The sequence below is a fragment of the Oryza sativa genome, chromosome 3 (genome assembly GCF_034140825.1).
Source record: "Oryza sativa Japonica Group chromosome 3, ASM3414082v1".
NCBI lineage: Eukaryota > Viridiplantae > Streptophyta > Magnoliopsida > Poales > Poaceae > Oryza > Oryza sativa.
The window spans coordinates 2,018,288-2,127,360 of record NC_089037.1 but is presented as its reverse complement, the minus strand read 5'-3'; the positions used below and the strand labels follow the sequence as shown (position 1 = coordinate 2,127,360).

Here is a 109,073-nt window from a genome sequence, read left to right as displayed (position 1 = left end):
TTCAACGGGAAAACAAAAATCGAATCTAATCTACCGATGGGGCCAGTGAAAATCCGCCGGAAAAAAGAAACAAAGCTGTGGGAGTGAGGAAACCAACCGAATTCGCCGCAAAGCCGAGAGGGGCCCCCGGGGGGGAATTTTCCGGATCGAATGAGCAGGGGGTGGTGCGCGTGGGGGCCAGGCCAACGCGACGAGATTTTTTCGAGATCGGGAGGAGGGGGGAGGATTCGCGGCAGAATTGGTGGGGGAGGGAAGAGGAGGAGAGGTGAGGAGGAGGATTGGAAAATTGGAATCGGGAGGAAGGCGAATCCGGCGCAGGCAGGCAGAAGGTGGTAACGGCAAATCCGCGCGCGTCCTCTGTGATTTACTTCCTCGCTAACCAATAACCACCTCGTCCTCCTCCCTGCCTGCAGAGACGAGTTTCGCGCTATTATGTGTTTAGATGGGTTGTGATGTCATAATTAACTGGCTAAATTTGAAGGCTGAAGGCTGATGAAGTCATAATGGATGTTTTAACACCCACTAATTGTTCAGAATAGGAATGAATCCTTAATTGTAAAACTGGATATTCCGGGGCCCTCGATCGTCAAAACTCAAAACGCGGGTTAACAACTATCTAGTTTATTAATAATGTAACCTAGTTTTGACGATAGTTCTGAACTACGTATATTTTTTTTTACCATAGGTAATAGGTCATCAAATTTTGTTTGAGCATGCATAACCATGGGGCGGACTGAATTGTGGCATGATCAGGCTGACCCAAGTTTGGTAAAATTTCTTTTTTTTTTTTTGCGGGGTTGGTAAAATTTCATTGAATTGACTTGAATTTGATCCCAATTAAAAATATATATGCAGGCAGTGCGTACGCAGTTTAGTAGAAGTGAGTGTAATAGTGTAGATCATGAACTTGCTCAATTTGCTAAACGAACAACTCATTGAGCGGTTTGACGTGATCAAGCACCACCTTGTGTTAAGCAGATTTTGCACCAAGAGTGTAATCATGTTACTTAATCAAAACAGAGTTCTCTTTTCCCTAAAAAGAAAAAAATGATTTGCCCTATCATTCTTTCTGTTTATTTATGTGAAGGAGTCCTCCGTCAGATATCTTGCTCTTTGGTTAACGCAGGACAAAGGTATAATAGATCATTAGTGGGCTTTAAGTCAATCTAGGTTAGGAAAAAGTGCACTTTATATTCATCATCTAAGGCTCAAGTTTGAATATCATGTGGTAGGACCCACATGTTACCCACTTCCTCCACCTCATCCTCTCTATCTCCTTCGGGCAATGATGCTCTCTTCCCTTTCTCCCTCCCCTGATGTGGACGACGACTCCTCATCCCTCCGACGACAAGCTTCGAGCTCGAGCATCGTAACCATTTCCCTATGGCCCAACCATCCCTCCCCCCCCAACCCTCTCCCTTGGGGGGCACACGCTGTGGTGGTGACCAGCAACGGTCGAGGGGTTTAGAAGCCTACAGCATGAAAGCTGAAACTCAATGGTGATGGCACACCTTTGTCTTTTCTTCTCCCTCCTCGAAATCCTCGTCGTTGCCCATGGCCACCCCACGTCCCCGCCTTTCTCTTCCTCCACTACAACAATTGTTGTGGATGAAGAGGTGAGGGAAGGATGTACCGCGTGGCCTCCATGGTCATCGGTGGCGACAACTATGTGAAGGCGGCATCAGCAATGGCCGCTAGGCAAGGAAGCTTGAGAGAGGATGAAAGGCTAGGAGAGAGAAAGGGAAGTAGGCGCCGTCGAGCAGATAAGATAGAGCGAGGTGGAGGAAGTGAGACCCACTACAGTGTGGGGCCTACTATTTTTTTAATCTTTTGGTTTGACTGATATGTGGGCCCTACGTGTAATGATTTGATTTTTCAATGCCATATGGACGTGAGGATCAGGTCAAATCAGTCACGTAAGTGCCAACCATGATGGCCTGAAATCATTGTTCAAACTGTTGTGGTATATCGTTTGCATTGATTTTAGGAGATAAGGGATGTTGTGCCCGGTTTAACGGTTGAGGGATGCGATCAAACTCAGGCTTTAGAGAAGGGAGCTATAGTGAACTTTTTCCTCCAGATTATAAGCTGTTGGAAGTAGAGCCTGATCTGCTATTAGGCCCGCAGTGTAATGGAATATTGAGCGACATCACACTGTTTATTGGGCCTGACATTCCTAGCTTAATGGGCTATTAATAGGCTTTGACAACTTGGCTGACGTCACACAACAGGATGGACCTTCAACTCTAACGTTTTTATGGAACACACGTGAGAACTAGCGTACAGAGAGGGTCTCGCCTGGTGAAATCGAACAGACCGTTTACATTTTACAACACGGTGATAGAGATACGTAGGCCATGCATAGTGAAAACCGTACATGCCCGTGTACAAACACGTACGATATGTTTTCACCGATGGGTTAATTGGCACACGGTCGATCTACCGCTTCTTCACCTTCACCATGAGGCCGTTCTTGATCTGCATCACGATCGACACCTTGGGCTCCACGGCGTGGCCGGCCACCACCTCGAGGTCGAAGTTCCAGGCCACGGCGGCGGCGACGCTCTTCATCTGCAGCACCGAGATGTCCTTCCCGAGGCACAGCCTCGGCCCGGCGTTGAACGGCATGAACCTGTGCGCCGGCACGTGCCGCAGTTTGCCGTCCTCCGTCACCCACCGCTCCGGCCTGTACTCGCCGCTGTCCTTCCCCCACACGCTCGCCATCCTGCCCATGGAGTACACCGGTATCAGGATGTTGTCCCCCGCGCGCACCGTGTGCCCACTCGGGAGCACGTCTTCCGCCAGCGTCGCCTTCCGCTCGATCGGCCCCGGCGGGTACAGCCGCATCGACTCGAACAGCGCCGCCTGCAGGTACACCAGGGGCTTCGTCTCCTCGGGGTCGAACACCACCATGCCGCCGCCGCCGGCTTTGCTCGACGCGATCGGCTCCAGCTCCTCCCTGATTCTCGCCACGACGCGCGGGTGCTCGGTGAGGTTGAAGAAGAGCCACGACAGCGCAGTGCCGACCGTGTCGCGCCCGGCGACCATGTAGTTGATGAAGGTCGCGTACATGAACTCCCTGGGGTTCCCGTCCTCGTCGACGTACTCCGGGTCGTTGATGTAGGAGGACACGATGTCCGCCGGCGGCGGTACACCTCCTTGCTCGTCGTCGGTGGCCTTGCAGGCGCCGCCGGCTACTCGTCTTTTCTCGATCATCTCCGCGACGAACCGGCGTAGCAACCGCTGTGCAGCTGTGAGCTTCCTCTCCGGGCCGATTCTTAGACTCCTCATCAGCTTCCAGCAAGAGACCGGCACGGTGTGCCGGAAGAAGCCGACCTCCATGACGGCGTCCATGGCGTTCGCGACGTCGAGCGGCGGCATGTCGATGGACAGGCGGCACGTGTCCACCCCAAAGACCGCCATGGCCGTCACGTCGAACGCGAACCTGGTGAGCAGGCGCTGCAGGTCGAACGGCGCGCCGGCGCTCGCCATGCGGTCCAGGATGGGCAGCAGGCCCTTCTCCACCTTGCCGCGGCAGCACGCGGCCATGGACGCGAGCAGCCGCGGGTTGCTCATGACGTGCTGCACCCTGGCGCGCTGGCGGCGCCACGACTCGCCGTCGGCGTTGAAGAAGCTGTCGCCCATGACGTCGAAGAAGGAGGCGAACTCCTCGCCCTTGGGGTAGTTGGCGAAGTTGTTGATGAAGATGTGGCGCACGTTGTCCGGGTCGCACGTCACGAAGAACCGGAGGCTGGACATCGGCGGGCCGCGGGCCTCGAAGCTGTTGCCGGAGGCGGCGAGGAGCGCGGTGGCGTAGTCGAACAGGTTGTGGATGTTGGCAACGAGGGAAGGGAGCATGCCGACCAACGGCCACTCGGTGGGAAGCGACGGGTTAGCCTTTGCACTCCTCGAGTACCTCAGGTAGATGTACAAGGGGAGGAGAAGCGCGAGGAAGGGGAGGACGACGACGAGGTCTCGCGGCGGGATGAACGCCATAGCTTTGTCCATGCAAAGATTGATAATTTGCTACTCCGAGTACTGACAGGTAGTGCTGCTGCAGCTGCGTTTGGATGTGACCAACAAGGCTATTTATAGCCAGGTGACGAGGTTTGTGTCCCGGTTGTTCGTCGTGCTTTGAGATCTGTGTGCGCGTGTGTGCGTTTGTGCTCAGTAATTTCCATATTTAGTGCATTTAACTGGGATGGACCAAGGTTAAAAAAAGAGTGGGAGGGACATTATATGACCTTTTTATGTTTGTACCAATTCCTTTAATCCGATTTGTCAGGGATGAGGACCATTACTTTTGGATGTTGTATTGTTGTGATTCAATATTTTAAATCTGGTTTGCCAAAAATGGGGCCTATCCTTTTTATGGTGTACTGCAGTCTGCAGCGACTGCTTCTCCAAGTTGCATGTCTATATCCGCTCCAATACACAGATTGACAGATACACAAGCTACATATGATTTCTCGAAAACATTAAAAGACAAATAATACTACGGTACAACTATGACTAAGGCTCTTCACAGTGCAAACAACTCAAATGAGTTACCCTAGCTGCCATATGGACACAAGGATCCCTTGAGGCATGGGTCTCACGGTGCAGGCTTGAAAATCACGGACGCAATCAAATGGGCCCACCTCGAGGCGACGCAACTCACAGTGATGGTAACCTTCCATATCCTAGGCTGATTGGTTGGCTGTCCTTTCGTTTCCTGGGCCTTGCGTCCTCTAGCGCGAGCAAGGAACCCGTAACCCAGTTAGGGAGCGAGCAGCTGAGTGAAGGCGCGGGTCCTATCGCCACGTACACGCAAATATAAGGTGGCGCACTTGGCAACTCGCCCACGTAGGAGCACTGTAAAGGGCCTAATTATTCTTCTAAATGAGAGGATGTGCTTGTATATAAATGAGTGTGTGCAATTGTATATGAACACATATGTTTACTGTTTTTTTAAAAAAAAAACAAATAGCGTTGTATTGTGTTTGTAAAAATATTTTTTGAACGGACTTTGTAAAAATAATTGATTAATGTTTGGATGACTGGATCTGCATGCGCCGAGGAAACAACATTGCAGATGCGAATAACTGCCTTGATGAGACGGTCGGCCGATAGATCGGCGGTGGCCCGTGGCTCATGCATATGCACGGAACAGTCATAGGCCCGCAGTTCGTCCCTACTTTTTTCAGGGGACCGTACGTCGCCGGCTCGACGCTATGCTGCTCTCAAGTAAAGCATCGATCTCCTGCAATGCTGATATATAGAGAGACACAGCGAGAAGCTATATCAGTATACAGCGTTAATCATTTGACTACAAATGGACATGCAGAGCAAAATGAATTAAACCCTGATGCATGACATGTATTTTTCTTGCTACGACAGTACGACTCAAAATTTCTCTACTACTTTTTTTATAAACACTGTCGTTCTCTTTTGTCTCCTCCCACGTCACGAGCAGAAAAGTCTCGCTCATTCGTGTCACAGTGTGCGACCAACCACAGCAGGTTACGCTTTAGGCCTTGTTTAGTTTTTTTTTTTCCCAAAAACGTCTGATAAAATCTTTAAACACATGTATAAAATATTAAATATAGATAAAAAGAAAAATTAATTGTACGGTTTGCATGTAAATCGTGACACGGATCTTTTGAGCCTAATTAGTCTATGATTAGCCATAAGTGCTACAGTAACCCCGCATATGCTAATGCCGGATTAATTAGGCTTAATAAATTCATCTTGCGGTTTCCAAGTGAGTTATGAAATTAGTTTTTTTTCATTTGTGTCCGAAAACCCCTTCTGACATTCGATCAAACGTTCAATGTGACACCCAAAAAATTTCTTTTTGCGAACTAAACACACCCTTAGGCTTCCATCGGATGGCCTAATCAGCCAAATAAAATACCAAATTTTAAATTTGCAAACTTAATTTTGAGATATTTTCAACGTAGTTTCTTTTTCAGTATTGACTTTTAAGTCACCAAAAACACATATATAAAAGTTTTAACTACAATTTTATTTTTATTCTCTAATGAGCAGTTTTGGTTTATTAGGAAAAAGCAAAAGGATAGGGCCTTTATTCTCAAACCATAGCAGAAAATGGACATTATGCTATTTTCAAGGTGGCGCGGGGGATGGATGACCACCAATCGGGTGTGTCAGGCCTGCATCGAGGTTGCGCGGGGTTGCAGCCTCGAGGTGCCGGACCGGAGCTGCAGGCCACGGTGGAGCGCGTTGCGGTGGCACTTTGTGGCGCGAAGGCAGTGAGCAGCGAACAGAAATGGCTCAACTAATCGAGACCGACCTCTCTATCAATAACCGGCTGCAGGGACATTTTCGTCAGAATCAGATCACCATGAGGAGGAGAAAAGAACAATTCAAAAATCAGTGAAAAAGATAAAATGGTGATTCGGTGAGTAACGCTTGCCCGAGCTTCGCATTTCATCTAATCGAATTTTATGGATAGCATTCCAGCGAAACCGATTTTAAAGATAGCTTGATATCCATTTTCTCCCCCCAGCAATCCCCAGTCATATAAGCTTTGCGCGTTACAAAGCAAAAACATGTTACTAGTGTTGCTAAACACATCAATTAGCGAGCGTCACAGCAAGTCTCAGCTGGCCCAGCTACTACCCAAACCATGATTTTTTTTCATTTTTAATTTTTTATTTTTTAATATTTACAGAAATATTATACTGATGAAAATATTTACAGAAGTAGACGGCAGGGTGACGTGAGGGACGGACAAGTTGAAAAAAAATAGAAAAATGCATTCTAAAAAATTACATTAACCCCGGCAGCAAGGGACCTAAGTGCAAAATGCGCACACCTTGCCGCCCTCCACTTAAGCGGCAGGGGCTATTTGTGTAAATATTTTGGATGGTATAATATTTCTGTAAATATTTAAAAATTAAAATTAAAAATGAAAAAAATTCCCCAAACCATGAGGCCCAAGCTAAGCCCTGTAGCCCAGCACAAAGCTTCTCAGTCCAAGCCAGACGCGGCCGTAGATTCCGGCCCATCTATAGTTCGCAACCCAACTCGCCGCAGCCCGCAGGCCTCCTCCTCACTCTCGGTGGCTGTCTCGTTCTCATCTCACCACGAGGCGGAGGAGCCCGGAGCGGAGAGAGGAGAAGGGATCGCGCGGCGGAGCCAATCCCCCGCGGCCACCACCCGCGCCGCCGCCACCGCGCCGGGATTTCAGCGTCCTGCTGCCACCCGCTTCCGCCTCCGCTCTCCCCAGGTGCTTGCTACTGCCCATCGATGGTTTTCTCCCGCTCTAGTGTTCCATTCCGGAGGTTTTGATGCGATGGTTTGGGGGGTCACGGGCGTGAGCTTTTTGGGCTGCTTGCGTAGAACTAGTCCTAGGTGCTGCACGGCGATGGGGGAAGGTGGCGGTCGTCGGGAGTGGCGGAGGGGCAGAAGGCGAGGAGGTTGGGCAGGCTGGACGGGTGGGACAGCTGAGGAGGCGGGGAGACCTGAGAGCTGGGGTCGCCGGCGAGGAGTTGTTAGGCGACGGCGTGGGCGCCCCCAAAAGTTGCGCGTGAGAGAATGGGTTAAGGAAGAGGAGAAATGCGTGAGAGAATGAGTTAAGGATGAGGATAAATGACCTAGGTTAGATCGAATTTGCGACTTCTGTACGTGCTAGTGGGAAATTTCATCCCAAATTGAACGGCAACACCCTAACACCAGCCCGCTTTTAGGTTGTTGGGTAGCTTGGGTTTCTCCTGGAATCAGTTCCAAGGTTGTCTGTTTCTTTGATGGCAATCAAACTGGGCCTTAGCACTAGAATGACTTGCTGTTTATATTGAGATGATTAGGGATGCGCTGCATTTGCTTAACTTCACAAAAAAGTTGGTAGTGTTGTTGTTGAGTGCTACTGCTACAGCACCGTCATCCAGCGCTATCTGCAAAAAGAGGAACTTGTACCTGATCATTGTCTGTTCTCAGTCTGATCTAACAAGGTTTAGGTGGTCAAACTGGAGGTTTGCTGTTCTTGATGACATCTTGTGTTCTTTGTTGGGTTAGTTCTGGTGCAAAACAATTTGACATCTCGAAGTCTTCATGTTTGTTAAAAATGTATGATGCGCCGTTCAATATAGTTGTGGATGAGTATGACTCTTCTTTAAGACTTATGCATACCTAAATGCACATGCCCTTTCTTGCCGTTATTAATTATGAGGTTGCATTACACTTGCACCAGTGTGTCTTTTGTGTATTACTGACAATTACCGCTGGTTCTCTGATGTATCCTTATGGCTTAAAATATGTTGAATCGTTTTGACACTTATATTGGTATAGTTCTGCAGGAAGAAGAGGCACTGCTCTTGTCATGATCCTCTGGTTATGCTAACTCAAATAATTTAGGACCTCATTATCTTGTCCAAATTCCTGGTTTCGGGGCAAGATGAGTAGAAGAGTACAGAACGAAAAGGATTCTAGGAGAATCACTAGTGATGGGACGGCTGCTCGCACAAGGCCTTTGAGCATTCAGGATATCATGTCGCGTCGTGAAAAGAAAACCGCTTCAGAAGCTAAGAAAACCAAGGAAGGGCTCGAAGAGAACAGTAATGGTAAATCCAATCATCTGGAATCAGGAAGAGGGTCCAAAAGCAGAAAGGATGTCAGAGAAATGCCCTTGGAGGGCTCCAAAAAGGATAATAGTGATAAACCAGGGGAGGGTTCCAAGAAGGATGAAATGAGACATACGCCAAGGGAAGAGCGTAGAAAGGACAACATGAGAGATATGCAAAGAGAGGTCTCCAAGAAAGACAACCTGAAAGATAGGCCAAAAGACATCTCCAAGATAGATAACTTGAAAGTTAAAGTGAAGGTCCCATCGAAAGATGATCAAAGAGATGCACCAAAGAAGAGCTCCAAGAAAGAGCGGTCCTCCACAAGAGATGATAGTCATTTAGTTGACAAAGACAAAGGCAATCATAATTCTCATAAGCTTAGCACATACACGAGTGGTCGAGTTGGCAAAAGCAGAGGTGGAAACCATGGTGAGATTACAGCAAGAGACGGTGATGCAACAATACAGGAATCCCAAAAAAGACCTGGGAAAAGATGGATTGATGAACCAGTTGGTAATGATAGAATCAAGGAGAGGAGTGAGAGGCGAACTGATGGAAAGAGAAATAGCCGTGGCTTTGATGATGAGAAGAGTTCTCAGGTTGATCGACCCACACTGAAGAAACAAGATGCTGTGCGATTACAAGATCCCAGACATTTTGATAGAAAAGACGGGAGGAAAGAGAATGCAAAACTGCACCATGAAGAGCCCAGGTCAAAAAGGAGAAGGTCGACAAGCAGGGATCATTATCAAGAAAGACATGACAGGTCTGTCTCACCATCCTCAAGAGAACAAAGGCATAGCTATCGTGGACATGGCCATGATTATTATCCTCCATATCACTCCATGGACAAATCAAGAAGGAAGCATTTTGAAACTGACAGACATAGAACATCTTGGAATGATGGATACAGTAGTGGATCTTACCGGAGATATGAAAGTCGGCTTGGTGGATATTCACCAAGGAAAAGGAAAACAGCACCAAAAGATGAACAGACAACTATCAAGACTGCTTCTCTGGTTATTCGGTCTCCAGAAAAGAAATCAGCCACATGGGATCAGCTTCCTGTGGCAACAGATCTATCTAATTTTGTTACCACTTTGCAGTCAACGGTTGGTCTAAAGGATTCCACTGTTCCAGTCAATTTTACCACATCGAAGCAGGACCCAAACACTACAATTGGAACTATATTGACAGGGAGTAATTTGGCTGTTGATTCTGTCCAGCTGACACAAGCAACCCGACCACTCAGGAGATTGCACATTGAAAATCTACCAAGTTTAGCCACAGAAGACATGCTGATTGGCTGCTTGAATGAGTTCTTGCTGTCATCTAGTGCGAGCCATATCCAGAGGTCCAAACAACCATGCCTCAGTTGTGTGGTGAGCAAACTACCATCTCACCTTTCGGTACTGCTTTGCAAATGTTTCTTAATAGCATCTAGTGATATGCCATGCTCCTTCAATGCAGATAAACAAGGACAAACGTCAGGCCTTTGTTGAATTTCTTACACCAGAGGATGCTACAGCAGCTCTTTCTTTTGACGGACGGTCTTTTGGTGGATCTTCTTTGAAAATTAGACGCCCCAAAGAATATGTTGAAATGGCAGTAAGATTCCATCCTTTCTCACCTTCTCTTGCCAACAGATGATTTTCAGATTTGCCTGCGTATTGCTTTGATCTAGATGATTCCAAGTAAAAAAAATCTAGAAATTCTTGTTGCGACAATCTCTCAGCTGTTCTATTTTTCCATTATATTTATTGAAGTCATCAGTAATTTCAGATAATTGCAACTGTACAATACTTGTATTACATTTATGGAGAGGTTCTTACTGATTGGCTTTACTTCTAAAATAACGTCTGGTGGGCTGATCAAACATCTTAGCGTTACTATGATTTATCAGTATATAGCTATTTTGCATAGTACTATTACATAAAATTTGGCGACGTGCCATATAACATGCTCACACGTTCCCAGAATACAAGATTACCCTTGTCATTCCACCTATTTGGTTTGTGTAATCTTTCTGTATGTCATTGGTATATTGCATGACCTAGTCAGATTGGAATTGCATCTTTTGATCTGAGTCTGCCTGTAACTGATTAGGTTTTACTCAACTTTGCTTATATCAACTCTCCCTCCAAGCCACCTTCCCTTCTGACTGCTAGTCTTAGGTTATGACCAACCTTCCAAATATCTTGAAGTAGTGTTAATTACTTTCTGGACATCTGGTTATCCTCTAGCGTCAGCCATTTTACTTCTTATATATAGCCGAGTGATGCTGAATGTACCAATAAATGGTCTTTTAATGTTAACTATGTGCCCCTAGTTTATAATTAATACATGAAGGCTTGTAGCTTGTTATTCTCTTCTTTGTTTGTAGGATTCCTGAACATTTCACATGCTTACGGCATAAATGAAATTCTATGCAGCTATGAAAGGTTTCCCTTTCGATGTGGCTTTACTTAGAAGAAATGATTGACAATAATATAGCCATATGTGCATGTTGGTTGTTTGGCCTTTCTTGAATTTGTGCATGTTTGTTTTTAATTTTTTTCCCATTTTATTCTTGGACACTTCTTTTTAATGGCCAGATGCTAAAGTTTTCAGTACTACCCTTGTAATAAATGGCAATGCTAGGATTTCATGGAGCAGACTCTCTTGATTAAGCTGCTTATAGCTTACAAATGTCTACTTTCAATTGTGAAATGGTGGCAGAGAAACTACTGGGCCTGCAAATATTGATTTGTTCCTTGCTGTACATCTGCGCATTCAATTTTGGAGTGTTGTGTCCATAGACTGCATTATTTTATATCTAAATAATTAATGGACCACCATGTTTAAGGCGTTTACATTTTACTCACAATCTAATACTCTGTCCAAGTTTTAGAGTGAGAAGTGCTGACTAGGTTGGTATCAAATGCTATGTTTGTTTCTGCTTGAATAGGGTGGTAGTAAATGCTTTGATATATTTCTTTAAGAAAAAAATATTTTAGAGTAGTTTCTTAATATTTATCATGGTGCAAACAGTATTCCAGAGTAGTTGTTCTTTTTTTGGATTTGTTCATGGCATATATTTATATCACCCGAGAAGTTCTCATCTGATGGTCATGTTGGAATCTTTTAAATAGGGTATTTTAATTGGGTATGTCATAATTCACGTTCAGGATGGTGAAGCAAAGGATTTTTTAAGCAGGATTCAAGGTGTAATGTCAATATTATGTGACTGCTGCTTCTTCCAGAATTATTGGTTGCTGATTACACTGCTGGCAGAGTCCTTATGGTGCTCAGTTCATGGAAAAATTAGGAAGACAGCTTGCACAACATGGTTCAAGTAAATGTATTATTAGTAAAGATTTGAGCATGCTGATTGCTAAGATAACCTTCCTGTCTTGGTTCGGAATATCCATAAATCTTGTTTCATGGCAACAAGCACAATGTGATAGTTGATAACTGTCAAGTTAGCCATATTCCCATTCTAATATGAGTGGACAATAGACCAATGTGAATGTGGAACGAAAAATCTTTCTACTAGAATTATGATCACACAATTTTATTAGTATAGGAACCATTCGGTCATTTTAGAAGCCAACCATTCACCCTTACATTGGTTTCCTTTGCTTGTTTCTCCACCCTTTTTGGAACCCACTAAAGATGCCAAACATTGTTTGATGTAAGTTAACATGACATCTAGTGTGGTTTGTGTCAATATGCTTGATTTGTGTGACACGTATATAAGTGGTTTCAGGAATCACAAATGATTTATTGTCTCTCCTCTTGTTTTTAGATGGCTTGTTCTCAATTCTTATTACTCAAAATGCACATGCACTTAGTCTGCTTCTGATGTTCAGTATTGTAATGAGTATATTGCTTGAAGCACATTCGCATTCTGAAGCTTTTTTTTTTAGTGCATGTCATTCTGCGACTTAAGTGGTTTGGATTTCTTACTACCATAAAGCACCTTAATCACCCTTTACTGTCTGTAGCACTAAGGTGCATTGATATTTACTAAATGCTAATGCTAATGCTAATGACAATAGAAGGGACCAAACTTGTTTAATTAACTATTGTGTTATAGTGAGATTTCAGTACCCTTTTCTTAAAGCTATAGTTTTCATACATTTTCAACAATTCTGTGTTAAAGATAATAAGTTCAGCTTAATTTGGTCTTGTTGAAAAAATCATATGCTATCTTGAGCCACAAAGGCATAGCTCATTTTACTGGACATTTTAACTATATTACTAACAGAAAAAGAGCACTTTCACAGAAGAGATCCTGTCTGTAGTTTCATTCTGTAAACTGACAAAGTATCGCATGATCCATCTTTTTTATTCAACCATCTTTCTCAATCAGCTGTATACGGTGACATGCCATTTTTGTGTGAATTTTCAGACTGCTTACTCAATTTATATGTTTGATTTTTAAGTATTTTTTCTGCTCTCAATTTGATTTGCTACTTACAAAACTGCCTACAAAATCAAGAATGCACGCTGTTTGGTGGTCGTTATTTGATGTAACCAAGAATATTTTGCTATGGCAGTATAAGTCTATAATACCGTGTAGCATCAACAAATGACACCAATACAGAACTCACTACCCCTGAGTTTAAGATTGTGATAATGCCTTCTGTAGTGTTACATTCAGTAGAACAGAGGGCTAAGAGCCAAGTCTAACTAGCGATGAATGGTTAATTGATTATATTTGCTATCAACATAGTTTGCACTCAGATCATTACTCTGATGTCCTCTACATACATACTTTTTTGCTGCATTTTTTTTCTATAGCATGATTTTGCAACTTTGGAACAGATTATAGTTTGTAAAATCTTTCTTCCTAATGTTGTGTTATATTTTTCTGTTCCATGCAGCATGTTGCTCCTAAGAAGCCTTCTGAAGAGATTAAATTGATATCCGATGTTGTTGCAGATTCACCACACAAGGTAACTTGCCAGAGCCAGTCCATTCTCATATCTATGATATGGATGACTATATTTCCAGAGGCGGTGAAAAAATATTTGCATTTTCTGATTGATAGAAATTCTTACTTTTCTGGCCAAATATTTGATACATGGATATCGTACATCCGCTGTTAATTGAAGTTAATATAAAACATATAGGTTTGATTATCTAGGAACTTTAGTAGCTTTCATCGGATGTCTCAACTTTTTTAACTTTTGCAGATTTTCATCGCTGGGATTTCTGGAGTGATTTCATCTGAGATGGTAATACAAAAGCATCCACCAGTATATTTGCATAACTTGTTTTAATCCAGTGATCATGCTCTGCATGTGGTATTGTGGTTATTAGCTGTTATCCGGTTATCCCTCAGAAGCTTCTACATTGTCCTCTTTCAGCTCATGGAAATTGTTAGTTCATTTGGTCCGTTGGCTGCTTACCGCTTTCTTTTTAATGAATACCTTGGTGGGGCATGTGCATTTCTTGAGGTATGGAAAGCTCTGGTACTAAACTAAATCGTTTTTTTTCAAACATGTCATTGATGGAGAAGATAAAAAAAAAACTAGACCAGATGAATATATTACTTAAGCTGATTTCTTATCAATTTGATGTGTGCAGTACATTGATCACTCCATTACATCGAAGGCATGTGCTGGCCTCAATGGGATGAAGCTTGGTGGAGGCATCCTAACTGCTGTTAATGTGTTCCCTAACTCTACCGAGCAGGTTCAAACATTTTAGATTCATTCATTTTCTGTCATTTCCATTTCATTGAATTAAGTCCCACTCTGTTTCCTTTGAAATTTCAGGCTTTTAATGAAGCTTCCCCATTTTATGGAATTCCTGACAGTGCCAAATCACTACTTGAAGAACCAACAAAAGTCCTGCAGCTAAAAAATGTGGTATGTCGTAGTGTCAACTCTGTTCATAAGTTTTTCCTCAAGCATCTCTCTATGTATCAAAACCATTAGCAGCGTAACATGTTTCCTCCATGCATTATGGACTGTTGTTATTGTACGTGTGCTCCAAATGATATAGGAACCCACCATTGTATCTTTGATGCATGCCACTTTTATTAGTCAGTCAACAGAACTAACAACTGTCTTTCACATTTATTACGTACAAACTCGTGAGTTGTTTACAAACATTAAATAATGTAGTTTGACCAAGAAGAGTATTTGCTACTCTCAAAATCTGAGCTGGAGGAAATATTGGAAGATGTACGTGTGGAGTGTGCAAGGTATAGGTGATTCTGTTGCATTCCTGTTGTATTGACTTATTATGGTGCTTTCAGCTTACATTATGGGCAAGATGACAGGTTTGGAGCTGTGAAATCCATAAATGTCGTAAAGTACCCTGCTAGCAGTGACAACACTACAGGGGATACCATAACCGAGTGTGAAGATGGATCCACCAAGATTGAGCCCAAAGAATATGGTGGCAATGTCAGCTGCACTGAGACTGGAGTGGAATGTTCTGTGTTGAATCAGAGTACAGATGTTCCTGATCCTTCTATTTGTGAGGTCCAGGATCCCGTAGAGCTTGACACAGATTCTATTCCCAAGGGTCGGGACCACAAAAATCTTGACACACGTGGCGAGTGTGATGCACCTACAGCAGGAGACGAGAATACTGATCAAGGAGTGGAAGCTGATCAGACAGATTCTACGGATGCTCAAGATGATGCTCGTGGAACTATAGAGAGAGGGCATGCAGATGCAGATCCGGCGTCCTTGGAAACTTCTTGTTCCACAGCACCTGGAGATGGAGCGGACAAATCTGGTAGGGAGAACGAGCAACAAGGTGGTGCTGGTGTGAGTGAAAGCAACACAGAGAAGGCACCTGCAGTTGATGCTAGAGACAACGCTTTGGCTTCAAACACCAGTGCGCTCGAAGCTGGCTGTATACTTGTAGAGTTCTTGCGCAAAGAGGCTGCATGCATTGCAGCTCATTCACTACATGGACGGCGTTTTGGCAGCAGGATTGTCTCTGCAGGATATGCTCCACATGATCTTTACTTACAGAAGTATCCGAGGTGATTTCCAGTGCTGAGATTCAGATGTACTCTTTTTGGGGGGAAAGATTGGAGTGTACTGATGGAAGCTAAAGCTTTCGTTGTCCCAGTGAGTTTTCATCATGGGGAAAAGATTCTGATGAACTAGCCTCGTAGTTTTGGTCTTTTGGATGCATAGGCTGACAATCTCGATGAGTTTTCATCAGAATTGATGTATTTCTTTATAGAAGGGTAATACAGGGGTCAGTAGTCATAGACTCGATAGTTGTTTTTTGGGGCGAAAACAATATGGTACACGTGATCATTATCTGAAGTTGCAGCTTGTATTTCTTTTGCAACCAGGGAAATATGAACATTCCCTTGTTCGAATAGATCAATATTGTTCAAGGTACTCTCTCTCAGGTAGACAAAAACAGCAGATGTAGCCCAGGTGTTGGGGTGTTGGATTGTGTATTGGCAGTAACGTATGGTGTCTTTTTGGATTTGAGCAATTTTACGGTTCTTGAAGAGATACCATGAGGTACTAAATTTATGTAAAATTTGGTACCTCATAGTACTTAGGTTACCAAATTTACAATAGAATAGGTGGATACCACATGCTACCTTCTCAATAGATTTTGTGTATCGATAGATTTTACCTCTATTTGTATTAACATGCTTTTCAAACTACTAAATGTATGTTTTATACGAAAATTTTTATGTATGTTTTATGCGAAAATTTTTATATAGAAGTTATTTTAAAATATCAAATAATCTATTTTTAAGATTATAATAATTAAAACTAATTAATCGTGTGCTAATGATTTTTTATTTTGTGTTTTCTAGTTACATCATTATCTTTATTAGAAAATTAGAAAAGAACTCCGCCTTAAACTGTCCACTTTCGAAGCAACTCCGCTTGAGACTTGGGAGGAGCTCGAAGAAGACGACGGGCTTGGTTGGGCTTCTTGTGTCGGATTTGTCGGTGAATTCGGCCTACTAAAGACAGCGTTTCAGACTAGGCTTGGACTTTGAAGATAAAGTAGCCCACGGCCCATTTCTGAAGAACTGAAAGCCGAAAAGTTTGGAAAAGGTCCCTCTGCTTCTCGCCTTCCTTTTTCTCTTGCCCGCCGCCTCCGCCGCCGCGTGAGCGTGTCCATGGCGTCGATGGGCAGCCATCACCGTCTCCTCCCCACCGGAGCCACCGCCGCCCCTTGCCACCTTTCCTCAGTTGGAAACTCAAGATCTCCCTTCAGCTTCTCCATCCATGCTCGTTGGCCCCATGAGGCCATGAGTAGGGAGGGGATCAGGGCATGCGACAGACGCCCGCCATGGCCGCCGGCGCGTGAGCAGAGAAGCTATTCATTCTTCTGCTGATCAGCTTTGCTTTTCGATGTCAGCACTTTGATTCTTGTACTGATTCACACGTGCATTACAGGAAAAGGGACATCCTCTCCAACCTCTTCGATGGGTGATGGGCGCTGGCATGTGCTTCGACTCCACACACGCTGCAACTGGTAATTACCAAACATTTTTCTAGAGCAGACCTTAGATTAGCATATGCTAATATGTAGTTGAGTACATACATAAGAGAAAAAAAACTAGACTACTAGAGCTTGGGACAAATGGCTTCTGAATTTCTGAAGTCTGAACTACTTATGCATCTATAAATGCATATATGAAGAATAGTTGCGAACCATTGATTGAACAGGAATTGTGTCATGCTATAATCTCAATATTATGTCAAAAATATGGGGTAACAATTGTACACGTGTACGTGTTTGTAATTAATGCACTTTACACACTCTCCTCTCCTAAATGTTGGGATGGTGAAGCACAAAAAGAATGCACCAGAAGGGGAAAAAATGTTTAGAAACTGTGTTGTGAAAGTACTTTGTACTATAGCAATCTCCCTAAAACATTCAATTTGAGTACAATCTGTGTCATCTAAAAGGTTCTACTGGGTTAGTTTCTTCAAGAAGAGCAGCAGTCTGAAAACATTCAGCAGCTTCAAGTGCTGAACTGCCCCCTTCATCTTCGTATAGTAAGCCAAGGTTCAACCACGCAATATGATTTGTTCTGTCTAATTGCAATGCATCAGTTAGGAAACACCTTACAGCAGGCAAGGGTCTCTCGCCAAGCCGTCGAAGAACAATAGCTGTTGATATCAAACTTGGTACATGTCTAGGTTCAAGGTCCAATGCTGTTGAGTATGCTCGAAGAGCTTCCTTTAGAAAACCTTTTGCTTCATGTAGCTTTCCTGCACGGCAAACAACTTCGTAAATACTTAAGACAATGAGTTCATGGTAAAGTAAACAACATTATCTTCTGACGATCTGCTGAAAAAGATTTGCTACTAATACAGTGATATGATTCTAAGAAAAGGGAACATCATGATGAACTATGAATAGAACACGAAGCACCTGTAGCATGAAAAGCCAAGGCAGAGTATGGGCTGATAGCTTTTATTTTTGATATGGAAAGTTCTGCATCCCTCCACTGTGACATTCTTATATACAGAAGGACCAGATCATACCACGTCTCTATTTCCAGACTTCTATCATCCTTAGAGCCCTGCAAAGAGTGGCACACGAGTACCAAAGGTGTTACATTTTTCAAAAGGAAATCACATACTACATGTAATTAACAAATATAAAAGCTTTATCCCTCTATTTCGATAATTTTATTCCCAACAACAATATTGAAGTTTACTATGTAAAATGGATGTTGTAAATTTTTTACGGGATTCATGTCATCCTAGGTGCCATGAGTCATTAAGTTGGGTTCAGGAGATTAAAAAATATATAGAATATGCTGCTAAAAACCATCCATGATAGATTTAGAGGAGGGGTATCCACCTTTAACACAGAAATCCCAGCATTGAAACTTTTTGTCCTTAGCTGGATGACAGCAAGAAGCTGGGTATATGTTTCAACTGCTTTCTTAAATTTACCCTGTGCAGCCTGCATTTTGGCTTTAATTTGCAATAAATCTCCTTGAAACCATTTTCCAGTCTGATCTAGCGCGGCATTTACAATGGACTCAGCGTCTTCAAACCGTCTTTGGGCACTCATTATTCGAGCCATAAGGAGCCAAGTCTTGAGTTCTGATCCAGCCTCTAATTTCAAAAGTTTCTTTGCATAACGAGCTGCTGTATCCAATTTCCTCTGCTTGGCATTTTCAAGGCTGAGATTGTATAGTACCCTAAAATCTATGCCATGCATCTTCTTTTCAGAAATACTGAGCACTTCCAACGCTTCACGCTGCTGAGAGGCTCTCTTTGTGTTGGTCGTAGCAAATCTAGCTTGATTGGAAAGGGAAATGCCAAGCAAAAGGTCAGCAGTAACCTCTATTTGATCGCAACCTCCATGTAGATTAGTTAGGGCTCTGCGTGCATACAAAGTACCTTCTTCACCTTGTACACTGTTCTCGCAACAAATTTTGGAAACTAGGAGAAGTTCTTTGAGATTATTGGAATCTTCTCCAGACACCAATATCCTTTTGAGCAGATTCAGGGCGATTAGATCATCTTCTTCTGCTAGGTAGCACAAAGCAACATTGTACGACCACTCTCTGTTGTGTAATACTCCAGGTAATAATTCTTCAAACTGAATAGCTAGTGGTTTTAACTGCCCTGACATGGACAATGCAAATGTCAGATGATGCATCACGGTTGGGTCCCTCTCGAGCCTCTTAAGATTGAACTTCCTCAATAGAAGCATTAAAAGAAGAATGGCTTCTTCCAAATTGTTCCGAGGTACAAATGAGCCATCCAACTGAGATAGAAGATTCGGAGAGCAAGTTTCACAGCCACTATATAGGAGAAGAACCGCAAATTCCTTTTGTATCCTACCAATTGTCTTTTCATCAAGATTCCAGTTACTCCAAAGAGCCCTCCTGTATGAAGAGATAGCTTCAAAATGAAAACCCCCTAATTTATATAGCTCTGGAAGCAATTCAACAGCTCTGCATAGTGTTGGTTTCAGGTTGCAGTCATCACCAAAGATGTCTGGCAAACCCTCAGGTAGTGCAGATTCCACAACATCCAATATGCTACTGCACTCTTTTGTAGCTTCTAAAAAATACCAAATTGAGTTGAAGTTATGGTTGCAATACTATCACAGACATGAGCAAAATATTTCATGATAAGAGAAAAAAAAAAGGCATATACCTTCGATTTTTCCAAGATTGCGAAGTGCTGTAGCTTTGAAATATATAATCTCCAGTAGCAGAATAGCAGCATGAAAAGGCAATGAAGGAGAGCTGGAATGTAACTGGGCCTTTTGCAGGTCCACTTTTCTAATGATAGACATTTTCACCTTAGGAATTAATGCAGGCATATTTATTCCACTGAACACTCGTAGTGCTTCTTCAGCGTGTCCATGTTGGTTTTCTACCTTTCCTAGCAATGCTCTTGCCTCCTGAAAATTGCGGTGTTTACAAATACCATGAGAGAATTAATTTGGAGCATCATATTCTAAGAGCTATCAAGATTACAATGTAATTGAGACATGCAGACACGCATAAGAAAATGAATGGTAAAAGCTAATGTGGTACTCATGCAATGATTTATGTACTTTTTCATGAAAACACACACACAATGCACATGTTCCAACTATGTTCTGCAAAAATGTCTTCTTGTAAATAATCTGATCAGGATGGTAAACTAGCATAAGGTCTCTCCTATATAACTTGTAGTGAAACAATGAGAAAGGGAAGACGCATGCAGATTGTTTGTGCCAAGACAATTTCATTAAGAGTAATTCTTCTATGGGCATAAATATGGGACACAAATATATTCATCGCACATACACTGTTACAGTAAAGAGTATAAACAACAGGTCATGCATGGACTTGTCTGGTGATTTCAGTTATTGACACAATCATATATGGCATATAGGAAATGTTCAGTTGTACACCAAAGCAGGAAATTACAAGTGATGATCATGTACTGCGAAAAAAGTGTCATGAGAATTTATGCCATGAAATGAAACCAACCTTACTTTTAAGCGAACCTCCCTCCTGGAGGGGAAAGTCAGCTTCTTCAGTATCAATATTGTTGATGTGCTGCTTGATCTCGCCATTCGTAGATGAGTGCTTGCTGATCTCCGATGACCGGGCTGCCTTTTCGATCCTGTTCATCTTCGCCCCAGGGCAGAAGCACTGCATTGCCAGCCAACGAAATAATTTACTGAATCACCCCAACCTCAGTACCTTCCATCCTGCTCCATCATTTTCACTCGCTTTTACTGTTGCAAATAACAGGCAATGAGCCAATGAGCATGTATTCAGAGCTGAGCCTTTTATGACTGCTAGGCGTACCACAATATTACATAGAAGGGGTTCAATTTGAAGAATTGTCCTGCACAAAGTACAGTTTCTACCTAATGCAATCAACTTATCACAATTTAATGGCTATAACGGTTAATTGTATATCATCAAGAAAAAGAACGATGGAGAAAACTGAATAATAATCTTCAAAATATGATAATTGACACAAGTTTGCCACTGGAAAACCAATTCCATACACCTAGCAAAATCGCCTCCAAACATGCAGAATCCAGGAAACCACGGATCCTAAATTATAAACAAGGAATAATTGCAAGATTCATAGACAAATGTTAATTCTACCAATTCAACTTCGTTTTAATGCACTCGACAGAATAAAAAACGAAATTTATGAAAGAAAAAATCGGCTGGCGATTGCTCCGAGAGAGAAAACTAAAATACAACAGTATAAAGAACTCGTTCACCTTCGGTACAGGAAGGGAAACCCGATTTCGAATCAGCAAACTCACCTCAAACAGCTCAGCTCGCAAATCAAAATCCAATTTTGCTCTCCAATCGATCGCTCGGAACACCAGCTCGGCTGAAATTCGAGCAACCAAAACTGGGAAGAGGCGCGGGCCAGAAGCGTGGACGAGATCCTTGGGGATTCAGATGAAGCGGCGGAAGGGGAGGGGAGGGAGGCGATGGGATTGAGAGGTGGAAGACCGCTTCAAATTCTGCAGCCAAATCTGAGGAAGAGACGCAAGCCTAATTGGCCACTGGAGATCGCGGAGTTGAAGGCGAACGTAAGAACAGGTTGGGTCGAAGGGAATAATTTTTTTCACAAAGCTCCTCGCAGTTTTGAGGAATAATAAACTAGTGCATTTGTTACTGAATTTCCGAGTGTTGCATATGCTTGCAGCTACACTCACCTAAAATAAACAGTTTTATTTTTTTTTTTTGTGAAATTGATTTGGATATTTCCAGGAGCAGTTTCTTTAAGCTGAACAATTTACATTGTTTGCCCAACAGCTAATAATCCATGCAGAAAGAATAAAACAAACAAAAAAAAATATGAGTAAACTTTTAAATTTATGTTCTTATCGATTTAAAAGGTAATGTTGTGAAATGAAATGCGATGAAAACAAATCTCGTAACCTACTATAATATTTCTAAAATTTAAATTTTCGTTGTCGTTGATAATAAGCCAAAAAGGCAAAGGATGGAGATGTGGTTCCGTTTGATTTGTGAAAAATTTCAAGGGACGTATTGCGAAATATGTGAAAGGCTAGGTGTGGCGCTTTTCGCGTGCGGGCGCCGGGAGATCACGCCTGGATTAATTTATCGTTAAAAGTGGATTAGCAAACAGCTTAGACCGGGCCCACCGTACCGGAACCGACAGGTTGTTCTCCTTCTGCGGGCCCACGTGTCATAAAACGAAGTCGTGGGAGACCGGGCCCACCGGTCGGGCTTCTCGGAGCCGCCACCGAGGACCACGTGGCCAGCGTTTACCTTTTTTCCACTTTGACTGCGTTGTTGGGCCGCGTGCCAACGCGGCTGCGGCCAGACTGGCAAGGCCATTGTTTGGGCCTCATGTCCACCACGTGCGAGGCCCAAGAATTTGTGGGCTGGCCACAAAGCCTGGCTATGATGGCACCACACAGCTGGGCCGATCCATCTGCTAGTACCATGGCCTGTGACAAAAAAAAAAGAGGGTGTATTTTTCGCTTGCTAAAACAGCTACTTAGGAGTATCTTTCATTGCATTCTAACTTTTCTTAAACGACATCAGTACGCTACCACTACTTTCTTTGTCTTAAAATTCATCTGACCCAAAATATATTTAATTCTAATGTTCAAAATTTGTACAAGAATATACTAACTTCTCTATGTATTTCTACTCATCGCAACCAATTATAATCATTCCACATTTAACTTTACCCCTTCCCTTAATCCACATAAAGAAAAACTCAGGTGCTTATATTTTCTGACGGATTGAGTATAAAGACATGCAAGCCTCTTGCATATTCGAAACAACTCTTATTGTCTCATGTACCGGCACATCATGGAAAACAGCTTACTACCTCATCGTGGAATGTAGATACACGAGAAGGATATAGAACGCGCTATCAACTTGTGTAGCTCATGAGAACTTAGACCGAAGAGATGGCATGCATCTACGCCGGTACATGCCTTGCGGATAGTGCTAGCAACCGCCGAAGGTGTACCAAAGAAAGTAGTTCGCTCGCTCATTTTGCTCGTGGCTTGGGAGTTGGGAGGTGTGGAAGGAAAAGAACCAAATAGTTTTCCAGCATAAAGAGTTGTCCACAGTGGCGCCAGTGGCAAAAATCAAGGAGTAAGCCAAGAACTTGGCTTTAGCAGGAGCAAAACGTCTCTTGGAGCTTACCCCTTAGTGTTTTTTTTTCTTAAAAAAAACGGTTTATACCTGTAAAAAAAATTTAGTCATACTTTATTTAATGGAATTAGCACACCTAACATTAGTTCGTTAAGAAAAAGTAAAAAGAAAAGATATGCTAGCTCACTCGTTTTCAAATTACTGTTTCCGACACTTCACCATACAGGCAATGGTAGCAGAGGATATTACTATCGTTATGATCCCCCTCACAGTTGACAACAAATCCCAAAACCATGGCGCCACTCCTGAACTGGGCAGGATAAACAAAGAAAGAAAAGGAGGGAGATTTGAAACCCTCACCGATCAATCTGAAACGAAAATACTCCTGCTCGACCCGAGCAACCAAGGTGATGATTGATCAGCCACACGAGGACAATCAGGGCAGTGCAGGTGCATCAAATGCACAACCCATCAATGGCGCGGGAGTACTTGCGGTCAGGCGCTGGCTCTCCTGTCATCCTGCCACTCCATGTCTCCATGGCCTCTTCCCCCTTTCAAAAAAACCACCGGGCTTAATTTGGCGCGAATCTACCGGGTACTACTATCTCTATTTCATATTATAAGTTGTTTTGACTTTTTTTTAAATTGAACTTAATATAGCAATAGTTTCAACACAAAACAAAGAAACTATCAAAATATGTTATATGTCAGATGTAATGAAACTAATTTAGTGTTGTAAGTGTTGCTATGGTTTTTTTATAAATTTGATCAAATTTTAAAGAAGTTTTACTTTAAAAAGAAAATTCAAAACGACTTATAATATAAAACGGAGTGAGTACTTATGAGTTATGAAGAAATACAGTATGGCGATGCTGAAAAATACAGTATGGCCATCTCCTGCGCCTGCCAGGAGCTGAATCCAAGTGATAGTACGCCAGCTGATGCTTCACGGAGTTGCCAGTATTTGTATACTCGCCTCATTTTCCATCATGTGGTCCTTTTCTTTCTTTCCCCATAACTCCAGCTGCCACAGGCATTCATCACATCTCACAGTTGAGCTGAGCAGGGCAGAACTGTGGAGTATTTGATGACTCGCTTTTAAATACTCCTACTCCGGGCAAACGTCGGTAAATTGCCGGCCGACAATCAAAACACTAATCTAAGAAATTATGACACGTCTAAAATTTAACATGGTAAACTTCGACGACCAACCAAATAACTATTTTTTTCTTTTTCTTAAAAAAGAATTCGATAGTAGTGGTATATAGGCCCACAAGGCACTGCTACAGTGCCTATCCGAGCAGTATCATATTATCATGCAATGCACTGATGTTCAGTGAAATGCAATGCAGGCGAAGCGACAATAACAAGATGCTGTGCAGTGACGACATGGTGTGTGTATATACACCTGGCACATACAGTAAACAATTTCTGCAATGGAGAAAAATAGGGAGTACCAGTAAAAAGAAAGTGTTGTCCCTTCACTGTTCATCTGAAAACTGTCAGGATATCTGCTCATGAGTGCAGAAGAGCTCCCTGTAGGATCTTGCAACTCGTACAGGCATGGCCCTAAGGTTTTCTACTGAACCATCTGTTTTCCCTTTTTACTCCAATGCAAAGATCCCTTAGAAAACATTTTTTGACAATGATACTGTACTCTATATGTATAGTATCCTGCAAGAATACTGCTCGATGAGTCCTGCATGTTTTTGTCTCTTTTCTGATAAATAAGACGAGCAGTGGACATCTGAAAACAAGATTAGGCAAGTGTTTACAATGACTGTTGAATATATTGCTGTTTGATCTGATTCTCGACGGCTAATCTCTTATCTGATATTCCGATTGCTGATAATTAGCTTGGTTATACTGATAAAAATTACTAGGAGTATATCATATTTAATTGATGTGGCGGCTGCAATGTAGGGTAGTGAATACTGAATACTGCTAACGTATCTGAAATCTGAATACGAGTCAAATGAATCAACCTCTAGGCCCTGGGAGCAAATGTTATGGGGACCTTTGCATGAGTTCTAAATAATGATCAGTCTGCTATACCAGGATCCATGAGCTCCGTACTTCAAATTTGTTTACAGTATGACTTTCAAAACTTGGTACACTTTTTTGAGAAAATTAAATTTAGCAAGTACTGGTACCTCAGATGTACAGAAGGTATCAGCAACCTTTATGCCAGTATAACAGTTGCTGCAGTTTTTTTAATATATAAAAAGGGCAAAAAGGCTGTTGTTTGAGAGTTGAGACCATTGTCTGAAGTCTGAACATAGTACTAGTAGTACTATACAGCATACTGCACGGGAAAATATATGCACAAACAATGATACTCCGTAACTCAAAATGCAAAAGGTATCTTCCACTTGAATCGAGTACTCCACTAGACAAAGACAATAAATAATTGTGTGTATCTTGAGCAGAGGAAATGGAAATATAAGGATTAGATGTCATTTTAAAATGTATATGGACATCTCTCGGTCCAAATACGTTTTGAGAAACACACAGAAATTTTTATATTTTGAAATGGAGGAATTAGATACGAGAGCAACCTATTAGGTCAAGCAATAAGATAGTACTCCACTTTGGGCGATATTGGAAACTTTCAGCCATGCATGTGGAAAGACCATGCTGCAAACATGAGCGGCTTGAGCGCAGAATCCGCAGATACAAAACATTTGCATCCTATTGCCTTCTGCTGTTCTTGAAGCTGAGGCTGCGTTTTTAAGCTGAAGCTGAGGCTTCTTCTGAGAAAGGCAGGGTAGTAGTAAGTAGTAACAAGAAATCACCAATGTTCCGCTCAATCTATTGTAGCAAAGCGTTAACATTGCAGGAGCACTGCAAATCTTTTGAAAGGTAACAAAAGCTAAAGTATAGAATCTTATTATCAGCATTTAACAAAGCTGCAGTGATCAGTACTCCGAATTAACGATGCCTTCAGTACTCCATCAGTGAGCCCCTTTTAACAATGCCTGAATGCTGTGCAAAGACCATGGAGGAAGAGCATCAGCTCCACTGCTGCTGATGCTGCTACTGCTTGTCAACACATTATTAAATGGATTAGCCCCACTGCAACTCATTTGGCATCCAAAGGGGGAGCAGCTCCAGCTGTGAACTGTCTCATCATCTGCTTACATACTCCCATGCATTGGATTGGCACAGCAGATCAATATCTTCAAGGACTGTTTCGGATGACGATAAAAACAGGATTTTGATGCCTCCTGATGCACACAAAATCCAAATGGCTTGGCTGAATTGTTTGTTCTCGTGGTACCAGCATGCATCATGGAACAACTATAGTAGTAATAGTAAAAAGAAAATAAATTGGCTTAAATCTTTCAGTAACTGTTTCACATACAATTAGGCAGGGTTGCATCTTTCAGTAACCGTTTCTCCAAGTGCTGCAGTTCACATTTTCTGACGGCGGGTACACAAACACATATTAAACCATGGAAAGCCGTGTGCTTTGGTAAAGCATAGACTTATTACTAGTACCACGAACTATTACTTACATGAGTTAAAGATCTTGTAAAAATTTACAAAAGATAAAAAGTTTGTATTCAGTTCCAGATTTTGGAACCTCATTTCAGTATTGAGTAGTAACTTTTATCGCTGAAGAAAGAGAGTAGTAGAAGAGAATAGACACCAGATGATCCCATGACCTGTGATTTGCCAGTTTGCCACCTTCAGGTATACACATACCAGAATAAACAAAAGGAAGAACATGTGCCTGCACCTTGGATACTTTTCTTATCATTATCGATGTACATGGAAACTTGGGCAGCTTTTGACGCCATGGACACCGTTTTGCAACTCCATCAAAGAGAAGTTTTGCAAAACCATCTCACTGAAAGTTTCAAATCAGACAGAACAAATTGCTCACAAGTCACAACCAGCTGCAATGCTTCCTGAACTTTGGTTAAAACAAGAGGAAAGCAGGAAAAGGTTAGAGAAAAGGACATTAGCCGTGAGGGAAGGACCCTAAAAACAGGTAAAAGAAGCAGGTTGCGTTGTTGCAATTGCACTGACATACTCCGTATTTGACTAAAAAGATGAACTTTACCAGTTTACCTGCGAGTAAAAAAGTAAAGATAGAATGGTTCATCTCATCAGAGTCAGACATTGGTTGCTCACCGAGAGACCATTATACAGTCGGCACAGTAGAAAGGAACATACAATGCACAGTAGCAAGTAGCAACAATGTATTACACCCATCATCACACATTAGTAGAGCACGAATCAAGATGCAACCTCGTGAAAGGGCATAAGCAGTTTCCTGTGTTAAATTCGCCAGCCCTTCAAAGCTATAGAGAATTTCATAAGGTCAGGCACTAAACAGCTTTTAAGAATATAACACATATTTCCCGTAGACAAATCCACAGCACCTCCGGAATCACTGCAAATACTTATCTTCAGTGGGTAAACAGAAGGCAGCTGCTAGAGAAATTCTAACTAAATTCATTAAATCGACTGGGGACAGATAATAAAGCTAGGCCTAAAAGAGGTGGTTCGTTACAGAATGAGCAGTTAACGGTTACATGTTGGTGGGGGGATCAGGATGTGTAACTCAACATCACTTATGTTTGTTACACAAGATCATTGAGCTACTGACTAACTCTATTTTTTTTTTACAACAGAGAAGAAACCTAATCGAATTGCATTTTGCCTCTGCCATGGTGGTGCTAGTCAACTGTGTGGAGAGATCAATGGAGCTCTCAAGATGAAAATCTAGCAGTCTAGCCTTGTCCATTCGTACCGTCCAGGAAGTGGGCAGTCGTTCACAGGACAGAAGTTATACCTGATTAGAACAGAGAATATTCAACGTTAGCAAATGTATTTCATTATAACAATAATCACCAATAACTGTACTATCAAGAACAAAAAAATCAAATTAGCAAATTGTGCAAGTGAAAAAAAAATGAGAACAAAGTCCTTACCTCTCTCTGAAAGCCTGATGTTGCTGTTGTTCAGCAGCTGCAAAGAACTCTTCCATCTCAAGAGAACTCGGAACGTAACGACAAACAGAGGTCTCCATTCTGCGCCGGGAACTGATCGAGGTGTTGGTTTTAGTTGTGGAGCCAGGGGTGCTTATCATTTCTGAGCTCCTAATTAAACTGCAAGGCGTTGTCTCCCTGGTACTCCTGCAAGCAATAGCAGAATATGAACAAATAGCTCGAAAAAGATTGAGTTCAGAGGCAGAAATACACAAGAATCTAACAAGTACATTTTCCATTCTTGTTATAGGTTTAAAAACCAAAGCAGAGGCAGAGCCGACAAAATTAAGGAAATTGAGCTAACGCTAACTTGGCCACATAAACCTGCTGCACTGAAGACAAACATTTTCAAATGCCAGGGTACCCACTATCAGAGGAACAGAACTGTAGACAGACTAATCAACATTCAGCTTTGGACGACAGTAGATTCCAGCCAGCATCCCTATACCAAGTGCTTCAGATCTTGAAACGTGTCTCTTCAAAAATGCAAGCTGTGTTGGTGAAATGAGATGACAACAGATGACAATCGATCGAGCACAAACGGTTCATTTCTCGTTTATCAAGCTCTTGTCTCTTCCTAGCAAATGCCCCCACAATGAGGTGGTACTTGATTGTTGGTGTAGCACACTAAGTACGGACAAACAACCACTGGGCCTAACAGAGCCAAGTGAAGTAAATAGCGTTTTTCAACATGTATATGCCGGCGAAAAGGACCACATAAACAAGAATATACGACTAAAAATAGTTAAGATTGCACGGTGACACTGAAAATTTGTCAAAAGAAGCATTTAAGCTTGAGTGCCGGATTAACCAGCAACTACTAGTAAAGCTGTGTTCCTTTTTCTTCTTCTTTTAAAAGAAGAATCAAGGGTTAATTGCAAAGGCTGAGTTAAAGATAAAAATTTTCGGTTGAGGGAACTCCATTTCACCTCAACATTTGAAGAGAGGTGGGTGGTCCATTCAAGGACCAATGCTCCCATACAGCCAAGAAGACTGGAAGCATTCAATGTTGATGACACTCCTCTGGTAAATGGCTAATGATGGGCAGCAGCTTTGCTAATGCCATGGCCATTTACTTGCCTTCTGGGAGACACATGGCTCGTAGTAGAGTACCAACTAGCAAGTGAGCAAGCAACCAAGCTAGAAATGGGATCTTGAGTGCGACAGCTGTGGTGCCTTTGAGGATGATGGGGCGATTGAAATTTCTTGCAAAAGGGAAGAAGATGAGGCTCTCGATATCTAAACGATTGGGAGATGAGGTCCCTGCCTGCTAGCCCCACCACCACCACCACCACCAACCAAGCCACAAGCCCCAACTAGAGAGACCAGTGCAAAAAACAAAGTGCGGCTATAGGAGAAAGGGGAAAGGAGGCAACTTTCCCCTTCCACTATGGAAAAAGACGAGGCCACGGCCACCGGAGAAGAGGAAGAGGAGACTCCACTAATAAGCGAGTCATCATTAGGCGCAAGCAACACCATTTTAATTGGGGCTTGAAATGCACAGTAGTTTTCTAGAACAAACTGATTCTTGGAGTCCATTGCTTGGTCCAACGAAGTCTAGCCTCTCCAACCATTGCAATATGAGTTGAAGTCAAGTAGAGGATTAAGTAAATCTTCGAAGTAATTTCACCAATACCTCACTACATAGAGACATCAAAGTATTTAGGGCTCATATATTTCGCAACAAGAACTGAAGCAAAAGGGGGGAAAACAATCGTGCACGCATCACTCAGGCCTAAAGACATGAGACGGCGGCGCAAGTGCAGTAGAAAGAATCAAAACCAAGCAGCGCGGATTACAAAGGAAGTATTTTAGGTTGGAAGTTCAGGGTTATAGATAAACCCTAAACCCCAAAACCCACGCGGCCACGCAGCACAAGAAACGAATCCGAGAAAAAGGAGGAAAGGAAACAGAAGAGATGTGGGGGGAGAAACAAATCTCTTACCTCTCCATGGCGTCGCCGTCGAGGTCAAGAACGTTGTCGCCGAAGGACACCTCGACCTCCGCCTCGAACTCCTCGGCCGCTTGCGGCGCCGCCGGCATCCTCACGGCGGCGGCGGCGGCGGCGGAAGCCCTCCTGGCGGTCTCCTTCTCCTTGGCCGGCGGCGTGTGCGGAGGCGGCTTCTCGAGCCTCCGGCTCCTGAGCTCGAGGTACTCCGCCCCCGCGCCCGCGCCCGCACCGGGGTCCCCCTCCCCCTTCTCCGGCGGCTTCTGCGACGAGGTCGTCCGCTGCAGCGCGAGCGTGCGGGAGCGGGTGCGGACGCCGAGCAGCGCCCCGCCCACCTCCATCACCGCCACCTCCCCCGACACCTTCCCCTTCCGCATGTACTTCCCCATGGCCAAGGCGCGCGCGGCGGGAGGAAGGGAGGAGAATCGCGGGAATAATGGGGGGAGGGGAGTGGAAGCGGGAAACGGCGCGCGTTTGCGCGGGCGACTGCTTCGCTGGTATTTAGCGAGAGGGGGTAGGAGATAGGAGGACGCGGCTTAGGTAAGAGAGAGAAACGGAGTGGGTTGGGTTGGGTTGGGTTGGGTGAGATTCTCCTCCTCTCGGGGAAGACGGGTGTTGCTGTTGCGGCGTGCGGGGCTTTTGGGTGGGCCGTGGGGACATGGGAGGGTTTCTCGGGATGGATCGTACGAGTACTAGTACCGTCGAATGAGTAAAATTAGTTTAGGAAAATTCTTATCCTACGCCAGATATAAACTGATTTCTATTAAAAAGGGGTACATGAACTGCATTAATTAATTTTGGAATTGACTATTAAAAAACTTACAAACTATTTTTATCGACGGGCGATACCAACAACAGTATTTTCTTAGTACGGGGACCGTTTCACAGCAAGCTATACGTGAGATTACAACAAAATAAACGGTCATAACAAGGGATACTTAAGATTACGGTAGAGAAAACAAGGATAAGTATTTTTACACGAATTAGATTACAGAGGGGGTGCAAGCTAGCTAATCTAGCCTGCCGACTAGTGTACACCAATAACTAATATAACGATTTGGAGTGGATAGCTAACTATTGAATTCCTCCTTATTGGTCTTTAGCGTAGCTCTCGTGGTTGTGGCTTATGATTCGATCCATCTATTTTGGGGACTAGTATTTATACAAATATGTAACTCTGTTTTTCTATTCTTATATGCTATATTTCCATATTTAAATATAACTTTCCATTAAAATGGTACGCGGTATTTCTGATAGTCACGAACCCAATTACTTCATCATACTCATAATGTTGCCTAGAATCCTATAACAATAAATCTGGACATAGATTCTGTCTAGATACATTATTCTAGGATTAATCACCCATTATGTCCAGATTCACTATTCTAGAACGTAGCCAACATTTTTGGAGGATGGCGATATCAAATATATACCTAATCTATAACACCAAATATCTTTTTAAAACATAACTTTCAAAATGTAATTATACTTATGATTCAATTATATTGTAGGGACTTGCTCGGTTCTAGAGGAAAACCAATGATTTTTTATTCCTAAAAATATTTTTCTTAAATATCAATTTATCTGTATAGGAACAAAATATAGGAAATCAAAGGAAATTTCTCTTTCCTAAAGTAACTATAGAGATAAGGTGTAGGACATTTTCTTCTTAAAAAGTTCTTATGAACTATGGGTATTTATTTTTATTCCTTCGTATTCTTTGGACTACTCATGTGGATTGAAACTCGTCCAAACCGTGCACCTCTAAAAGGTCAACTGGAATAAAAAAAAATCTGTATCAGTACTTTGGCAATTATATTTCAGAAATTGTAATAGAATTTTTGCATGGTTTGCGTTTCATACTCACTTTCGATGGAAGTTGAGAGGATCTTGATATTGCACTACGGTTCCGAACAGGTAAAAACAAGCCAGGCGGCAGTAAATACAGTAAAGAGGAGCAGTGTTCTGAATGAACATAATTGAACCTCTCCCGTCAGCAACCCGATTTCAATTCCTTGATACGATGCCTGGTGCTATACTACTCCTAGCTTACTGCTGCTGCACTGCTGACAATGGCTACCCTACATTCGTACCCTAGGATGTGTTTATTTCAGAGCAAAATTTAGATTTTAATTAAAATTAAAGAGGATACGATTGAAAAATTATATGTGTATGATAGGTTAATATGATAGAAAATGACTGAAGTTTAAATTCAAACTTTGATCTAAAGACAGCCCTAATATCAACCCCCGTCACCCTTTCTCCGGTTTCTGCCACCATTTTCTCCTGCGGATTTTTCTTCGCCGCGCCGGTTGCACCGGGAAAAATGGGCTCTCTGTCCGTCGCGCAGGCTCCACCGATGTGTCACCGCGCGCCTGATTTCAGTAAATTTCTAAGCTAAAAGCACGGCCTGGGTTAGTTCTTACCTTTTTCTTTAAACGTCTAATTTTTTCATCGCATCAAAACTTTCCTGCACACACAAACTTTTAACTTTTCAACACATTGTTTAAATTTTAATTAAAATTTTAATTTTAGTGAGATCTAAAACACACCTTAGAGCCGACGAGTTTAGCTGCTAGCGCGATCAATGCCACGGGTGGTGCGGAATTGCTGAAAGTCCCAAAGACCGAACGAGCAAGTAAGCAATAGATGATGGGTCATGGATTAGCGAAGAAACCGGTAACAACTGGATACAGGTTTCATACAGTTTTCAACTGTTTCATATTCTGACTTATATAAAAATAATAATTTCTGTCAATATCATGTTAATGGCGTTACTGAATAGCTAAATTAGGAGTAACAACTATAGGAAATTTCTAGACAACCGAGAACTTTTTTTAATGGATGATATCGTTTCTCACAGTTTTATCTCTCTACATGGAATTCTCACGAAACACCGTCGAGAAGAATATTCAGTTTGCGTGAAAAGAAAAAAACAGCCCCTCAAATGCGCCCTGATTTTTGCGCCACGTGCACGCATGTTTATCCTCACTTTTAAAAGAGAATGAAAAGTGGTTCAACTTTCCGGTACATGGAATTTACACGAGTACGTCCAAAGCCGGCAAATACTGGGGAGCTAGGCCGTACTTCACGTGTACGTACTAATCACCATTTCAAACTTTCAAATTTTCGAAACACTCCCATTAGAAGACGAGGTAATTCACTAATTCCACCAGCAATTAACACACTAATGCCAATGCCTGCATCGTGCCGTGACACACGGTGTGTAGGCTGTAGGCTGGAGTAGCCGTGTAGTACTTCGTCCTCGTCGATCTCCATATCTTCTTCCCGTACGTGTAGTAGTACTACGTACTAAAACGGCGAGACGCTCATTACTTCTTCGGAAGGGCACTTGAATTCCTTCGCAGAAACTGTCAAATGCGTTAATTGCGAGCGAGTCCGTGTGTCGGCGCCTAGTACATCTACACACACGTGGCTCCTCGTCGGGTCGCCTTCGTACGGTGTTGTACGCCATGTTTATTGTAAACTTGAATGGAGAAGATACGGCTCAATCACTTTAACTAATTCGTTCCTCCTTCATAAAAATCAAGAGATGTTGGAGTAGCTTTACATTAGACACAAAAGCTCACAACTATACTTATATCAGTAAATATCTGCAGAAGATAAATTACTTTTAACTTTTTTTTAATTATACTACCACTATAACTTGTCACAACAAAAGAATATATATAATGTTTTAAAGAGTTTTTTTAAATTTTGGGAGTACCTAAATCAGTTTAAGGATACGTTTGGTACAACCCCTACTAGATTCTTCTCCTGTGAAGTAAAATTTGTAACAAATACTTTTAAGTTTTGAATAACATAGAGTAAAATTATCGCTCTGCTTTGGTGTTTGTTTATTTGTTGGTTAGCGGTGATCGGTTCGGTGCTAATATTTTCTTAGGTTATGTATAGGCGATATTGGTGCGTGGTATATGGCGGTGTGTGTTTTTACCTTTGTTCTGGCTACCGCCTTCGAGGGTGTTAGCCTTTTTCTTTTCCTCTTGCTTTATTCAATCATCACACTGTCTGGTGTTGGTCGTTGTCATTGCTACGATTCTTCTCTTAAAAAAAGTAATTATGTCGTAAAAACGGAGCAGTATTTCCGTCACCCCTAAATTAGGAGGGAGCTGTATCAAAACGGTCCAATTACTTCTCGTGTATATTAACGGGAGGAGAGAGGAGAAAGAGCAAGAGAGGGCAGGGCACTGGCTGTCTAGCTACTGTCTATAGCTAGGTTTGGTGCCACTGTGCAGGGAGAGGGGAGAATAGTTTAAGGAGCAGGTCTTTGATTGCACTGCGGGCAGCGATTCCCGGCCCTGACTCTTCATTCGCGGGCTCAGCTTGGACAGTGACACGCCTTGAATTCAGCTGCAACAGAGCATGCACACAGCTGCTGCTGACGCCAAACTAGGCGGATTCTGTTCTATGCCAACTCCAATCCATTGCACATGCGGCAAATGCTGCAGCAGAAGCACACACAGTACTTGCTTGAGTTCCTGGGTGAACTATACACTTCAATAGACAAGTGACATTATTGTGTGTTTTAAAACCGGCCCCAAAAACCATATCGAAAACCAAATGTAAAAATAAAGATCTAAAACTGACCATGACACCAAAACATAATGGTCCCTCCGTCCTTTTTTGATCAATACCAAAACATCCATTATTTTGAAATTAATGTCCATCGATCAAAGTGTTTCGTTCGTGTCAACAAAAAAAATTATTCACACACATTAAATGTTGCATGAGTTGAATCGAAAGAAACTAATCTTGATTGGTTACATGCATACATGGTATTCCAGCGCATTTGCTCTTTACACAAATAAGTAGGGCCGTGCACAAGGGCGTGCGGCCTGTGCGACCGTACAGGACCTCTATATTTTCAGGATCTCAAAAAATCAGCCCAACCGAAGAAGACCCATGTATTCGTGTGAGGCTAGAGCGCCAGAACCCCGTTCGAGTCCGCGCGTATCTCCGCGCAGCGACTTCGTGTGCGTGGCACTTCGTATTCTCAACTCCGAGCCCTAAGGCCCCACGGCGTTTTGTATTCTCTTTCATTTTCGTATATGTGGCTTATTCAATTCGTCTCGAGTCTCGACGTCTCGTCTCCTCCGAGCACTAGACCACCAGCCGGCTCATCCAATTTCACATTTTCATTCAACCAGCGAATAGTAACTTAGCAAGCAACCAACAAGTATGGCTCTAGGCAGCAAGCCAGCAACAACAACGAACATTCTCCATTTTCAGTTTGACAGATTTTGATTATGCAAAACAAGAACTAAAAAATATATTCCCTCCATTCCAAAATATAGGGCACAACTACTTTTTAAAGTGGTTTTATAATACAGGACGTGCAATTAACTAGCACATTCTCTCTCCTAAGTTATTATTATTTTAAATCCTATACTCACAAGATCTTTAATTCTATTGGTTGCATGTATTGTATTAATTGGGGTGATTTATGACAACAATGAGATATTAATTATTTCTTGGTTTTTGGGTTAAAGGTGGTTGTGTCTTATATTTTGGAATAGAGGGAGTATTATTCTTGATATATCGTATTTGCTCTGCAGTATATATATTATTTTAGCTATAATTAGTACTTGATTTAGGTCTCACTTAGAGCCTTGTACAGTGCTTACAAATTTGACGGCACGGCCCTGCAAATAAACAAAGAGATACTTTGCTATATGATGATTATTTTGAGAAAACTTAAAAATAATTAGGTGACGATCAAATTGGGAAAGAATATTTTTTTTAAAAAAAAAGTTTAGTTGAAACCTATCTAAGACACTGATTATAAAGGATACTTCTCGATACAATATAATTACGACGGATCATAGTTATAAACGACCTTTGAATGGCAATATCGTTGGTCAACCGTTCCTCTCATATACTAAACACTGTTACGCAGTTGTAACACACGTGCCTTTCTATTTAATAAAAGAGTTTAAGACGGAATCCGATTTTACTACTGTTAGTACCTAATAAAACTGTAAGTTCTAATTTATAACCGACAGAGTATATTTATTCGACACAAATGTTCATCTGAAAAATATGCTCGTTAGTTCGAAATGAAATCATCCGTTAGTATACATGCAATTTAGCAGACGGTGAACGAGTATCTGATCAGGATCCATTAATTAGCACGCAATATCTGACTTTGGTCATTAAGGCATTTAAGAAGCCATCGGCCGTGGGGATTACTACTGATTACACAAGGGTAAAAACAACAGGCTATACCGCTATACCAATGTGGAGTACGAGACGAGTACGAGGACGAGTAGTGGAGTACTAGTAGCCAATGTAGAGTACTACTCCGGTAGAGCAGCTATAAACATATATTTTTAAAAGATAAAACAAAAGAGAAAAGAGTAGCGAGCTATAGATCTACAGCTGGCTGTATTACGGACTCTAAGACATTATATATATATATATATATATATATATATATATATATATATATATATATATATATATATATATATATATATATATATATATATATATATATATATATATATATATATATATATATATATATATATATATATGACATGTGGGACTAGGTATTAATAATATCATAAGTAACTATTGTATGAATTAGTAGCTATTATGATACATTAGTTATAGATGATTTGATGATAGTAGTAGTAGGCTATCCTAGCGTAGCAGGTACGAGTAGCAGTGGAGCGCGCCGTGGCGACACGAGCGCATGCAGCAGCAGCCAGCAGCGGCTAGCATCGGAGTGTGGGTAGCGGTCATTATTGTCTCGCCACGTAGGTACACGGCTCCCCACGTAATGAAGCGAATCCGTCGTCCTTGTCTTACCGTCGCCACGTGCGCGCGGCCTCTCCGCGTCAGGGGTATCCAATGGCAAGTACTCCTACCTCCTTCTCCTTCCTCTGCTTCCGCTGCTGCTGCGACTATTAATCTACTGCTAGAACTCGATGTTGCGACGTTGGGTGATCTATGGCTTCGATCGTTACTCCACCGGAGTATAGCACTACAGCCACGCATGGATGCATGCATCTGTCCACGAAGGATCATTTCGGGTGCATCTTAAGGACCCTTAGAATCACTGGAACGGAAAAAAAAAGGAAGAATAGAAAAAAATATAACTCTAATAGGAACGTAAATAAAACAGAAACTAAGAGAAAAATATAGGAGGACTAACCATTTAATTGGGCCACAGAAAAATCACATAGATTTGACTTTTGAGAAAAGACAAGGAATCAAATGATTCTTTCTATAAGGTTCTATCTCATGTTAAAATCCCTCCAAAACTTGCATGGAAAGAGGTATTCTATAGGTATTTTATATGATTCATTCTTTTAATTTAAAAGACTATATAGAAAAAAAATAATTTAGGAATAAAATCCCCTAAAATTTCTATGAATTTTATTGAATTAGAAGGCTATATAGGAATTAGGGGCGGAGGCAGCTATGGACCTATGACAGATCGGGGCATTGGGCTCGAGCCCGAAGTTTACCTTCATAATCATGCTTAAATCCTTGTGAGCTACCATGTATTTTTTTTAAGAAAATCAATATCCAATTATTGAAGTCTTACTCAAACTCTAGGTTTCGCCACTATTTTATCCCCTACTTTAACAAATATCAATTTATTTGTCCTACACTTTACCAAACTTTAATACATTGATTTCTCGAGAAAATGAAGTCTTGTGCAACAAATGGGACAGGAAAGATAAAATCATTTTGAGACGGAGAGAGCACGTGAGGCAAATAGGAGGGCAAAACCGAGTGTTTCCATGTTTTTTAAGCAGTACTGCATCTATTTTAAAATTTAAGCAATTCTAAACTCTTTAGAAAACAAATAAGTTGGAGAGAAAATATTCTCATTTACAGTCGCTTTAGTGCTTAAATTCCTTTATCGTCGATTTTATTGGCCAGAAATATATAGATTTTCGTACATTGAACTTAATACTCTAGTATATATGTTTATACGTATTACTATAGTAGTAGTGTACACACTTTAAATCCTAAAAATATGGGAGTATTTTGGAGCATTTTGAAACAAGCTACTCCACTAAATTATAAATATATTATTTTCAGTACAGAGGTATAGTATGAGTAGTTTCTTTCAACCGTGCAGTACAGTATTTCATGAAGCATCATATCATATCATGCTCTAAAGAGCGGCGAATATTGGGTGGTACTAGTACTAAGCTACTCCCTCCGTCTTAAAAAAACAAATTCTAAATTTTCGTGTCCAATATTTAACTGTCCGTCTTATATAATTTGTTTTATAATTAGTATTTTCATTGTTGTTAGATGATAACATATGATTAATACTTTATACGTGACTTGTCTTTTTAATTTTTTTATTAATTTTTTTAAATAAGACGAACGGTTATACGTTGGATATAAAAACCTAGGTTTGTTTTTTTACGGAGAGAGTAGCGGTGCTGTACATATACCTAAATTGCATCGACGTCATGACATGACCTGCGTCGTACCGGAATGATGCAACTTTGGAGATTCCCTTCAATGGCTGACTCGATGTGTACATTTTTTGGTCCCATGCCACCTTTGGCATCCGGTAAACAATGAGACAATCAGACAACTAAACAAAGGGAGATTTTTCTGCCTGCTCGATCGACATACTACTTGGATTCTACTGTATGTTGATAGACTCGAGTGTTCAAAAAGACAAAGTACGTAGAATCAGCAATGAAAGGATTTGACCGTGTGCCGAGAGAACTTATAATTACTGTATTCCAATTACTCCAGTTCTTATTACCTTCATCCTCAGCTATATATTCCCCTCTTTGGATGCGGTCGCTCCTGCAATGGGCACCGTATTCTCCTGCAAATCCTGTAGCGTACGTGTACGTAATGCCAGTATATCAGCCCCAGCTGCTTGAAGTGCAGTTGCAGAAGCTGTCAAGTATTATACGCGAATACGCGATACGCAGTCCTCTCCCTGGACCAGCTGAAGCCTGAAAGAGCCTGAATAATGGAACAAACTGGCCTGTACGTACACTCATGTTGATCCGCTCCTTGTCGCAAGCTTGTTTGTTCGGTCCGAACACGCATAGATTTTAGTCTTCTTCTCATCGACTTTGGCTTAAATTTCTCCAGAAATTAAAAACCAAATCACAAATCACGGCGCAAAATGGCCCTCTCCCTCCATGCATAAGGTTGCATATCCCATCCATCTCGAGCTGGGCGCAAGTTTGCAACCGCTAGCTGTTGAGAGTGTTGACTCTGTTGGCCACTGGTTGCGGCCGGGCCCTACCATTCTCTGAACTCTTTTGTTAGCTTTTGTTTGTTCCCAGTTTAAAAGTGGCATAATCTTTCAGAGTTTTTAGGCTGGGCCGGCCCCCCCCGTGCGCACAAAGGCCACCCTTTTCAGCTTCGCTTCGTATACCGGAGAAGGCAGCTGTATATTGCCACTGTTATCTGTACACACAGGCCACAGTTGCTAGCTTTCGACTTGTGTTTTTACAGCTAAACACTGGTTCATGCCCCCTGCTACGTGTGTCAGCTGCTGCAGGCTTTGTATATGTGGGTATTGGAATCCAATGCAGCCAACGGTAACTAGTACACCCCTTTTTTTTTTTATGTTTTACTACTACAGCATGCATGACTTGCATTTAGTAAAAAGGTCAGGTGATTAGGGAGGAAACTACCATGGGAAAAGACTGATCGCCTTTTAGCCGTGGAGTATACGATTTTTGTTCGTACTAGGGCAATACAACGCCAGTGAATGCGACATTGGCTACTGCACCTCGAAGCGTACATCCATACAGCGATACGATAACGAAATGCCATAACTCTATACGTAGTACGTGCCTACGCCATTTTCTGCACTGCGCAATTGCAGCAGTATACAGGAGTAGTACGTACTACACTCCTGCAGGCCCTGCTACTGCTACGTTTTGCTCTAAAAAAAAAGGCACAAAAAGAAACACGAGAGCATCTTGGCACTGTATATTCTCGGCCGCGGGACACTCAACCCCGCCAAAATTTCGAAATCTCCCGCCGAAGTTTCGCGCCAAGAAGCAGCCGCCGCCGCCGCCACCACCACCGCGCGGTGCAGTGGCACGTGTGGCGCCGGAAAGGTCGAGGCAAAGTGGTCAAACCCCCCCACTCATGTCACCCCCCACCACTCACCAACTGCGCCACGTCTCCTCGCCGCTCCACCGTCACTGACCAAGTGGGCCACCCACCCCACCTCCGCGACCATGCTGGGTGGTGTGGGGGTAGCGTTTCGTGTCCGTCTCGGGTGGCACCACCCGCCGTCAGTGCGCCCGGTCGGTCGGGGCCCCTTCGCCACGCAACGCGCCCGAAACCGCTCGAGAAGCTCGAAGAAATAAAACAAACCCCGCCGCGTCGTCGTCGTCCGGCGTGCGCGTTTTCCTCAGCATCCAACGGGAAAAAAACGTCGAAACACACGTACGCTAGCCAGTGCCGTGGTGCGGTGCACGGCCGCTGCGATTCCGCGGACGAACCGAAGGGTAGAGGGTTAGACGGGATGATTTCGCGTCGGCGTGCGTGGGATTCAGGGGCGCCGTCGTGCCGGCGCCCGTGTCCGTGGCTGTGGCGGAAAATTGATGGCGCCGGATGGGGGATGGCCCCTCCAATCACGCACGGAATCCGCTGCCACCCACACACAAATACGGCCGCGATTGATAGGAGGGCCATCATGAAGGAGCGGCAGGTTGTTGCAGGGCATGGCCCCGTGCAAAAACACAGCCAAACAACGAGCTGCACACGGGTCGGCCTCGCTGCAGGGCAACTGCTTCTGCCTCGAACCACTAGCTCGGCTGCTTTGAGCAGATATACATGATGCAGATCCGTGTAACGCTACGGGCGACATGACCAGCAGCGAGATTTTCGTCACCAGATGATGGGTATCGTCGTGGCAGATGGATCATCCTCGCATCCATTTACTACTACTACTGGCGAAATGGTCCTGGATTTCTTATACGGCTTTGCAAGGATCAAGAAAAACAGCAGCGTCCGGCCGGCGGCCAACACGCATTCCTACTACTCTGAGTCGTGTCCGTGGGCCTGAATCGTGTGTAGTACTACTCCAGTCGAGCGAATGGGCGAAGCAGAGCTCTATAATGCGTCGTGGTACTGAACATTTTTGTAGAGTGAAGGCGACAAGCAAAGGAGAAGTGAAGGGCATCAATGTATCATTATCATAACATTTTGTTGCCATTCTGCGATGCGATGCAACTGGCTCTGGAGATCCCGCATCATTATCGTCTGAAGCGGAATTGATTAAACCTGCAGCGTAAGTGACGCAAGGCATTCAGAGTTTCAGAGTCGTATGCTTTGGGTTTGTCGCTTTGTTTACTAAAATTGCCAGCGAGTACTGAGTACGAGTTGTAGTACAGCATCATTGTTCAAGATATAGCCGGTCAGATCTGGACCGCAGAAATGCAGAAATGTATTTTTGTCACGGCAAAATCTACCTCTCCAAGGTAACCAATACAAATGGCATCTTGAATATGGGCCGTGAAATTCGGTCCAGAAGGGGCCTTTTGGGCTGAAATTGCTCAGTTTTGGGCCTGAAAAGTTCAAATTACCCCGCTTCTTCTGTTCTCCGAGAAAACCCAAGCGAAGAGGGCGACGTCGAGGTCGTCGTCCTCGACGGCTTCGCCGGCCGCGCAAACCGCCGAACACCTCGCCTTCGCGCGACCAAGGCGGCCTCTCGCTGTCGCCTCGCCTCCCTCCCCGACGACTCCGCCGCGTCCCCGTCAAAAAACAGCATCCACCGCCGCCATCTCCGCAATGGTGGCCGCGTCGCCGCTGGCTCCTCCTCGCGATGGCCCTCCCCTGCGCCTTCCTCTCCGCCGCCGCCGCCGCCAACGCCACCTCCTTCTCGTCGTCGCCGGAATCCAGGCGATGCCGTTCAGTACACCGCGTTCCCTCCCGACCAAGGCCTCCCCTCGCGCCGCCGGCCCGTGTGATGGGCAAGGGTAATAGCAAGAGGAAGGCGGCGAACACCCGGCTGTGGATGCGGCTGGATCGGCGGGGCGGGTGCGAGATGATCCTGTGCGATAAGTCCTTCGTCGCCCGCCGCTCCGGCTTGCCGGCGCGCGACCTCCGCGTCCTCAGCCCCCTCCTCTCCCGCTCCCCCAGCATCCTCGGTGAGCTGCTGCTGTAAATTTTTTTATCCCTCCTAGTGCGATTGATCTATCCATTATTCGAGACCATGTAGATGAAGATTCGCATTGGAATTTTGGTTTTGATTTTGCAGCGAGGGAGAAGGCTATGGTAATCAATCTGGAATTTGTTAGAGCAATCGTAACTGCTGATGAGGTGCTGGTGCTGGAACCTCTTGCTCAAGAGGTTCTCCCTTTCGTTGAGAAATTAAGGAAGCATTTCCCACTGAAAAGTCTGGATGTTGATGATGTCTCTACCCATATGCATACGGAAAACCAAGATGGCGAACTTGCTCAAGATGTTTCCTGTTATGAGGTAGAAGGGGCCAACCATGAGCTTCCATTTGAGTTTCAGGTTTTGGATTTCGCCCTAGAAGCAGTGTGCTTGTCGTACAACTCCACCATATCTGACCTTAACAGGAGTGCCATTGCTGTGCTGGATGATCTGATGAAGAGTGTCAGCACTAGGAATCTTGAGCGCGTCTGGAGCCTGAAAAGCAGCCTCACTCGCTTGCTTGCAAGTGTGCAGAAGGTATCATTACTTCATTAGAATGTACATCTTTGATCCGTTGATATCTCTCAAGTATCACTCACATCCTTTTGTTCATTTCTACTAACAAACGGTACACCATTTGCTTAGCTATCTTAGTCTGAATTTCTGAACAATAGTATATGCAATACGTATGGTGTCAATAACAAAGCACGTTTAGATCTTCAAAAGGCCTGCAAACATAAATCCAATTATCATTTATTGTATATAGTTCTGTAATTTTTCTCATACTTCACAAAGCTCATCCATCTCATTTAACCTACTTTTTCTTCAAAATGATATCGCCTTTCAAAAATTCCAGGTCAGAGATGAAGTAGAGCATATTTTGGATGATAATGAAGCTATGGCACATCTGTGTACAGCAAGGAAAACAAAAGGACAGAAGGATTTATTGAACACCATTTTATTTCCAGAAACAAGACTCTGTAGAACACACTCTAGTATTGAGAACAGTACTGGCATTCGTACATGTGTTCCTTCGGATAGCGATGCTCATATCTTAGATATGTTATTGGAAGCCTATTTCAAGCAGCTTGATGGGATTCGCAACAGAATTTTCTTGGTTAGTTCTTTTCTTTCCCTTGCATTATAGTATTTGGTTAGAGGGACATAATTCTTATGGTAGTTCCCATATATCATAAATCACGCTGATCGTGCAAAGAATTCTCCTTTGTAAATTTCACAGGTTCGGCAGTATATTGTTGACACAGAAGATTATATCAGCATCCAACTTGACAACAAACGGAATGAACTCCTAGGGCTCCAGCTTACCCTGATCATCGCATCCTTTGGCATAGCCATCAACACCTTCATAGCTGCGGCTTTTGCGATGAACATCCCTCACCGTGGGTATCATTTCGTTATTGGAGTACCCTTTGGACAATTTGTTGGAGCCACCTCATTTTTATGCATGTCGATTGTCATACTGTTGTTCACATATGCCTGGAGGAACAGGTTGCTCTGCACTTGAGCTAGCACAACCTCAGAGTAATCAACAAGAGCCTCACCTCTCACCTGTGACACTGATTAGTATTCTTCTTCAGGATGCCTTAGAATTCCTGTTCTATTTGTGCTTCAGAAGTTCAGAATACCTCACCAACTGCTTCTCAATGTGGAAACGTGCAATCCATGAGTTATATATATTTCCTAATTTCCGACAATGTAAAACAAGTTGCACTTACTCTTATTTCATGTGAAGGGGAATCATTGTTATTTATATAGGAATGGTCCATATTCTGAATTTCCAAACTCCTATATTGGGCCTATTTCGCTACCATATTCGACGTGGGACCCATGTAGGTTGTTGTATTCTGCAGCTCCGTTTACCATGGAGTAGCGGAACAGGATCATTTGACTTAACTACTGTGTAGTTGAGCCACTGACATGTGAGTTATAGACTCATAGTAAAGTTGGATCCACGTGTCAATGACTCAAGGGGTCTGCCTCCCTCCATTCTCCAATCGCCGATGCCGGCCGAGCTCCGTCGGCGAGGTACGTAAGGCAGTTTCAAATATTCGATGTGTGATTCTGCTTATCGGACCCTGTGCAACTGATCATGTCTCGGTCAAATTGACAGTGCCCAGCACACAATTATCAGCGCAACACGATGGAATTCGTTGTCGTCAATACACAATCCAACACCAGGTCTACATTATTGTCAACATTCGCAGGGTGAAAAGAAACAAAGGGAAAACAAGAGAGAGAAAACTCTCTCTGTGTTTCATTTCTCTTCGATGTGTGTAACAGGGATGCCTCTGAGAGCTAATCACAGAGAAGCAAACCCCAGATGTTGTGGCTGAGGATTAGAAGCTGAGCCCGAGCTGTAGCCCGAAGGCTGCGTGGATTAGAAACAGGGTCATGATGCCGCTGCCGAGGAGTCCATGTGCATTTCTCAGCGAAGGATTACCCTGAAAAAGAACACAATGAGTTAGACATACTGTTTCTGGCAGAATACTGAATCTTGCATGTTTTGAAAGCAAGTACTGAACTGAAAATTGTAATCTGAAGTTACCTCGAACAATGTCGGCAGGATAGACTGAATGGTAAGGAGTGCAAGGCCGATGATGCCGGTCACAGCATGCGGACTGCAAAGCCATTGCCAATGAAAGATCAGAAGGTAATTCAACCTAGTGTTACCTAGTGCCTGGAGCCCTGAACTCTCACTGATCAAACTTAACCTTCTGAATTCTGAGAGAGAAATCAGTAGAGTACCTCTCAAAGATTGGTTTGTCTGACGTGAGAAGAGCGGTGACTCCACCAGTGGCGCCAGCTGCGAAGAAGAAGAACATGCCGGCGAGGAGCTTCGGGTGGAGGTCCTTGGCCTTGGCCTTCTCTTCCTGAATGTATTCATGTGACACCATTCAGTCCAATCTTGTGATGCAAAATTCAGCACAATTGTAGTAGAAGGCAGTGCTACTTACAGGGTCATCCGATAGCTTGATCCTGAAGCCCAGGTATGTTCCGTAGCCACCCATTGCAAAGAGCACCACGGCCTGAAAAATTCAGAGAAATGAGTGGGTGATCAGCGGAGAGATTTCCCTCATGGCGAGCAAGAGAATGCAGGGAGTCCACCATGTTGCCGGGGTGGCCCCAGTGCACGAGCCAGCCGGGGAGGCCCCACGTCTTGACCAGCTCGACGAACGGCTCGAACACGGCGCGCACCGGCTCGGCCCCCGGCAGCAGCGCCGCCAGCAGGAGCGGGCACGGCGCCAGCGAGTAGAGCCGCGTCGTCGTCTGGCCGTCACCCGGCTGCTGCTGCTGCTGCACCCGCTCCCGCGGAGGTGGAGTGGCAGCGACAGCCGGAGGAGACCGCGTAGTAGCTCGCAGCGCTGCCCGGCGCGGCGTAGGTGGCACCGCGCCCGCGGGACGACGAGGCCCGCGCGGAGTCCTCGTCGACGAGGCGTGCGGGCGCAGGACGGCGGCGTAGCTCGCCATTGTCACGGCTACCCCCATGCCTCCTCCCTGTAGGCTGTTCACCGTCTACTACTCGTCAGTGTGGCCGTCGTGTGAGATGGAAAGTGAGCGAGGATAAAGTTGGGGAAGGCGAGAAAGGGGTAGGAGACGGAGGAGCGTGGAGGGAGGCAGGCCAAGTGAGGACGCATGATGCAAATGGGTTTTTCTTTTCTTTCCTTTGGTTTCATGGGTACTACTTCGTACTAACAAATGGTTGGTGGTGACCTATCGGGAACCAACCACCGTTGTTACGCTTAAACTTAAAGTTCATAATTTAAGCCTAAGCGAATATAGAACTGTATTTGACTCTCCAGTGAATTGTCACTTCTAGAACTCTAGGATAGTTATGTTTTTGGAGAGATTAACTATATTTAGCGGTGATGAGCATCAGAACAAAACATTGTTAGTACAATGTCTAAATAGTGTACTCTCTTGAAACAATTGAAATGACCATATGGTACACTGCAAACAATTGAAAAAAAAGGGCACATCAGCATGCCAAAACTGCATAAAAAAACAGATATCAAATCATTTCTAACTCCCATTTGGCTCAGCAACAAGCCAACCAAAACTGCATCACAGAATAATGCAGATATCGAATCATTTCCAACTCCCATTTGGCTCAGCAACAAACCAACGTGGCACTTAGTCACTTACCCTGATATTCTTCTTCAAGGGGGGCTCTTCAAGGTGTACAATCGACACCGAATAGTTTCTGAAGCAGCAAAACAGTAAATCTATTGTTTCCAGTACAAAACTCTCTGTATTTTCAATTCTCGGGATGAAGTCGGCTGGTGGTAGGGTTCCACAAAACTAAGACCAACTCCAAGACAACAACGTTTCTTCGGCCAAGACACTTACAAAACGGGCATAAAATGGTGGAGCTTTCGTAAGTATGGCTAGGATGCACACGGGCAAGAAGTATCTAACACTTGTACAGGAGGTGATAATCAAGGCTTCAAGGCTATGGCCACGCCGAATCTTGAAGGCGAACTCACCACTTTGGGATCATACTCGGCAGAAATACTTACAGTAGACTTGGGCCTCCACTCATGCTGACAGAGAACTCCAACTTTGCCACCATTGCTAAATCTTGTCTTCAGCAACGTCGAAGAATCAATAGCATGAGAGCTCCCGATGGTGAAATAGTTCTCTTTTGTTTTTAACTTGTGCGTTACTTCAGCCGCCACTGTAGCTCCATTGGTTTCATTGAACGTGTGGATATAAGAAGCTTTTAAAGTCTCCCCTTTATCAGCCCTGTGTGGTAACAATTGTAGAAACTATTTATCAGTGCATGGGTAAAGGTGATGTTGCTTAGGGACAATATGCAGAAGACAAATACAGGAAGACATAAGAACAACATATTGCATATAAATTGTACAGATACCAGCACATTATATTGTGTTGCTGCCCTGGTACGTACAAATAGTGCTATTGCGTGCTGTTTTAACTATAGGTAGCAGTCAAGTTCATCACCTTTAGAGCATCCACTTTGGAAGCTCAAAATATCAATCATGACCAAAACTTATGTTCATTCATGTTATATTTCAAGAATTATAGGAAAAAAATATGGGTTAACTTCAGTAAGTGCAAATCAACGATGTAACTGAGTACGATATTGGAACAATGCACGTGCATAGCGCAGACTGTTGTATGCTTAAGCAAAGCAGAAACTCGGGAAACTTACAATAGTACGGCAGCAGAAAAATCATGTTTGTTATAGCAGATCCCTGAGTTGTACTTAGTAACAGAAGCTGAAGTGCTGTCGAATCCAACCTCAGCACCAGCACTAAGTTCATTCGTGCCGATAGTTGCTGCCAGCTCAATTAAAGGCGTTGATGTCAAACCAATGGTAGAATTCAGTGCAAAATGGTCATGAAGGTATTGCAAATCAAGCTGCCAATGAGAAAAGACTAAGCATTAGCACAGTAGAACATTCAGAAAGGCAAATATTACAGAAAACTACAAGACAAAAATATTGGTTATAAGCCATCAGGGGATTGGTAAACACAATGTCAGGACAAGTTGGATATGGTTCAACTAAATTAGCTGAAACACCACTGAATTTCTATGTTTGAGGGAAAAAAATGATATTCTTCCACCATATCAGAATATACCAACCTTCCCGGACTTTTGATCAGGAACCCTGAAGCTAAAAGAAGTCTTCAGACCAGTAAGGGCTTCATCAACAGTGACTGTGGTTGACACCTGTAAACAGAATGACTGTAGTGAGATACAGGTATACAGGACGTACAGCCCTGAGATGACAAACTAGAAACAGATTAAGCAAAACGTGGCACTGAACGAGTATTATGGATGCACAAGTGCAGAAGTCTATATTTCTAAAATACCATACTAAAATCCAATGGCTAATTAAGTCCGTAGCAATGTATGTTGCTTCATATATGTCTAAATACCATACTGAAATCCAATGGCTAATTAAGTCCGTAGCAATGAATGTTGCTTCATATATGTCTAAATACCATACTGAAATCCAATGGCTAATTAAGTCAGTAGCAACGTATGTTTCTTCATACCATCTTCTATACATGCAACTTAGCTCCATATCATACGGCATAACTTTTTGATGGCATGATATGTAATAATAAATACCAAAAAATAGCACCGATTGTTCAACAAAACAATAGCTAATGCTACACAAGTAAAGTCAGGCTTTACAAATATAGCTAAACTAGAGAGCCAAACACAGGGAACTTACTCTAGATTCACTATCAATCTTGACATCAACAGTGGTTTTGCCACTTTTATGTTGTGTCTGTATGTCACCGATGAAGAGTTCGTCTATCTTCACACCGGTGGCTGTTAGACCCTATTAATAAAAGTAGAAGCTGTGAGCATGGTATCTTCACAAATTTCTGGTAGGGATTAAACCATGAACAGAAGGAGTGAAACCCTTACCAAACCAGAATTGCTAGTTGTCGTTAAAGAAAACTTTTGGTCAAAATTGTAGTCCTTGTACAAAAGATCTATATGGTATAACAAGCAAATATGTTAGTGGAAAGTGTGAGTCGTTTAAGACAACACGAAAATCAGAGCGAAAAGGTAAATAACAAAGAAAACCATGTAAAAAATAAAATTTATCTGCACTTGCCAAACCACATCAGAATATCAGATATAAAAAGACAAAGATGAAAGATTGAGGTAAATCAATAGATGTGTTCAGGTAAGCAATAAGCATCCCAGCCTATAGAATATTCAGTGATATTTAGGTCTCCGTCAGAATTGAGCTGCTGTTTCTTTATGCATGATCCATACATGTGGATGAACAATGACAATATACAATATACAGTGACAGTTCTCTATGGTATTAAATGTCAAATTATTGTAATAATTAAATGAAATCTGCGAGTATGACGCATCGAATGATGATCACATAAATCCTGTGATACCCAGCAAAGTCATTTGACCTCACTGGATTCCAAGTTGTGCCAAAAGTATCACATACAGACAGTACACAGCAGCATAAAAGAGATACTAAGAAAACACACACTGCTTCTAATAATTTTTTTTAAGACAACAAAGTTAAACTACCAAACAAAATTTGACCCGCAAAATGCACAAAGTGGCACGAAGCGAGACGGAAAATAAACTACAGTCTTCCGAGACATAGACACTGCTTGCCTTTTGCTCTCTTCCCAATGTTGAGGAACGGAGCTGGGCCTTTGCTCATCCTTGCCTAACGAAGTGATTCTGCCTCTTACCTGCAAAGGAAAAGCACAAACATATTATCGGTATCTTCCCAACACAAGAGAAACCAAGGGATGATGTAATCCCCAACGTGGGGGCATTGAACCCGCAGAAATCTATGGAAAATAAACCCCCGGAAAATTGCTTTTAGACTCAGGTCAAAGGCGAAAAGAAAAGCATCCAGATCTAGAGGGCAAGCTAAAGGTTGGGGACAAAGAGAGAAGGCGTGGGTAGAGGGAGACGGGGACAAGGATGCCGCGTACGGGTGCTCACCGGCGAGGATGCGGGCGGAAGCAGCAGGACGCCGGCGCCGCTGCGGCTGCGCTGGTCGGCGCAGGGCGGCGGGCGAACACGCGAGGAGACGAGGAGACGGGAGTGGAAGCCGAGAGAGAGAGGAGAACGTAGGGAAGTCAGAGGCCAATTAACGTGGGCTGTTTGGCGATATGGGCTTCTTGTACAGCCCGGTATCTGACCACAGTCTGAATCGAGTACGGCCCGGCTGAAAAAAAGAATTACTACATGAAACTGTAATGATATTATTATTAGGCACTCGTTGTTGCAAAAATAATAAAAAATACTAAAAAAATTAGGCACTCCTGTTAACAGATCAATGGCACAACCAATTCGATTCGAACAGAGACGTTAGTTAGGGATGAATAGAGTTAATTTTGGAGGGGAAAATTCATTGTAGTCTATTATGCAGCATTGTTGTTTAAACTTTAAACCATGAAAATACAAATATACAACTTTTATTTTTGTTACTTATTTATTTTACTACTACTACGTTTCAAAATATAATAAATTTTGGGAAACGGTAGTACTACTATTTTTTCAACAGTAGCTAAACCAATCGTAGCGATAACATAGGTCTTCTAGATTTAGATGTGTTTAGTTCACGCCAAAATTGGAAGTTTGGTTAAAATTGAAACGATGTAATGGAAAAGTTAGAAGTTTATGTGTAGGAAAATTTTGATGTGATGGAAAAGTTGAAAGTTTAAAGAAAAAGTTTGGAACTAAACTCGGCCCTGCATAGAAAGCTGTAGGACAGCTAGTAGAGAGTAGAGACGGGTGAAGCAAAAGATAAATCGTCCTTTGCCATAAGCTTTTGGCAGAGTTGTTTGTGTTTCGCTCTCAGAATTCATCACCAACGAAGTCATGCTGAATCGCTGATTGCTGAATACAGTTACTAGAAAAATTTGTACAGCAGGAGGAGAACAGAAAGATGCAATAAGGTTTGTCTAGCTGCATGAAGACCAGGTTTAATATAACGCTCTGTCAACCTTTCATATCTCACATAACCAATGTAAGCAATTTACAGATGGTCAACAACAGTGCAAGGGTTATCTGCAATGCACATGGACATTTGAACACTGCATTTTGCTGTACCATATGGAAAGGAAAGTCTCAAAGTCGCCTTGCGGAAAGAAAATTCGCAGACAATCCAATGATAATCAGCTTAGGCTGTGTTTAGTTCACGCTAAAATTGAAAGTTTGGTTGAAATTGAAACGATGTGACGAAAAAGTTGGAAGTTTGTGTGTAAGAAAGTTTTGATGTGATGGAAAAGTTGGAAGTTTGAAGAAAAACTTTGGATCTAAACACGGAATTAGATTTGAAGCAGCCGAATCAGGCAACCAAACATGTACTATTAGCCTGCTTACTCTCAAGGGCATTTGGGGTGAAAAATTTAAGACATGAATGTGATTACAAAATATGCACGCCATGCGAAAGGATCATTATGCAATAGAACATTGGGTACAGAAACAGCGAAGTGACAAAGCATAAATGAGAACCAAAAAAGGAGAGAAACGTACAACTGGGTTATCAACAAACAAAGCATTCTGATATATCATTACGTTGTACCTGTTCAACTATGACAGCGTTTGGGAAGATATACCAATACATCAAAAGGATAGTTTGCTTTGTCACATGATCCATTGACACATAGGGTAGTTTTCAGCAGCAAATGACATTTCGCAATTCTCATTCACATGAATATTTCTCTTCTAGTTTGACAGTAGCTGGCAATTTTGAACTCATGAATGACAAGAAGGATAAATCAGGCATGCCTCGACACATTTGTTGGTACAGGGGCATTTGCAAAAGGATGGATGCAATCACAAAAGGCCCAAACAGAAAATGCCGTTCGTGTAGGATAATGTTAAGTATTTTCTTCTCATAGAATTTTAGATACACAGCTTTAATGATCTAAACAGTGCGTGCTTTTCATTTCCAACAAACAAATTCAGCTAGAAGCCAAAAGAGTTACCTATGTAACTGTACAAAAGGTCAAGAGTGGTACAATGAAAAGCTCAGGTGAAAGAGATAAGAAATAACTAAACAAGTGTGTATTGACCTTGAAATTTTCTTCAGGATTGATACAGGCTCCAATCCAGGTCAGGTTGTGAAAAAACTTCATAATCTGTTGGACCATCTACAAAGCTATTAACTGTCTGCATCCCTTCCAACAAGGATGGCTGGAAGCGATCACTTCTAGAGGGCAGCAATTTATAAAAGACTAACAAACTAAGAGTACATATTGCCTGTAGCTTCATAGGATCACCTTGGACTGCAAAGAATAGTAACATTGCAACAAGGAAGAAAATAACGCAGAATTGCATGATGCAGATCACCATGTCCATCAGCTTCCCATCATTGCCTGCAGGAAACCCTCTAACTCTGTAGATAAACAGGAAATTGTACTTGTCCACAAGGTATCGGTAGCCAAAGTATACTGCGCCGACAGGAACTGTCAGAGGAGCAAACAGTGAGTAGATCATTGTGAGCGCGAATATTGTAATGTCAAATGCATAGTATTGTGCAAAGTCAAATGTCTGCTTTGGCATATGGAAGCTCCTGTTTATCGGGTACAATGAAAGATCATGCTCCTCAATACCATTCAGAATGCCACTGTCTTCTCTCTCAGACATTAGAGGCGCTCTCAAATTATTTGTTTCTTCGCCATCATGCATCAGTTGGTAGTCCTCATTTTCTTCAGGGACCAACTGGACCATATCATTCTTTCTAAATTTCTTCATTACATGCTTTATCCAAGGGATTGGAGCCAACAGATCAAAGGATATTCCTAGAAAGGTGCATGTGATCAAGAATGCCAGGGAGGAGAGTGAAGATCTTGACAAAAAAGAGGGGCTTAAGTATTGTTCAATCTGCTTGCAATCAACACTGTCTAGGTAGCACCGGCCCATACTGAGTATCCAACTTTCAAGCGATGATTCCACCAGCGCACGCAGTAGAATGAGATTAACAAGGAAGAAGCAAACCATCTTCAACAATGCAGCCCTCTGCTCTCCCGACACTGTCAGATGACACTCAAACTTGGAGAAGTAAGACAGCACTGATGGGATGATAATATACATGCTCACAAAAATGAGGACGTTGGGAAGAAACTGAAAGATAATGGTCCAGAACCAGCTAGAGCTTTGGAGCCAGACAAGCCATGATTTGGCGTTATCCATAGCCTCCACATTGATGATCCGCGCTGCACTTTGCATCCCACTAATTATTGCCAATGGTGAACTGAAGAACAAGAGCATCAGAATGAGGCAGGTGTTGACTGCAATACGCCGCAATCCTAGTGAGGTCTTGCTCAGCCCTAGATGGTTCCAGTAGATATCTGATGCCGGTGGTGCCCTTTCCACAGTCCAACGGCTTCTCTCAAGCTGGAGCTCCATCACCGGGAAGAACCTCCCTATTGGTGTCTTCTTCCTTTCCATCCGGAAATCTCTCACAGCCTTGTTTGCTGTATACACGTCCTTAAAAACCACAAAGGCTATGCCAGCACCGGGAGCACGCCCATCCTTATAATCCGATAACCTGCTACCGAGGACAAGTTTCTTTGTCTGCAACCTCCTTAGCATTTCCTCGTCAGTAAACCCGAACCTCTCTGCTGTCATCACCCACAGCTCTTTGCATCTCCTCACAATCCAATGCTCTTCTGAATGTCTTCCACCCTGAGCAAATTCATCAAATAGGTTGCGGGCATCCATCCTTGCCTCCAGCCAAGAAATCCTGTTCCGCACCTTCCCCCACTCCTCAGCTAGATACTCCAGCGTGCAGAGATCGAAGGGCACGATGACCCGGTACACCTTTCCAGGGTACTTGTGCTCAAAGTAATCCTTGAGCGGGGTCTTGTCTGCGGCGAGCGTCTTGGGAATGCCCTGGATCATGATGGTGAAGACGGCAACCGAGCTGGAGTTGGGGTCGCTGGGGTTGCCGTTGCCGTCGCGGAAGCGGGTGATGCGAAGGGCGTCCTCCATGCGGGAGATGCCGAGATGGGCGATGGCGACGACGGCGGCGGTGAGGAGGAGATGGAGCCAGAGGAGCGGGGATGACTTGGGGATGTGGGAGATGGTGGTGGCGGCGAACTGGTCGGCGATGGCGGCGTCCCCGGCGAGGAGGTTGAGCGGGAGGGCGGCGGCGACGGCGGCGGCGGCCACGGCGGCGAGCACGAGGAAGGAGGCGCGCTCGAAGAGGAGGAACTGGGCGGCGTCGGCCCCGCAGTGGAGCGCGATCTGCGGCGCGGTGGCGTGGTAGACGGCGAGGAGCTTGGCGGCGAGCGCGGAGGGCCCCGGGATGCGGCGGTGGTCGAAGCGGAGCTTGACGAGGAGGAAGAGGAGCACGCAGGAGGCGGCCCCCACCGCGGAGATGTTGACCAGGTACTGGATGCTGCCGTACCACGCCTCCGGCTCCCCGCCGCCGGCGTCCGGCGGCGGCGCGGTCGGCCCCATCGCCGGGGGACGGGGACGTGACGAAACCCTAGGTTCGGGCCGCGAAATATGCCGACGAGATGCCCCGGTTCACCGCGGTTCGTGGCGTGGCGTGGCGGGGTGGGGGTGGGGCTAGATCACGCGAGGTCGGGGGCGAGACGTGACGTGTCGCGGTGCGCGCTGCCGCACACCAGCGTCGGGATCTGACGCTGGAAGGTGGGGACACGCCTCGTCTTTTTCTCGGTGGATACTTCGGTTTTTCCGGGAAGAAAGTGGGGAAAGTAATTATTAAGAGGAAAGTAACTTGAAGTTTAGGCGCAAAAACTTTGTTTGCAAGGTGATTTGGAATCGTATGATCAGCGCATCGGTCCACGGACTTTTTGATTGCTTTCTTTAGTGATCCTTTGCGTGTTGGGGGTAGGGTGAGAAGCCATAGGTTTTGTCATAATAATTTTTAGCCTTTTAAATTTATCGTAAAATATAATAATTTCTTCACTTGCATTCTCTTCTTAATCAATCGTTACATTCTCTTCTTAATTAATCGTCATATCATAATAGATTGTGTCCAACCCTTAAATTCATTATATATTAAGATCGATATAGTATATCTTACTATGCAAATAGCTCCAAATTTATGGGACAATGAAATAAATTACTCCCATGTTTTTAATTAACTGAAAACAGATACAGTTCACTTTTAAGCATAGACCATTCGTCTTCTCTCTCTTTTTTCAAAATGTTAGCGAACAATAAAATGTCATGACATTCAGGTGTATCATGTCATAAATGTTCACTTTAATCTAACCTTTTAAGAGTAATTGGTGATTACACTTCAAATAGTAAAGTCAAAGTTGTCGATTACAAAATTTCAAGCCCATGATAGGTCAAGATCTGCACGCACGCCCCTAGATGATCAACACTATATTACAAGCTAAATAGACGGAGGATAATAATAATTTCATAAATCTTAGTCCTATTAATGCTTAAACATTAGTTAGTGGGAGAGGTTTGTTGACGATGCTTCTTGTTCTTTTTATATATACTGGAGGTTCAAAACTCAAAAGCATCGATGATGGAATCTGATTCTTTTATCTAATCTGTGGTGTACGTTATAGATGAGTATACCTATCTAAGCCAACTTTTTGTTGTTCCTCCATGCAAATGCTTTTGTTTCTAGAGGACACGATCTCTTTTTTAGGAGCTTGACAGATCATTTGGATAAGGATAGTCACTTAAAATAGTGTTCAGACTTTTTCAAGAAGAATACTGAAGTACATATGTCTTGGGACCATAGGATTCTAAATTCCAACAGTATTACACTAATGAATTCTTTGGATAGTAACAGACCAAGTCATCTAAGTAAACCTTAACAACACACATTAATAAAAGATTAAATAAGCAACACACGAAAAACAACAGCAGAAATACACCATGTGCTATGATGACCCATTCTATAACTTCTACCATGAAAACAAATCATTTACTCCTTTTACTCTGAGTAACTGACATGTGAACCCAACAGCTCATAGGCTATTATATCAACAATCCACGTTAGAGAATAATATGTTAGAAAATCTTTTTCCCTCCAACTACTTAGTCCATAGCCTCACTTGTCCAACCATCTCAAAAGGTTATTGTGCACTTTGACAAAAGGGATAATTACCAAATGTCAATGTTGAGTAGTGGAGTTAAAAAGGAGGTCCCAACTTATCCATTTTTGTCCAAGTCAGAAATGAGAATGATCTCACCCATGTCCATTAGATAAAAAAAGTTTAAAACCATTTTACTAGAATCTTTATCCAAAACAAAATGGCAGCCTCCAAAAAAAAAAAGCCCCCAAAATTGTGTCCGGAAACCGGCCAAATCACCCTTAAAAAAATCTTAACGCCAGCGTCCGCGAGCACCAGAAGCCGACGCACACAGCCGCAGCAGCAGCAGTCGCGCACACACGAGCCACGAAGACGATGGCCACGGCCACGGCGCTCTCCCTGAGCGGCGGCGGGGGCGGGGGCTGCGGCGGCAGGTACCCCGCCACGGTGGCGCGGCGGTGCTGCTGCGCCGTCCCGCGGTCGCGGCGGGGTCCCGCGCCGCGGCGGCGCCTGGGCCTGGCGGCGTCCAGGGCGGACGACTCGTCGCCCGCGCCGTTCGAGATGACGCTGGAGGGCGCGCTGAAGCTGCTGGGCGTCGCCGAGGGCGCATCCTTCGACGACATCATGCGCGCCAAGAACGCCGTCCTCGCATCCTGCAAGGACGACCAGGACGCCGTCGCGCAGGTCGGGTGAATCTTCTTTCCCCCCTCTCTCACTCCTTCCATCTGTTCGTTCGTGTTCGCGTTCGCCTTTGCTTGGACCCAAGCAAAGGGAGATTTGTGCTGTATCCTTGGTGTCTCTCCAATTGAGTTGCTAACTTGCCATGAGAAGCGGCCTTAATCATCCGATAATGCAAGAAACGGTGTGAATTGGTGTGATACGTCTTGCCTTCAAGCCCCAAAGCGATCTTTTGGGGGTAATTACTTATTTAATATAGTGAATAAAGTGGAGACTTTAGCATGATCCTTAATTGGAACAGTTTGCTGATGATTGGTTGATCCTAGTTTCGACACGACTTGGGAGTTGTTAAAATAATATATAGCTTGGATATGCAGTACGCAAGTGTTTGTTTTCTATCCATGGTGATGGCTACCATATGTATACAAGTATACTGCCATTCTTGGACTAGTAAGTTGCTTCATAGGAAAGAGAGGAGTGTACACTTCTTACTTTTGTTTCTTCAGTTAAGTTCCAACTGCTCAACTTGTTTACGTATCTTATATTTACTCATCTTAATATGAATTTGCGATGTTCCTAGCCTTTCTTCTTCCATTGAACTAGTTGCAACCATTTCTTGTTTTTTTGTGCAAGTCATGCTCTTGACAAGTACCTTTGCTTGTGGCTGTTACTCATGTCCCTGTGCATTGCCTGAACGTCTGTTTCAAGAAATTTTCACAGGCAGGGCAGTAACTTATAAAGAAAGAGAAGCCGCTAAATTGTTGGCAGCATCTATTATAGTCTTATGGTTGCTCTAACACGTGATCAAACACCTGATATTGACTACATTTTCTATGCCATGTTTGACTTCATTTCTTTGTTTCATTTCAGGTTGAGGCTGCCTATGACATGCTGCTTATGCAGAGCTTATCACAGCGAAGGGCTGGCAAGGTTGTTGATAACAGCATCCGCTATGCTGACGTCAAACCTGTAAAAAGTGCAGGTTCAGGCACAGTACCACAGTGGATGCAAGCAACCATGAAGAACGCACCCGTGACATTTGAGGCTCCATCTTCGAGCAGCTTGGGTATCCAATCATGCGTTTATGGTGCACTGATGGTTTTCACTTATGCTAGTGGAAGCGCTACATCTTTACCATCAACATACACTAGCCCTGATGTGCCTGGATTTATCTTAGCAACAGGATTTGGTGCTTCATTGTATTTCCTGACAAAGAAAAATATGAACTTAGGTAAATTATTCCGACACCTTCTTTTGTTTCCCAATACTTATATTATCTGACAATTTATGTTCAATACATTTGAGCATGTTGTCAATTTCTGTGCAGCACTGCTTTAAATCCTGGTCAGTTTATGCGAGAAAAGCATAGAGGCACTAATCTAAACTAGTTTTGAGGTTACGAAGTCTCCTGTATCATGTCAATCGTATCATTAAACGTTTTGGTAAAGCTAGCTCTGTTCATGCCCGAGCAATGGTTGTTTAAAATTTTAAAAATAAAGCAACACTATTCTTATCATATTTGTAGGCTCTATTTAGCTTTCTTTGAGCAATCTTGAATTCTTGCCATGATATGATAGTTTCTTAAGAAATATTGCTTTGTATGTATTTGATTGTTTGCTTGGTTGCTTTAATGGGTAAAACAAGATGCATGGAATGTAAGGTGTAGTTCACTGGAGATATTTTTTAAGGCAGATAAATAGAGATAAGAGGTTTCACTAATCATGTGCTAAGATTGGCCCTTGGTCCTGTGCCATTTTAATTCTTGTTGGCATTAACGATGATTAAGCAGAGATCACTTGCCTCTTGTTGTGCAGCCAAAATGGTAGATTGCATCGTTCTCATAATTGAAAGATAGTAAATTCAGTATATATTAGCTAGGTTACAGGAGTTCCCAATAAACACATGAGAAGCCATGTCAAATATGCTTATATGCTGCATCTTCATTTTGCCTGACAAGTTGACAACTGTCTTGAATTATTATTTCTTCACATTATATTGAATATGTGGACCAATTTTGGTCTTCAGGTCAACGTAGATATTGGTTCAGACTTCAGAGAGATACATAGGCCGTGTTTAGTTCACCCTCAACTACCCCAAACTTCCAACTTTCCATCACATCACATCATATCCAAAACTTTCCTACACACATAAACTTCCAACTTTTTTTTCCAAACTTCCAACTTTTTTCAGGAACTAAACACAGCCTGTACTCTGGTGAAAGTACAAACTCATTTCTTCAGTTACTGTAGTAACAAATGTATGGGATTTAACTCTAGTTGTGTTGGCACCCTTTTGAGTGAAAAATACTAAGTCAAGACGGAATTGTTCCAAAGATGAATGTGCCTATAGATCCTCAATTGCACGCAGTTGTAGGCTTTTAAACATGTCAAATGAGCATGCTTAGATATCCACCATCCATCCTTACCATTGTAGGGCATAGTCTTGCAGTTAAATTGACCTGATCTTGCAGCTGTTTGATCTCTGTACTACCTTTGGTCTTGAATTGCTTGTTCACATCGAATTGCACGTCGGGGGGGGGGGGGGGGGATATCTGGCTTACATAAATATACAAACTTCTTAGCCACTTTTGTGCTTCTTATGGCATTGCTTACCTGTGGGAGGAAATCTGGTCCAGTACCCTGATTACTTCTCTTCTTGTGCCAACCTTCCTGCTTCGATTCAGAATGGCATAAGCGTTTTTGTGGTCCTTCGTGCAGGTAAAGCGGCATTGATTACTGTTGGGGGTCTTGCGGTCGGTGCGACAGTCGGATCTGCTGTGGAGAATTGGCTACAGGTTGATGTTGTGCCCTTTCTAGGCGTTCACTCCCCTGCTGTTGTTGTCAGTGAATTTATTCTGTTCTCCCAATTGTTGGTCTCGCTGTTTGTTAGATAGGATTAAAAACAAGTTGTCAGCCTGGCCTGTAATTAACCGAGATGAGCTAGCTCCGAAAAAGTCACGAAAATGCATCTTTCTCCTGAAGATGCCAGCAGCTGTGTATAGCAAACAATACATCGACGTCACTATCCTTTATACTTTAAAGATAACTTGTATCTAGTCTCTTTTCAGTCCAAATCTTGCTCTTCCTTACTGAAATTGATTGTGGAGCGTGTGGGTTGTGAGTTTCACTGTTTGACAGCAAAGTGGACTATTGATCCTTACAAGTGGTGAAGGGGGGCCACTGTGCTGATTGAAGATCTTGCAATCTGACCAACCTTGGCATCAAACTTCGTATGCAGCTGCAGTTCTTTCAGTAGGTTGAACCTGCAAAATGTATTCTTTAGTTTATCAGAATTTCTGTCATCCAAGGATGGCCCAATATTCGTGGTGAAATTGGCAGATGCCACATGCCAGTATTTGGATTGCTTTGCATCTAGTCACTGATGACATCTGAATGTGGATGCTTACAGGGGTTGGATTATTTGTTGTAGAACTCTAGTTTCCTTACCACCAACACAAACCTTATGAATGGTTTGGCAACATTCTAGATATCATGTATATATTCTACACTGTTTGTTGCAGTTTTTTTGTGCTATTACCAATTGAAGAAGTTTGGTCAGGTAATTTGAGTTTCTTAAAAACGAAGCTTGTGTGCCACTGTTTTTCCTAACCCCAATTGAGCAATGCTCTCCATCTCTTATTACTGGTGTGCCGACCTCCAGCAGAGAGAGCCTTCAAGCTCACAAATCTTTCTGCTAATGTCCATTTCATCTTTCATGTCAGTAAAATGATGCTGATAGCTGTCTCCGATAAATAGATCAAATCAGAACCTGGCCAACAACCCAGTGGTCAAGTCACAGATATTTAAACCGCAGTTGCTGTTCAGTTGTACCAGGTTGTGAGAGCAACCTGGAACAGATCATTTTATAATTTTGATCTTAGCAATAACAAGTGAAGTCAAGCACCAAGTACCCAACATTAAAACTTTTAGCAATGCCTTCATTATCAACACGAAAAAAGGGGATATGATGGACTATTACGAAAAAGGTGTTCTGGGCAATTTACAACCACCTGTTCTCTCGTGGGTAAGAGAAAGGATAAGAATAAAGAAGGAAAAAGAAAAAGAAAAGAAAAAAAAGATTGCGTTGCTAAGGAATAATCTAATCTTATACCTCGCTATCAGTACACTAATTACCAGGTGGGGTCTAAACAGTTTCATAAGAGCAACACAGAAGGAGTACAGTACAGTTGATAACGGCAGCTGCTTTCACCTCCATCTGTGTTACTGTAGATGTTCATGTTCTTTGCAGTATAGCTCCTTCAATAGGTGCTGCTTAACACCGTGGGAGTTGAGAAAGGCGCAAGGGAATTTGCAGGGAGGGTGACACCACCCCCTCTCAGGGAAACAGAAGGACCTCGGCTCCAGTTTGCTTTGCTTATGGCATTCGAATCAAGAAACACCACAATGACGGTTATATCGTCGTGGAAATGACGCCTCACGCCACGATCAATTTTCTTGAGGTCTGAGTATCTCATCTCCCTCTTCTTGGCTGCTTCTTGCATTGCGACTTTAACTAGTCTTCGAGCAATCCCCTGGTGAAAAGGAAAATCCATGTTTTTTAAAGGAAAAAAAGGAAATAACAAGTCATTCTGAAAATTGGCATGCAGTTTGACAACAAACAGCAGTATAGAAATGGCACACAGCTCAAGTTATGTTTAATTAACTAAGATGCACTGCACTAGAGAGTATAATGATGTGAAGGAGAACATACATTACGAGGATTATTTTGGACAAGGTCAACTGCTTCCTGATTACTGAGGTGCTCCCATAGACCATCAGAAGCAAATATAACAAAATGATCATTTGGTTGTATTTGGTGTACAGCAATTGCAGGTTCAGAACTAAGAATCGGCCTTTTGAAGGTTTCCCGAAGTCGAAACTTGCTGTGAAGAGGTTCTCTGTTATATTCTGGTCTTTTTAGATATACATCGCCAATAGATCTTGAGATCTGCAGAATTCATCTTTGCTCATAAATTCTTTTTTTATAGAAAACAGTAGGAGAGTATCCTGCTGTGTGTGTAAATAATATTTACAAGTTCATAAATTGAATTGTGTGTGTAAACCAATCGGATATGACAAAAAAAATAAATAAAGAGGGGCATGTATTCCTGCAGAATGCATCGACTTTTCTTTTACTTAAGCGTAAAGCATAAAATTAAGCTCGTATGGTTGTATGGAAGGACAACAATATATCAGTAATCACTAATCCCCACCAAGTTATATCTTAACTTTTACATTTATAACTTTTTTTTGTGCTGTAGGAAGCATGTTACATTCTGATGACGCAACTGTAATGGGTGCAGATAACTTTATATGTGTGAGGGGGCTTACCTAATACCTAACATATGAGAAATAATGCAAATATAAAAGTATTTGCCTATACCCTACAATGAGAAAAGTGGAATTATGGTGAGAGCAACAGATGATGTCAAAAGTGTGCAAACTTTCAAACAAATTAATTATCCAAATTGTAGATTCTAGAGTGGCAAATTAGCAAATTGATCTTTCTGTCTCTCACAGACTCACAGCAAAGAAGTTTGGTTACCTGGATGAGGCCCTTGACACGCCAAACATTGTGTTTTAGGACAACAATTTGTGGATCATCAGGATGTGATGCCTGCAATTCTTGTCTAACTTCCTCATAGCACGCGTTGTGTTCTGATGATAGCTGCGTTGCCACAACTTCCCCAGTGGACTTGACAAATCTCCCAAGAACAGCACGCGAATCTCCAAGGTTCGCAACATAGAGAGTCCCTGAGCAAATAACACCAACTAGGCAGCAAGATCCTACTGCTGCAATCTGAGGCTTCAAGGACCATTGCTTACTGACTAGAGAAAGGAAGCCCTCCTCAGTTGCTTGGAAAGCTTTCCGAATCACATCGGTTGACATGCACTTGTGCTCAGTTGCAAATCCTGAAAAGGAAATAATTTGTCATAAACTGAGGCAGATAACAAAGACTTGATAATAATGCAAGTATACAAAGCAAATCTACTGAGCATCTAATCAATTTTCTTCTGCAAGCAATGAGTACCAGGCACTAGCATCTTCATACCTCTTCGAGCTAAAAAAAAATACTAGCATCATCATACTCATTTTCATAAAAGAAAAGGTAACATATGATCAAAGTAACAAGCAAAAGGTAGTATATTTTATAATTGCATCATCATCAGTGCCTCCAAATTCCAAAAACTTCAAAGGGAAGGAAGTATAACATAGGAGCCTTACTCCTGAGATGGTGGAACATGTGGTCATTGATGAACCGCGCCGTCTCCGGGCCGCCGTGGCCATCATAGACGCCGATGAAGGTGCCCTGAGGGCCGGGCTCGGCCATGGAGAGCGCGCCGGACTCCACCTGGCTCTGGTCCTCCAGCAGGTTGTTGGCCTGAACCACAGCCATGGAGAACTCCCCGGTGACCAGCTGGCCGGCGTCCTTATACCACAGGAGCCCGTCTTGCCGGCCGGCGACGTCGGAGCCCCTGACCCGGTGACCGGCCGGAGATCGCGGGCCCCAGCAGGACCTGAAGTAGTCCATCACCGCGGCCAGCATCCTTCATCTCACACTCTCCTCCTCCTCCACGCAGTTTCTTGATGGCATCACGAGACACAAGCTATCTCTCTTATCTCCACCGTATTGCTCAACTTATTCCACCTACTATCTGCAATTCAGAGCCAAAAAAAAAAAACAATCAATAAGAGTTAGATCAACTTGAGCACACGAACTTGGGATAACAGGTAGTAGGGATCAAGAATCCGCACTTCATCCCAATAACTCGTATCACGCGGCATCATCCGAGAATTAGATCATGCAAGGGCAATCGAAGCCACTGATCGGATTAAGGGAAAGCAAGACATGTGCAGGGTTTAATTTTAGCTTTGCAATTTGGCAATGGTGGATGAGGAAGGAAGGGAAGGAAAAAAAAAAGGTCTCACCTTTTCGCAGCAAACGAGAGTTTGTGCTCGGATTCTTGGAATCTATCGGGCAAGTGCCGCAGATCTGGACAGCTATCAAACCCAGGCACACGAACAGCAAGGATTGTGCCTCAACTGGTGGCTGCTCTCCGGGATCGAAGAGAATCAAGCAAGAAATTTGTACCCCCAAAAAAAAAATACTTTTTTCCCTATAGCCCTCCTCTCCTTTGCTCTCTCTCAGTAGCTCTGCCAAATCTTGAAGACTTGTTGAAGAAACAGCTCAGAGGTGTCCTCTCTCTCTCTCTCTCTCTCTCTCTCTCTCTCTCTCTCTCTCTCTCTCTCTCATGCAGAGAACTCCACGCCCAGGTGAGCACAAGCACAAATCCAAGGAGACAAAAAACCCATTAAAAGAAGCAGCAAGAGAGAGCTCAGGGCCAGCAAGGCAGGGCTCAGAGATGGGCTCTACCAATCCTAAATTGTTGTGTTGTGTGACTGGTGGTGGCCGGTGTAGGGTTAATCAGTAGTATCCCCTTCACTCACCTAAGCAAAGGAAAGCACCTTTTATAATGGCCTCATTTCGCTTGCGTATAAAATGGTCTTCTTAGTTTTCGATAATGACCCATCTATTTTATGTTGATTTGCATTTGCATAACACTACACTTTACTTTACTCTTTTTTGTTGCCATTAGTCTTCCCCTGGAATATTGATCAGCTTTTATTTTCCCTCGTCATATTATTCTTCGGGACATCTCTTTTATGTACAAGTACAACCAAGAATATCACCAGGAAAAATTAGCACTGGATGATGAGAAGACGTTTTATACCAATTCAAAAGCGATAAATATATTGTTTTTATATGGACAAAAAAGTCAAATACCGTTTGTGCGTTCATCACTCATCAGTACCTGTGAAACTTTCTTGCGTCTGTTTAAAAAGTTAAAGGACTAAAATTCCTATTTATCATAAATATGACTATTATCTCAAGAATTGTCATGTATTGTACTACCATTTAAACATCAACATCAAGGACTAGTTCTTGTATATAAGAATATAACTGAATTTTGGTTAACAATCATAATATCTATATTGTACTGTTAAAACATGTGAATTAAAGAGCCCATGTGTTACTCTCAAGGAAATTATCAAATCAATCTATAAAGGACATATGGAGAGAAAGTTAAAGAGTGTAAGCTTCACTTTAGATATTTGTGTGAGGAATTTAACTAGTTTTTGAATTGCACGATGATCAATGATGAGCCAGAGACGCCGTAGAGCATAGACAACTAATAACGTTTTTAGATGACCGATACCTTTGATCCAAACATTCACGACAGCCAGCAAGCAGTACACAACGATGGAGCCTGAGCAGCCATTTGAGGAGATGACTCTACTGCTGACAATGATGAAATCGTAGAGAGGCCAAACAACATTACATTCTGGCACAAGCGAATATATGTTTTGGGGACTAAAGTTCAATTTAAAAGGGCTGAATGGATAATGAATTATCTGATTTTGTGATAATATTTAAGGGTGTAAACGAATGATTAACTATTTAAAGCCGAAATGTTATTTTAAAGATATTCTAAACAATTTATATATAGAAAGTTTTTTTTAAAAAAAATGAACTTGAGAAGTGTGTCCATAATAATGCATATAATCTGTAGAAGAAAAGGAATGGGGCCTAACTGAGATGGGTCGGACTGGGTTGTGCGGTCCATATCTCGTTTTCTTTTGATGCTATTTGCGTTTAAGAGCTGTAGAAAAATAGCTAAAAACAAGCAAATCTATTTCCAAACAGAGTGTTCTACGTTCACACAGGTTGTGTGATCTGTTGAGATTTGAGAGCCAACCCTAACCTCTCCCTTTGTCAGTTGCTAAGGTTTTGTTTGTACGTAATGATTAGCTAGACCATACTCATTATTTCAGTGTGTTCATGGAACCAAAATGGGAGTACGGCCATATGTAGGGTAACAAATTCAAGTCGAAATGGCCCATATGTACGGCCATATTTCAGTCTTTTCTTCGTCCATGAACTATGGTTGTGTTTAGTTCCACGTTAAAATTAAAAGTTTGAAGAAATTAGAACGATATGATGAAAAAGTTAGAAGTTTAAGTGTAGGAAAAATCGATGTAACGGAAAAGTTGAATGTTTGAAGAAAAAAAGCTAGAATCTAAACAGGGCCTATATTTCTTTTGTCCAATTATAGCCCGCTAAAATTTAGAAGTCGTTTAAAATGTTAAGCGAAGTGAGGAGTAAAATTGGCATATCTGATTCTAGAAGCATAGCGAGATCTGAGACGTGGCGCATAGCCTTCTGCCTGAACAAGTCCTTTTTAAGATGGAATGATGATGTTTGTAGAAGAAAAATAGTAGTACGCACTATTATTTCAGAAAACAGCAAGCACGTCACAAACACGGTAGATCTTGATCATGGAGCTTTTCAATCATTTCAAGCTATGGCTGTGTTTAGATCCAAAGTTCGGATCCAAACTTCAGTTCTTTTTCATCACATCAACCTGTCATACACACACAACTTTTCAGTCACATCATCTCCAATTTCAACCAAAATCTAAATTTTGCGCTGAACTAAACACAACCTATGTTTGCATGTGGTTCCTTAAGTTCTGTATTTTTTGGATTTCACTTGATTCTCTTACGCAACCGAAATTTGGTACTACCTCTATCCTAAAATATAGACATTTTCTATATGAGTATGGGTATTTAAAAAAAATTGATAAAAATGATTGTAGAAATGTTTACAGTGATTGGTTGAGAAAAGTAAATAAGTTAGGTAATTAAATGGAGAATAATTGTGATTGGCTAAGAGGAGAAGTGAATGAAAAAATAGCTCTATTTTATGATCATGAAATAGCTACAATTTGGAACGGAGGAAGTAACAATAGCATAGAATTGGAAATTGCGGTGTTTGTGTATTACCAAAATACCCAAATATGAAATAAAGGTGTTGATATGGGAAACATGTGTCTGTTATGATAGTAAACCTTATCAAAAGTTTAGTCATCTTGGAGAAAGATTCAATAATAGTAGAAAAAGAAAGTCTTACCTTACCGTTCCCATATTAACGAAATAGTTGATCTTTGAATTAATTCTTGATCAGCATGCGTCATAGTTGATCAGCTGCTGCTGCATCATGTCAGCAAGATGAAGTCGCAAACAGTCAAATTGAGAACCCAACAACGATCTCCGGTTGGACCGATAGATCGAGATCGGAGAGGTAGGTATCGACGGCACGGCGAAAAGTTAGGGCGTCAAGAAGAGAGAACCGAACGAAACCAAAACCAAACCATACCAAATCCGCTGCGCGCAGCAGCAGGATTGGATTGGGTTGCGCTTGCACTCCCCCCGGCTTAGCTCCCCTCCCTCCCCACGTACAGCTCGGGTGCCGGTCTCGTGGGGGTCAAATTGCAGTGCGATTTGATGCGCGAGAGCGACCAGATTAGGTCACGGCAAAACGCCACGGACGTGGTCCTCCTCCTCCTCCACCACCACCACCAACGCCTCCGCCCCCACCCCCGCAACACCGCACCGGTGCACGTACACCAGCCCGCGATGCCGTGGGTTTCGCGTTTGCGTTCGCGTTGCCGGTGCGCGTCGCTGTTCGCTGCTACTAGATCCAGTGCATCCGAGCCGAGCCGACTGGTCAACTCGTGCGATCCATCCCCCACATGATGCTACAGCCTAGCCTTGCCCGATCCACGCAACGCGGCTGCAGCACAGGTTGGGGTTTCACCCGTACTATCCCCTCCCCACCACGCCTGCCTGTTTCTTCCGTTGCTGGATACGGATCGATTCACGAATCGGGGGTGTACGCATTGCTCTCCGGTGTTTGGCGGTTCAGGAAGAGCGAATCGAGTGGCGATCCGAGCGATGCAAGGCTGGACGTGAGGACGTCGCAGAGCCAATCATTAGTTGGGAGTTGGGACGAGAGATTGAGAGCAAGTTTAATATTCCCTCCGTCCCAAAATAAGTATAGCTATGGTTTTTCGACAGGCTGTATGTGCCTGTCGATCGCTACCTGTTACTGGTAGCCATCTTGATCTTGTCGTCTCCGATTCGTCGAATACTGATTTTGCTCACGTGCTCTCCTCAAGATTACTCCTAGTAGTACTGTTTAGTTGCGTCGTTGCCGTAACCTCTAACAAGTGTAACCACGTATAATTACGGTTGTTTTATCTAACTCATCATGCATCGTTTTCTTTTCAGCTTACTAAAATTTAAAGTTTAGGATTTAAATTTAAGTAAATTTTATAAAACTCCATGTATTTTAATCAATCTATCACAAAACTAAATATTTGAGAACGTGTGTCACAAAACTACAACTTATGTAACCTTTATATATATGTGTGTGTGTGTGTGTGTCGAGGGGTGACCCTCTCTAGCGGGAGGCTGTGAGGCCCCTCTTTGAGAGTTCGGCCGGGGGCAGCGGGTGAGATTCGATGATTTGGTGAGCGAAACTATGTGTGATCTTGATCTTGGAGGCTCCTCCAAGACGATGAGACAAAAGATATTTATACAGGTTCGGACCGCTATGAAGCGTAATACCCTACTCCTGTGTGTATGATTCTTCTGTGCTTAGAAAGTCCCTGAATCCCTGGTATGCAAGCTAGGGTTAGACAAGCTTTGGCTCAGGGATTCTCAGTCCGATCCCCCTCCCTCACTACGCATGGTCCTCCTTTTATACTCTAAGGGGATACCACATGTGCTGCGAGTGCTACCTAGGGAGAAGGGAAAATATTCTCTATATTAATTACATGTCTTGTGCCTTAGCCCAGAAGCTATCTGCACGTCGGTTGCTGCGCGGGGCCCATCAAATCATGCAGGGCGCCCTTGTCATTCGCCATTTAATGGATGAGGACTTCCGGGTTCTCGTTCACACCAGAAAACGGGAACCCGGGTCAGTTCAGAGTGGTTGGACCAGCTCTGACCAGGGTAAGAGGCTGTGAAGCCCCTCATCATTATGATGGGACGGGACGGAGCACGCCGCTCGCCGCCTGACACACTGACAGGGCTGGGGTACACAGTAGTCGTCCCATCGGTCATTCAACCGGTCACAGACCGGTCAGATGAGCAGCACGCCGCATTAAATGTGGCATGTCGCGGTTGCATAGACTGCTTTAAATGTAGTTAGGTGGGCGTTAGACGCGCCCACCTAACCCTGTACACGTGGGCTGATACGTGGAGGGGGTCGGGGCAGCTCGACCCCAAGCGAGGGCGGTCTCCTCCTTCTAGCTTGGAGGGGGCAGCCGCCGCGCCACCCCGGGCGACCCCCCTCTGGGGGAGCCAGGTGGGTTTGGGGGGGGGGGGGCCATCCCCAAGCTGGGAGGGGGCAGCCGCCGCAACACCCCGGGCTCGACCCCCCTCGGGGAGAGCCACGTGAGTTTGAGGGTGGCCTCCTCCCTCTAGCTGGGAGGGGGTAGCCGCCGCGCCACCTCGGGCTCGACCCCCCTCGGGAGGAGCCACGTGGGTTTGGGGGCGGCCCGACTCCAAGCTGGGAGGGGGCAGCCGCCGCAACACCCCGGGCTCGACCCCCCTCGGGGAGAGCCACGTGGGTTTGAGGGCGGCCTCCTCCCTCTAGCTGGGAGGGGGTAGCCACCGCTCCATCCCGGGCTTGATCCCCCCTCGCGGGGAGCCACGTGGGTTGGGGGCTGCCCGACCTCAAACTGGGAAGGGGCAGCCGCCACAACACCCCGGACTCGACCCCCCCTCGGGGAGAGCCACGTGGGTTTGAGGGCGGCCTCCTCCCTCTAGCTGGGTGGGGGTAGCCACCGCTCCACCCCGGGCTTGATCCCCCATCGCGGGGAGCCACATGGGTTTGAGGGCGGCCTCCTCCCTCTAGACGTGATACCCTGGACCCATATCACATACAATATATATACTATTGATATAAACTCTAAAATGTATCGTTGTTGATAATTTCATAACTAAATTACATTTCTAGTTCCGTGATAAACTTAGTGCTAAATATGTAGTTTCATGATATGTAACTTTTAATATGTAGTTTGCGATAGTTAATCAAAATATTTATAGGTTTATAAAAATTTACTCTTTAAAGTTTGATATTGATATTATTTTATTAACTTATTTTTTACTGTTGGTCTTTAAATCGTTAAAAAGGAATGTATAAAACTTTTACACATTATTTTTGTCGACAGCTTATAATTAACTAGGGGCTAAACGATACTCCCTCCGTCCCATAATATAAAAGATTTTGACTTTTTGCTTGCAATGTTTGACCACTCATCTTATTCAAAAAATTTATACAAATATAAAAAATAAAAAGTTGTGCTTAAAGTACTTTGGATAATAAAATAAGTCAAAAAATAAATAAATAATAATTCTAAAATTTTTGAATAAGACGAATGGCCAAATAGTGGGTGGAGGGAGTAGCACCGTTGATAGTTTATACGGATAAGGTGGCCGACGAATACTTCCTCTGTCCTGAATATTTAACGCCATTGACTTTTTTAAATATGTTTGACCATTCGTCTTATTCAAAAACTTTTGTAAAATATGTAAAACTATATGTATATATAAAAGTATATTTAACAATGAATCAAATGATATGAAAAGAATTACTGCCTCTGTCCCAAAATAAGTGCAGCCATAGATATCCGTGTTTAGCGTTTTGACCGTCCGTCTTATTTGAAAAATTTATGAAAAAAATTAAAAAAAATTAGTCACACATAAAGTACTACTCATGTTTTATCATATAATAGCAATAAAAATATTAATCATATTTTTTTTCAAATAAGACAAACGGTCAAACGTTAGACATGAACAGTGCTAAAACTGCACTTATTTTGGGACGGATAGAGTAATAAATACTTAATTTTTTTTAAATAAGACGAACGATCAAAATATATTTTAAAAAAGTGTTAAATATTTAGGGACGGAGGAAGTAACGACGTGGCAAGTCAATTCATAATGTTCAATTCTTCTTTTCTGCTCTCTCCACTCGGGGGGTGTTTACCGTCAGGGCTAGGAACCGAAGAAATTTCTTGGTCGCCGGGTCGTTCCTAGCTAGCGGCTTTTTCTCAAACAAACAAACAATTATCGTCTCGGTCTATGAAAATTCGCTGCTCTAATTGACCTTCTGCGCTAAAAAGAACAGCAACACATGAGTCTAGGAGTAGCAGCTAGGCATTTCTTAACAGGTTGACCTAATGAGCTGTTTATAATGAAACATCAAATCAGAAAGTCATCAACAATGAGCCACATGGAGAATGCCCTCAAAATCGATTCAAATCTGACCCAAAAAAAACCATTCAATTTGAAGTGGCAAGAGCGTATATACTGCACCTGCATGCCAGCGGAGACGGATGCGGTAATTGATGCCCGTGCACTGCCTTGCAAAATTGACCCACACTATATTCCATACTAGTGGCGGATCCAGAAAATCGATTTATTGGTGTCATAACATGTCTGTCAGTGTCATAGTATGCTAATTATACTTAGATCATAATGTTATAACATATGAATAAACAATTTCACTATAGATTTTGCTAAAAGTCATCGGTGTCGTCTGACACCGGCCCTTCTATTGTAGATCCTCCCCTGCTCCATACTACAACACATTACAACACATTACATTGACAGAGAGGAGTAGCCTTGCAGATTTGAGCATTGCCAAGCTTTGAGTGTGGTGAATTTCCGCATGTTTTTCACAAGGCCAGCACGGCAATGATCCCACCAATGAATGGCTCGTCGTCTCATCGATCATAATTACACGATGGAAATGATTCTGGCCGTTTTTCTCGGGACCATGTGATTTAACCATGGCCTTTTGCCATCCAGTGTGGGTCAAGAGTTGCCAGCGTTCAGATCCTGCCGAACAATTAAACGTACAAAGGGGGGAAAATTTGTCAAATATTTTTTATGTGTACTCTGCTATCCGATGTGATACGTACGCGTCGTGTGCCCTTCAAACACCAGAGACGATGATAATTAAACGTGGGTTATTCTGTTGGATTACGCAAGTACGCGATGTTATCTTCGCAACCACTGTACTAAAAAGCTTGACTTGGCGGATCATACGGTCTAGCTTAACGAAGACAATGTGACAGTGCACAGTACTATGTCTAACGAAACGTGTTGCTGTGTTCCACAGCTGACAGATCATCAAGGAGTATTGTAGCGACACTGCTACAGCTACAGCTCGGCCAGATGGTACGAATTGTTGTGTTGTCCGTCGAGATGATGGATCGATCGATCGAACAAAAAACCAGCTGCCTGCCTGCTGTGTAATTAATCCATACTGGTGCCAACCATGATCCAGATTCCAGGAGGTAAGGGGCGCATGGTGAGTTGGTGACCAATCAGCTAGGAGCTTATACTTTACTCTCTCCGTCCCAGAATATAATAAACTAAGATTAGATGGGATATTTACTAGTACTATGAATCTGATGCTACAAATCTAGTACTACAAAACTGAACAAACTATCTATATACGTAATATTAGAAAATATCTTATCCAATTTTAAGATCTTATATTTTAAGACGGAAGAAGTACACTGTGGTCTCCCCCGGCAGTGGCAGCAAGCAGGCAGGCAAGCAGAGTGTAGTCACACCCTCGGTGTACGTAGCCTGTCGCAGGCAAGCCTTCCAGACTGGAGATGATGTCGAGAAAAGCCTTTTCCTAAGCTGGCTGCTCACGCTTACGTCCGTCCGATCCTTGCGTGTGGTGTTCGTGTTCTGCCTCCAGCTTTGCACCTGGAATAGCCGAAACAGTGTAGGAGTAGTGTAGGACAGTGACACGGCGTCACCTGTGATCTGCTGCACGCGGCTGTAGTCCACGCAGCGGCATCAGGCACGGTACAAGGAGATCTGTAATCAAATCACCACTCGTGTATTCAGGGTTTGCAAAATCGCGTGATTATCGCACAGTTATCATTGCGGTTTCAGTTTTAAAAACCTTATGATTACATAAAAACGGTCACCAACTACAGGTGAGCCTCGGCTTCATCTGCCGATTTCTACAGGGAGATCGCAAAGCAGCATCGGTTTCGTGCCGTTGTTGTCACCGATCTCAGGAGCCAGCTAGCTATTCACCTGCAGGAGCCGGAGCGAGGCAGACGTCCGTGTGCGTGTGCAGCGTGTTGCTAGTTGTGCTGATACCTTTTGACAGCAAAAAGTGTGCATCCATGGTCGTACATAAGCAAGTTGCCTCTATCCTACAGAAGCAAGTGTATATTATACTAGCAGGAAAGAGATGTACAACCAAAATGACAGGGAAAAAGCTCAAAACAAATAAGGATAAATAAGGATTGTTTGCGTGCCAAGCACACTCTCATCACCCTCATGTCATGTGTCGCTCACTCTCATGTCGCTTGGATGATGCGATTCCTCGGCTTGAAAAAAAATACCGAATCCGTGACCGGTAATTCTCTGATAATTACGTTCTCCAATCTCCAGACAGATCGATCTCTCACAGCGAAAGTGCCTAGCGCTTTCGTCTTTCTCGTGCACTTGCCGCCGCCTGCTAGTTGCATAGTATGCCGCGCGCCGCTGTCCCACGACCAGAAAAATGCGCACGGTTTCGTACCATTTCCACATATCAACCCGGCACCCCGGCAACGCCCACGCTTCCCACACGCGCGCGTGATTCGTACTGCGGCCGTTCTTTTTCGTTGTTAATCATTTCTATTAAGCTCACCCCACTATACAAGAAACACCACTCACGTTCCCGTGAATGTGTTTTCTAACACAATGTTCTAATTAAGAGACGATAACTAGTGACACATCCTTAATATCACTAAAATTTTTTTTGTTAAAAACCCACTTGACATATGCTCTCGAATATTAATTTCAATATATGTAAATCTAAACATTCAATTAATATACTTATAAGAAAAATTCAAGCAATTTAAAATTTAAAATTTGACTATTTAATCTTTGCAAAATAAGATAGAAAATGGTTGCATTAAAGTAGGTACAATAGCGGGCTATAAGATAGCTACAAACATATTTTAAGGAGATAAATAATAAGAGAGAAGAGCAGCGTGCTATAGATTTGTAGCCAGCTGTAGCACGGACTTCAAGACAAACTGTGTGTGTGATAAGTGAGACCAGATATTAATAGTGTAATACTATGTAACTATTTTATAAATAAGCTATTAGGTTGGCTATAAATGAATTAGAGCTATTAGTTGGCTATGCTATTAAACTTGCTCTTACGAACGGGATAGGTTGACAATGACGCGGCGTGCAGGCTTATCGGCTCATGTGCAGCTGACTCGGTCGGTCGGTGATCAGGAGCCGTACCTAGCTGCAGGAGCTGGGCGATGACGACGGAACATGCATGTACTTAGATAAACAGGTTGGACTGATTAGGATTAATAACTGGCCAGTCGGTTTTGATTGCTAATCCAAACACCAACTTGCGTGTTACTAAATGCTAGTAGTACCTATTGTCTTCGGTTGTGCGTTGCACTGAGTATACTAGTGGCTACTAGTAGTAATTAAAGGAAGACTTAGTATATGACAGGATATATGTCGGTGATAAGTTGGAGCTAAATTCATGAGAACAAGCTTACGTTTTCGTCGCATAGGATTGTCTGCACTGAACGGATTAAAGGACACATCATGATTCGTGTGCATATTTTCTACGCAGTACGCTTGAAAATTGGGGTAATTACAATTAAGCACGCAGCACAACCATCCACACACTTTTGTACATTTTTTTTTCTGACGGATCCACACTTTTGTACTGAATATGTACGCCCGTACTTCTAAAATGGGTGGACATCAATGCCGGGTCTAGACTTAATTGGTGATTTTACACAGCTTACCACCTCCATTGTTGTCCACTTATTTTGTGTAAGCAGTGGACATTTGGACGGCTTACTAGTACATACACAATCATATACAATTATGATAATGTTGCCTACCTCTAGCAGGGTCCAAAAGCAAAAATGTATCGAGAAGACTTTTGGCATGGACTTGCAAGATCACAACCAACTCCGTCGAAATTCACTGAAAAAAAAATACACATCAATCTCACGGATGGCAACATGGCTTCAAACAACTTCCCCAAATTATCTACTGTATCAATTTGTATGTGCACGCAGTGACAGATACAAGCCACGTCTGTTGCAAAACGCCAGCTTAATTCCTTTTAACAAAGTCATCAGAAAATCACAATGCAAGTGCATGCATTCCTACTTTCCGGTCTCATTCTCTCTCTCTTTTACTACTACCTCACATGATCACATCCACTATCACTGATAAGCCTCCATCAGCTGCTCTCATATCCTCTTTTTTTTTTTATCTTAAGACGTCATGCTTACACAAACAAGAGAATTATTACTACTGCTCCACTAAACGGCAGCACGTCGCATTTGACTACTATTCTACTTCTACTCGCCAGAGTGATCATCTGCGGCAGGTGCATCTCTGCACGTATCAATCAAGAAGCCTTTTTTGATTTCAATCAAAGGCCGTAATTTTCATCTTCGACTTTGACCTTGACAATGCCTAGCTTAATTTTACTCGTCTCTCTCCAGCAACCGATCGATCTCCACAGTATTCTAGTCAAGTGAGACGATGAGAATGTGGGCCCCACCGACAGGTACCGACCAATCATGGGCGCCACGGATGAGAGACGACGCCAAAGCCCAGTGGCCAACAATGGCCATCCATCCTCTAATATCAAGTTGTTCAATAGTATAGCCCACTACTGGCTGTAAATCATTTATAGTCAATATAATAACCAATTTATATAATAAAATACTTACTATACTATCAATACATTGTTCCACATGTCATACACACATTACGTCTTGGAGTCCGTGTTGCAGCTGGCTACAGATCTGTAGCCCGTTGCTCTTATCTCTCTTCCTTTAACTCCTTAGAATATGTTTATAGTTGGTTTATAACCTGCTACTGTATCTGCTGCTATAAATCAGCTATAACCACATATCGAGAAGAAAAGAGAAGAGAGAGAAAAAAACGGACCACAGATTTATAGCCGGTTGTAACACAGACTCCAAGACGTTACGTGTGTATGAGAGGTGTGACCGGATAATAATGGTGTAGTATATTTTTATAATTAACTATTGTATGAATGGGCTATTAGATTAGCTATAGATAATTTAGAACTAGCAGTTGGCTATATCATTAAACTTGCTCTAGTTGGAGAAGCAAGCCAAAAACACCTCTCTGCGTATCAATGCACATCCAATCCTCGCCAAGTTTTTTTCAAAGGCAAGGGCCAATAATTTAGCCTTTTGGGAGAGCGTCACTTGTGGGCAGGTCCAAATTAACATTTCCAGGTTTGGCGGCTGCTTCCTCTTTCTGCTTGAACACTTGGGGATAGAGAATAGATAACAAACTGGCTGGGTCATGGGGGCTTCTTCTTCTTCCATTTGCAGGTTTGATTCGATTTTATCTTTGCCTGTCAGTGTCACAGATGGAGTAATTAACAAGTGCTTGCTGTACTGGTCAGTGGTTAAACTAATGTTTAGTACAGCATAAAAGGGGAGCTCCTTGTGGGGGAGTTGCTCTTGTGCTGTGGCGTGTGTGGTCTGGTGTTGTGATAAGTCGATGAGAGAGCTTTTGTGAGTGACAGGGAGGATTTGGGAGCTAGGATAAGCTTGATAATTCAGCTGAAGGGAGACTGGGAGAAGGAAATGAAATGCAGCCACATGATTGCCTCAACTGCATGTCTCTCCACCAGATGATACTACTCCAATATAGGTCAGTCGTCTGTATACTGTAGCGCTACAGGGAGGCGTCCGCGTCAGTTCAGATGATCCGTGTCGTTGCCTTTAATCCATGTGAGTTTTTTCAGTTTTATTTCGGAGATTTGGGCCAGGCAGGTACAGAGGAAAAATGAGTATACTAGTAGCAAGTGGTGAAGTGGGGTTCCTAAGACTGTTGGAGCATTACAGATTTACAGTATGCCTGAAGAAAGTGTCCCGTAGCACAGCTATCTGGTTAGGCCAATGGGCCGTAACTGGACCCTGTGTGGGTGGGCCCTGCCATGCGTGCTTAAGGAAAATATCCTGCCGTTCCTTGTTTTCACGTCGAGTTTAACTGATATCCTTAATAAATCGTAATACCAGAAATCTTCACCTTATATCTTGGTAAAACCGTTCAAATTAGATCCCATAGCTATATGGATAGCTGGGTTCACTGATGTGCATCCTATTTAGCAAAAAGAAAATACAATAACATATAGAGAGAATCCATTGTATACCACTGATTTTATCCCAGTTCAACAATATGCCACTAACTTTGTTCAGTTCTATAATATGCCATTGCTTGTTGCTTAACTTCTACAATTTACCATTACCGTCTAGTTAGCCTCCGTTTGTACTGTAGAATTTTGTTCTAATGACAAAAATACCCCTAAGAGAAAAACTTCTCAAAATTGGACAAAAATTCAGAAATATCATACTGAAGATCGACATAGAAGTTGCCCAACTCATATTCTTCTATGATAATACATGATTATATAAGCATGCCTTATTTTGCAACATGTTTGACGTAGTAATCTAATTTATATATAATTTCCATGCATGAATGGATGAGCAGGAGCACCTGCTAGACTTGTGGTTGCATATCCCTGTACACTACTAGTTAATTAGCAGCCGTATATTTTCTAGCAATAAGTACACGTACGTACGTATTCTCGGCCGGCTAGCCGTCAAAGACAAGCAAAGTGCGGAGTGCGGACACAGACTGCATATGCACGTGTACTTATGGCCGTATATTTCACCTATACGCGTGAATGTACGGCTATACGCATGCAGGAGTGCTTCCACAAGAACAAGCTACAACCAGCGAGAATCTCAATCTATCCCTTCAAATAACTGAATCGGGCATGAAAATAGAGTGTAAGGGTCCTAGGGTTTTTCTCAACCCATGAGTATTTTAGTCATTAGGTCAAAATGGCACAGTAATAAATGGATGTTAACTGACGGCGATGGTAAATTGTGAAAGTTAAGCAAAAAACGATGGTATATTATAGAACTGAACAAAGTCAGTGGTATATTGTTGAACTGAACCAAAGTCAATGGTACGTAGTGGATTCTCTCTAACATATATGATCCACATGTAAGCGAGAAAAAAAATGTGGGCCCTATATGTCAACATCCATTTCTTTCTTCTTTCTTTTTCCCAAGCACGCATGTTGGTCGGGGGTTGGTGGTGAGGGAGGCGGCGGGGCGAGCCTGTGTGTGCTCAAGCTCACCCACCTCCTACGAGGGAGGTGGATGGCGAGCCCCTCCGAGATCGAGCTCGCTAGGTTGCTATGTGAGGGAGGCGAGACAGCAGATGATACAAATTGATGGGGATAGACGCGCCATGGCCTCCTTGGCTATGGCGGCCTCCACAACAACGATGAGCAGAAGGATGGGACTTAGGAGGAGGTCGAGCGTCGGGGCTCCTCTCTCTCTCTCTCTCTTTCTCTCTCTCTCTCTCTCTCTCTCTCTCTCTCTCTCTTCCCTCATCTCCTTCAGCCCTACGACCTCCCTGGCAAGCTCCTTCGACCGGTGGATCTTGACGGGTGCAGGCACTATCTCAGGCAATCTCGATGGGTGGACTTAGCAGAGGGGGCAATGTGGACATTGCGTACTCTCCTCCGATGGATATGGACGCTAGAAAGGCCCTTGAAGAAATCATCAGAAACCATATTTGGCGTGTTTGGTGGGCGAACTCGATGGAGGGAGTGATGGGAAAGAGAGGAACGAGGGGGAGATACCAAGAGAAAAAGGAGATCGCCACCTTTACACAGACAATTGGTGTAGTTGGCACACCCACCACTTTTCACTCCAGCTTCCACCTCGACCGTGACGGAGCAAAGAGTGACCATGCCTACGAAGGCATCACCAACCATTTCCCATGTAGCGAAGACGATGGGTTCCCTAGGGGCAGTGTTGTTGTGTTGGCGGTCAGAGGGGAGGCTGAGCTTCGCCGTCATCATGAAGGAGACGAGGTGAAGAGGAGAGAGGAGAGGGGAAGCAGATGAAGGTGAGGTGGCCACTTACATGTGGCTCCGCATGCTTTTATTTTCTTTTTGTTGCTTATGATGCCACGTTATCAAAAACCAACCATCCACACCGCCATGAGACCTGACTTGGCCGGTTTTATCAAAGATTAGGATGAAGCTTTTCAGTATTGCATTGGAGGGATGATATTAAAATTAGCGTAAAAATGAGGGGTGGAAGTGGACTTATTCCGCTTCAGTTTGCAAGAGCAGTGGCCTAATTGTGCTTCCAAATTGAATACGTACGGCACAGTACAGATTTACAGCATATTTGACTATTAAGCCCAGGATAAGTACTGGGCCAATTTATGGAGTTCACTTGAGCAATATAAGGGCCCATAACCTTGCAAGCGAACTAGTTTGTTGTTTTTTTCTCGCTACACACCGATCTGTTTCTTTTTCTTCAAACCACACCGATCTGTGACTGTGATGGTCTATATACTTTACAAGTTCATATTGCTGATTTTTGTGATTTGCTAGGTACTATGACAGAATAAACAGGAAGACTGTCAACGTTGAGATAAAATACTGATACCAAGCTACTACAATTGAAGGAAGGCGTACGTAAAAGATTCTACTGCTAATTGCTAGCACTCAAAAACTACAATTTCTACCAACTCACATCGTAACACAATTCAAGAAGAGAAGAACTGCAATCGTCTTTTTTTCACCACGATGTTGAATTTGATAATACAACTTTTGATTCACCTTTCGATTCTTTGATGAAAGAATCGAAAGGTCAACGTTGGACTCCAAGTTTGTTGCATCAAGGCAAAGAAGAGAAGCGAAACAAGGTTTGTTCTCTCGTCTACCTTATTTTTCTTCTGCGTTCTGAAGGGAATCGGCATTTGTCTTCCAGAAACAAAATAGTGCTCGGGGGAATCTTTTCATAAAAAAATAGGAGCATGTTTTATGCATAATTAAAAACGGCTATCATTGAGGCAAATGATGACATTCGCGCATGTAACCTCATTATTATAGTAGTTGCAAGTGTCGGTTTGTTGTTTTCTAATCATCTAATCTGTTCCTTTTTTACTTCGAGGGTGTACGTGCTTGAGCAACAAGGTTTGCCTATCAGATATTCGAGCAATCCAAATCTCAAACGAACACAGTTAGAACACGAACGGATAGGCCTGAATGAGGGACCACAACACCATTCGCCTACACCGCTACACGCACCAAGATGATAGAATTCGTTTCCTATTCGCACCTTCTTTTTTTTTTTCTTTCTTTTTTTGCCCTCGCGGATGTCGATGGTTTTTTGTACCAAAATGTTTGCTGCTAACACTTGAATGCAGCACCAAGAAAAAAAAAGAGGCTATTAAATCTGGTCCTGAACATTACAGGCAAAACAACCATGCTTAGTATAAAACCACCCACGAATCTTCCCAAGAACGATAAGCTTGATGTTTAAACTCGCCCATACACACAAACAGCCGGTGTGCACAATCGCAACATGAAGTTTATTGATGTCCTGGGAAAAGTTCTACTGCATTCCTTTGTGCTTTGGAGCAAATGATGAATCAACCACATACCATTTTTATTTTATTTGCAATATTTTTGTTGAAGGGACATCCCCCACCTGATAAAATTAATATTAGAAAAAAACCCTACACAACAAGGTAAGATAAAAGAAAAAAAAACGAAGCAAAAGCACAAAAGTTGAAGAGGCAAATTTGCAACGTGAGGCAAGAGTTAACCACACAATTATCTTAGAAGTAGAGAGAGAAAAATCTTGTAACCTATGAGCCCAAAACATCTGTACGAGAAAGATGAATAACATGATTTAAAATATCCCAATTTATATTTGTCAGAGAATGAACTCCTCCACCAGGGAACCGTGAGGCCCCCCTATGTGAGTTCGGCCGGGGGCAGCGGGTGAGATTCGAGGGCTTGGTGACCGGAGCTGTATGATCTTGAGGGGGTTAGGTCCCTCCAAAACAATGAGACAAAAGAGGTTTATACAGGTTTGGACCGCTGAGAAGCGTAATACTCTACTCCTGTGCATGATTGATTGAATGTAGAACACAAGTGCTTAGGGTTGCGAGACCCAAGCGCCAGTTCGCTCGGAAGTCCCCCCCTCCACCACTAGGCCTGGACCTCCTTTTATACCTCAAGGAGTTACCACATGGGCCCAACAACCTAACCTAACTCCGGTGGAGAAGTATTATAATCTTTGCATTAAATGCATGTCTTGTCTCTTGACTTGAGAAGCCAAGCACACGTTGTCTTGATGATGGGGCCTGTCAAATCTTGCCGCCTGACACGGGGGGTGCCCCTGTCAGTCACCATTTAACGGGTGAAGACTTCTTGGCTTCTATTACACCGGGAAACGGGAGTCTTGCTTTGACCAGAGCGGGAGGACCGACTCCGGCTAGGATAAGAGGATGAGAACCTCTCACCATCATTATTTGATGGGATATGTCGGGCTGCACGTCGCCTGACACACGCGATGGTGCGCCTGACATCTTGGGTCCCATCAGTCATTCGACCGGTTGAGTGCACTGCACACCGCATTAAATGCGGCGTGGCGCGACCGCTCGGGACGCCATAAATGCGGGTAGGTGGGCACCTGAAGGCGGACACCTAACCCACTGTACGTGGTGACCTAGAGAGGGGGTCGGGGGAGCCCGACCCCTAGTCATGGGAGGGGGCGGCCGCCGCCCGACCCCCCTCGGGGGAGGGCCATGTGGCATTGGAGGACAGCCTCCTCCATCCAGTCTCTGGGAAGGAGTGGCCGCTGCCCTACCTCGGGCCTGACTCCCCTCGGGGGAGGGCCACGTGGCATCGGGGGGCAACCTCCTCTGACTAGTCTTTGGGGAAGGAGTGGCCGCCACCCCACCCCGGGCTTGACTCCCCTCGGGGGAGGGCCACGAGGCATCGGAGGGCAGCCTCCTCCCTCTAAACCTGATACCCCGGGCCCATATCACCGACAATATTGGTTATCTGGTACTCCCTCCTTCCCTAAATGTTTGACACCGTTGACTTTTTTAAACATGTTTGACCATTCATTTTATTCAAAAACTTTTGTGATATGTGTAAAACTATATGTATACATAAAAATATATTTAACAATAAATCAAATGATAGAAAAAGAATTAAGAATTACTTTGGGGAAGGAGTGGCCGCCACCCCACCTCGGGCCTGACTCCCCTCGGGGGAGGGCCACGTGGCATCGGGGGGCAGCCTCGTCCCTCTAAACCTGATACCCTCGGGCCCATATCATCGACAGTAGCCTCCGGCGTTAGCCCTGACCAAAACTTTTCCTAGGTGGTCAGGGTTGACGCCACTCTGTTAGTCAAATGACATGTGGGCCTGATCTCTTATTCTTTCTTTGCTGGCACTAGGACCCATGCGCCTTTTTCGCCCCAGCCTGAGGGCGACTCGCTAGCCCGTACCTTAGGCTGTGAACTTATTTTCTGTATATATTCAGCAAACGTTGTTAGATTCTCTCGGGCTCGTGACCTTACGCCGCGTACCTCGCTTGCCCCTGCCATTTGTTAACCTTTGTTTATGTTCTACTTCATCTATTCAAACGATTATTTTCGTGAGTGTGAGGACTGAACTTTCCATAGCCAGCAATCTTCACCTGCGATCAAGCTAAGCTGGGCGCCGTAGCCAGCCGGCGGGGCCGAAGCCAGCCGCTGCGGAAGAGCTAGTACAGGGGGCCCCGGGCGTCGACAGTACCCAGAGCTCGACGCAAGGCTAGGATAGAGCTAGGAATCGTAGCCCCTGCACTTTAAGCAAAGAATCGTTTGAATGGATGAAGCGAATACAAACTTTTTGTTACCAAGGGAGGCAAGCCGGCGCGCGACACATAGGTACCGCGGGACCGCGAGGAAGAGATAGGCGAGAGATAAATATAAGCAATAATAATTCTATGCAAACGATTATCTTCGCGCGAGTGTGAGGACTGAACTTTCTATAGCCAGCAATCTTCGCCTGCGATCAAGCGAAGCTGAGCATCGTAACCAGTCGACGGGGCCAAAGCCAGCCGCTACGGAAGAGCTAGCACAGGGGGCCCCGGGCGTCGACGGCGTCCAGAGCTCGACGCAGGGCTAGGATAGAGCTAGGAATCGTAGCCCCACACTTTTAGCAAAGAATTGCTTGTATAAATGAAGCAAACACAAACCTTACTTGCATGTCGCGACCTTTCAAACCTTTAGCTCGAAGAGGGCCCCCCACCATGGGTTCCGAACCATCTTGGGGAGCCTGTGACCACTTAGCAAACGAGGTCAGGTTCCCACAAGCCTGTGTCCCCACGCTACACATTCTGTCTGCTCTTTCCTTTCGGTGGCCTCCTTCCAATCTCTTTTCCTTCTACATGGACGATTACTTTCGCACGAGTGTGAGAGACGAAAACTCTAGAGCCAGCAATCCCCGTCCACAGTTGAGCCAGGCCGGGTACCGTAGCCAGCCGGCGAGACCAAAGCCAGCACAGGGGGTCCCGGGCGTCGACGGCACCCGGAGCTCAACTTAAGGCTAGGATAAGGCTAGAAGACTTAGCCCCCACACTTAGCGAAGAATCGTTCATGTAGATGGGAGAGAGGTTGGGCTCTTACCACTGAGGGAGCAAGCAAATGCGCAACACGCGGGCGTCGCAGGGCCATGAGAATGGAATGGGGGAAAATAAATATAAGATTTCAAGCTGTACTAGGTTGATGAGTTGAAAATTTGAAAATACTAAAAATATAAGAGGACGATTAGTTGAGCCGGGCTGGGCACCGTAGCCAGCCGGCGGGACCAAAGCTAGCCGCTACGGAAGAGCCAGCACAGGGGATCCTAGGCTTTGACGGCAACCGGAGCTCAACTGCAGGGGTCCTCCCAGGAGTGGACCGAGGCGGGCAGCAGGTTCATGAGCCAACCCTGCGCTTGGCCCCTGAGGGTCATGGGGAAGAAGTTCGCCATGACCCGGTCGTCACCCCCCGTCGCCTCTCTGATCGTCGTGTGGATCTGGAGGGACTCGGTGGGTTGACGCTGTTGTCGTACTTCTCGGTGAGGCTAGGCCGGAACTTTGGGGGCCATCGGACATTCCGAAGACTCGCCACAAAGACCTGGTAGCCAAGCTTACCTGGTGGGGATGTGGGGGCCTTGCCCCCGCCTGGGGTGGCGCGACACTCCTGAGGATGCTGTGCCTTCCCCCATAGCGGTGGCGCGACACTCACCACGCCGGCGCTCGAAAGAACATCAAAAATCACGAATGCGCCCCCTACCTGGCGTGCCAGATGTCGGAGAATGAACTCCTCCACCAGGGAACCGTGAGGCCCCCCTTTGTGAGTTCGGCCGGGGGCAGCAGGTGAGATTCGAGGGCTTGGTGAGCGGAGCTGCGTAATCTTGAGAGGGTTAGGCCCCTCCAAGACGATGAGACAAAAGATGTTTATACAGGTTCGGGCCGTTGAGAAGCGTAATACTCTACTCCTGTGCATGATTGATTGAATGTAGAACACAGGTGCTTGGGGTTGCGAGACCCAAGCGCCAGTTCGCTCGGAAGTCCACCCTCCACCACTAGGCCTGGACCTCCTTTTATACCTCAAGGGGTTACCACACGGGCCCAACAACCTAACCTAGCTCCGGTGGAGAATTATTATAATCTTTGCATTAAATGCATGTCTTGTCTCTTGACTTGAGAAGCCAAGCATACGTCGTCTTGATGATGGGGCCTGTCAAATCTTGCTGCCTGACACGGGGGTGCCCCTGTCAGTCACCATTTAACGGGTGAAGACTTCTGGGCTCCTATTACACCGGGAAACAGGAGCCTTGCTTTGACCAGAGTGGGAGGACCGACTCCGGCTGGGATAAGAGGATGAGAACCTCTCACCATCATTATTTGATGGGATATGTCGGGCTGCACGTCGCCTGACACACGCGATGGTGCGCCTGACATCTTGGGTCCCATGAGTCATTCGACCGGTCACAGACCGGTTGAGTGCACTGCACACCGCATTAAATGCGGCGTGGCGCGACCGCTCGGGACGTCATAAATGCAGGTAGGTGGGCACCTGGAGGCGGACACCTAACCCACCATACGTGGTGACCTAGAGAGGGGGTCGGGGGAGCCCGACCCCTAGTCACGGGAGGGGCGGCCGCCGCCCGACCTCGGGCCCGACCCTCCTTGGGAGAGGGCCACGTGGCATTAGAGGGCAGCCTCCTTCATCCAGTCTCTGGGAAGGAGTGGCCGCTGCCCTACCTCGAGCCTGACTCCCCTCGGGGGAGGGCCACGTGGCATCGGGGGGCAACCTCCTCTGACTAGTCTTTGGGGAAGGAGTGGCCGCCACCCCACCTCGGGCTTGACTCCCCTCGGGGGAGGGCCACGAGGCATCGGAGGGCAGCCTCCTCCCTCTAAACCTGATACCCCGGGCCCATATCACCGACAATATTGGTTATCTGGTACTCCCTCCTTCCCTAAATGTTTGACACCGTTGACTTTTTTAAACATGTTTGACCATTCGTTTTATTCAAAAACTTTTGTGATATGTGTAAAACTATATGTATACATAAAATTATATTTAACAATAAATCAAATGATAGAAAAAGAATTAAGAATTACTTAAATTTTTTGAATAAGACGAACGGTCAAACATTTTAAAAAAAAGTCAACGGCGTCAAATATTTTAGGATGTAGGTAGTACTAACCAGTAACCCCACATAGTACTGTGGGCAAGGGCAGGATTTATGTTTTTTATAAACACCAGTCAAAATATGTGAAAGTTTTGAGATTTTACCAAAAGAAGATTCCGAGTGACATTTTAAATAGTTATTGAGAATACAAAGTTAAAATGATAAGATTTAGTCGAAATTCGATGAAAAAGTTATTTGTTGGGGATTGGGATCTACCACTCAACCCTACCCTGGGGAAGGATACTAGCGCGTGCTTATGGCTTTTGATGCACCCACCGTCTTTTTAAGTTTGTCATTTGATCCATCATTTTTATCGGCTATTTTCATAACTTATTAGCCAATAATATATTCAGCCATCTGATGGCATCTAAAGAAAATAGTGTAATTGTACATCAAACGTATAAAAACCATTAAGACTAAGAGCAAAATAAAAGTCCGTGAAAAGGATAAACCCCAAGACTTTTTCCGTGATCGTGGCACCCTCTGTCTGTGCCCTTGTCAATATAATCTTTACTCGCAAAAAAATATCTAAAAAAAGGGTTTTTCAACGAGACTAAGTCCCTGCCATGTGGGACCAATCGCATGACGATATTCCCGCTCCCACAATCGCGTTGGCCGATTGGCCCCGTCTCCAAGAAAGAAAAGAAAAAAACATCAGAGAGAGAGAAGAAGCTTCATCTTCGCTGTCCACCGCAGCGGCGGCGGCTTTGCATAACCCGTGCAACCCGCGAGGCCGCCAACCCCCATCTCGTCTCGGCAACCCTACTCGCGCTTGCCCACCACGCGTCTCTCCCAAAATTCGCGGCCTCCTATATAACGCCGTCTCGATCTCTCTCTCTCCTCCTCCTCCGCTTCGCAGACCAGCCAGCCATGCCTCCCCTCACGAGCGCCCTCCTCTCCCGCTCCTCCTCTACCCGCATCCCCGCCGCGGCGGCGGCGGCGGCGGCGATCTCGAATCCCGCGGGCGCCGCCGCGTCGTCGTCGTCGCCGTCACCGCCGCCTCCGAGCTCTCGCCCCAGGCCGGCGTCCCCCTTCGCGTCCGGCCTCGCTGGCCGCATCTTCGGCGGCCGCCGCGCCGCCGCGCGCTCCTCGTCGTCCGCCGCGGCCGTCTTCGAGCGGCGCTTCGCCTCGGCGGGTAAGGGGGGGGGGGGGGGGGGCTAACGACCTGGTGGGTGGGGGATGGGATGGGGGCTGGCTGTATGTGATTATCTCTCTGATGGTTTATCTGCTTTTTTCTGTTTGTTTTGGGCAGCGGCGAAGAACTCGTACGATGAAATCCTGACGGGCCTCGCGAAGCCGGGAGGCGGAGCGGAGTTCGGGAAATACTACAGCCTGCCCGCGCTATCCGATCCGCGGATCGGTGAGTGTTTTGATGCCTTCCAGTATTGTTGGACGCCCCGATCCACTATTTGGTGTTGGATGTGTGTTTTTTTTTGTTTGATTGTTAGTTCGTGATGGTTGAATTGGGCATTCAACGAGGGGTTGACGCTTTCATCTCTTTCGGTCGGTCAATCGTTTGTGAAGATTTGAATTGGACGAATTGTTTGGTTTTGTTCGAGGGCTCTGACCTCCGGTTAGAGCGTAATGTGGTTGTGAAATTGGAGGTTTAGATGTGTTCAGACCAAGGAATTTTGATGCATTTGTGCTTTCCTTATATAGAATTTCCTTTGAAGGTTTTGATCTACCTCTGCTGCCGAATTATTAGAACAACGATGATTTGATCCATGTTTTGGTGGTTTTGATCAGAGCGACTCCCTTACTCGATAAGGATTCTTCTCGAGTCGGCAATCAGAAACTGTGATGAGTTCCAGGTCACCGGGAAGGACGTTGAGAAAATCCTGGACTGGGAGAACAGCGCACCAAAGCAAGTCGAAATCCCATTTAAGCCAGCCCGTGTCCTCCTCCAGGTACTAATCCTGGCACCGTCTCATGCTTTTTGATCTACTTTGTTCGATTGCTGTTGATAGAATAATTGTGAGCTGGAAAAGTTTCAGTCAATAGCCTTTGATGACAGGAATATTGGAACTGTAGTTCCCACTTTCTTACGAACCTATCCTTTCAAGGAAGTGGAGTTGCACATGGCTTATCTTTTGTTCGTTTTTCTGATCTATGATTGCTACTGTATGTAATGTTGTTTAATGATAGATATGGAAACAACAAGGCAGAAGGTGCTGGTGGCTGTACAAAATTACCTGCATCTCCATATTATATTCTTATTCTCTAGACAACAATGAAAGTCAATCATTCTATTTTAGTCTGGCATGTGGCTAGTGATAGCTGGATATATTGCTTATTATTTATATCTGATGTCACATTTTCTGATGATGTGTCGATGCAAATGTGTTCTGCTTTCTCAGTTGTTGTAACTGAGTTGTTGAAGCTACCTTGATGATGACTCAGCCAGCTAACCTTTTACCTGATTTACACATTACAGGATTTCACTGGTGTTCCAGCAGTGGTTGATCTTGCGTGCATGAGGGATGCTATGAGCAAACTTGGCAGTGACCCAAACAAAATTAATCCTCTGGTGAGTCCATAGTCAAATGCATACAATTACAAAATTACTACCCTCTCATTGTGCAACTTATCCATCACCCATCGGTATGTTACCCTTGATACGTGATTTACAATAACCAAGCTTGTTTCATTTATTGTTAGTTGATACCCTACTTTGGACCTTTCCTGCTCTATTAAGCTGTGTATTTAAGCACGGTTCTGATCATCTCCTTACATGTAGCTATCTGTATATACGGATTATATTGGGCTACATGCATATGTGGTATAAATTGGAAAATGGTGCTTGTGCTTTTGCTGACATTACTGGATGTGCCTTTCTCCATTTATTTCGTTTGCAGGTACCTGTAGATCTTGTTATTGATCATTCAGTACAAGTTGATGTGGCAAGATCAGAAAATGCTGTTCAGGCAAATATGGAGCTAGAGTTCCATCGTAACAAGGAGAGGTTTGGATTTTTGAAATGGGGTTCAACTGCTTTCCGTAACATGCTTGTTGTTCCACCTGGATCTGGAATTGTGCATCAGGTATATCAAGAAACAATCATTCTGATATTTTTCTCAAATATTTCACCTTTGTTATATAACCACAGTAAACACTAACCACATGTTTTTTTTTGTTAGGTTAACCTTGAATATCTGGCCAGAGTTGTGTTTAACAATGGTGGGATCCTTTACCCTGATAGTGTTGTTGGAACAGACTCCCACACAACTATGATAGATGGTCTTGGTGTTGCTGGATGGGGAGTTGGTGGTATAGAGGCAGAAGCTACAATGCTTGGCCAGGTGAAAAAAAATTCTATGGCTAATAAATTTTCATCTCTGATACTATGGTTGCAATGAATTACAGAGTTTGTATCAGGATGTTATTTTTCTCTTTAGCATAACAAAAGAAAAGGGTGGTTGGGTTTATTCGACTTCTACCTCTTTATCACACAACACACATTCAGCTTGCCACACGTTTTGTGTTTGGTCATGGCTCACCAAATTCTTATTCTTTGATTGTAAATTTTAACGTATGCCTGCATCAACATGTCATGCACCAAAACCCCAACAGTATGTAAATAAGCTTGAACCTTGGGGGGTGGCTGCTTCTGTCCATTTGATTGCCCACTTATGCCTATTTTCTGTTCTAAATGCGCTACTTTCTGCAGCCAATGAGCATGGTATTGCCAGGAGTTGTGGGCTTCAAGTTAACAGGGAAGCTGAGGAACGGTGTTACTGCTACAGATTTGGTTCTAACAGTAACTCAAATGCTTAGGAAACATGGCGTTGTCGGAAAATTTGTTGAATTTTACGGTATTCGCCTTGCATATCTTTAATACATGTCTCTTTCTTTTGATAGCAAGTCTAATGCTAGTTCTCAATTCCAGGGGGAGGCATGAGTGAATTATCACTGGCTGATAGGGCTACAATTGCAAACATGTCACCAGAATATGGTGCAACTATGGGTTTCTTCCCAGTTGATGGAAAGACATTGGACTACTTGAAGCTAACTGGCAGAAGTGATGACACTGTAAGTTATAGGCAGTTATCTTATTGGATTTGATCCTAAGTGTACTTGTATAGTTCTAATATATTTGTGAATTTAGGTGGCCATGATAGAGTCTTACCTGCGTGCCAATAAGATGTTCGTCGACTACAACCAGGTGATTTTCATATTATATCTGAAGAGCATATTATTTGGCAAATACTTTTTTTCTTTATTGATGCCCTTTTTCTTAATGTAGCCTGAAGCTGAAAGAGTGTACTCATCTTATCTGGAACTTAACTTGGAGGAGGTAGAGCCATGCTTGTCTGGACCAAAACGGTAATGTACTTGATTAATTCATAATCTTGGCACATGTTTAGCCACATTCAGTTATAAACTGAAGAACCCACTGCACAGGCCTCATGACCGAGTGACTTTGAAGAACATGAAATCAGATTGGCTGTCTTGCTTGGATAATGATGTAGGCTTCAAGGTAAAGATCTACTGTACAGATAACTACATAACTCTTCAACTGGTGTTGTTGTGATGTTCTGACTTTTGTTGTTTATTTGCTGATATTAAATGGCATTCCAAATCCTCATTTAAGTTGCTTAATCTTGGATCACATTTGGGATATATTCATACATTATGATAAACAAATTATTTTTTAGTGAAAGATGAACAAAATGGGGCCCCATATTTCTATGTTCTGCTATTGCACAGAATACATCTTTGGTTTATACATTGTCCTGTTATCTTTTCCATTTTCATCCTATCCTCACTACGATCATTTTGCAGGGTTTTGCTGTCCCCAAAGAATCACAGGGTAAAGTTGCTGAGTTCTCTTTCCATGGGACACCAGCAAAGCTAAAGCATGGTGATGTTGTAATTGCTGCTATAACCAGTTGCACCAACACATCAAATCCTAATGTAATGCTGGGAGCTGCTTTAGTTGCCAAAAAGGCTTGTGAATTAGGCCTTGAGGTGAAGCCCTTTACCTTGTTTCCAGCTTGACATCCTTGTTTAATTTATCTCAAGTATGCATATGTGTTTTAAATAAACAAAAAAAATCATCTCTATCAGTTCATTTATGCTCGATATATTGTATTCCTATTGAGATGGATCAATCATTGTCCCTTATCATCCTATTCCATTTTCCTGTTATTGTCAATGAAATGTAATTGCAGTGAGTTATTTTGTTCTTCCTGAGTTCTGAAAAATGCAAGTACTACTTTAATATTTATTTTTATCATCAGGTCAAGCCATGGATTAAGACAAGTCTTGCACCTGGTTCTGGAGTTGTGAAGAAGTACTTGGACAAGAGGTAGGTGATTGTTCCTTGAATTCAAAGTTTCTTGTTTTTGTCAGCCTTAGTTATTCTCACTTTGTATTTCCTTGCAGTGGTCTGCAGAAATATCTAGACCAGCTTGGCTTCCATATTGTAGGCTATGGTTGCACAACCTGCATAGGAAATTCTGGAGAACTTGATGAAACAGTATCTGCTGCAATTTCTGACAACGGTGAGTTTGACATCATTAGCTAAGAAAGTGTGTAGAGTTGAGAAGCTCGCTACTTACTTTTCTCTCTTACTTTTTAGATATTGTCGCTGCTGCCGTGTTATCTGGAAACAGAAATTTTGAAGGGCGTGTGCACGCATTAACCAGAGCAAATTATCTTGCCTCTCCTCCATTGGTTGTGGCCTATGCCCTTGCTGGCACGGTAAGATAACAGATTTTGTTTGACATATGCCTGTAATTTCAAACTAAACAGTTAAATTACTGTACTATTATAGCAATATACTCAAGAATCAAATCAAAGATGTGATTGGTAATATGTAAGCTAGCTTTTTATACATCAATGACTGCATGTCAAAAGTTCTGCCCATTTTCTAAACTGCCAGATATGCCACAGGTCAATATTGATTTTGAGAAAGAACCAATTGGCATCTCGAAAGATGGGAAGGAGGTTTACTTCAGGGACATCTGGCCTTCCACTGAAGAGATTGCTGAGGTTAGCACTGCAGTTTTGTCCGCTTCCCTTTTTTCATATAAATCTATACTTGCCTATTGAAAACATAGTGGATTCCATAAGTGCTTCATGCTGGTGCTTTTAATTTTGGTAGGTTGTTAAATCAAGTGTGCTACCTGACATGTTTAAGAGCACATACGAGGCAATAACCAAAGGAAATCCTATGTGGAATGAGCTGTCTGTATCAGCAAGCACTCTCTACCCATGGGACCCGACATCTACTTACATCCATGAGCCTCCTTATTTCAAGGATATGACAATGTCCCCTCCTGGCCCACGGCCTGTGAAGGATGCTTACTGTCTCCTGAACTTTGGTGACAGTATCACAACTGATCACATCTCACCTGCCGGAAGTATTCACCCTGACAGCCCTGCTGCTAGATATCTGAAGGAGCGTGGTGTTGAAAGGAAGGACTTCAACTCATATGGCAGTCGGCGAGGAAATGATGAGATCATGGCTAGGGGAACTTTTGCCAACATTCGCCTTGTGAACAAGTTCTTGAAGGGTGAGGTTGGCCCAAAAACCATCCATATTCCATCAGGGGAGAAGCTCTCTGTTTTCGACGCTGCTACGGTAATATACTTGCACTTAAAATCCAAATTTACATTTCATTTATGCAAATATATATTGTACTAATGCATTCTGAAATTTACTTATCCATTTTTATGTTCTTACCACAGAAATACAAGAATGAAGGACATGACACTATTATCCTGGCTGGTGCTGAGTACGGTAGTGGAAGCTCTCGGGATTGGGCTGCGAAGGGTCCAATGCTACAGGTAACTTCGATTCCATCACAATTTCTTCAGCAAAGGCCATTAATTTCTTACTAATGGGTGTACTTCGATTTGGTGATACAGGGAGTCAAGGCTGTGATTGCTAAGAGCTTTGAAAGGATTCACCGCAGCAACCTTGCTGGTATGGGTATCATTCCTCTATGCTTCAAGTCAGGGGAGGACGCCGACACCCTTGGATTGACTGGCCATGAGCGTTTCACGGTTCACCTCCCGGCCAATGTAAGTGAGATCAAGCCTGGGCAAGATGTTACTGTGACGACTGATAATGGGAAGTCCTTCACTTGCACACTTCGATTTGACACTGAGGTATGATCATTCGTCATCAATGATTTCATTAGAGTGTTGGGTGCTGATTGTGTATGTTGCCGATGTTGATGGATTTGTTAATTTTTTGTCCAGGTGGAGCTTGCATACTACGACAATGGTGGCATTTTACCGTATGTCATCAGAAAGATCGCCGAGCAGTAGGATGAACGCTCAAGAAGATTGCGATGAGGCGAATCGTAATTGTTGTAAACAGCTTGATTAGCGCAACCCCATTTTTTAGGAATACCTTTCAAATAACCTTCTGAGATATCCGCGAAGAACTCAGAAATTTTGTGAGCTACTACACTTGCAGTTGTACGCTGCCACGGGAAATGCGGCGCTAAATGACGCTATGTGAACATTAACATTTTCACTTAAACACACGTTGCTAATAATTTTCCGGCATTTGCAACTGACGAAGTGACGAGTATACATGCTACTAGATATTCTTTTGTTTCATGTAGCACTTCGTCTTGAAGCTGTAGATTTATGTTTTGCCGTATTAACGTTGCACTCCATACCATTGAAAAACGACGAACGAACAAAATGGGAGTTCTCAAAAAAAAGAAAAACGAGCAGAAGGGATTTTTATATGTTGTATCAGTATGACTGCCACAGTAATGCTGGCGTTGCGTAACGTAACGAGGAATTTCGGACACATGGAGGAGATGGTGGTGTGTAAATAACAACTATTGCACATCACGAGGGGGGATGGAAATGATTTTCTATATAAACTTCACTTGCGAGATAATAAAAAGATCAATTCTGAGTGATAATAAAAAGATCAATTCTGAGTAAAGCACGCAGAATAAGTTAGTCTCAACATTTCGTTTATGCTTATCATTACTATTTATTAGCAATAAAAATAAATTCACGAGTAGTATGTCCGTACTCCGTAGCAACTTAAAAAAATGTTGTAAAATAAAATGCGATAAAAAAACAAAAATCAACTTCGACGTTAAGTTTTAAAATTTAATTTTGGCTTATAAAAATAATAAAAACAATTTTGTTAGTACCATTGAGTAGGGGTGAAAACGTGTAACATCCTCAAATTTTAAACTAAAATTTGACCGCATCATGCTGGCTTTTGATTAAATTTGTTTGGTTCAAAAATCTATTTGATTTTTTTATTTAAAATTGGTTCAAGTATTAGAGCCCAACCAATTTACTCTAACTTATTCCCTTTATTCTAAACCCTAATGAATTTGAGCAATTTCTCTCAAATTCAAACCATAGATTATTTTCTTAGCTTATCCCAAAATTAGTGGAGATTTGCCATACTCTAAACCCTAGTGAAATCTTTCCAAACTCTTAGTTTGAATTCAAATCTTTTCTAGGGAAATATTCAAAAATTCTGATTTTTACTGTTCATTGCACTTAAGGTGCTCGACAAAATGCCCAGCCCAACTAGAGCAGCCCACCTTCAACCCAATCTTGTGCAAAGTCTAGGTTTGGTCCTAGGGGACCACAACCCACTCAAAAACCGTGGTTTAGTTGGCCTTCTCCTCCCCTTCGCACGCGCTCTCTGGCAGCCGACCTTGCCGCGCGCTGAGTCGCCACGCGTCGGTCTCAGGATCGATCGCGCGTGCCCGACCGCCTTGGCGCGCCGTCGCCCGTCCGACGCCCTCAGCCCACCGCTGCCGTACCAATCTCGACGACGACAAAGCCGGGACGACGACCGCCGCACGAAATCACCGCTCGACGCCGTGCGCACCCGTCCAAGCCGCCACCGAGTGCGATTTCGCTTCTACCCGGGGTGAATCGCGCCAATTCTTGCCGCACGGTTGGATTGGAGATAGACGGTGGTATCCCCTCTCACAATTCAAACCATTCACCCCCGAGCCGGCCGTTTTCACCCTCGCCGCCGCCGCGCGTTGCGCTCGGATTGGCGCCAACACGTCACCAGCCGATTCCAACCGCGGTCAAGTCAATCCTTCACCGGTAAGTATTCGAACGTGGCCTCCCGCCACTCAAATCGATCTTGCCCGCCCTCTCTCAGCCTCTGCCACCTTTGCCTCATCCAAATCCCGAGCTCATCCATGGCGATGACGGTGCCCGAGCTCATCCGCTCTTCCTAGCCCTATAAATAGGACCCCAATCCATTTCCTGTCCATCATCGATCATCAACAACCATAGCCCCACAACCCCGAAGCTCTGCTTTACCAATCCATCTCATCAACCACCCTCGCCCGTCGGTCGAACACCTTGTGCGCGATCGACTCCACCCCTCTCCATCCATCTTCCGCCCTAAATAACCCTTAGAACACCTATATCATACCATGTTCTAGTATACTAAGCCCTAACCAAAGCCCTGCGTCGAGTTTTACCTCGCTACACCAAGCCGAGCATCGCCGCCCCCGCGCTGCTCTGTTCTTCGCCGCCGCGAAGTTTTTCCGGCCACAATCCGTCCTTTCAACCGATCTCGGTGAGTTCTTCCGTTTCAACCATTTACATACTACCTAGATTCCATTTTAGCAATCCCTTTGCACTATCATGTCACCCTCTGAGCTGCCGATGTGAGCACGGCCGCCGCCTATGGAGGCACTCGTCGGCAACTATGTTCCGCACCTTGCCAAAGGTTGGCAAGCTGCCGGAATCCCTCTAGATACCCCGTAGATGCTCTAGAACCCCTCCCCTAACCATGTCTAACTCTCATCACTCCGGTCGCCATCACAACCTAACTGTGCCACCGCCGCCCTAGCCGCTAGGCCGTCCACGCATCAAATTAATTCCTTCGCCGCCGCTCGCCGTCGCCGGAGATCCCTAGCTCCCTCCCCTCCTCGGCCGCAACCACTTTCTCCCTCTAGCGCCGCCGCAATCGCCAACCCTAGCGCCGCCGACTTGAAATGGGGAACGGCTGGAGGTAGAAGAAGAGAAGAGAGAGAGACTGACAGATGGGACCCACACACAGTACCATTTCACTTTTATTCGATTTTCAAACTTTAGAAGCCCATATCTTTTAAAATATAGATCCAATTTCAGTGAAACTTGGACCAATATTCTTCTAAAATCTTCCTCTATCTATTGGGCCCCTTTTTGCTATTTTTGCATTTTATTTAAACTCCTTTTTGAATTTGAATTTTATATGTCTAACCCTAGGTCTTGAGGATTCCTCTGACACTCTAGATAATATCAATCAATCTCAGGACATTGAGCAAGGCAAGTTACCATATACCTGTTGATCATTTAAGCCTATATTTTACAAATTATTTATTTATTTATAGCCTTCTATTCAATATTCTATTTTCTATGCATAAATTAATCATAGAAACCCAGATAATTTTGTATTGCTTATTTTGCTTACAATCTGTTAAAATACCCTATACTTAGATTGGGACAATATGTAAGATTTAGATGATTTCCGGGTGGCTAGTATTGTCTCAATCGAAATAAGTTTTACCAGGTACTTATGTCGAACAAACGGGTATGACCGCAGTTTCTAGAATGGGGACAGACCTAGTTATTATGTTAATTAGCAATATGGCACCTCTGTATAGTGGTTCTTATTTTTAAGTCCTCGTGCAGGAGGCAACTATAGCCGCGAAGGGCAACTTTAACCATTACCATGTACAGGTAAATGGTTTGTGATACTCGAGTATAAACTATATGGTATATTTCTAAACCCTGATCGAGATGACGTGGTGTCATACGATCAGTTCCCCTTAAATACCTCGGGAACGCCAGAACTCCTCTTGCTGCTGTTAACATTACGTTCAGAGCATATGAGGATATAAGTTCATGGAACAGGTGCCATAATTGTTATTGACTTAATACTGGGCCATGACTAAAGCCGATGATTATCAGCAAGTCGTGGACTGCGGGTAAAGCGTACATCTGCTGCAGTAGAATATCTTTGAAACTATTCGAATAGCTGTACTCATGGAGTTGAGTACCGGGACTCATATGGTACCCTGGTTAGAAATCTAAAGTTTATATGTTTTATAAATTCTGCTATAACTTTTCCAGATTGTCCAATACCGCTTTTTGCAAAGAACCCTATTATATATCAATGCATAACATATTTCCATGATAATTTGCTGAGTATTGTGAATACTCATCCTTGCTCTTATAACCCCTTTTTCATATCTGGGTCAAGAGGAGGACCCTTATAACTATTACTACGAAGACCCCGATAATTTAGAAAATCCCTAAAGGTTATACCTCACTAGTCAGAATGTATAGAAACTTCCGCTGTATATTAATCAGCTTAGGTGAGTACCTATTATTGTAAAACCCTTAGTATTGTAAGACTTTAACGTATGCAATGAAAAACCTGTTATATTGTATGTATCAATTTTTACTGATCCAGGGATTGATACATTAACCTCAGTCGGATCCAAGTTGTTAGTTTTGGGCTCCGACAAAACGGTACGGAAACTTTTTGGATTTCGGACCTATTTTTGAAAACGGAATCTACCGGCCAGAATTTTTCGGAAATGGAAACGAATTCGTAAGTATTTTATCGGAAACGAAATCGAATATGATAAGGGCAGATTTCGTCGGAACTCGGAATCCGTTGGAAACTTTTCGGAAGTTTTCTCGGAATTTCTGGAAATTTTGTGATTGAAATACCTTAGATTCTTTTTTTAAGCACTGAATAGTGAATACGTACCATGGTGTTTGGCTATTAATTTTTTTTAGAATATTTGTTATGCAAATATGAAATTACATAAGAATATATTTTTTTCTTGCATTGGGATTTATCAACAGCATTACTCTCTTAAATATAGATAATTTATTTTATAGATTGTGTTTTGTAATATACCGTTGAGACTTTACAATTAGAATTATACGATTGTGTTTTATGGTGAATTGCTGACCACTAAGACTTGAGAATTAGATTTATCAGTTTGAGGAGTTTTTTATTCCGATAAATTTTCGTTATCATATCCGCGCCGGTTCGTTTTCGTTCCGTTTTCGGTTTCGATAACATTCGGTTTCGTTTTCGTATCCGGGGTTTTCAATTCCGAATTCGATTCCCAAAATATATGAAAACAGAAACGATAAATGTGATTTTACCGTTTTCATCCCTACCGTTGAGTGCATTCCAACAATTTTACCGAAGCAATTTTGAGCTACATCGTCTGGTAGGCCGGAAATTGGTAGGGTTCGAGACCCAGAGAGAAATACGCCACGACGAGGGTGGGATTCCATTCGGCTTGGCCAGGGAAGTGGAACGCACCAGGGAGTCGGACTAGCGAGCGGCGCGTTTGTCTCGGTGGAGGTGCGGTGGAATTGAACCCCTCTTTCACCAACTATTCGTAGCCGCGGAATCAAACCGACTTGGGGTTGGGGCTCGCAAATTCGCGGAATCCATGGCGGCGATGGGGCAGGAGGACGACGACGTCGACCACTACGAGGTGCTCTGCCTCCCCTCCGGCGAGGAGGGCGCGGGGCTCTCCCTCGAGCAGATCGAGAAGGCGTACCGGACGCAGTCGCGGCTGCGCCACCCGGACAAGCGCCCCGACGACCCCAACGCCACCGCCGACTTCCAGCGCCTCGCGAGCTCCTACAACTTCCTCCGGGACGAGTCCCTCCGCCGCCAGTTCGACGCGCGCCTTCGCGGCCGGCGCGAGGCGGCCGCCCGCGCCGCCGCCTCCGGCGTCAAGCGGCGGAAGGCCGTGTCCGACCTAGAGGAGCGCGAGCGCGCCGCCTCCACGGGCCAGGCCGTCGATGCCGCCGAGGCCGCTAGGCGCGAGGACAAGCGGAAGGCCGCCGACGTCAAGCGCGAGCTCGAGGAGTTCTTCGCTGCCAAGCAATCGGCCTCTTCAAGCACTCCTCCCGCTTCGGTAAGGATCCGAACCTCTTTCTCTATCTAATGTCGAAACTATTACATGGAATCGTTTTGATTGGATTTAATTGTTTCCTCGGGTAGGATTTATATCACCATCGGTTAGGGTTAGAAATTTGGGGAATTGTTGCGTTCTGGAATTCTGGATGTTGTTGTCTCGTGAATTGCCACCATGTGATGTTGGGGAATTGCTGCGTTCTAGTAATCTGCACGGTGGTAGATACTGCAAATTAAGCACACGATATTCTAGCATACTGCTCTTTTTTTTTCTTTGGAGGAATGAGCACTTGAGCAGGTAGTGATTCCAAGTATATTGTACAAACAGTACTTCTAGATTATTGCATAGGAAGGACTGTGAATACTATATGTAAGTCGCATCCTACAAAGGATGTTTCTTCTAGGTTACTGTCAGGGTAACACCAAAGAGAAACATTGATTGTAAGTATATCAAAGGGGACTCATGAAGGTGGAACATCACTGATAGACTGTTTGTAGAATTGAGTTTTGGGTTCACATATTGCTAACAAATATGACCAGCAAAATTATTTCATTAGCTAAGATTATTGAGCATGAAGTGAATTTCTCTTATCTGGTTCAAACACCATAGCTTCCTCCCATGCCTCCTCTTTTATGATCAAAATACACTTGGAGTAACTTTCTAGGCCTATGCTGGCTGGTCTTATAAACTCATGCGTTGGTAGCAGTTAACAGAACTAGCTTTTACAATTCAATTTTTTTTTGTCTAGGCACCTGGAGCCCCACAAGATGCACCAAAAACAGACAAGGGTAAGATTTTGAAGGTTTCATGGGAAGGAGGTGCAGATTATTATAATGCTGCAAAGCTGGAGGAGATCTTTAAGCAATTTGGTGGAGTTGAAGATGTTGTTATCAAAACAAGGAAATCAAGGAGTAGGGGATCAGCAATTGTTGTCATGGCTTCCAAGGAGGCTGCAGTAAGTCCAGTTTCTCTACTCCTTTTTCAGGCTTTGTTTGCCATTGTAATGGGGGTATGATAGTCTTGCTTTATTTTATTTTATTGAGAAAGAGAGGTGACCTCTCCCATTTCATTGAGGAAACGTCACTGAAGTCTTTACAGCGACCCACACCGACATCATCTTACAGATTTTTGCTTAGCAACTCCATGCGACGCCATCCCCCCTTGCTGCTACTAAGCAACCAGAACAGCCTAACAACATAGACTAAAAGAACAAAGGTTCCAAAAGACATTACAATTTACAAGCCATCTAAAAATAGATGAACCAACTATTGATGGTCAGGGAAAGAGCTTCAACCCTCTTCACTTGGTCTCCATCCGTGTGAGTTGTAAACTTGCAAATTGATGTATTATTGTGTAACAGCACATGCGAGGTTAAATTTAGTAGGCCGCTGTTCAAAATAGATTTATCTGATTTACAATATTGAATAAGAGAATTTGTATTGCTTTTTTTTTCATAATATCTTTAAAAATAAGTACAGAATAGTAACTGTGGATGCCTTAGTCATGAAAATTTTCCCGGTTGACCTTGAGGAAATAGTTTTGGTGTGCATCTGTCAACCACAGTAGTTATCCTTTTTTACTTTGGTCTCGACAATATCTCGTCTGACAGAAAACCAAAGACACTAGGATTTTCACTCTGTATGGCAGAACTCTCAGCCGTGTACTACGTCTTCTAGAAGTTGAGGCAACTAATGGGTCTTAACAATCACATAGAAGTGAATCATGGTTTTGATTTGCAGCAAGATAAGTGTTCATACTCATAAGCAATTTTTACGAGGTGCAAGCCTGCGTTTTAACATGTGACTTGTGGGTTGCTTTCTTTCTTATGGTTTAACATTAATGCCATTTGGTTTGTTTTTATATCATGCTCGGGATCTTTACCAACCTGTATCTCCTTTTTTCACTACCTGTTCTATGTTACTTTTGACAATGCCTCTAACAAATACTAATTGCTCTTTTGACAGCTATCAGCATTACAAAACCATTCTGTGTACAATGTTTTCTCTGTCCCATTGATTGTTGCTCCTGTTCAAGAATCGGGTGGTGTTCCAACAAGGTCAACTCATACACCTGAAACGAGGCCAAGCAACCTTGGTGGAACTGGATTCAATGATTTGGAAGCATCAGTATTCCGTAAACTTCAAGAGGTAATTTTGTACGAGTTTAGCACTGTTACTTTTGTCAAGAAGGATCTACATTGGTGTAGATTTACATTTCTCATGGTGTAACTAGGTAGGTACTACATATGCATGTTATTTTGCACAGTTGGTTAATGAATAACGAGGAATCCGTTTCTAAAATTTTTTTGAGCTTCTTTTACATTGTAGTTCTGCAATTTGTGTTAGATGGCATTTGCCTCATAGAATGTGTTATGTTGGAACTAACAAATGCCTTGTCATTTTGCAGGCTCAGAAAAGGAAGCAAAGCGGCTAGTTAGGCGTTTAGTTGAAGCGTCAGCAGGACGTTTCCTGCTTAAGAACAACTGAGAATAGCTGGGAGACTTACGTCAGAAATTTGAACAATTTTGTAGTTGGGGGCGATCTTGTTGATAATCTTTCTCATGCGGATGGTGATGCCAGTTTTCAGGCATTCACTACCATGTATGTTGTTCCAATAGACTATAACGTCAGATTTTTAACTGTATACTTCAATATTTGGTTTGGGATAAAAGTGATATACAAACATGTAGGTTTATCTTGTGCGATTCTCCACGTTCCTGTCGAAATTCAACTGATTGACATAATATTCATACGAAATTCCTCCTTTCTAAGGTCGTGTTTAGATTCTAACTTTTTTCTTTAAACTCCTAACTTTTTCGTCACATCGAACTTTCATACACACATAAACTTTCAACTTTTCCGTTACATCGTTTCAATTTCTTCGAACTTCTAATTTTGGTGTGGAACTAAATACAGCCTAAACTGAGCTGCCACATTTTGAATCCTAGGATAATCGAGGTTGGTTCATTTGAAATTTTGAACTGACCTGAAACGATGGCAAATTGCCACGACACGTTACTTCTCTCCTTTCCTCTCCCTGGTCGGATAAACCTCTGAAACAGCTACAGAGAAATATCCCGCTACAACCCCGCCCCTCCGCCTCGCCCCACCCCCACCCCGGCCATGGCCACGCCGCTCGTCCTCGCGGCCCGGCCGGCTCGCGCCACCACCACCACCGCCTGCGCCTCCCAGAACCTCATCCCCGCCACCTCCAAGGAGCCCCCACCCAGGCTGCCGCCGAAGCGCGGCAGCTCCAAGTCCCTCGTCGTCTCCCTCGCCGCCGAGGGCCGCATGGACGAGGCCGTCGAGGCCCTCGCCGCCGTCAGGGGCCCCGACGCGTTCCTCCACAACGTCATGATCCGCGGCTTCGCCGACGCGGGCCTCCCCGCCGGCGCTCTCGCGGCCTACCGCGGCATGCTCGAGGACGGCGCGCGCCCCGACCGCTTCACCTTCCCCGTCGTCGTCAAGTGCTGCGCGCGCCTCGGGGGTCTCGACGAGGGCCGCGCGGCGCACGGCATGGTGATCAAGCTTGGCCTGGAGCACGACGTCTACACCTGCAACTCGCTCGTCGCGTTCTACGCCAAGCTTGGCCTCGTCGAGGACGCCGAAAGGGTGTTCGACGGAATGCCGGTTAGGGACATCGTCACGTGGAACACAATGGTGGACGGGTATGTGTCGAATGGGCTGGGGTCACTAGCACTGGCTTGCTTCCAGGAGATGCATGATGCGCTAGAAGTGCAACATGACAGCGTTGGGATCATAGCCGCTCTCGCGGCTTGCTGCTTGGAAGTTTCATCGATGCAAGGGAAAGAGATCCATGGCTATGTGATCAGGCACGGGCTGGAGCAGGATATCAAGGTGGGTACTTCGCTTCTGGACATGTACTGCAAATGTGGCGAAGTTGCTTATGCTAGGAGCGTGTTTGCAACGATGCCGCTGAGGACCGTAGTGACATGGAACTGCATGATTGGTGGGTATGCGCTGAATGAACGGCCTGATGAGGCATTTGATTGCTTCATGCAAATGAGGGCAGAGGGCCTCCAGGTTGAGGTGGTCACCGCTATCAATTTGCTGGCTGCCTGTGCTCAAACTGAAAGTTCACTGTATGGAAGGAGTGTTCATGGTTATGTAGTTCGGAGACAGTTTCTTCCACATGTGGTGCTTGAGACTGCTCTTCTTGAGATGTATGGTAAAGTTGGCAAAGTGGAATCATCTGAAAAGATATTTGGTAAGATAGCAAACAAAACTCTGGTCTCATGGAACAATATGATTGCTGCCTACATGTACAAGGAGATGTATACAGAAGCCATTACACTATTCCTAGAGTTACTGAATCAACCTCTTTATCCTGATTATTTCACCATGTCAACAGTAGTACCAGCATTCGTCTTGCTGGGATCGCTGAGGCACTGCAGGCAAATTCACAGTTACATCATCGGGTTAGGTTATGCAGAAAACACTCTCATTATGAACGCAGTTCTGCATATGTACGCAAGGAGTGGTGATGTGGTGGCCTCGAGGGAGATATTTGACAAAATGGTGTCAAAGGATGTCATCTCTTGGAACACAATGATCATGGGCTATGCAATTCATGGCCAGGGAAAGACTGCACTGGAAATGTTTGATGAGATGAAATATAATGGTCTACAACCAAATGAGAGTACCTTTGTCTCCGTGTTGACTGCTTGTAGTGTATCAGGTTTGGTGGATGAAGGATGGATGCACTTCAATCTAATGCTACAAGAGTATGGCATGATCCCACAGATTGAGCACTATGGATGCATGACCGATCTTCTGGGTCGAGAAGGTGATCTTAGAGAGGTGCTACAGTTTATTGAAAGCATGCCGATAGATCCAACATCCAGGGTTTGGGGTTCCCTACTTACAGCAAGCAGGAACCAGAATGACATAGATATAGCTGAGTACGCAGCAGAGAGGATTTTCCAACTGGAACATGACAACACAGGCTGCTACATTGTTCTATCTTCGATGTATGCTGATGCTGGGAGATGGGAGGATGTTGAGAGGGTGAGATTGCTGATGAAAGAGAAGGGGTTGCGAAGAACAGAACCAATAAGCCTTGTTGAGCTTCATAGCACGGCGTGTAGCTTTGCCAATGGGGATATGTCTCACTCGCAGAGCAGGACGATTCATGAAGTGTCCAATATTCTGTCTAGAAAGATTGAAGAAACAGATGACACAAGGAATCAGTCTTATCCCGTCCCTGTTGCAACAAGGACAACCACAATGCCTAATAAGCATAGTGTTAGGCTGGCTGTTGTCTTCGGTCTGATATCATCTGAGATTGGATCCCCTATTCTTGTCAAGAAGAATGTGCGTATATGCAACCACTGTCATCATGCATTGAAGTTGATATCAAGATATTCAGGACGGAGGATTGTTGTCGGTGACTCAAAGATCTATCATGAATTCTCTGATGGCTCTTGTTGCTGTGGTGACTACTGGTGAATGGATATCACTGTTTCAGTATTTGACAATGTTCTTCACACCTTCGGCAACACCAATGGAACGCCTGAATGAATAGGTGTTGTGGCAAAATATCATCATAAAGTCACAGCTTAGATGAACCATCGAGTATGAGTCCAAATGCTACAGCTGTATCAATTTTCGGGGGGCACATAGACGAGAAATCAATTCCCAGGTACTGGTACAGTGTTACTCCGGTAGCAGCGGCTCAAAGTGAAAGGGTGAATATGCACACTGGACAGGAACCTCCTCTTAATACTGTAACACATTGATATGATGTACAAAGTCCATTCTTTTCGAGTGAAGATTCTGAATCACATAGCTCCATGTACCACACATCATTCAATAATGAAATTTAACAGAAAACTACTTTCATTTGCAATTCTTAACAAAACAGAATTTAGAGATTTAGAAGAACATTTGCTTGACACAAGGCCAAGTTTTACTCGTTTTCATACAAACTTCAGAACAAAATTAAGCATATGAAACGCATCGAAACGGCATGTAGCCGCACTTCAGCTATGCTCCGCCGCGGCGCTTGGCCTCCTCTGCCTCGACCATGCGGCGGGACGCCTCGGCGAGCCGGTCGAGCGCCTGCTGCACGGCGTCGCGGCCGCCGATGAGGAGCCGCGCCACCACCTCCGGGTCGCGCTCGCCGCGGGCCTCCTCGAACTCCCGCCGCGCGTTGGCGCGCAGCACCTCGCGCCACGGGACGCCGCGGTCGTCGGGCCACTCGAACAGCCGCGTGACCCGGAGGATGTCCCGGTACAGCCCCAGCGCCTCCCGCCGCGAGCTCGTCAGCCGGCGGCGCGCCTCGGCGTCCGCCGCGTCTCCGTCGAGCGCCCCGGAAGAGGAGGAGGGGGACTTCTTGGCGAGGTGGCGGTCGAGCAGCTCGTCGATGGTGTCGGGCCCCTCGTGGATGGATCGGACCGGCGGCCGCCGCCTCAACACGGCCACGCCGCGGAGGAGGGAGGAGGAGGCGCGTGCTGCGACGGCCATGGCTGGGTTATTCTTCCCCTCGTCCCGTCTATTTACCGTTGCGTTGCTCCTGAGTTGGGTATTTGGGTGAGATCCCCAATTCTTGACCTGGTTGGGTCGGTATCCAGCCGATGGGCACCGTGCCACCGTGCTACTAGTATGTGGCAAACCGGAGACTGGATTTACCAAGAAATTGCGTTGATTTACAAAGAAACCACACCATAATTCTCATCGGTTTCATCATCCCATAGTACTACTACAATTTATTTATTTGCAACAACGGCGAACCAAGATCACAATGGAATACGTTTTACATGTCCTACTTGTAACACCGAACGCTACTACGATGTTGATGTACAAGGTTTCATCTCATCTGTACGGTGCGGTAGCCGGAGGATTGACCACGGTGACGGCCTTGGTCTTGATCCGGTACCTCGGCCGGCGAGGGATGACCTGGCTGGGGCCCATCCCGAACTGGCCGGTGCCGTCCATGGCCGGCGGCCCGTCGTCGTAGACGTAGCCGAGGAGGCGGCCGCAGGCGTCGCAGCTGATGCGGGTGCGCTTCCGCTGGATCCCCCAGTAGTTGAGCGTCTCGAAGAAGGGGCGGATCTTGTCCTCCGGCGCGAACCGCAGCCGCGACTCGTCCACCCACGAGAAGGAGAGCGTCCCCTTGTTGCCGGCCTCGAAGTAGACCCCCTCCGGGTATAGCTGCGCCGCCGTCAGGTTCAGGTCCGCCCCGCACTCCGCGCACCGGTACGTCGCCGCCGCCGCCGATGAGGACGCCATCCCGCCGCGCCACCCGAGCACGGAGATCTTCTGCGTGGTCGCAACGATGGATCTGCGTAGTTCAGTGTAATTTTGTCCAATTTAGGGACGATGATTTCTAGGGAGGACACGGCACCGGAAGCGAAGCCGCGTTGGACTGGAATTTCTTGCTACGACCATGAGAAGGTTCTTCTATGGTGAGAAGTCAAAGCCAAGACGCCATGTTTTTTCGAGTTTCGCAATGGTTTCACGACGGAATACGGTGCGGCCCATTCAGGTCCAGTTTGTTTTGGATCGCCCGGCCCATTAGCCGTTGCTTCCTCTCTCTCCGTTCCGTGTTCTACGAGATTTGTCTCAACAATCAATCCGAATTTTGGAAGCAGAGTTGTTACGAATTGTATCGGCAAACACATATCATGTGTATCATGTGATCATCAGAGTATATACATAACAAGTAACAAAATCTGCAGGTTTGCACGTCTCGTGTGTAGTACGGCGATAAGCTAATGGGATATGGATCCAAAACACGCAGAGCCATGCGATTGCGATGCGAGCCCGTCAAAACTTGTTGCTGGAAAGGAGGGAGAAGGCGTTGCATTCTCCCGAGAAAAATGAAGGATATGAACTCGGAATATTCTCGCGTCACCCGCGTATACATAGCAACCAACCACCTGTTCCATCTCTCTGTAGCTCACTCCCTCGCCGCCATTTACGAGGCAGGAAGGTGTTTGTGTGAGAGAGAGAGAGAGAGAGAGCCTTTGACCGCCGGAGCAGCAGCGTCACCGCCATGGCGGGCGATCAGATGCACGTGCTCTCCGCGCTGGACAGCGCCAAGACGCAGTGGTACCACTTCACCGCCATCGTCATCGCCGGCATGGGCTTCTTCACCGACGCCTACGACCTCTTCTGCATCTCCCTCGTCACCAAGCTCATCGGCCGCGTCTACTACACCGCCGACGGCGCGTCCAAGCCGGGCAGCCTGCCGCCCAACGTCTCGGCGGCCGTGAACGGCGTCGCCTTCGTCGGCACGCTCACGGGGCAGCTCTTCTTCGGGTGGCTCGGCGACAGGGTCGGCCGGAAGAGCGTCTACGGCATGACGCTGCTCTTGATGATCATCTGCTCCGTCGCGTCGGGGCTGTCGTTCGGGGACACGCCGACGAGCGTCATGGCCACGCTCTGCTTCTTCCGCTTCTGGCTCGGCTTCGGCATCGGCGGCGACTACCCGCTCAGCGCCACCATCATGTCGGAGTACGCGAACAAGCGGACGCGCGGGGCGTTCATCGCCGCCGTGTTCGCGATGCAGGGGTTCGGGATCCTCGCCGGCGGCGCGGTGGCGATCGGGATCACCGCGATCTTCAGGAGCCGGTTCCCCGCGCCGCCGTTCGCCGCCGACCCGGCGGCGTCCACCCCGCCCCAGGCCGACTACGTGTGGCGGCTCATCCTCATGTTCGGCGCGCTTCCCGCGGCGCTCACCTTCTACTGGCGGATGAGGATGCCGGAGACGGCGCGGTACACCGCCATCGTCGCCAAGAACGCGGAGCGCGCCGCGGCCGACATGTCCAAGGTGCTCCAGGTGAAGATCACGGCGGAGCAGGCGGAGATGGCCTCGCCGGTGGACAAGCCCTTCACCAGCAAGCCCTTCGGCCTCTTCTCCGGCGAGTTCGCGCGGCGCCACGGGTTCCACCTCCTGGGCACGACGTCGACGTGGCTCCTCCTGGACATCGCCTACTACTCCCAGAACCTGTTCCAGAAGGACATCTTCAGCGCCATCGGGTGGATCCCGGAGGCGAAGACGATGAGCGCGCTGGACGAGCTGTACCACATCGCGCGCGCGCAGACGCTGATCGCGCTGTGCGGGACGGTGCCGGGCTACTGGTTCACGGTGGCGCTGATCGACGTGGTCGGGCGGTTCAAGATCCAGGCGGCGGGGTTCTTCGTGATGACGGCGTTCATGCTGGCGCTGGCGGTGCCGTACGACCACTGGACGGCGGCGGGGAACCAGATCGGGTTCGTGGTGCTGTACGCGCTCACCTTCTTCTTCGCCAACTTCGGGCCGAACGCGACGACGTTCATCGTGCCGGCGGAGATATACCCGGCGAGGCTGCGCGCGACGTGCCACGGGATATCGGCGGCGTCGGGGAAGGTGGGCGCGATCGTCGGGTCTTTCGGGTTCCTGTACCTGGCGCAGAGCCCCGTCCCGGCCAAGGCGGCGGCGCACGGCTACCCGCCGGGCATCGGCGTCCGCAACTCGCTCTTCGCGCTCGCCGGCTGCAGCTTGCTCGGCTTCCTCCTCACCTTCCTTGTGCCGGAGCCCAAGGGCAAGTCGCTCGAGGAGATGTCACGGGAGAACGAGGTCGGCCAGCCGTGATCCACCCGTTAATTCCACCGCCGTCCGTCTGCATGCAAGATCCATGCATATGCGTGGTTAGTCCACTAGAGATTTTTGTTCTCTTTTTTCTAGAATCCATTGGAATGCATATGTTCTTTTTTTTTCTAGAATCCATTAGAGGCTGGATGATGAAATAATGGCCGCCAATTAATTGTTGACGACAATGTAGTTTAGCATTAGGTGAGTTTTTCATATAATGAAACTATCATTAGAGTTCATGCTGATTCTGTTTCGGCACGAGGGATCCTCGCGTCGTTCCTTTTTTTCTGTTGATTGTGATGATCAAGAGCGATCTCTCCTCCAAAAAACAAAACAGAATGCATCTCTCTATAATCAAAAGGAAAAGATATTTGGTAGTAACAAGTACTTCGTAACAACACTCACTTGACAGGCCTGGAGAAAGCCCCACACTGCCCCAGGCCCAACACGGGGCTTCTATTCGGGCCGGCCTCGCCCAACTCCACACCAGGCCCAACTGCCGCGTTTCCTTGACACTGACACTGCATGGCACAGTGACACCTGCTACCATGTCTCAGAAGGGAGCAGAGCCGTTTTTTTGGAAGGGGAGAGCAGTTCAGTTTAACCTGTTCTTGGCTTTTGGCGATGATCATGATCACCAACAGGAAGAGAATTCTTTTTCCCTCCAGCGACATGTTACACGCAGTTCTGGTTCCTTGGCTCCCATCTGGAGCTTCATTTCCAACCACTTTAACAATTTTGTTAATTTTGCGGTCATGCAACATTTTACTGAATATGGATTGAGATTTAGTAGTAGGCTTTTGATATTATATTTGTTTCATGTAAACAACGTTGGTGTTTCTATGTTACTTTATGTGTGATACTGTGATGTCTCGGCTTGAGTGCTCCCATCTGGAGTTAAACTTTGTCAAAAGCTCTTGAGCTAAAGATTAGAATTATTTTCATTGTCTAAAAATCCACATAACACAGTACATAGTTGCCAGCCGTGAACGGGAGTGCCGCCAGATCACTCCACCTTGGCACAAATTCTCCAGTTTTCCTGTACCACACGGGACACAACGCTCGATCTGGTGGGTTAACAGCGAGGTCAGATCAATTGAGCTGGAGCTAGGAGTAGAAAGCTAGAAGAAACACGTCACGCAATGCCAATGCGCCATCGCTAACTCCGCTGCTCAATTTGTTCAAGCACCAGTACTGCATCCAGCAAAAAGGATCCCCAATATATTGTGTGGCCCATGTAGGGCAAGAGTGCCATATGGTCATAGTATATATGGATGGAGTTGCTGTAACTAACATCGCACAGCGTCACATATTAATATTCAGATAGTGATGTAGTAGACTGTTATGAGAATAAGAAGCAATTCCTAGGGAGGTCCTACAAAATATTTATGAAACGCTGCTTTCGTATAAGACTTGGATAGTTGGACGTTACACTAACAGTGTCACTGCGACTGAACATTGATGTGTTTTTTTTTTCTGCGTGATACTGTATCTCAATAGACCACGGTTGCCACCACTTGGACCTTCTTTTTTTGTTGCGCTGGCACTGATTTGATAGGTGCTAATAATGCAGTAATGATAGTAAAGAGTTTGTGATGGAGA

The 109,073-nt window shown here is 44.3% G+C and overlaps 16 protein-coding genes across 25 annotated transcripts; 7 read left to right on the top strand and 9 right to left on the bottom strand.

Annotated features, from left to right (window-relative positions):
• Positions 1–2,215: 2,215 nt before the first annotated feature.
• On the bottom strand, positions 2,216–4,058 carry LOC4331557 (alkane hydroxylase MAH1). The gene has a single exon (XM_015774896.3). The coding sequence runs from the start codon at positions 4,006–4,008 to the stop codon at positions 2,440–2,442; it is 1,569 nt and encodes a 522-aa protein (XP_015630382.1). The 5' UTR covers positions 4,009–4,058; the 3' UTR covers positions 2,216–2,439.
• A 3,001-nt stretch (positions 4,059–7,059) lies between these two features.
• Positions 7,060–16,028, top strand: LOC4331556 (splicing factor U2af large subunit B-like). 4 transcript variants are annotated; one of them, XM_015774895.2, is made up of 11 exons: positions 7,060–7,234; positions 8,293–9,949; positions 10,038–10,175; positions 11,699–11,901; positions 13,436–13,507; positions 13,748–13,789; positions 13,922–14,011; positions 14,142–14,249; positions 14,333–14,425; positions 14,684–14,763; positions 14,842–16,028. In XM_015774895.2, exons 4-11 carry the CDS (start codon positions 11,893–11,895, stop codon positions 15,560–15,562), a joined length of 1,215 nt encoding a protein of 404 aa, XP_015630381.1. In that variant the 5' UTR covers positions 7,060–7,234; positions 8,293–9,949; positions 10,038–10,175; positions 11,699–11,892; the 3' UTR covers positions 15,563–16,028. The 4 variants fall into 4 exon arrangements, with proteins under 4 accessions (XP_015630381.1, XP_015630380.1, XP_015630379.1 ...); XM_015774894.3 differs by lacking the exon at positions 11,699–11,901 and having other exon boundaries at positions 8,301–9,949; XM_015774893.3 differs by lacking the exon at positions 11,699–11,901.
• A 1,191-nt stretch (positions 16,029–17,219) lies between these two features.
• Positions 17,220–21,565, bottom strand: LOC4331555 (protein NPGR2). Of its 4 annotated transcripts, none has more exons than XM_015772294.2 (6): positions 21,315–21,565; positions 20,515–20,765; positions 19,688–19,937; positions 18,375–19,591; positions 17,940–18,090; positions 17,220–17,776 (listed from the first exon to the last, which is right to left on the bottom strand). In XM_015772294.2, the coding sequence occupies exons 2-6, from the start codon at positions 20,683–20,685 to the stop codon at positions 17,460–17,462; spliced, it is 2,106 nt and encodes a 701-aa protein (XP_015627780.1). In that variant the 5' UTR covers positions 20,686–20,765; positions 21,315–21,565; the 3' UTR covers positions 17,220–17,459. The 4 variants fall into 4 exon arrangements, with proteins under 4 accessions (XP_015627780.1, XP_015627782.1, XP_015627781.1 ...); XM_015772296.2 differs by having other exon boundaries at positions 20,520–20,765; XM_015772295.3 differs by having other exon boundaries at positions 20,515–20,679.
• Positions 21,566–27,465: 5,900 nt separating this feature from the next.
• LOC4331554 (cyclin-dependent kinase inhibitor 5-like) lies at positions 27,466–30,625 on the bottom strand. The gene is made up of 3 exons (NM_001402040.1): positions 30,085–30,625; positions 28,083–28,286; positions 27,466–27,943 (listed from the first exon to the last, which is right to left on the bottom strand). The coding sequence occupies exons 1-3, from the start codon at positions 30,474–30,476 to the stop codon at positions 27,874–27,876; spliced, it is 666 nt and encodes a 221-aa protein (NP_001388969.1). The 5' UTR covers positions 30,477–30,625; the 3' UTR covers positions 27,466–27,873.
• Positions 30,626–41,683: 11,058 nt separating this feature from the next.
• LOC4331553 (putative magnesium transporter MRS2-H) lies at positions 41,684–43,998 on the top strand. Its single transcript, NM_001417190.1, has 4 exons — positions 41,684–42,218; positions 42,329–42,765; positions 43,085–43,345; positions 43,469–43,998. Exons 1-4 carry the CDS (start codon positions 41,894–41,896, stop codon positions 43,751–43,753), a joined length of 1,308 nt encoding a protein of 435 aa, NP_001404119.1. The 5' UTR covers positions 41,684–41,893; the 3' UTR covers positions 43,754–43,998.
• Positions 43,999–44,290: 292 nt separating this feature from the next.
• LOC4331552 (uncharacterized) lies at positions 44,291–45,902 on the bottom strand. The gene is made up of 5 exons (NM_001417189.1): positions 45,355–45,902; positions 45,204–45,275; positions 44,995–45,119; positions 44,795–44,867; positions 44,291–44,690 (listed from the first exon to the last, which is right to left on the bottom strand). Exons 1-5 carry the CDS (start codon positions 45,733–45,735, stop codon positions 44,586–44,588), a joined length of 756 nt encoding a protein of 251 aa, NP_001404118.1. The 5' UTR covers positions 45,736–45,902; the 3' UTR covers positions 44,291–44,585.
• A 187-nt stretch (positions 45,903–46,089) lies between these two features.
• Positions 46,090–49,866, bottom strand: LOC4331551 (mitochondrial outer membrane protein porin 6-like). 3 transcript variants are annotated; one of them, NM_001402039.1, is made up of 7 exons: positions 49,717–49,866; positions 49,378–49,457; positions 48,655–48,722; positions 48,455–48,565; positions 47,857–47,943; positions 47,423–47,631; positions 46,090–46,992 (listed from the first exon to the last, which is right to left on the bottom strand). In NM_001402039.1, exons 2-7 carry the CDS (start codon positions 49,424–49,426, stop codon positions 46,686–46,688), a joined length of 831 nt encoding a protein of 276 aa, NP_001388968.1. In that variant the 5' UTR covers positions 49,427–49,457; positions 49,717–49,866; the 3' UTR covers positions 46,090–46,685. The 3 variants fall into 3 exon arrangements, 2 of the variants coding, with proteins under 2 accessions (NP_001388968.1, XP_066164213.1); XM_066308116.1 differs by having other exon boundaries at positions 46,448–46,992; positions 49,707–49,827; NR_174988.1 differs by lacking the exons at positions 46,090–46,992; positions 47,423–47,631; positions 47,857–47,943; positions 48,455–48,565; positions 48,655–48,722 and having other exon boundaries at positions 49,123–49,457; positions 49,717–49,832.
• Positions 49,867–51,592: 1,726 nt separating this feature from the next.
• LOC4331550 (CSC1-like protein At4g35870) lies at positions 51,593–54,277 on the bottom strand. Its single transcript, XM_015777249.3, has one exon. The coding sequence runs from the start codon at positions 54,187–54,189 to the stop codon at positions 51,811–51,813; it is 2,379 nt and encodes a 792-aa protein (XP_015632735.1). The 5' UTR covers positions 54,190–54,277; the 3' UTR covers positions 51,593–51,810.
• A 1,697-nt stretch (positions 54,278–55,974) lies between these two features.
• LOC4331549 (protein CHAPERONE-LIKE PROTEIN OF POR1, chloroplastic) lies at positions 55,975–60,009 on the top strand. Its single transcript, NM_001417187.1, has 3 exons — positions 55,975–56,441; positions 57,306–57,666; positions 59,153–60,009. Exons 1-3 carry the CDS (start codon positions 56,133–56,135, stop codon positions 59,326–59,328), a joined length of 846 nt encoding a protein of 281 aa, NP_001404116.1. The 5' UTR covers positions 55,975–56,132; the 3' UTR covers positions 59,329–60,009.
• Positions 60,010–60,353: 344 nt separating this feature from the next.
• Positions 60,354–63,878, bottom strand: LOC4331548 (probable protein phosphatase 2C 28). Of its 2 annotated transcripts, XM_015775527.3 has the most exons (6): positions 63,366–63,878; positions 63,192–63,259; positions 62,661–63,091; positions 61,980–62,347; positions 61,146–61,382; positions 60,376–60,966 (listed from the first exon to the last, which is right to left on the bottom strand). In XM_015775527.3, the coding sequence occupies exons 3-6, from the start codon at positions 62,980–62,982 to the stop codon at positions 60,694–60,696; spliced, it is 1,200 nt and encodes a 399-aa protein (XP_015631013.1). In that variant the 5' UTR covers positions 62,983–63,091; positions 63,192–63,259; positions 63,366–63,878; the 3' UTR covers positions 60,376–60,693. The 2 variants fall into 2 exon arrangements, with proteins under 2 accessions (NP_001404117.1, XP_015631013.1); NM_001417188.1 differs by lacking the exon at positions 63,192–63,259 and having other exon boundaries at positions 60,354–60,966.
• A 21,934-nt stretch (positions 63,879–85,812) lies between these two features.
• Positions 85,813–92,501, top strand: LOC4331547 (putative aconitate hydratase, cytoplasmic). Its single transcript, XM_015775923.3, has 20 exons — positions 85,813–86,104; positions 86,222–86,329; positions 86,716–86,876; positions 87,404–87,496; positions 87,825–88,010; positions 88,107–88,268; positions 88,637–88,781; positions 88,856–88,998; positions 89,075–89,131; positions 89,213–89,292; positions 89,371–89,446; positions 89,752–89,937; positions 90,210–90,277; positions 90,355–90,473; positions 90,551–90,672; positions 90,865–90,963; positions 91,076–91,555; positions 91,663–91,761; positions 91,843–92,085; positions 92,179–92,501. Exons 1-20 carry the CDS (start codon positions 85,840–85,842, stop codon positions 92,245–92,247), a joined length of 2,961 nt encoding a protein of 986 aa, XP_015631409.1. The 5' UTR covers positions 85,813–85,839; the 3' UTR covers positions 92,248–92,501.
• Positions 92,502–97,352: 4,851 nt separating this feature from the next.
• LOC4331546 (pre-mRNA-splicing factor cwf23) lies at positions 97,353–100,571 on the top strand. The gene is made up of 4 exons (XM_015775258.3): positions 97,353–97,874; positions 98,623–98,829; positions 99,839–100,021; positions 100,281–100,571. Exons 1-4 carry the CDS (start codon positions 97,401–97,403, stop codon positions 100,305–100,307), a joined length of 891 nt encoding a protein of 296 aa, XP_015630744.1. The 5' UTR covers positions 97,353–97,400; the 3' UTR covers positions 100,308–100,571.
• A 340-nt stretch (positions 100,572–100,911) lies between these two features.
• LOC107278775 (pentatricopeptide repeat-containing protein At4g35130, chloroplastic) lies at positions 100,912–103,735 on the top strand. Its single transcript, XM_015775255.3, has one exon. The coding sequence runs from the start codon at positions 100,997–100,999 to the stop codon at positions 103,340–103,342; it is 2,346 nt and encodes a 781-aa protein (XP_015630741.1). The 5' UTR covers positions 100,912–100,996; the 3' UTR covers positions 103,343–103,735.
• LOC4331543 (uncharacterized) lies at positions 103,635–105,262 on the bottom strand. Its single transcript, XM_066308397.1, has one exon. It carries the CDS (start codon positions 105,122–105,124, stop codon positions 104,708–104,710), a length of 417 nt encoding a protein of 138 aa, XP_066164494.1. The 5' UTR covers positions 105,125–105,262; the 3' UTR covers positions 103,635–104,707.
• Positions 103,635–105,262, bottom strand: LOC4331544 (uncharacterized). The gene has a single exon (XM_015775259.2). The coding sequence runs from the start codon at positions 104,357–104,359 to the stop codon at positions 103,880–103,882; it is 480 nt and encodes a 159-aa protein (XP_015630745.1). The 5' UTR covers positions 104,360–105,262; the 3' UTR covers positions 103,635–103,879.
• A 525-nt stretch (positions 105,263–105,787) lies between these two features.
• LOC4331542 (probable inorganic phosphate transporter 1-7) lies at positions 105,788–107,710 on the top strand. Its single transcript, NM_001402038.1, has one exon. The coding sequence runs from the start codon at positions 105,891–105,893 to the stop codon at positions 107,469–107,471; it is 1,581 nt and encodes a 526-aa protein (NP_001388967.1). The 5' UTR covers positions 105,788–105,890; the 3' UTR covers positions 107,472–107,710.
• The last annotated feature ends 1,363 nt before the right edge of the window (positions 107,711–109,073 follow it).

Excerpts from the sequence above, each read along its gene's own strand:
- LOC4331557 (XM_015774896.3), bottom strand. The coding sequence starts at position 4,008 with ATGGACAAAGCTATGGCGTTCATCCCGCCGCGAGACCTCGTCGTCGTC.
- LOC4331556 (XM_015774894.3), top strand. The coding sequence starts at position 8,399 with ATGAGTAGAAGAGTACAGAACGAAAAGGATTCTAGGAGAATCACTAGT. Across the intron at positions 14,012-14,141 it reads GGGCATGTGCATTTCTTGAG|TACATTGATCACTCCATTAC; the intron begins GTATGGAAAGCT and ends TGATGTGTGCAG. Across the intron at positions 14,426-14,683 it reads TCCTGCAGCTAAAAAATGTG|TTTGACCAAGAAGAGTATTT; the intron begins GTATGTCGTAGT and ends TAAATAATGTAG.
- LOC4331555 (XM_015772294.2), bottom strand. The coding sequence starts at position 20,685 with ATGCAGTGCTTCTGCCCTGGGGCGAAGATGAACAGGATCGAAAAGGCA. Across the intron at positions 18,091-18,374 it reads CTGGGATTTCTGTGTTAAAG|GGCTCTAAGGATGATAGAAG; the intron begins GTGGATACCCCT and ends CACTCTTTGCAG. Across the intron at positions 17,777-17,939 it reads CTTGGCTTTTCATGCTACAG|GAAAGCTACATGAAGCAAAA; the intron begins GTGCTTCGTGTT and ends TTTGCCGTGCAG.
- LOC4331554 (NM_001402040.1), bottom strand. The coding sequence starts at position 30,476 with ATGGGGAAGTACATGCGGAAGGGGAAGGTGTCGGGGGAGGTGGCGGTG. Across the intron at positions 28,287-30,084 it reads GACGGCGACGCCATGGAGAG|GAGTACCAGGGAGACAACGC; the intron begins GTAAGAGATTTG and ends TATTGCTTGCAG. Across the intron at positions 27,944-28,082 it reads CATCAGGCTTTCAGAGAGAG|GTATAACTTCTGTCCTGTGA; the intron begins GTAAGGACTTTG and ends TGTTCTAATCAG.
- LOC4331553 (NM_001417190.1), top strand. The coding sequence starts at position 41,894 with ATGGCCCTCCCCTGCGCCTTCCTCTCCGCCGCCGCCGCCGCCAACGCC. Across the intron at positions 42,219-42,328 it reads CCGCTCCCCCAGCATCCTCG|CGAGGGAGAAGGCTATGGTA; the intron begins GTGAGCTGCTGC and ends TTGATTTTGCAG. Across the intron at positions 42,766-43,084 it reads TGCTTGCAAGTGTGCAGAAG|GTCAGAGATGAAGTAGAGCA; the intron begins GTATCATTACTT and ends CAAAAATTCCAG.
- LOC4331552 (NM_001417189.1), bottom strand. The coding sequence starts at position 45,735 with ATGGGGGTAGCCGTGACAATGGCGAGCTACGCCGCCGTCCTGCGCCCG. Across the intron at positions 45,276-45,354 it reads GGGGCCACCCCGGCAACATG|GCCGTGGTGCTCTTTGCAAT; the intron begins GTGGACTCCCTG and ends TGAATTTTTCAG. Across the intron at positions 45,120-45,203 it reads TCAAGCTATCGGATGACCCT|GAAGAGAAGGCCAAGGCCAA; the intron begins GTAAGTAGCACT and ends GAATACATTCAG.
- LOC4331551 (NM_001402039.1), bottom strand. The coding sequence starts at position 49,426 with ATGAGCAAAGGCCCAGCTCCGTTCCTCAACATTGGGAAGAGAGCAAAA. Across the intron at positions 47,944-48,454 it reads AGATTGATAGTGAATCTAGA|GTGTCAACCACAGTCACTGT; the intron begins GTAAGTTCCCTG and ends TTCTGTTTACAG. Across the intron at positions 46,993-47,422 it reads TTTTCTGCTGCCGTACTATT|GGCTGATAAAGGGGAGACTT; the intron begins GTAAGTTTCCCG and ends GTTACCACACAG.
- LOC4331550 (XM_015777249.3), bottom strand. The coding sequence starts at position 54,189 with ATGGGGCCGACCGCGCCGCCGCCGGACGCCGGCGGCGGGGAGCCGGAG.
- LOC4331549 (NM_001417187.1), top strand. The coding sequence starts at position 56,133 with ATGGCCACGGCCACGGCGCTCTCCCTGAGCGGCGGCGGGGGCGGGGGC. Across the intron at positions 56,442-57,305 it reads ACCAGGACGCCGTCGCGCAG|GTTGAGGCTGCCTATGACAT; the intron begins GTCGGGTGAATC and ends GTTTCATTTCAG. Across the intron at positions 57,667-59,152 it reads AAAGAAAAATATGAACTTAG|GTAAAGCGGCATTGATTACT; the intron begins GTAAATTATTCC and ends TCCTTCGTGCAG.
- LOC4331548 (NM_001417188.1), bottom strand. The coding sequence starts at position 62,982 with ATGCTGGCCGCGGTGATGGACTACTTCAGGTCCTGCTGGGGCCCGCGA. Across the intron at positions 62,348-62,660 it reads CATGTTCCACCATCTCAGGA|GATTTGCAACTGAGCACAAG; the intron begins GTAAGGCTCCTA and ends TTTCCTTTTCAG. Across the intron at positions 60,967-61,145 it reads TCCAAAATAATCCTCGTAAT|GGGATTGCTCGAAGACTAGT; the intron begins GTATGTTCTCCT and ends CCTTTTCACCAG.
- LOC4331547 (XM_015775923.3), top strand. The coding sequence starts at position 85,840 with ATGCCTCCCCTCACGAGCGCCCTCCTCTCCCGCTCCTCCTCTACCCGC. Across the intron at positions 86,877-87,403 it reads CAGCCCGTGTCCTCCTCCAG|GATTTCACTGGTGTTCCAGC; the intron begins GTACTAATCCTG and ends TACACATTACAG. Across the intron at positions 91,556-91,662 it reads CTGTTTTCGACGCTGCTACG|AAATACAAGAATGAAGGACA; the intron begins GTAATATACTTG and ends TTCTTACCACAG.
- LOC4331546 (XM_015775258.3), top strand. The coding sequence starts at position 97,401 with ATGGCGGCGATGGGGCAGGAGGACGACGACGTCGACCACTACGAGGTG. Across the intron at positions 97,875-98,622 it reads CAAGCACTCCTCCCGCTTCG|GCACCTGGAGCCCCACAAGA; the intron begins GTAAGGATCCGA and ends TTTTTTGTCTAG. Across the intron at positions 98,830-99,838 it reads TGGCTTCCAAGGAGGCTGCA|CTATCAGCATTACAAAACCA; the intron begins GTAAGTCCAGTT and ends CTCTTTTGACAG.
- LOC107278775 (XM_015775255.3), top strand. The coding sequence starts at position 100,997 with ATGGCCACGCCGCTCGTCCTCGCGGCCCGGCCGGCTCGCGCCACCACC.
- LOC4331544 (XM_015775259.2), bottom strand. The coding sequence starts at position 104,359 with ATGGCCGTCGCAGCACGCGCCTCCTCCTCCCTCCTCCGCGGCGTGGCC.
- LOC4331543 (XM_066308397.1), bottom strand. The coding sequence starts at position 105,124 with ATGGCGTCCTCATCGGCGGCGGCGGCGACGTACCGGTGCGCGGAGTGC.
- LOC4331542 (NM_001402038.1), top strand. The coding sequence starts at position 105,891 with ATGGCGGGCGATCAGATGCACGTGCTCTCCGCGCTGGACAGCGCCAAG.